At 47.2% G+C, this 143,701-nt stretch overlaps 3 protein-coding genes across 4 annotated transcripts in view; all 3 read right to left on the bottom strand.

Annotated features, from left to right (window-relative positions):
• OAS1 (2'-5'-oligoadenylate synthetase 1) overlaps positions 1–5,016 on the bottom strand; it is a 5,962-nt gene extending 946 nt beyond the window's left edge. The window contains exons 1-5 of one of the 2 annotated variants that reach the window (XM_058531463.1): positions 4,738–5,016; positions 3,617–3,905; positions 2,319–2,503; positions 1,428–1,660; positions 602–755 (exon numbers count right to left, since the gene is read on the bottom strand). In XM_058531463.1, coding sequence (XP_058387446.1) covers positions 602–755; positions 1,428–1,660; positions 2,319–2,503; positions 3,617–3,905; positions 4,738–4,914 — 1,038 coding nt within the window. In that variant the 5' untranslated portion in view covers positions 4,915–5,016. Of the gene's footprint in view, positions 1–601; positions 756–1,195; positions 1,661–2,318; positions 2,504–3,616; positions 3,906–4,737 lie in introns of those variants that run through there. The other variant, XR_009216840.1, reaches the window with a different exon arrangement.
• Positions 5,017–25,627: 20,611 nt separating this feature from the next.
• LOC131398193 (2'-5'-oligoadenylate synthase 1-like) lies at positions 25,628–31,637 on the bottom strand. The gene is made up of 6 exons (XM_058531462.1): positions 31,389–31,637; positions 30,270–30,558; positions 28,972–29,156; positions 28,081–28,313; positions 27,257–27,410; positions 25,628–26,117 (listed from the first exon to the last, which is right to left on the bottom strand). The coding sequence occupies exons 1-6, from the start codon at positions 31,563–31,565 to the stop codon at positions 25,965–25,967; spliced, it is 1,191 nt and encodes a 396-aa protein (XP_058387445.1). The 5' UTR covers positions 31,566–31,637; the 3' UTR covers positions 25,628–25,964.
• A 12,089-nt stretch (positions 31,638–43,726) lies between these two features.
• Positions 43,727–139,534, bottom strand: RPH3A (rabphilin 3A). Its single transcript, XM_058532274.1, has 20 exons — positions 139,431–139,534; positions 106,856–106,944; positions 93,392–93,538; positions 77,556–77,685; positions 76,243–76,329; positions 75,490–75,655; positions 72,797–72,835; positions 72,547–72,699; positions 67,202–67,288; positions 65,455–65,517; positions 64,660–64,899; positions 62,408–62,487; positions 59,960–60,034; positions 58,404–58,513; positions 56,645–56,771; positions 54,428–54,484; positions 53,594–53,748; positions 49,017–49,098; positions 45,724–45,820; positions 43,727–44,911 (listed from the first exon to the last, which is right to left on the bottom strand). The coding sequence occupies exons 2-20, from the start codon at positions 106,924–106,926 to the stop codon at positions 44,781–44,783; spliced, it is 2,097 nt and encodes a 698-aa protein (XP_058388257.1). The 5' UTR covers positions 106,927–106,944; positions 139,431–139,534; the 3' UTR covers positions 43,727–44,780.
• Between the last annotated feature and the right edge of the window lie 4,167 nt (positions 139,535–143,701).

The following is a 143,701-nucleotide window of genomic DNA, read 5'->3' as shown; positions in this document are numbered from 1 at the left end:
GTGACACACCCATGTCACTCAGCTGCTCTGAGTCTCCCGTTTGTCACATAAATAGGGGGACACAAGGCAGGCTATTGGGCATAGCGGAATGAGTACTGGTGTTGGAGTCCACCGAGTTTGAATCCCAGCTCTGCCACTCCCTAGCTGAGTGTCCTTGAGCAGGTGATGTCACCTCTCTGAGCCTCCTTTACTCATCTGGGAGACGGGAGTAGGAAACACACCTCACAGGGTGTTGTGCGGATTCCATGAAACAACGTATGTTAAAGGGCTGAGGCCAGAACCTGCGCCCAAAGCAGATATTCAATCTGTGGTGGTTGTTATTGTTTAGTATTGTTATCAGTGGGGTGAGCCAAGTGCAGCTCTTAAGAGTTACCCCCAGGCAAGGTGACATTAATTAAAGAACAAACTCCGGACAAGGGAGGTGAAAATTCCAGGAACCCTCTGAATGGGGTGAAAATGCCTGTAAAGTAGGAAGCACAGCCTGAAACTATGAACGTGAGTGGCCTCCGGCAAGAAGCAATTTCTTTGGAAGGAATGGTCTCCAGCTAATGCTGCGTGGAGGGTGTGGGAAGGGGGACAGGGAGGAAGCAGAAGGTCTCACCGGCACATTCCAGGAGCCTACTGGAGACCCATCCCCTTTCTTAAAGCACGCGGAATCCAGCCAGGCTCTAGCCTCTTGTGCCAGCCGCAGCCAGCCAGATGGGTTTCCACCACCAACGTTTCCTGTAGGGTCAGCCGGGTCCAGAATCACAGGCCTGAAGAGCGACAGTTAGAGAGGGACAGGTGAGGAGCTGGGCTGTTGTCTGAGGAGTGTAGATGCTCCTGCAGAGCAAACACGAGCCTGGGGCAGGCTGGGACTTGGGGCAGGAGGACGGGCCCAGCAGGGCGCTGTTGCCCAGGGTGTGTCCTGAGTGCCCTGCACCATGGTGGGCAGTGAGCACGAGGAGGAGGAGCCTTGCACTTGGGCCTGGAGACCTGGGTTTGAATCTCACCTCGGCCCTTTATTAGTGGTGTTCCTTTGGGCGGGTCACTTGACCTCTCTAAGCCTCAGTTTCCTCATCTGTGAAATGGGGAGGCTTGAACACACCCACCTCAAAGGATGTGGTATGAGGACTGAGACAAAGCAAGTGAATGCCCAGCACAGCCATTTCAGCGGTGTCTTGCATTTTCTGTTAAGGTTTGGACAAGCGCCTACCTGTCAGAACCTCGGTTTACGCATCTGTCAAGGGGTGAGCATAGTGCCTTACTCACAGGGCTGGAGGTTGTGGTTTAAATCAGATGGCAGTAGTAACGTGCCCAGCACAATGATTGGCAACAGAAGATCATCCATAAATGTGGAGCCCTCCCACTTCCTCCATTTCAGGTGCCACGTCTGTATCCGGGGGTTCACTGATGTGGAGAGCTAAGCCACGAAGGGGAGAGAGTACCTGGGTTTCCTGAGCTGCCTGCGCAGGTATTCTTTAATAACAGGGTCATCAAAGTCGTAGTACTTTGTCCAGTAGATACACAGCTGCTGGTGCTTCAGGACTAACTCCAAGACGGTCTGAAATCCCTGAGCCGTGTTGAATTCTGTTTGTCCACTTCCTTGCTCCCAAGCGTAGACTGTCAGGAGCTCCAGGGCATACTGTGGTGGCAGCGGCTTCCCACAATTCTCCTTACACTGAGAAGAGGAAAAACAGTCAGACAAACGGGCTTGTCCGGCCTTTGTGTACAGCACATTTCCCATGGGCCAAATCCAGCCTGACACCCGTTTTTGTAAGTAACGTTTTCTGGGAGCAAAGTCACACCATTCATTTACGTGTGGTCGATGGTGCTTTTCATGCTACAAAGACAGAGTTGAGTAGTTGTGTCAGAGACCATGTGGCCCACAAAGTCTAGAATATTTACTACCTAGCCCTTTACAGAAAATGTTTACTGACCCCTGGTTAAGGGCTTGGGCTCATAGGCAAATGCAAAGGGCCAGGGCTGGAGGAGGGCTTCCCTCTTGGAGGAATAAGGAGGAGACCAGCATGGCCTGGGGGAGAGGTGAAGGGGCAGAGGTGGGGGTTCAGAGAGGTGGGGGGCAGAGCCTGTGAGCCTCGCCAGATGACTCAGAGCAGGGTGAGAGTGACAGGTGGTGACGATTGATGAATTACGGATATATTGCAAATACAGGACCAACATCATTTGCTGACTGGTTGGATGGAGGTGTGTTTGTGAAAAAGTCAGGGAAGACCCCTAGTTTGGGCCAGAGTAACTGGAAGGATGAATTTGCCCTTTTCCCTCCCTCTCCCACCTCCTCCTCCTCCTCTCCCCCCGACGTGACAGGAGGGCCACACCTTTTGGTACCAGTGCTTGACCAGGCGGATGAGGCTCTTAAGCTTGGCTGGACGCTGCCTCAGGAAGGCTCGCTGCAGCTCCGTGAAGCAGGGGGAGAACTCGCCCTCTTTCCCCAGCTGCTCGCACTCTTTGATGAGCTGGACGTAGATTTCGGGGTCAGGTCTGTAGCCTGCGGTCACCTGACCTGTTAGGGACGAATCCAAAACTTGAAGATGACAGCAGTTCTCTGAGGATCCTTCAGTCTCTCTGGGGAGACAAGCTCACTGGCCGTGGGTGCAGCGCAAAGGGCCGCAGGCTCAGAGCCGGGAGGCCTGAGCTCCATCCCCAGTCCTCCCTTCTCCCACCTCCTCTGCCATCGCCTGGTCCAAGCTGCCGTCATCTCTCACCCGGACTATGGCAGAGCCTCCTCGCAGGTTCCTCCACAGCCCGTTCTCAACCCAGCACCCAACACAGGACATGGCAGCAAGGAGAGATTCCCGACCTGTCTCATCTCCCAGTGCCTTTAGAGTTTCAGTATTTTTCTCACGGGTCCCCTAAGCCAAAAGGAATTCCTAAGGGTTACATTTAAGTAGTTCAGTCCATGCAACTGAATAGCAGTAGTGTGCGTGGTGTCCGACAGATGTCGCTGTTTCCCACAAAAAACTGAAAATCGAAACCATTCCGCGCACCACGTGAGTTCACTGCAGTCTCCCGAGGTGCCTGGTGCACAGCTGGGGAACTCACGTTTTTGAACCCCTGCTATGTGCCGAGCCCCGTGTAAGAGCTTAACGTAGATGACCACTTAATACTTAAAATAATAGTGTGACCTAGGTAGTGTGGTTTATCAGTTTTCCTAACTTGGAAATTGAGCCTCCGGGAGGTTATGCCTCCCATCCAAGTGTTCCTGCAGATTATCTAGAGATCCCAAGCCTCAGCACAGGTTGACGAGGTTTCCTCATGTTTTGCCTAAAAGATGAAATCAACATATTGACTTGATGCCGGATCTATGCTGCCTCATTTTAGAGAGAGAAAATTCACACACTTTGCCACAAGCAGAACTAGCAAGTCGGCCGGTGTTTATAAGAAACGTCTTGCCCCAGATTGTGCCAATTTGCTGTTTACTGTTGCTCCCGTGGCTGATTATGACCTTAGTCATTCTTGCCCAGGAGAGAGACTAAGATCTCCTCCCTGCTTTGAAAGGATGCTCTGTTTTGGTAAGACTCTCAAACTGTGGGAGATTTCTGTTCAGAAATATGAAAAGAGAGAAAGGAGCCTGAAATAGGACACCAGCTGGAACCCCTGGGTCTGGAGGGCTCACCTAGGATATCAAAGGCAGGCAGTACATCAAATTCCACCCCCTCGTTGAGCCGGCGGGACCTGAGCACGAAGCTGAGTGCGCGGGGCTTCTCCCACAGCTGCTTCTGGACCTCAAACTTCACGTCAAACTTTTTCTGTCTTTGACAGTCTTCCAGCTGCCTCCTAATTTCCCGGATGATCTCTCCTCGGTGCACAAACTGCTCCCGGAAACTTGTGAAGTTGTCGAGGAAGACCACAAGATCTGCATCAGATCGACCTCTGAGGGTCGTGCCTTTGCCTGAAGAGCCACCCTAAAACCGATGAGAATGAGAACTCACCCTCATTGAGAAGAGCCTCCCTAAACAAAGTGACAATCACCTGAGAACAATCACTAACATTCTTGAGCGCCAGCCGTGTCCTGAGGGCATTTCCAGTCTTAACTCCTCCAATGCCCACCAGGACTCTATGATTTACCTTCTATTGTCATTAGTTCCCACTTTACAGCTGGGGAAACATGCTGAGAGGGATCGTGTATCAGCCCAATGACACAGCTAGGAGGCGGCAGAGATCAATTTAAACCCTGGCTGCCTTGTTCTAGAGTCTGTTTTTTACTCCTTGTTGGTTACTACCTTATATTATTATACACTGCAGACCAGCCCATGCTGGGTGGTTTCCCTGCCTTATTTTACTGAATCTGCACAGTCTATAAGGTTTGGCGGATTATGGACGAGGAGACTGAGGCACAGAGAGGTTAAGTGAGTTGCTCAAGGTTTTGCAGCCATAGGTGCTATCTGCTTTCAGAACTTATACTCTTAACCAGCTGGTGATACTGCAGAAACTGCGAGTCCCCAGCCTGGCTATTACTTAGCAGATGGTTGATCAGAGCTGAGCCTCAGTTTCCCCATCTCTGAAATGGATGTGGCCTGGGATGGTGGTTCATAAACTTGGTCGGACATTCGTTAAAAAAATTACAGATGTAGGACCTCACCCTGGAAGCTATTTTAACAAGCTATGGTTCTACCCTTGGTGTGGATAAATCAAAAACCACCAGCCCCAGACCTGGCCCTTTTGCTCTGTCTCTTTCTCTGGGGAAACTCTTGCCCATTCAGCCACCCTTCCCCAGTCAGGCAGGCCTGGGCTCACCTTCACCACTTTCGACACCCGTACTGCGTGGGGGGCATCTCGGAAACACCTCTCCTTCAGGAAACTGCAGATAATGTCGATGGCTTCTCGGACCTGCCTGCGGAATTGCGTGTCTGGCAGGAGGTAGTCTTCGATGAACTTGTCCAGATTCCCGGCTGGGGTATTTCTGAGATCCATCGTGATGCTCGGGCAGGGACAGGAGAGCCAATGGCTGCAGAGCTGGCTCCCGGAGACTGCCAGCCTCTCTCTTGGATGCTGCCTGAGTCTGGGCTGCTGTTTGGTTTCATTTCCTTGCAAGGAAGGTGCTGTGCCCAGAGTCTGGGCTCCTGTTTGGTTTCGTTTTCTTGGAAGGAGGGAGGTGTGTCCCTCGTCTTTGCCTCTTAGCAAACCAAACACTCCTTTGATCCCTGAGCTGCGTCTGCCCTCGCAGCTCCTTCCTCCACTCCCAGTTGTTTATTCTCCTTTAACCAGCAGCCTAGAACATCCAGCCTTCAGACTTTACTTGGAAAATGTTGCTTTATAACCTTTTAGGACTGCACGCAAGAGAAATCATAATTACAAACCGATTTTTTAGTTTCCTTCTTCGTCTTTTTTTCTTGCTGACAAAATTGTTTTCTAGTCTCTTATGATCTTTACAGCAGCTTATGCATATTACATATCAGAAAAATCAGGAAGCGTAAAGACCATCTATGATCCTAAAACCCAAAGGTGACCACTGAAAACGTTTTGGTATAGGTCTTTTCAGATATTTTTCTAGGTAAACACACACACATACACACACTTACAGTTCTCTTTTCTGTTTTTTAAAAATGGCATCATACTGATCTCACTCATATGTGGAATATAAACCAACACATGGACAGAGAAAACTGGACTGTGGTTACCCGGGAAGTGGGGGTGGGGGGTGGGCACAAGGGGTGAAGGGAGTCATATATGGGGTGATGGACAAACAAAAATGTACAACCCAAAATTTCACAATGTTAGAAACCATTAAAATATCAATAAAAAAAAATGGCATCATACTATATTTTTTCCTTTTTATTAATAGAATTTATTTCTTACAGCAGTTTTAGGTTTACAGAAAAATTGAGCAGAAAGTACAGAGTCCCATATGCCCCCTCTCCTTCCACCCATAATTTCCCCCATTATTAACCTCGGTATGGTACGTTTTTCACAATGGATGAATTGATATACAGTCATGCGCTGCGTAACCATGTTTTGGTCAACAAGGGACCGCATATACGGTGGTGGTCCCCTAAGATTAGTAGCATACGGCCTAGATGTGTCATAGGCTGTACCATCTACGTGTGTGTAAGTACACTCTATGATGTTCGCAAGACGATGTAATCAACTAACGACGCATTTCTCAGACCCTATCCCCGTCGTTATGCGACGCGTGACTGTAGACGTGTTATTACTAACTGAAGTTCATAGTTCACATTAGGGTTCTCTTTGTGTTGTACATTCTATGGGTTTGCCAAATGCATATTGTCACGTATCCACCATTATGAAATTATGCAGAATAGTATCACCGCCCTAAAAATTCGTTTGCTCCACCTGTTCATCCCTCTCTGTGTTTAGATCTTTCTTCTTTTCTAATAAATGCATTCAGTACTAAAAATATCCCTCAACCACTGCTTTGACTGTGTCTCACACATTTTAATTGGTTGTTTTTACATTTTTGTTTTGTGCAAAATATTTTAAAATTTCTCTTGAGATTTTTTCTTTTTTTTTTACTTTCCTCATTTTTTAAATTGATGTCATAATAGTGTATGACATTGTGAAATCTTAGTTGTACATTATTGTTTATCAGTCACCATATAAATACATCCTTTCACCCCTTGTGCCCACCCCCAAACCCCCTTCCCCCTGGTAACCACCAAACTCTTCTCTCTGTCTGTGTGTTAGTTTATCTACATATGAGTGAACTCATGCAGTGTTAGTCTTTCTCTGTCTGGTTTATTTCGCTTAACATAATACCCTCCAGGTCCATCCATGTTGTTGCAAATGGGATGATTTTGTCTTTTTTTATGGCTGAGTAGTATTCCATTGTGTATATATACCACATCTTCTTTATTCAGTCATCAGTCGAGGGACACTTGGGTTGCTTCCACTTCTTGGCTATAGTGAATAAAGCTGCAATGAACATAGGGGTGCATAAGCCTCTTTGGATTGTTGATTTCAGGTTCTTTGGATAAATACCCAATAGTGGGATAGCTGGATCATAAGGTATTTCTATTTTTAATTTTTTGGGGAATCTACATGCTGTTTTCCATAGTGGCTGCACCAGTTTGCATTCCCACCAGCAGTGAATTAGGGTTCCTGTTTCTCCACAACCTCTCCAACATTTGTTATTTTTTGTCTGGGTGATTATAGCCATTCTAGTGGGTAGAAGGTGATATCTTAGTGTAGTTTTGATTTGTATTTCCCTGATGATTAGTGATGTTGAACCTCTTTTCATGTGCCTATTCGCCAGCCATATATCTTCCTTGGAAAAACATCTGTTCATATCCTCTGCCCATTTTTCGATCGGGTTTGTTTTTTTGTTGTTCAGTTGTGTGAGTTCTTTATATATTATGGAGATTAACCCCTTGTTGGATATACGATTTGCAAATATTTTCTCCCAGCTGATGGGTTGTCTTTTCACTTTGATCCTGGTTTCATTTGCCTTGCAGAAGCTCTTTAGTCTGAAGAAGTCCCACTTGTTTATTTTTTCTTTTGTTTCCCTTGTCTGAGTAGACATGGAATTCAAAAAGGTCCCTGTCTGACCAATGTCAAAGAGTGTACTGCCTATGTTTTCTTCCAGGAGTTTTATAGTTTCAGGACTTACCATCAAGTCTTTCATCCATTTTGAGTTAATTTTTGTGTACAATGAAAGAAAATAGTCTACTTTCATCCTTTTGCATGTGGCTGTCCAGTTTTCCCAGCGCCATTCATTGAAGAGACTTTCCTTTCTCCATTGTATGTTCTTAGCTTCTTTGTTGAAGATTAGCTGTCCTTAGACGTATGGTTTTATTTCTGGGCTTTCAATTCTGTTCCATTGATCTGTGTGTCTGTTTTTATACCAGTACCATGCTGTTTTAATTATTATAGCTTTGTAGTCTATTTTGAAGTGAGGGATTGTGATGCCTCCAACTTTGTTCTTTTTTCTCAGGATTGCTTTAGCTTTCTGTGGTCTTTTGTTGCCCCATGTGAGTTTTAGTATTCTTTGTTCTATTTCCATGAAGGATGTCATTGGGATTCTGATTGGGATTGCATTGAATCTGTAGATTGCTTTAGGTAGTATGGACATTTTAACTATGTTTATTCTTCCAGTCCATGCTCATGGGATATCTTTCGTTTCTATACATCATCATCGATTTCTTTCAATAATGTCTTATAGTTTTCATTGTATAGGTCTTTCACCTCCTTGGTTAAATTCATTCCTAGATATTTTATTCTTTTTGTTGTGATTGTAAATGGGATTGTCTTCTTGAGTTCTCTTTCTGTTAGTTCATTATTAGAGCATAGAAATGCAACTGAGTTTTGTAAGTTGATTTTGTACCCTGCAACTTTGCTATAGTTGTTGATTATTTCTAATAGTTTTCCAATGGATTCTTTAGGGTTTTCTATATATAAAATCATGTCACCTGCAAAGAGCGAGAGTTTCACTTCTTCATTGCCTATTTGGATTCTTTTTATTCATTTTCCTTGCCTAATTGCTCCGGCCAAAACCTCCAGTACTATGTTGAATAAGTGTGGTGAGAGTGGGCACACTTGTATTGTTTCTGTTTTCAGAGGAATGGCTTTCAGTTTTTCCCCATTGAGTATGATCTTGGCTGTGGGTTTGTCATATATGACCTTTATTATGTTGAGTTACTTTCCTTCTTTACCCATTTTGTTGAGAGTTTTTATCATAAACGATGTTGGATCTTGTCCAAAGCTTTCTTTGTATCTATTGAGATGCTCATATGGTTTTTATTCCTCATTTTGTTAATGTATGTATATGTATATAATAATGTATATCACATTGATTGATTTGCAGATGTTGAACCATCCCTGTGTCCCTGGTATAAATCCCACTTGATTATGGTGTATGATCTTTTTAACGTATTGCTGTATTCGGTTTGCCAATACTTTGTTGAGGATTTTTGCATCTGTGTTCATCAGTGATATTGGCCTGTAACTTTTCTTCTTTGTATTGTCCTTGTCTGTCTTTGGTATCAGGGTAATGTTGGCCACGTAGAATGTGTTAGGACGTGTTCCATCTTCCTCTATTTATTGGAATAGTTTGAGAAGGATAGGTATCAAATCTTCTTTGAGCGTTTGGTAAAGTTCTCCAGAGAAGCCATCTGGTCCTGGACTTTTATTTTTTGGGAGGTTTTTGATTACTCTTTCAATCTCTTTACTTGTGATTGGTCTATTCAGATTCTCTATTTATTCTTGATTCAGTTTGGGGAAGGTGTAGGAGTCTAAGAATTTATCCATTTCTTCTAGATTAGCCAATTTGTTTGCATATAGTTTTTCATAGTATTCTCTTACAATCCTTTGTATTTCTTGTGAATAATCTGTTGTAATTTCTCCTTTTTCGTTTCTAATTTTATTTATTTGAGCCTTCTCTCTTTTTTTCTTAGTGAGTCTGGCTAAGGGTTTGTCAATTTTGTTTATCTTCTCAATGAATCAGCTCTTTGTTTCATTGATCCTTTCTACTGTTTTTTTGGTTTCAATTTCATTTATTTCTGCTCTAATTTTTATTATTTCTGTCCTTCTGCTGACTTTGGACTTTGTTTTTTCTTCTTTTTCCAATTTTGTTAGGTGCAGTTTAAGATTGCTTCTTTGGGATTTTTCTTGTGTGTTAAGGTGGGCCTGTATTGCTATGAGTTTCCCTCTCAGGATCGCTTTTGCTGCATCCCATATGAGTTGGTATGGTGTATTTTCATTTTTATTTGTCTCTAGATATTGTTTGATTTCTCCTTTATTTTCTTCAATGATCAATTGGTTGTTTAGTAGCATATTGTTTAGTGTCCACATCTTTGTCACTTTCCCAATTTTTTGGTTGTAGTTGATTTGTAGTTTCATAGCATTATGGTTGGAGAAGATGCTTGTTATGATTTCAATCTTCTTAAATTTGTAGAGGCTTGCCTCATTTCCCAACAGATGGTCTATCCTTGAGCATGTTCCATGTGCACTTGAGAAGAATGTGTAATCTTCTGTGTTTGGATAGAATGCTCTCTATATATCTATTAAGTCCATCTCATCTAGTTTTTCATTTAAGTCCACTATTTGCTTATTGACTTTTTGTCTGGATGATCTATTCATTGATGAGAGTGGGGTGTTAAGATCCCCTACTATTATTGTGTTGTTTTAATATCTGTTTTTAGGTTTGTTAATAGTTCCTTTATGTACCTTGGTGCTCCTGTTTTGGGTGCATATATATTTAAAAGTGATATGTCTTCTTGGTGGAGTGTCCCTTTCATCATTATATATTGCCCCTGTTTGTCTCTCATTACCTGTTTTATCTTGTAGTCTACTTTGTCTGATATAAGTATGGCAACACCTGCTTTCTTTTGTTTGCCATCAGCTTGGAGTATTGTCTTCCATCCTTTCACTCTGAGCCTGTGTTTGTGTTTAGAGCTGAGATGTGTTTCCTGGAGGCAGCATATTGTTGGGTTTTGTTTTTTAATCCATCCTGCCACTCTGTGTCTTTTGATTGGAGAGTTCAGCCCATTTACCTTTAGGGTAATTATTGATATCTGGGGGCTTGTTGTTGTTATTTTATCGCTCTTTTCCCAGTTCTTTTGCATTTCTTTTGTTTCTCATCCCATGTGTTTTGGACTACCAATTCAGTTTTATAGTTCTGTATGGGGGTTCTCTTAGTTTTCTCTTTCTTTGTCGTGTGTGATTCTGTTCTGATTATTTGGTTAGAGGTTACCATGAAGTTTGTATAAAAAATTTCGTGGATGTGATAGTCCATTTTTTGATGGCCTCTTATTCCCTTAGACTAAGTCGATTGGATCCCTTTCCACTTCCCCTTCTAAGTTGTTGTTGTCATATCTTATTCCTTCTTGTGTTGTGAGTTCGTGTTTAACGTGATGCGGTTCTATTTATGCTTGGTGCTTACCTTCCCTTGATCTTTGGTGTTATAGGTAAGCGTTTGCTAATCTATTTTGATAGAGGACTGCAATTTTTCTGGTTTTGTTGACCTATTTTCCTCCTTGTTCAAAACTTTGAATCTCCTTTCTCTTTTTTTCCTCGGGCATGAGGACCTTCTTGAGCACATCTTGTAGTGGGGGTCTTGTGGCAATGAACTCCCTTAGTTTTTGTTTATCTGGGATAGTTATTATTTCTCCACCATATCTGAAGGATATTTTCACTGGATAGAGTATTCTTGGCTGAAAGTTTTTGTTCTTCAGAATTTTGAATATATCGTTCCACTCTCTCCTAGCCTGTAAAGTTTCAGTCGAGAAATCAGCTGAGAGCCTGATAGGAAATCCTTTGTATGTTATTTTCTTTTTGTCTAGCTGCCCTTAATATTTTTTCTTTGTAGTTGACTTTTGCCAGCTTTACTACTATATGCCTTGGAGAGGGTCTTTTCCTGTTGATATGTTTAGGAGATCTATTTATTTAATTCACTGGTATTTCCAGCTCCTTCCCCAGGTTTGGGAAGTTCTCAGCTCCTTTTTCCCTCTCTTCTCCCTCTGGAATATCTATAGTCCTTATGTTGGATTTCCTAATAGAGTCACATATTTCTCAGAGAGTTTCTTCATTTCTTTTTAGTCTTAGTTCTCTTTCCTCCTCCATCTGGAGCATTTCTGCATTGCTGTCCTCAATATTGCTAATTCCTTCCACTATATTGTCAGCTCCGATGCTTAAGGCTTCCAAATTTGTCTTTATCTCCACCATTGTGTTTTTCATCTCTAAGATTTCTGATAGGTTTTTTAAAAAACATTTTCTGTCTTTTGTGAAGAAATTCCTGATTTCATTAAATTTTCTGTCTGTGTTTTCTTGTATTTCATTCAGCTTTTTTATGATGGCTATTTTGAATTCTCTGTCATTGAGGTTACACATTTCTGTGCTTTCCGGGTTGACTTCTGGGTGCTCGTCATTTTCCTTTTGGTCTGGAGATTTAATGTATTTTCGCATAGTGCCTATTGGTGTTGGCTTACTTTTCCTCATAGTGAAAATACATAGTCGCAGTTTCCTCTTGCTGCTGCTGGGTGGGGGTCAAGGGCTGTGTATTCTGGCCCGCCTCAATCCATGGGCACTCTCACCAGCCCCTGGCTGATCTGAGGTGTGGCTGAGTGGAGGCTGCTGGGAGGGAAGTGTGGGAACAGCTGGAGCTGGAGCAGGGGAACAGCTGGGACTGGAGCGCAGCTGGGCCAAAGCATCTGGGGCTCGGGTGAGCGTGGGTTGAAACAGCTGCAGGTGAAGTGCCACTGGGCCAAAGAAGCAGGGGCTGGAGCACCGCTGGGCTGAAGAAGCTGGAAGTGGAGTGTGGTGGGCCGAGGTTGCTGGTGCCAAGTCAGCTGGAGCTTGAGCACAGCTCAAGCTGAAGCAGCCAGAGCCAGGGGAGGGGGTGTGCTCAAGCCCAAGGAGGATGGGTCATGGCACGGTGGAGCCAGGGAAGCCGGGGCCGTGGCTTGGTCCAGCCAGTGCAGCTGGGGCTGTGGTGTGGTGGGGCCTGAGCTGCTGCTGCCTCTGGTGAGGGGGCCCAGGCTTGCCCCGCTGCTGGTCAGCCAGGCACCTGGGGGCCGCTGCCTCTGGGGAGGGGGCTGAGCTGAAGCCCCGCTGAGCTGAAGGGCCAGTTGGGTGGGCCAGGTGGGGGATGGGCGCTTACTTTCGCCTCCCCGATCTCCGAGGTTTCTTGCCTGGCTGTCACTCTCTGCTCTCCTGAGGGGCTGGCTGTTGAAACTACCCTCACAACAGTTCCACTCCCTCCATAGGGGGATCCCCAAGGGCTGTGAGGGGTCTTGGAGAGCGCAAGCTTTCACGTGGCAAGCCACCCCTCCCCCTCCTCTGAGAGCCACGTGGTCTCAGTCTGTGGGTCGCAGTCCTTGGGGAAGGAAGGGAGCTCCTCTTACCTCCTTCCACTTCCTCTGGGGATTCCAGCACCTCAGTCCTCAGGTGTATGGCTGCCTGGGTACCTCAGACGTCCCCTGCGTTGTGTGAATACCGTCTCTTGGAATTTGAATGTCCTTTTTGCTGTTTCTTAGAGGGGGAGAGTTCTATGGGGGAAGCTCACTCCACCATGATGCTGATGTCACTCCTAGATGCTGTTATTATCAGACTCATTTGATAGATGAGGAAGTTAAGGTACAGAGAACCCAGGCATCTTGTCAAAAGTCATGTAGCGGGAAAGTTGTCAGACTGGATTCAAACCCAGTGCAAGCTCCCACTGTTGCACTCTATTCTTTTTTGTAAAAAAAAAATTTATTTTATTGAAGTTATATTGGTTTATAACATTGTGTAATTTCAGGTGTACAATATTATATATCAATGTGTGTATAGACTGCATAGTGCTCACCCCCAATAGTCTAGTATTTATCCATCACCATACACATGTGCCCCTTTACCACTTTCACCCTCCCTCCACCTCCTTCCCCTCTGGTAAACACCACCTAAAGTGATCTACAGATTCAATGCAACCCCAATCAGAACCCCTTTGACATTCTTCACGGACATAGAACAAAGATTCCTAAAATTTATAAGGAACAGCAAAAGACCCCAAATAGCCAAAGCAATCCTGAGAAAAAAAGAACAAATTGGGAGGTATCACACTCCCTGAGTTAAAAATATACTACAAAGCTATAGTAATCACAACAGCCCCATACTGGCAGAAAAACAGACACACAGATCAATGGAACAGAATTGAGAGCCCAGAAATAAAATTGCCCTCTATTCTTCCAGGAGCCAATTCTTCCTATATAATTCACACATTTAGTGCAATTCTCAAAAAAATTCCTTTTTTTTGTGTGTGTGTGGCTTGGTCTAGGGTAGTCACAAGTGGTTAATTTTGGATTTACTTTTCCTTTTTTTTTTTACATTGAATTTTTAAAAATTGAATTCTTTTCTCCCCCTAGCTTTATTGAGATATAATTGACACACAAACCCCTGTGTGTTTAAGGTGTCTATCATGTTGATTCGATACATTTATATCTTGCAATTTGATTACTACTGTAGCATTAGCTAAGGCCTCCATCCCATCACAGTTACCATTTCCTTTGTGGTGAGAACATTTAAGATCTACTCTCTTAGCAACTTTCAAGTGTACAATACTGTATTGTTAACTATAATCAGACTCTGTACCTTAGATCCCCAGAACTTATTCATCTTATAGCTGGGAGTTTGTACCCTTTGACCAATATCTCCCCATTTCCCCCCAACCCCCAGCCCCTGGTAACCACCATTTTACTCTCTGTTTCTATGAATCCGGCTTTGTTCGATTCCACATATAAGTGAGATCATACAGTATTTGTCTCTCTCTATCTGACTTATCTCACTTAGCATAATGCCCTAGAGGTCCATCCATGTTCTCACAAGTGGCAGGATTCCCTTCTTTCTCATGACTGAATAATATTCCATTGTATGTATGTACCACTTCTTCTTTATCCATTCATCCACTGACACTTAGGTTGTTTCCATATCTTGGCTACTGTGAATAACGCTGCCATGAACATACGGGTACAGATAACTCACTGAGATCCTGTTTTCATTTCCTTTGGATAAATACCCAGAAGTGGGATTGCTGGATCATATAGTAACTCTATTTTTAATTTCTTGAGGAAGCTTCATACTGTTCCCCAGAGTGGCTGCACCAGTTCCCACCAAGAGTAGACAACGATTGTTCCCTTTTCTCCACATCCTTGCCAGCACTTGCTATTTCTTGACTTTTTGATAATAGCCATTCTGATGGGTGGTAGGAGGTGATATCTCTCTGTGGTTTGCATTTTCCTGATGATAAGTGATGTTGAGCATCTTTTCATGTGCCTATTGGCCATCTGTATATCTTCATTGGAAAAATGTCTGTCCAAGTCCTCTCCCCACTTTCTTGTAGGGTTGTCTGGGGTTTTTTGCTATTGAGTTGTATGAGTTCTTTATATATTTTGGATATTAGCTCCATATCAGATACATGATTTGCAAGTCTTTTCTCTCATTCTGTAGGTTGCCTTTTACCTTTGTGGATTGTTTCTTTTACTGTGCAGAAGATTTGTAGTTTGATGTGGTTCCCTTGTTAATTTTTACTTCTGTTGTGTGTGGTTTTAGTATCATATCCAAAAAACCATCGCCAAGACCAATGTCAAGGAGCTTTTCTCCTATGTTTTCTTCTGGGAGTTTTTCAGTTTCAGGTGTTGTGTTTAAGTATTTAATCCCTTTACAGTTAACTCTTGTGAGTGGCATAAGACAGGGGTCCAATTTCATTCTTTAGCAGGTGGTTATCCAGTTCTCCCCACACCATAGATTGAAGAGACTGTCCGTTGAGTATGTGAGCTTCTTTGTCAAATATTCATTGACCATATATATATATACAAATATACATATATATACATATATATTTTTTCTTTTTTTGGTGAGGAAGTTTGGCCCTGAGCTAACATCCATTGCCAATCTTCCTCTTTTTGCTGAGGGAGATTAGCCCTGACCTAACATCCCGTGCCCATCTTCCATATTGTATATGGGATGCTGCCACAGCATGGCTTGATGAGTGGCGCATAGGTCTGTGCCTGGGATCTGAACCTGCAAACCCTGGGCCACCGAAGCAGAGCACATGAACTTAATCACTACACCATGGGGCGGGGCCCCTATATAAAAATACCATTGTTTAAAACTTCAAAAATATCATTCTAAAGTCTGTATGTAAGAATTAAGAATTTTTTTTTAAAGAAGAGAAATGAGAAAGGAAAAGGAGTTTAGAATGGTACCTCTCACCATATTCCATGTTAAAACATTATAGAGCTACAAGAATTAAATCCTTTTGGGACTGGTACAAAACTGGGCAGATTGTAAGCTGCAGAGTGGAAACTTCTATCTACATGGTAGTCCGTTGCCTCTCCCTGTTCTGCTGCTTCCCTATTGCTCCTCCAAGTGACCAGAATCTGCAGACCTGAGCTCTTTCCCAGGCCTGGCCCATGTCAGAGTCCATCCTCTCCTCCCCATCTTCCTCAAAAACTCATTAGCCCTTTGTTCCATCAGCTCAGGGATCCAATATTTACTCTGCTTCTGAGTATATCGCAGGTAACAATTAATCTTAACAAGAGCTTCCTGCAGTCTGCCTCAACCGGAAGCAAATAGACGAGGTCAGAGGGTGAATTTCAGAGGCCATGGTGAACTAGAGGGAGAGATGGTGGACTGCCAGTGTGTACACCCAGGTTATATTTTGAGTAGTGAGTACCACATCACTGCGGGTATTCAAGTATAAGAAGAAGACTATTTTGGAGGTTGGATGTTGTGGAGGGGATTCAAGCCAGGTGCCTTCAGCCATAAAGCCATGGTTTTCGTGCTTACGCATTAACCACAGTCACCTTCCTGATCAACAGGTCACTTTAGAAATTTTCCATTTGAGATGGTGGACTGAACATACACTCAAGATCCTACTGAAATGATGGCAAAGGTACATTAAAAGTATCGTGCAACTCAACAGGTTGGAAATTGAGAAAGAGAGCCATCAAGGGACCAGACATTTGAAGATTTCTTAGAAGGTAGAAAACAGAAGGGTCAACATTGGATCAAGATGGTGACTGAGCATATGCACAAGCCTTCCACTCTCCGCTAGACCTCCAGGAATAACAGGAAAGAGATGAAAAAATTCATCATTGCTGCTGGATCCTAAGTAGAGGTGCCTTTGGTGAACTGGAGACTTCTGAAAGAGATACGGGATTGGATGAAGGAGGAAATTACAGCCTGACACACAGGAAGAAGAGGATAGCTATGCAGGGTGGGAAGGGCTCTGGAGCTCCAGGGAGGGGTCCTGGCATCTCACAGACAAAAGTGAGGGGAGTGCAGGGAGGGGGTTTGTGCGAGGAGGAGGGGGAGGGGGTATCTGGGAAAGCTCACCCAGGGCTTCAAAGGTGGCAGTACGCTAAAACTCACACTCTCGCTGAGCTGGGGGGACCTCAGCACGAAGCTGCGAACCCTGGGGTTCCCCTATGATCCCTGAACCCCAAACTTTGCATCACACATTTCCTCTCTTTGTTAGGCTTGTGGCTGTGTTCTGATCTCTTCTGTGAACTCTACCCTCATCTCTGTTGCCTATGCATAAGCTCTGCCAAGTTTCATTTCCTCAGCAGGAAGTTGCCCAGAATGGGGTGTTACCACCAGGGACTCCAAAATTTATGACTCAGGTGCTTCAATTTTCATATGGGAATTTCTATCATCCCTTACACACTTGCTTTTCTGTTTCCAAATCTCATGAATTTGTCCTTGAACCAGCAGCTCCAAATACCAGCACCCCAGAGCTTTCCATAACCTGGGTCTGCCGGCTTTGCATAAACTATCAAAGCTTGGCTGACAGAAATATTTATCAAAAACTTTTTTTGCAAGAAAAATTGCTTTATTGTTTCTTGTGGTCATATAAGTAATACAAGTTTACTGCAAAAAATTAATAAAATCAGAAAATTTAGAAAAGTAGAAAGAACACGCATAATGCTATAATCAGATATACCCACTGAAAACATTTAGGTCTTCCAGGAACCAATCATTATAAAATGAAATTAAAGAAAATGTACTAAGTACAATAACCTAGGAACAAATAATGTGACAAAAGACATGAAAGAAGAATTATATGCAGGGAAAAATTATAAAACTTTCTTACAGTCACTAAAGAAGACTAAAACTAGCAGAGAGAAACTCCAAGTTCATAGATTGGGATTCTCAATATTATATAGATGCCATTCTTCCTAAACTAATTTCTGTAATTCCAATCTAATGCCTCCCCATATTTTGGGTGGAACTTCACAAACTGAGTATAAAATTAATGTAGAAATATTAAGGACCAAAAGAAGCCATGGATTTTGATGAAAAGACAACAGAGTTCCTACAAGATATTAAGAATTATTCTAAGGCTATATTAAGTAAGATAAGGCAATATTAACTCAAGGATATAAAAATAGACCAATGGAACAGAACAGAGGCCAGAAACAGACTCACACATAGATAAGCTCTGGGTATACGTCAGAGGTGACCTTGAAGAGCAGTGGGGAAAGGACAATCCCTTCAACAAATGCTGCTGGGGTAATTGGGCATCCACACAGAAGAACTAGACCCCTACCTCACACCATATAAAAATATATGCCTTTTGTTGCCTGAGTTTTGGTGTCATATCCATGAAATCATTGTCAAATCCAGCGTCGTGAAGCTTTTCCTCTTACGTTTTCTCCTTGGAGGTTTATAGTTTCAGGTCTTATATTAAGTCCTTAATCCATTTTGAGTTGATTTTTGTGTATAGTGTAAGATAAGGGTCCAATTTCATTCTTTTGCACGTGGATATCCAATTTTCCCAACACATTTGTTGAAGAGATATCTGTTACCCATTGGGTATTCTTGGTGCCCTTGTGAGGGGTCACTTGGGTCTATAAGCAAAGCACAGGCATCAAAAGTGAAAATGGACAAGTTACATCATGCTAAAACGCTTCTGCACAGCAAATGAAACAATCAGTAGAGTTAAAAGGCAACCTATGGAGAGGGAGAGAATATTTGCAAACCATAAATCTGAGAAGGGGTTAATTTCCAAAACAATAAGGAGCTCCTACAATTTAATAGCAAAAAAATGGGTAACCTGATTAAAAAATGGGCTAAGGACTTGAATAGACTTTTGTCCACGGAAGATAGACAAATGGCCCACAGGTATATGAAAAGATCCTCAACATCACTAATCATCAGAGAAATGTAAGTCAAAACTGTGAGCTAGCAGCTCACACATGTTAGAATGGCTATTATCAAAAAAACAAAAGACACAAGTGTTGGTGAGGATGTGGAGGAACTGGAACCCTTGTCTACTGTTGATGAGAATGCAAATGGTGCAGCCACTATGGAAACAGCATGGGAGTTCCTCAACAGACAACTCAAATATAGTACTACCATATGATCTATGTGGCTTTTCAATTAAGCAAGTGATTACTAATTCGATTAACCTACTGATGACTGCAACATTGTTGATAATCATGAAACACTCTCAGAAGACAATACAAGTGGAGCGATGACCGTGTAAATGTCACAGAGCAGGTAACAAAACCAGAGAGGGTGTAGAATCCCACTTTTAGAAAAACTCTACGTACATGGGGAGACAGGCAGAGTCAGATGAAAGGCTGGAGAGACAGGCCCCAAATTTTAAGAGGTTGGAGGGAGGGACTGTGGGAATGCTCTTCTTTTGTTTTTAAAAAATGATTTCTTTATTTTTCTAATGTTAAAGACAATAACCAAATATTGTCATGAAGGAAGAAGTTTATACTCACAGATCCCTAGAAGCAGGAGGCACAGCCTGCCACACAGGGCCACGTGGGGAAGCACCAGGTCGTTCATGAGGCAGAGGGAACCAGGGGGAGAACATGGGCAGGAGCCTTTATGGTAGTGTCTGTGGGCAAGGCAGGGCAGGGTAAGCAGGCTTAGGATGGGCTAGTTTGAGTAATTTCAGTGGGCTCTGGAGGGTAGGCCTTGGGGTGAGTAGGGCAGGTAGACTGTGGCTGGAGTGTAACAGTTGTGTGAAAGCCCATGAAGGAGGTGGTTTAGAGCCAAGGCTCTGGATTGGTCGGTTTGCACAGGAAAGGCGAGCTCTCAGCTGAGCTGGTTGCTATCTCTAGGAATCAGCTAGCCCTGGGAGGGGCAGTCTCTCCAGGATCAGCAAGGCCCCAGGTGGCAAAGCATCAGAAAATAGAGAAAATGAAAAGGCATGATTCAGACAGAAGCACCGGCCGAGAGGTAGGAATGAGGTTTGAGGGGGGTGGAGAGACAGTGAAACGGCAGCTTCCGCCAGGAGGCCGGCTCATAGGCAGTGACAGCAACTGGGGGCTGCTAGGACCGTGCTTCAGTGCTCTATCTCAGCTAGGAATTGCTGAACAGCACACACCCACCTGAAGGTGGTGGCAGAGGTGTTGTGTTGGTCTGGGCAACTCCAAGAAGCAGAAGCCAATGTAGGACTAAGGTGCAAGATTTTTATGAGAGTGAGAGGAACTGGGGAGGGGGCACAGAGTGGCTGGGAAAGCTGTTACACCCCATCAAGTCTGACTCTGAGTGAAGGAAAGATAGAAGGAAAGTTGGCCTTACACCCTAGAGAACGTTCAGCAAGGCCAATGGGGAGTCTTTCAGCCAACATCACCTGTCGGAAGGGCCTCATGTCTCCCAGGAACGGGACTGCCTTATTGTCCCTGCCACACTCAGTCATTAGCATGGTGGCTTTGGTATAAATGTGTAGATGGATTTGAGAGCGCAGCCGCTGGGGCCCTCCATCAATTATGCTTGCACTAGTTGGAGCTCTGCTAGGTACTTTTTCATGATCGCCAGAGCTGGGAAACATAAAATTCTGTCACTGAAGATGCCTTAAGGCCATTCTGCTGTGATTAAGAACGTGAGCTTCAGAGCGAGAAGGACTAGGGTTCAAGTTCAGACTTGAACTTGTCAACAACCCATGTTGACAAGCCCTAGACTGTTTGCCAGCCACTCAGGAGACCAGTGACTCGGGTGATGAGAGCATGCTGGGTCCTTTTGTGAGTGTTTATGGAGTTTTGATATTTTGGAGTCTTGTAAATGAAATGCTGTTTCTTGGTACCAAGGACAGTGTGACAGTGTGACAAGGTACATCAGTATAGCCTATCCTTTAAGCCAGTGATTCACCTTCTAGGGCAGAGCCAACAATAGAAATATAATGCAAGTCACAGGTGTAATTTCACATTTTCTAGTAGCCATGTTAAAAAAGGAAAATGAAATAGATGAAATTCATTTTGACTTAACTTATTATCTCAAAAAATTGTCATTTTAACATGCAATCAATATAAACAATGATCAGTTGTCACAAGTGTGACATCATCTTTTTCTTTATTGTAAAAACTCTTTGAAACCCAGTACATATTTTCTTTTTAAGTAAACTTGGAATTTTTTTTTATTGCAGTAACATTGGTTTATAACATTGTATAAATTTTGGGTGTACATCATTATAGTGCTATTTCTGCATAGATTACATCATGTTCACCACCCAAATACTAATTACAACCCATCACCACACACATGTGCCTAATCATCCCTTTCACCCTCCTCCCTTCCCCCTTCCCCTCTGCTAACCACCAATCCGATCTCTGTCTCTATGTGTTTGTTTGTTGTTGTTATTATCTACCACTTAGTGAGTGAGATAATACGGTATTTGACCTTCTCCCTCTGACTTATTTCACTTTGCATAATACCCTCAATGTCCATCCATGTTGTCACAAATGGCTGGATTTCATCGTTTCTTGTGGCTGAGTAGTATTCCATTGTGTCTATATACCACATCTTCTTTATCCATTCGTCCCTTGGTGGGCACTTAGGTTACTTCCAAGTCTTGGCTATTGTGAATAACGCTGCAATGAACACAGGGGTTCATGTATCTTTACACATTGGTGTTTTCATGTTCTTTGGATAAATACCCAGCAGTGGAATAGGTGGATCATGTGGTAGTTCTATCCTTAACTTTCTGAGAAATCTCCATACTGTTTTCCATAGTGGCTGCACCAGTTTGCACTCCCACCAGCAGTGTATGAGAGTTCCCTTCTCTCCACATCCTCTCCAACACTTGTTGTTTCCTGTGTCATTGATTATGGCCATTCTGACGGGAGTGAGGTGAAATCTCATTGTAGTTTTCATTTGCTTTTCCCTGATAGTTAATGATGTTGAGCATCTTTTCATGTGCCTGTTGGCTATCTGTATACTTTCTTTAGAGAAATGTCTATTCAGGTCTTTTGCCCATTTTTCAATTGGGTTGTTAGTTTTTTGTTGTTGTTGATGAGATGTATGAGTTCTTTATATATTTTGGAGATTAACCCTTTATCAGATATATGGTTTGCAAATATCTTCTCCTATTTGTTAGGTTTTCTTTTAGTTTTGTTGATGGTTTCCTTTGTTATACAGAAGATTGTTACTTTGATGTAGTCCCATTTGTTTATTTTTTCTATTGTTTCTCTTGCCTGGTCAGACATGGTACTTAAAATATTTTGCTAAGACTGATGTCGAAGAGCATACTTCCTATGTTTTCTTCTAGAAGTTTCATGGCTTCAGGTCTTACATTCAAGTCTTTAATCCATTTTGAGTTAATTTTTGTGTATGGTGTAAGATAATAGTCTACTTTCATTATTTTGCATGTGGCTGTCTAGTTTTCCTGACACCATTTGTTGAAGAGACTTTCATTTCTCCATTGTATGTTCTTGGCTCCTTTGTCAAAACTTAGCTGTCCATGGGTTGTAATTAGTATTTGGGTGGTGAACACGATGTAATCTATGCAGAAATAGAAGTATAATGATGTACACCTGAAATTTATACAATGTTATAAACCAATGTTACTGCAATAAACAAAAAATTAAAAAAAGAGAAAAGATTAGAAGGAAAGACTCCAAAATATTAACAATATTATCTCTGAATATGAGAATTATTGGTAATTTAAATTTTTTCCTTTGTGCTTTTCTGTACTTTCCACATTTTAAAAATGAACGTGTTAATTTGAATCAGAGAAAAACACACAATAAATGTTACTTTAAAAATTAAAAAAAAAAAATTAGCTGTCCATAGATGTATGGGTTTATTTCTGGGCTCTCGATTCTGTTCCATTGACCTGTGTGTCTGTTTTTGTGCCAGTACCATGCTGTTTTGATTACTATGGCTTTGTAGTATATTTTGAAATGAGGGCGTGTGATACCTCCAGCTTTGCTCTTTTTTCTCAGGATTCCTTTGGCTATTTGGGTTTTCTTTGTTTCATATAAATTTTCGGATTCTTTGTTCTATGTCTGTGAAAAATACTGTTGGAACTCTGATAGGGATTTCATTGAATCTATAGATTGCTTTAGGAAGTATGGACATCTTAGCTATGTTAATTCTTCCAATCCAAGAGCATGGAATATCTTTCCTTTTCTTTGTGTTTTCTTCAATTACTTTCAGCAATGTTTTATAGTTTTCAGTGTACAGATCTTTCACTTCTTTGGTGAAGTTCATTCCTAGGTATTTTCTTCTTTTTTTGCAATTGTAAATGGGATTGTATTCTTAATTTCTCTTTCTGCTGCTTCATCGTTAGTGTATATAAACACAACTGATTTTTGTATGTTGATTTTGTATCCTGCAACTTTACTGTATTTGCTTATGACTTCTAAAAGTTTTTTGGTGGCTTCTTTAGGGTTTTCTATATACAGAATCATGTCATCTGCTAATAGTGACAGTTTCACTTCTTCCTCTCCAATTTGGATCTCTTTTATTTCTTTTTCTTGCCTGATTTCTCTGGCTAGGACTTCCAGTACTGTGTTAAATAGGAGTGGTGAGAGTGGGCATTCTTGTCTGGTTCCTGTTCTTAGAGGAACAGCTTTCAGTTTTTCACCATTGAGGATGGTATTAATTGTGGGTTTGTCATATGTGGCCTTTATTATGTTGAGGTACTTTCCTTCTATACTCATTTTATTCAGAGTTTTTATCATAAATGGATGCTGTATCTTTTCAAATGCTTTCTCTGCATCTACTGAGATGATCATGTGATTTTTATTCTTCATTTTATTAATGTGGTGTATCACATGGATTGATTTGCAGAGGTTGAACCATCCCTGCATCCCTGGAATAAATCCCACTTGATCATGGTGTATGATGTTTTTAATGTATTGCTGTATGTAATTTGCTGGTGTTTTGTTGAGGATTTTTGCATTGATGTTCATCAGTGATATTGGCCTGTAATTTTCTTTTTTTCCCCCCAAAGCCCCAGTAGATAGTTGTATGTCATAGTTGCACATCCTTCTAGTTGCTGTATGCGGGATGTGGCCTCAGCATGGCCTGACAAGCGGTGCGTCGGTGTGCGCCCAGGATCTGAACCTTTGCCGCCAGTAGCGGAGCGCGCGCACTTAACCACTAAGCCACGGGGCCGGCCCCCTTGGGGAGGTTTTTGATTACCCTTTCTGGTAATTACCTCCTTACTGGTGATTGGTCTATTCAAATTCTCTATTTCTTCTTGATTCAGTTTTGGAAGGTTGTATGATCATAAGAATTTATCAATTTCTTTCTTCTAGATTATCCAGTTTGTTGGCATATAGCTTTTCATAGTAGTCTCTTATACCTTTTGTATTTATACCTTTTGTATTTATACAAGGGTAAAGCACACGATCACATCGGAGAGCTGGCACTGGGTCCTGGAGATGTCTGTTGTAATTTCTCCTCTTTCATTTCTGATTTTACTCATATGAGCCTTCTCTCTTTTTTTCTTGGTGAGTCTGGCTAAAAGTTTGTCAATTTTGAGTATCTTTTCAAAGAACCAATTCTTTCATTAATTTTTTCAATTATTTCTTCGGTCTCTGCTTCATTTATTTCTGTTCTGATTTTTATTATTTCCCTCCTACTGATTTTGGGCTGTGTTTGGTCTTCTTTTTCCAGTTCCTTTAGGTGCAGTGTTAGATTGTTTATTTGAGATAGGCCTGTATTGCTATAAACTTCCCTTTGCTGTATCTCATAAATTCTGGCATGTCGTATTTTCATTTTCATTTATCTCCAGGTGATTTTTGATTTCTCCTTTGATTTCTTCACAGACCCAATCGTTGCTCAGTAGCATTTTGTTTAGTCTCCACTTATTTGTGGCTTTCTTATTTTCTTCCTGTAGTTGATTTCTAGTTTCCTACCATTGTGGTCAGAAAAGATGTTTGGTATTATTTCAATCTTCTTAAATTTATGGAGCCTGGTTTTGTGGCCTAACATATGAACAATCCTGGAGAATGTTCCATGTGCATTTGAAAAGACCGTATGTTCTTCGGTTTTTGGATGGAACTTTTGGTATGTATCTACTAAATCCGTATGACCTAGTGTATCATTTAAGGCCAATGTTTCCTTATTGATCTTCTGTTTGGGTGATCTATCCATTGGTGTAAATGGAGTGTTAAAAGCCCCCCTACTATTATTATGTTTCTATTTCTCCTTTTATGTCTGTTTATAATTGCTTTATAAATTTAGGTGCACCTACATTGGGTGCATGGATATTTACAAGTGTTATATCCTCTTGTTGGATTGTTCCCTTGATCATTATGTAGTGCCCTTCTTTGCCTCTTTTTACAATTTTTGTTTTAAAGTCTATTTTGTCTGATATGAGTATTGCCACCCCAGCTTTCTTTTTATTGCCATTTGTGTGGAGTATCTTTTTCCATCCCTTCAGTTTCAGTTTGGAGTGCCTTTAGGTCTGAAGTGTGTCTCTTGTATGCAGCATATATATGGGTCTTGTTTTTTATCCAACCAGCCACTCTATGCCTTTTAATTGGAGCATTTAGCCCAGTAGGTATTTTACGCTTACAGAGCATCTCCATTTGGACCAGCTATATTTTGAGGGCTCAACAGCCACATGTGACTGGTGACTACTGGATTAGGCAGGGCAGCTGTAAAACTTTCCCTGGATAAATAATCAGAGGTGTGGACAAAGGATGAACCAAAGATGTTTGTCTCAGAATTGTTTGTAATTGAAAATTGGAAGGATCCTGAACTATCCAATATTGAAACATTCCACACAAATGCCAGCTCCATAGGCAGGGTGTTGGGGGATTTTTGTCTGTTTTGTTCATTATCGTATTCCTAGTGCTCAGAACAATGCTTGGCACATAGTTTGTGCTCAATAAATATTTTTAGCTGAATGAGTACACACACACACACACACACACACACACAGAGCACACAAATATACTTCTTGGCAATGCGCCCTGCAGTTAATTAACACCCAACAAATGGTATCTGCTATTATTTTTATTGTTATTGATAATAAATTGGACCATAACCCTCCCACCAGGTACACAGAAGGAAGTCAAGGCTGGGGTTCAGTCTTTTGTCTAAATCTGTCCTGTTGTCTCTCAGAGAAGATTGTCACAGAATAGGCTGTGGCGGGGCGGGGGTGGTGGGGAATGCTCTCTATGGAAGGTGAGAAAGCACGGAATAGCAGGAAGGGGGATCAGGAGACATGGATTCTGGTCCTGGGACTGAAACGAATCACTGCCGATGAAGGCCCCACCCCTGCAAGTGAGGGCACTGGCCCAGACGCCTCTGGAACTCTTTCCCCTAAGATGCACTGGCGTTCAGAGGATGGTGCACGTCCAGCTCTCTTCTGTCTGGGGAGTGGGTGCTGTCTGGAATGAGTTCTGATAGAACTCGTGGCGCCAGCTGTCATCATACAGGTGATGTGCACTCTCAGCCCAGGTCAACCCGTTGTCCTTGCGGTCTTCCTCAGGCTGAAAAGGTAAAGCACACGATCACATCGGAGAGCTGGCACTGGGTCCTGGAGAGCATTTAGGGGGACACTGTGACATGCCACTTGGATCCCCCTCAAGGAAGGACAAGCAAGCCCCAGCTGCTGGGAGGTGGTCAGCAGACAGACTCCAGCGGTCAGCCCCTTTAGGGCTGCCTCAGCTGCAGAGAGCCCCGCGCTCAAGGCCACGCCCCTTCCTGAGCCGCCCCGGTTCAGTGACTGGTCCATGTGGGCTATACAGGCCTGGCCAGCTCAGTCTGCTGCAGGTCAGCTCCCAGAGGGTGGGCTGGGACTGTCATTGGGCTGCGTCCCAGCTGGACGTTTCCCTGTGCTGCCTGCTCCTGATTCTTCCCCTCCATTCAACGGGTGTTGATGCCAACGGACACCCCGCAAACATCCTGCACGCTAACCCTCCCGGGGACCCACCTATGACATCATCACCCCCTCCCCCGCATGAGAAAGACCCCCACCCGGGGAGTGGAAAGACCCAAGTTTGAGTCCTGCTGCCCCGAATTAGCTGTGTGACACACCCATGTCACTCAGCTGCTCTGAGTCTCCCGTTTGTCACATAAATAGGGGGACACAAGGCAGGCTATTGGGCATAGCGGAATGAGTACTGGTGTTGGAGTCCACCGAGTTTGAATCCCAGCTCTGCCACTCCCTAGCTGAGTGTCCTTGAGCAGGTGATGTCACCTCTCTGAGCCTCCTTTACTCATCTGGGAGACGGGAGTAGGAAACACACCTCACAGGGTGTTGTGCGGATTCCATGAAACAACGTATGTTAAAGGGCTGAGGCCAGAACCTGCGCCCAAAGCAGATATTCAATCTGTGGTGGTTGTTATTGTTTAGTATTGTTATCAGTGGGGTGAGCCAAGTGCAGCTCTTAAGAGTTACCCCCAGGCAAGGTGACATTAATTAAAGAACAAACTCCGGACAAGGGAGGTGAAAATTCCAGGAACCCTCTGAATGGGGTGAAAATGCCTGTAAAGTAGGAAGCACAGCCTGAAACTATGAACGTGAGTGGCCTCCGGCAAGAAGCAATTTCTTTGGAAGGAATGGTCTCCAGCTAATGCTGCGTGGAGGGTGTGGGAAGGGGGACAGGGAGGAAGCAGAAGGTCTCACCGGCACATTCCAGGAGCCTACTGGAGACCCATCCCCTTTCTTAAAGCACGCGGAATCCAGCCAGGCTCTAGCCTCTTGTGCCAGCCGCAGCCAGCCAGATGGGTTTCCACCACCAACGTTTCCTGTAGGGTCAGCCGGGTCCAGAATCACAGGCCTGAAGAGCAACAGTTAGAGGGACAGGTGAGGAGCTGGGCTGCATCTGAGGAGTGTAGATGTTCCTGCAGAGCAAACACGAGCCTGGGGCAGGCTGGGACTTGGGGCAGGAGGATGGGCCCAGCAGGGCGCTGTTGCCCAGGGTGTGTCCTGAGTGCCCTGCACCATGGTGGGCAGTGAGCACGAGGAGGAGGAGTCTTGCACTTGGGCCTGGAGACCTGGGTTTGAATCTCACCTCGGCCCTTTATTAGTGGTGTTCCTTTGGGCGGGTCACTTGACCTCTCTAAGCCTCAGTTTCCTCATCTGTGAAATGGGGAGGCTTGAACACACCCACCTCAAAGGATGTGGTATGAGGACTGAGACAAAGCAAGTGAATGCCCCGCACAGCCATTTCAGCGGTGTCTTGCATTTTCTGTTAAGGTTTGGACAAGCGCCTTACCTGTCAGAACCTCGGTTTACGCATCTGTCAAGGGGTGAGCATAGTGCCTGCCTCACAGGGCTGGAGGTTGTGGTTTAAATCAGATGGCAGTAGTAACGTGCCCAGCACAATGATTGGCAACAGAAGATCATCCATAAATGTGGAGCCCTCCCACTTCCTCCATTTCAGGTGCCACGTCTGTATCCGGGGGTTCACTGATGTGGAGAGCTAAGCCACGAAGGGGAGAGAGTACCTGGGTTTCCTGAGCTGCCTGCGCAGGTATTCTTTAATAACAGGGTTGTCAAAGTCGTAGTACTTTGTCCAATAGATGCATAGCTGCTGGTGCTTCAGGACTAACTCCAAGACGGTCTGAAATCCCTGAGCCGTGTTGAATTCTGTTTGCCCACTTCCTTGCTCCCAAGCGTAGACTGTCAGGAGCTCCAGGGCATACTGTGGTGGCAGTGGCTTCCCACGATTCTCCTTACACTGAGAAGAGGAAAAACAGTCAGAAAAACGGGCTTGTCCGGCCTTCGTGTACAGCACATTTCCCACGGGCAAAATCCAGCCTGACACCCGTTTTTGTAAGTAATGTTTTCTGGGAGCAAAGTCACACCATTCATTTACGTGTGGTCGATGGTGCTTTTCATGCTACAAAGACAGAGTTGAGTAGTTGTGTCAGAGACCATGTGGCCCACAAGGTCTAAAGTATTTACTCCCTCGCCCTTTATGGAAAATGTTTACTGACCCCTGGTTAAGGGCTTGGGCTCATAGGCAAATGCAAAGGGCCAGGGCTGGAGGAGGGCTTCCCTCTTGGAGGAATAAGGAGGAGACCAGCATGGCCTGGGGGAGAGGTGAAGGGGCAGAGGTGGGGGTTCAGAGAGGTGGGGGGCAGAGCCTGTGAGCCTCGCCAGATGACTCAGAGCAGGGTGAGAGTGACAGGTGGTGACGATTGATGAATTACGGATATATTGCAAATACAGGACCAACATCATTTGCTGACTGGTTGGATGGAGGTGTGTTTGTGAAAAAGTCAGGGAAGACCCCTAGTTTGGGCCAGAGTAACTGGAAGGATGAATTTGCCCTTTTCCCTCCCTCTCCCACCTCCTCCTCCTCCTCTCCCCCCGACGTGACAGGAGGGCCACACCTTTTGGTACCAGTGCTTGACCAGGCGGATGAGGCTCTTAAGCTTGGCTGGACGCTGCCTCAGGAAGGCTCGCTGCAGCTCCGTGAAGCAGGGGGAGAACTCGCCCTCTTTCCCCAGCTGCTCGCACTCTTTGATGAGCTGGACGTAGATTTCGGGGTCAGGTCTGTAGCCTGCGGTCACCTGACCTGTTAGGGACGAATCCAAAACTTGAAGATGACAGCAGTTCTCTGAGGATCCTTCAGTCTCTCTGGGGAGACAAGCTCACTGGCCGTGGGTGCAGCGCAAAGGGCCGCAGGCTCAGAGCCGGGAGGCCTGAGCTCCATCCCCAGTCCTCCCTTCTCCCACCTCCTCTGCCATTGCCTGGTCCAAGCTGCCGTCATCTCTCACCCGGACTATGGCAGAGCCTCCTCGCAGGTTCCTCCACAGCCCGTTCTCAACCCAGCACCCAACACAGGACATGGCAGCAAGGAGAGATTCCCGACCTGTCTCATCTCCCAGTGCCTTTAGAGTTTCTGTATTTTTCTCACGGGTCCCCTCAGCCAAAAGAAATTCCTAACAGTTCCATTTAAGTAGTTCAGTCCATGCAACTGAATAGCAGTAGTGTGCGTGGTGTCCGACAGATGTCGCTGTTTCCCACAAAAAACTGAAAATCGAAACCATTCCGCGCACCACGTGAGTTCACTGCAGTCTCCTGGGGTGCCTGGTGCACAGCTGGGGAACTCACGTTTTTGAACCCCTGCTATGTGCCGAGCCCCGTGTAAGAGCTTAACGTAGATGATCACTTAATACTTAAAATAATAGTGTGACCTAGGTAGTGTGGTTTATCAGTTTTCCTAACTTGGAAATTGAGCCTCCGGGAGGTTATGCCTCCCATCCAAGTGTTCCTGCAGATTATCTAGAGATCCCAAGCCTCAGCACAGGTTGACGAGGTTTCCTCATGTTTTGCCTAAAAGATGAAATCAACATATTGACTTGATGCCGGATCTATGCTGCCTCATTTTAGAGAGAGAAAATTCACACACTTTGCCACAAGCAGAACTAGCAAGTCGGCCGGTGTTTATAAGAAACGTCTTGCCCCAGATTGTGCCAATTTGCTGTTTACTGTTGCTCCCGTGGCTGATTATGACCTTAGTCATTCTTGCCCAGGAGAGAGACTAAGATCTCCTCCCTGCTTTGAAAGGATGCTCTGTTTTGGTAAGACTCTCAAACTGTGGGAGATTTCTGTTCAGAAATATGAAAAGAGAGAAAGGAGCCTGAAATAGGACACCAGCTGGAACCCCTGGGTCTGGAGGGCTCACCTAGGATATCAAAGGCAGGCAGTACATCAAATTCCACCCCCTCGTTGAGCCGGCGGGACCTGAGCACGAAGCTGAGTGCGCGGGGCCTCTCCCACAGCTGCTTCTGGACCTCAAACTCCACGTCAAATGTTTCCTCTCTTTGACAGGCTTCCAGCTGCCTCCTAATTTCCTGGATGAACTCTCCTCGGCGCTCAAACTGCTCCTGCAAACTTGTGAGGTAGTCAATGAAGACCACGAGATCAGCAGCAGATCGGCCTCTGAGGGTCGTGCCTTTCCCTGAGGAGCCACCCTAAAACAGATGAGAATGAGAACTCACCTTCATTGAGAAGAGCCTCCCTAAACAAAGTGACAATCACCTGAGAACAATCACTAACATTCTTGAGCGCCAGCCGTGTCCTGAGGGCATTTCCAGTCTTAACTCCTCCAATGCCCACCAGGACTCTATGATTTACCTTCTATTGTCATTAGTTCCCACTTTACAGCTGGGGAAACATGCTGAGAGGGATCGTGTATCAGCCCAATGACACAGCTAGGAGGCGGCAGAGATCAATTTAAACCCTGGCTGCCTTGTTCTAGAGTCTGTTTTTTACTCCTTGTTGGTTACTACCTTATATTATTATACACTGCAGACCAGCCCATGCTGGGTGGTTTCCCTGCCTTATTTTACTGAATCTGCACAGTCTATAAGGTTTTGGGGATTATGGACGAGGAGACTGAGGCACAGAGAGGTTAAGTGACTTGTTCAAGGTTTCACAGCCATAGGTGCTATCTGCTTTCAGAACTTATACTCTTAACCAGCTGGTGATACTGCAGAAACTGCGAGTCCCCAGCCTGGCTATTAATTAGCAGGTGGTTGAGCAGAGCTGAGCCTCAGTTTCCCCATCTCTGAAATGGTGTGGCTTGGGATGGTGGTTCATAAACTTGATTGGGCATTCGTTAAAAAATTACAGATGTAGGACCTCACCCTGGAAGCTATTTTAACAAGCTATGGTTCTACCCTTGGTGTGCATAAACCAGAAACCGCCAGCCCCAGACCTGGCCCTTTTGCCCTCTCTCTTTCTCTGGGGAAACTCTTGCCCATTCAGCCACCCTTCCCCAGTCAGGCAGGCCTGGGCTCACCTTCACCACTTTCGACACCCGTACTGCGTGGGGGGCATCTCGGAAACACCTCTCCTTCAGGAAACTGCAGATAATGTCGATGGCTTCTCGGACCTGCCTGCGGAATTGCGTGTCTGGCAGGAGGTAGTCTTCGATGAACTTGTCCAGATTTCTGGCTGGGGTATTTCTGAGATCCATCGTGATGCTCGGGCAGGGACAGGAGAGCCAGTGGCTGCAGAGCTGGCTCCCGGAAACTGCCAGCCTCTCTCTTTTATGCTGCCTGAGCCTGGGCTGCCATTTGGTTTCGTTTTCTTGGAAGGAGGGAGGTGTGTCATTCATCTTTGCCTCTTAGCAAACCAAACACTCCTTTGATCCCTGAGCTGCGTCTGTCTCCCAGCTCCTTCCTCCACTCCCAGAAATTTACTCTCCTTTAACCAGCAGCCTAGAACATCCAGCCTTTCTTCAGACTGTACTCGGAAAATGTTGCTTTGTAACCTCCATTAAGACAGCACGCAAGAGAAATTGTAATTAAAACATGATTTTTTAATTTCCTTCTTTGTCTTTTTTTTGTTGCTGACAAAATTGTTTTCTAGTCTCTTATGATCTTTACAGCAGCTCGTGCATATTACAAAAAGAAAAAAAGTCAGAAAAATCAGGAAGCGTAAAGACCATCTATAATCCTAAAACCCAAAGGTGACCACTGTAAACATTTTGGTATAGGTCTTTTCAGATATTTTTCTAGGAAAACACACACACATACACACACTTACAGTTCTCTTTTCTGTTTTTTTAAAATGGCATCATACTATATTTTTTCCTTTTTATTAATAGAATTCATTTCTTACAGCAGTTTTAGGTTACAGAAAAAATGAGCAGAAATTACAGAGTCCCATATGCCCCCTCTCCTTCCACCCATAATTTCCCCCATTATTAACCTCGGTATGGTACGTTGTTTACAACTGATGAATTGATATTCAGTCATGTGCTGCGTAACCATGTTTTGGTCAACAAGGGACCGCATATACGGTGGTGGTCCCCTAAGATTAGTAACATACGGCCTAGGTGTGTCGTAGGCTGTACCATCTATGTGTGTGTAAGTACACTCTATGATGTTCGCACGACTACGAAATCAACTAACGACGAATTTCTCAGATCCTATCCCCATCGTTAAGCGACGCATGAACGCAGACATGTTATTATTAACTGAGGTTCATAGTTCACATTAGGGATCTCTGTGTTGTACATTCCATGGGTTTGTCAAATACCTAATGTCCTGTATCCACCATTATGAAATTATGCAGAATAGTTTCACCTCCCTAAAAATTCCTTTGCTCCATCTGTTCATCTCTCTCTGTGTTCAGATCTTTCTTCTTTTCTAATAAATGCATTCAATGCTAAAATTTCCCTCAAGCACTGCTTTCAGTGTCTCACAAATTTTAAATTGTTGTTTTTTCATTTTTGTTTTGTGCAAAGTGTTTTTAAATTTCTCTTGAGATTTTTTCTTGTTTTTTTTACTTTCCTCATTTTTTTATTGATGTCATAATAGTTTATAACTTTGTGAAATCTTAGTTGTACATTAGTGTTTGTCAGTCACCATATAAATGCATCCCTTCACCCCTTGTGCCCACCCTCAAACCCCCTTCCCCCTGGTAACCACCAAACTGTTCTCTCTGTTCGTGTGTTAGTTTATCTTCCACATATGAGTGAAATCATGTGGTGTTGATCTTTCTCTGTCTGGTTTATTTCGCTTAACATAATACCCTCCAGGTCCATCCATGTTGCAAATGGGATGATTTTGTCTTTTTTTATGGCTGAGTAGTATTCCATTGTGTATATATACCACATCTTCTTTATCCAGTCATCAGTCGAGGGACACTTGGGTTGCTTCCATGTCTTGGCTATAGTGAATAATGCTGCCACGAACATAGGGGTGCATAAGCCTTTTTGGATTGTTGATTTCAGGTTCTTTGGATAAATACCCAGTAGTGGGATAGCTGGATCATAAGGTATTTCTAGTTTTAATTTTTTGAGGAATCTCTCTACTGCATCAGTTTGCATTCCCACCAGCACTGAATTAGGGTTCCTGTTTCTCCACATCCTCTCCAACATTTGTTATTTTTTGTCTTGGTGATTGTAGCCATCCTAACGGTTGGAAGGTGATATGTTAGTGTAGTTTTGACTTGCATTTCCCTGACTGCTGATGTTGAACATCTTTTCATATGCCTGTTGGCCATCTGTGTATCTTCCTTGGAAAAATGTCTGTTCATATCCTCTGTCCATTTTTTGATCGGGTTTGTTTTTTTGTTGTTCAGTTGTGTGAGTTCTCTATATATTATGGAGATTAACCCCTTGTCAGACATATGATTTGAAATATTTTCTCCCAGCTGGTGGGTTGTCTTTTCACTTTGATCCTGGTTTCATTTGCCTTACAGAAGCTCTTTAGTCTGAAGAAGTCCCACTTGTTTATTTTTTCTTTTGTTTCCCTTGTCTGAGTAGACATGGAATTCAAAAAGATCCCTCTACGACCAATGCCAAAGAGCGTACTGCCTATGTTTTCTTCCAGGAGTTTTATAGTTTCAGGTCTTACCTTCAAGCCTTGGATCCATTTTGAGTTAATTTTTGTGTATGTCGAAAGAAAATAGTCTACTTTCATTCTTTTGCATGTGGCTGTCCAGTTTTCCCAGCGCCATTCATTGAAGAGACTTTCCTTTCTCCATTGTATGTTCTTAGCTTCTTTGTTGAAGATTAGCTGTCCTTAGACGTATGGTTTTATTTCTGGGCTTTCAATTCTGTTCCATTGATCTGTGTGTCTGTTTTTATACCAGTACCATGCTGTTTTAATTATTATAGCTTTGTAGTCTATTTTGAAGTGAGGGATTGTGATGCCTCCAACTTTGTTCTTTTTTCTCAGGATTGCTTTAGCTTTTTGTGGTCTTTTGTTGCCCCATATGAATTTTAGGATTCTTTGTTCTATTTCCATGAAGAATGTCTTTGGGATTCTGATTGGGATTGCATTGAATCTGTAGATTGCTTTAGGTAGTATGGACATTTTAACTATGTTTATTCTTCCAGTCCATGCACATGGGATATCTTTCATTTCTATACATCATCATCGATTTCTTTCAATAATGTCTTATAGTTTTCATTGTATAGGTCTTTCACCTCCTTGGTTAAATTCATTCCTAGATATTTTATTCTTTTTGTTGTGATTGTAAATGGGATTGTCTTCTTGAGTTCCCTTTCTGTTAGTTCATTATTAGAGTATAGAAATGCAACTGATTTTTGTAAGTTGATTTTGTACCCTGCAACTTTGCTGTAGTTGTTGATTATTTCTAATAGTTTTCCAATGGATTCTTTAGGGTTTTCTATATATAAAATCATGTCATCTGCAAACAGCAAGAGTTTCACTTCTTCATTGCCTATTTGGATTCCTTTTATTCCTTTTTCTTACCTAATTGCTCTTGACAAAACCTCCAGTACTATGTTGAATAAGTGTGGCGAGAGTGGGCACACTTGTCTTGTTCCTGTTCTCAGAGGAATGGCTTTCAGTTTTTCCCCATTGAGTATGATGTTGATTGTGGGTTTGTCATATATGGCCTTTATTATGTTGAGTTACTTTCCTTCTATACCCATTTTGTTGAGAGTTTTTATCATAAATGGATGTTGGATCTTGTCCAATGCTTTCTCTGCATCTATTGAGATACTCATGTGGTTTTTATTCCTCATTTTGTTAATGTGGTATATCACATTGATTGATTTGCAGACGTTGAACCATCCCTGTGTCCCTGGTATAAATCCCACTTGATCATGGTGTATGTTCTTTTTAATGTATTGTTGTATTCGGTTTGCCAATACTTTGTTGAGGATTTTTGCATCTATGTTCATCAGCAATATTGGCCTGTAAATTTCCTTCTTTGTATTGTCCTTGTCTGTCTTTGGTATCAGGGTGATGTTGACCTCATAGAATGTGTTAGGAAGTGTTCCATCTTCCTCTATTTTTTGGAATAGTTTGAGAAGGTGTTTTGAGAGGTTCGGGGGATTTGATCAGAGACGTAAAAGAAACTTTCCACTCCAAACTGATGGACTGAAGGTATATTTTATTATATTGAGGAGAGTAAAGGCGATAATCTGCAAACAGATCTGAATAGGTCCAATAATAAGAGGGAAAAACACCAGCTTGATCGGAAAGGGAAACACCAGATCGACTGAAAATAGCAGCAGATTCGAATAGGTCGTATAACAAGAGGGAAAAACATCAGATCGATCAGAAAGGGAAACACCAAATCAACTGAAGGGAAATGACACAAATCAACCAGAAAGAGAAACACCAGGTTGACTGAAAAGAGAACACATCAGATCAGTTACTCACAATATCCATGCCCCACTGCTGGGGAGAGTCTCTTCAATTGACATGGCTGGGCGGGAATCCGATCATCAGAGGTCCTGGGCAAGGTGTCCCTTCCACAGGTGAGACTCTCACCAGTCCTCGGTTTCCAGCAGTTTATATAGCATCAGTAATTTCCAGAGTAAGCAGTTACAGAGTTTGCAGAGCAAGCATTCAATGTGCCCATGCACAAATGGTTATCAGTGGCGTACGTGCACTGAGCCTCCTGGCTATCGTCCCAGCCCAGCAGTTGTGTACGTGCATTGTTTTCCCTGGTTATCATCCCAACCAGCAGTTGTGTACGTGCATTTTTTTCCCTGATTATCGTCCCAGCCTAGCACAGATGGCCAGTCTGCCCCGGGCTGCAATGCCTGAAGAACCTTGAAATGTTACAAATTGCAACTATCTATGTGGGAGAAAGGCCAGTTCCCACCACACAGAAAGCAGCTTTATATTTTCTTTGCATGCTTGTGGCTATAGGTCAATGGAACGGCCAAACATGGCTGCACTCATGTCAAGACAGAAGAACAGGTATTAAATCATCTTTGAATGTTTGGTAAAATTCTCCAGAGAAGCCATCTGGTCCTGGACTTTTATTTTTCGGGAGGTTTTTGGTTACTGTTTCAATCTCTTTACTTGTGATTGGTCTATTCAGATTCTCTACTTCTTCTTGCTTCAGTTTTGGGTGGTTGTATGAATCTAAGAATTTATCCATTTCTTCTAGATTGTCCAATTTGTTTGCGTATAGTTTTTCATAGTATTCTCTTATAATCATCTGTATTTCTGTGGTATCCATTGTAATTTCTCGTTTTTCATTTCTAATTTTATTTATTTGAACCTTCTCTCTTTTGTTTAAGTGAGTCTGGCTAAGGGTTTGTCAATTTTGTTTATCTTCTCAAAGAACCAGCTCTTTGTTCCATTGATCCTTTCTATTGTTTTTTTTTCATTTCCATTTCATTTATTTCTGCTCTAATTTTTATTATTTCCATCCTTCTGCTGACTCTGGGCTTTGTTTGTTTGTCTTTTTCTAATTCTGTTAGGTATAGTTTAAGGTTGCTTATTTGGGCTTTTTCTTGTTTGTTAAGGTAGTCCTGTATTGCTATGATTTTCCCCCTCAGGACCACTTTTGCTGCATCCCATATGAGTCGGTATGGTGTATTTTCATTTTCATTTGTCTCCAGATATTTTTTGATCTTTCCTTTAATTTCTCCAATGATCCATTGGTTGTTCAGTAGTATGTTGTTTAGTCTCCACATCTTGTCATTTTTCCAGGTTTTTTCTTGAAGTTGATTTCTAGTTTCATAGCATTATGGTTGGAGGAGATGCTTGTTATGATTTCAATCTTCTTAAATTTATAGAGGCTTGCCTCATTCCCCAACATATGGTCTATCCTTGAGAATGTTCCATGTGCGCTTGAGAAGAATGTGTAATCTTCTGTGTTTGGATAGAGTGCTCTATATGTATCTATTAAGTCCGTCTCATCTAGTTTTTCATCTAAGTCCACTGTTTGCTTATTGACTTTCTGTCTGGATGATCTATCCATTGATATAAGCGGGGTGTGAAGATCTCCTACTATTATTGTGGTGTTGTTAATATCTCATTTTAGGTTTGTTAATAGTTGCTTTCTGTACCTTGCTGCTCCTGTGTTGGGTGCATATATATTTATCAGTGATATGTCTTCTTGGTGGGGTGTCCCTTTTATCATTATATATTGCCTGCCCCTCTTTGTCTCTCATCAGCTGTTTTATCTTGAAGTCTACTTAGTCTGGTATAAATACGGCAACACCTGCTTTCTTTTGTTTGCCAATAGCTTGGAGCATTTTCTTCTATCCTTTCACTCTGAGCCTGTGTTTGTCTTTAGAGCTGAGATGTGTTTCCTGGAGGCAGCATATTGTTGGATCTTGTTTTTTAATCCATCTCGCCACTCTGTGTCTTTTGATTGGAGAATTCGATCCATTTACATTTAAAGTGATTATTGATATATGAGGGCTGAATGTTGCTATTTTATTGCTCATTTTCCAGTTCTTTTGCTTTTCCTTTGTTTCTCGTCATGTGTGTTTTGGACTACAAATTCAGTTTGGTAGTTCTGTATGATGGTTTTCTTAGTTTCCTCTTTATTTATTGTATGTGTCTCTGTTCTGATTATTTGTTTAGTGGTTACCATGAGGTTTGTATAAAAAATTTGTAGATGAGATAGTCCCTTTTCTGATGGCCTCTTATTTCCTTAGATTAAGTCGATTCAATCCCTTTCCTCTTCTCTTTCTAAGTTATTATTGTCACAACTTATTCCATCTTGTGTTGTGAGTTTGTGTTTAAAGTGATGAGGTTATACTTATTTTTGGTGTTTTCCTTCCCTTAATCTTTGATATTATAATTAAGTGTTTGCTAGCCTATTCTGATAGAGAGCTGCAATTTTTCTGATTGTGTCTACCTATTTTTCTCCTTGCTCAATGCTTTGTATCCCCTTTCTATATATATTTTTTCAGGCATTAGGGCCTTCTTGAGCATTTCTTGTAGCGGGGGTCTTGTGGCAATGAACTCCCTTAGCTTTTGTTTATCTGGGATAGTTATTATTTCTCCATCATATCTGAAGGATATTTTCCCTGGATATAGTATTCTTGACAGAAGTTTTTTTTTTTCAGAATTTTGAATATATTATTCCACTCTCTCTTAGCCTGTAAAGTTTCTGCCAAGAAATCGGCTGACAGCCTGATAGGAATTCCTTTGTATGTTATTTTAGTTTTGTCTTGTTGCCCTTAATATTTTTTCTCTGTCATTGACTTTTGCCAGCTTTACTACTATATGCCTTGGAGAGGGTCTTTCTGTGTTGATATTTAGGAGATCTATTGATTTTGTTCACTTGTATTTCCAGCTCCCACCTCAGATGTGGGAAGTTCTCAGCTATTATTTCTTTGAACAAGTTCTCTGCTCCTTTTTCCTTCTCTTCTCCCTCTGGAATACCAATAGTCCTTAGGTTGGATTTCCTAATTGAGTTGGATATTTCTCGGAGGGTTTCTTCATTTCTTTTTAGTCTTAGTTTTCTCTCCTCCTCCATCTGGAGCATTTCTTCATTCTTATCCTCAATATTGCTAGTTCTTTCCTCCATATTGTCAACTCTGCTCTTTAAAGATTCCAGGGTTTTTTTTTTTTTTTTTTTTTTTGTCTCTTCCATTGTGTTTTTCACCTTCAGCATTTCTGACTGATTTTTCTTTATAGTTTCAATCTCTCTTGTGAAGAACTTCCTGATTTCATTGAATTGTCTTTGTTTTTTTGTAGTTTGTTGAGCTTTTTTATGATAGCTGTTTTGAAATCCCTGTCATCTAGGTTCTAAATTTCTGTGCCTTCAGGATTGATTTCTGGGTGCTTGTCATTTTCTTCCTGGTCTGGAGATCTAGTATATTTTTGCATACTGCTTGAGGGAGTGGGTTTATTTTTCCTCATCTGAAAATATCGGGTTGCAGCTTCCACCTGCCACCACTGAGTGGAGGTCAAGAGCTGCGCCTTCTGAGCCAGCCGTGATCCGTGGGTGCTCTGGCTGACCAGCTGTGCTGGTGCTCTGGGCTGGGGAGGGGCTCTTTCTTTGGCCTACCCAATCCTGGGGGCTTCTCATTCTTCTCTTGCTATCTCTCTCCTGGGGTGCTAGCTTGATAAGATACCCCCACAACAGTTCAGTCACCTCCATATGGGAATTTCCCACTGGCTGTGAGAGAACTTGGAGAGTGACAGTTTACCCACAGAGGGCTGCCCCTCCCCGCTTTCTCTCAGACAGCTGTGCAGACCTGGTCCCAGGGTTGCCATAGTTGGGGAAAGAGAGGAGTTCTCCTTACCACCTTCCACTTCCTCTGGGGGTACCAGCACCTCTACCTTCAGATGTACAGCTGCGTGGGTCTCTCAGACATGTTTTGTGTTGTGTGAATGTCCTCTGTTGGTATTTGAATGTTCTTTTTGTTGTATCTTAGTGCGGGAGAGTCTAAGGGGGAAAGCTCACTCTGGCATGATGCTGACGTCACTCCTCTTGAGACTTTTTGATCCATGTGTTAGTTAGAAGTGTGTTATTCAATCTCCAAATATTTTGGAATTTTCCAGATATCTTTCCTTTATTGATTTCTCATTTAATTCCATTGTGGTAGAGAGCATATTTTGTATGATATCTATTCTTTGGAACTTGTTAAGATGTGTTTTATGGGCCGGCCCTGTGGCTTAGCGGTTAAGTGCGTGCGCTCCGCTGCTGGCGGCCCGGGGTTCCGATCCCGGCCGGGCACCGACGCACAACTTCTCCGGCCATGCTGAGGCTGCGTCCCACATGCAGCAACTAGAAGGATGTGCAGCTATGACATACAACTATCTACTGGGGCTTTGGGGGGAAAAATAAATAAAAGAAAAAAAAAAAGATGTGTTTTATGGCTCAGACTGTGGTCTATCTTGGTGAATGTTCCATGTGAGCTTGAGAAGAATGTGTGTTCTGCTGTTGTTGGCTGAAGTAGTCTGTTAATGCCAACTATTTCTTACTCTTCTCTTAGCCAGCTCATCAATTAATTGACACTCCTCACTCCTTCTGTATAACATATTGACTTATGCCTCAGGCAAAATGTAACCATGAAGGGGTAGGTGTCCATCTATGGAACATCACTTTACTCATCAGTTGGATTGTATGTATATCAAAGATTCTATTTGCTCCCAGATAACTTTATGGCAATTGTACCCGTTAATGAAATGTACACTTGTGACTAAATATATACAAACAGATCCAACATGAGTACGAAAGAGGTCTCTCCTTAGAAGACCAACACTGATTTCTTTGGAAAGATGCAATAAAGATGAGTTTCATAAAACATTACATAAATTTAGGGACAAGTGAGACAACTGTAAAAGATGGGGGAATAATTAGAAAAATCCAGAATTATACCCTCATGCCTTTGAAGATGGCTTTAAATTCTTGTTCCCTTTCAAGAATCAGGAACAGGAAATTATAGATGGCTCATTTCTTGCACCATCTTTTGCAAGACAGACAATGCAGGACTCTAGTCAGGGGCCTGTCCTCAGCAAAAAGATCTAGGTCTTTATTGAACAATTGGGAAATTAAGACATATTTGTGGGACCTGGCAGCCAAGGGAGGGAATCAGGAAAGTCTGATGTCCTGCCTATGGAGGAAGACCCACAGGGGGAGGTGACTGGCTCAAGGTCACACAGAGCCAAGCAGAATATACCTCTTACATGCAGGCAGGGCGATTTCTGTTTCTATGGTGCTCTAAGGTGTATTACGTAACCTTATTAGGACAAAGCTCCTGGCAAATATGACTGAGCTGAGGAGGGGCCAGCCCAGTGGGTGTTGGAGCAATGAGTGTTTAATCCAGCTTGAACTGCTTTCCCTAGGAACCACCAGCCCCTTGACCATCCCCTTTCCTGGGCCTCATCTTTGTCAGCCCTGGTGGGAGACCAGACCTTGGCAACTTGTTCTCACCTCTTTGAAGTATTTATTATTGTCCCCATTTTCCAGATGAGGAAACTGAGCCTCAGCGAGGTCAGCGTCCACAACTAAAAAGTTACAGTCAGGATTTGAATGCCGAACAGATTAAAGAGCTGGTGTGCTTTTCTGGTCAGATGCTTTCTGCCACTCCATAGTGTCTCTTGCAAAGTGTTTTATTTATTAGCCAAGTCAGGTGTACTGATATTTATGACAAATTTCCTCGTGTGTATTCATCACAGCCTGGTAGGCACAGTCCCATGCCTAGGGAAGGAGACCAAACATTTTAAAGATGGAAATTAGGTTTCTTTTCAACTGCCCATGAGTGACAAGTGGTGGCTGCTGTGTGTAGAATGCTGTGTTGAGAAGGATTCAGAGGCTGCTAGCAGGCTCTCTGAGAAAGATGCCATATTTATTAATGATGTCTGCCGTGAGCACAGGGAAAGAAAGTGGCAACAAGTGGCAACAAGCCGTTATGGCCCTAATTGGCACCTGTTTCCACCTGGTGGCAGCTGGCTGAATTGTTGGAAAAACAGATGGACTTTTAGGGCAGTGGTTTGCAAAGTCATGATGGAGGTGGGGAGAACAGGCCACCAACCAGGAAGTATTTTCGAATATACACCTCACCCTGAGGGTGTAGCAGAATCCGAGGGGAGGGAGAAGTGGCAGAGATGGCATGGGTAGTTTAAAAAGAAAAACATCTCCCCAGGGGATTCTAATATGCCTACTTCTGCCCCCAACATCGAGAATCTGCCTTTTGGGGGTGAGAAAGGAAATTGTCCAAACTTGGCTTGGAAGAGAAGTTTTCTGTGGGATGGAATTGATGGCTCCTTCTGGGAAGTAACCAATATTCCTGTTAAACTGCCTAAGCACTTTGGGATAGATTGTAGATCACTTTCAGGACCACTGAGAATCTCAAATGAGGGGCTATCTGTGAAGGCTCATTGCATGATGGAAGGTTCTAGAATACAAAGGAGCCGTTTGATGATTGGCATTATTGTCAATCAGTGTGTTAAGAGCACCACACAGAGAGTCCAACGATCTAGCTTCTTTCCTGGCATCGCTGCTGTGAGACTTTGGATATGTCATTCCCTTCTCTGGGCTTTGGGATATTCATCTGTCAGGTGAGTGAGTTGACAGAACTAGGCCCTGGCTCAGCTCTATGGCCTCTTTCAGCCTTGACCTTGTCTGACTCCACACCACTAGGGACTTTTACCCAAGGCTGGAGTAGGAGGGAGAAGATGAGGACGTTGCCTCCCTGTTGGGTGGGCACAGGCAAAAAGCATTCGTCTAAGAGGGTGCAGGGTCAGCCAAGTTGCCTTGAGCCCACCGCCCAAGGTGAAATCCACCAGAAGGCAAACTCCACGTGAGCAGCAAGCACATCTGCCTTGTTCACGGCTGTCTCCTCCGTGGCTGGAACATGGTGAAGCTCCTTAAGTACTGACTCTCCAGGTAGCATGTATTCTGGTGGGGAGGAAGACCACGCAGGAACCAGAAGAGAAAATCACAGGCCACCAGTTTTCCTGGGTATTCCTACTTTATTTTTGGCTACATCATCACAAAAAAAGGCGGTGGGCGGTTCTGCATGCACCGGAGGGCGTGTGTGTATTCTAGGCAGGAAGGCGGTTACATTTGTTGGGGGCAGGGGAGGAGCATGTGCCCGGACTGGGGGCACTCTGAACTTGCTGCATGCTGATTCCAGCGTTAGGCTGGGCAACACAGCCAGCATGCTGTCTCCTAAGGGCAAACCATGGAAAGGAGGTAAGCTGAGAGTGGTCGCCAAGGGGGCTGTCGGGGAGACAGAGGGTCGGTAGGGAAGATGGCAGCCAGGAAGCTGTTGGCCATCTTTGAGAAGGCGAAGAGCTGGATGTTTAGAAAATGGTGATTCAAGGTGAAAAATCAGTGACGTCCAATGAATTGTGAAGGGAGCTGAGGGAGGAGGGCACTGAGACGGAAGGTTAAAAGGTGTGCATTTGGAGAAAGTGAGAGTTTTATGGCCCATCTGATGACTTCTGTAGATAATGGCGGGGTCTTGGGCAGAGGAGGGGTGATTTTTACGGGGGAAGACTTAATGGAAATTGGGAAAAACCAAGCTTTTCTCACAGGGAACTGAAGATGGCCTCACCTTAACCTCAAGTTTATAATGTTTGTCATCATTGCCTTTTCCTCCTTTTAATTTTTTTTTATTTTTTAGGAAGAAAGACTGAACAATTCACGATGGAACAACAGCCTTTGGCATCAGGATCTGTGACCCTCTGAAGTTTCAGATCCATGATGGTATTTCATTCTCCCAACACACTTGGTGAAGATGGTGCGAGAGACAGAGAGAGACAAGGAGAGGCAGAGAGACTGGAGGCGATTCTGAGTGAGAGACAAGAGGCGAGAGAGTCGAAGGAGCACAGAATCAGAGTGTCAGGGAGGGGGGTCATTGATTCATTTAAGTAAGAGCAGAGCAAAGAGGAAGGCTGGGGACTTTGGAGAGGCCCCCTGGGACCCAGAGCTCTGGTTTCTAAATGCCTTCTGCACCCACTTGGGGAGGCCAGGGGCTGAGAAAGCCCCTCTATGGGCGTCTACACAGCTCGCGGGATACGGCTATGCACGAGGGGCAGTGCCAGCAGCCGGCCCGAGGCCAGAGGACATGTGGCTTGGCCGGCAAAAGAAGTGGGTGGTCTTAAGGACCACGGCCCTAAGTAGAATGTCAGGGTTTTGCCAGTTTCTCAGAGTTTGCTGGTCAGGCTGGTGAGAGAAGGCGCAGGGTGAGGCTGTGTTAAGATATTTTTTGCTTTTGCTATTTTATTCCCTTAGAGAGGAAGAGGGTGAGAGGGGAGAGGTTAATGTGGTGGAAGGAGAAGGAGAGGCAAGGAGGAGAGAGAAGGGGGTGGGTAGAGAACGGGGGTTATTTTTTGGTAGGAAGCAAATAGGTGACATCCTGAAAAGGGGGGCTGCCAAGTCCCTTTGTTTTCTGTGTGTCCGCTTCTGGATGCATCTGGACCCAGAGGGTGTGTTCCTAGTCACCGGGGCATTAACACTGCAGTCTGTTTTCCTGGCCATTGGGGTGTACATCACGGAGAGGCGGGGGGAGCCTGGATGTTCTATTTCTGCCCCAATGCCCATCCTCACAGTCTCGTCTGGGTCTGCGGATACCCGAGGACATGCATAAACACGACACAGGAAACGCAAGTTGTGTGTGAGTGTGTGTGAGTCCAAGGCCAGGAGGGTCTAAAAACAGTCCCAAATGATAAAGAACCTTTGCAGTTTACCCGAATTGAGAGGTGGTTAAGCCAACAACCTCCTTGTAAAAATCTCCCCGTCCCTATCCCTACTGCTCATCCTAGAGGGACCAGAGAGGCTGCATTGAGAGCCTATGCCGCAGCTTCTCGGAGGGAGGAGGAAGGTCTTTGGCAGCAGTGTCCAAGGAGAGGGGGAGACCTCAAAGGCAGGCTCAGGGAGGCACGGGGTAGGGGAAGCGTAGAGAAGAGAGACCAGAGTGCAATGGGCAGCTGGGGCAGGCTAGGAGGTGACCTGGGCATGGAGTGGGGCACGGACTTGGGGACTGGGCACCATCCTAATCGCTTGACACGTGGTTCTCATTCTGCAGCTGGTGCCAGCGCTCAATCTTCTTGTCTTTGTTTTTCAGACACTCATACCAGTGTTTTAAGCGCTCTCCCTTGGCCGAGATCCCCAGCTGGCAGCCCCCTGGAGGACAAGATGGGAAGAGAGGGGCAGGTGGTCAGAGTGGAGGGTCATATGGGACTCTCATTCAGGACCCAAATGTCTAGTTGGGAAAATCTGCCACCAAGCAGTGACCCCCTCCAGCGACTTGGGATCCATTCTCTATAGAGGGTTGTTGTTATGAAGTTATTATCACTACTGGGCTTCTCTGCCTACAGACTACCTACTCAGGAACCTGCAATGGCTCCCTACTGTAGCATCAGGTCATAACTGCATTGTCTGTTTTTCAAGACCTTCTACCAGTCACCACCACTGAAACTTATCTCCCGCACTTCTGGGTACTCACTGTCTATTTCCAGTCAGTTTCATAACGCTGCTCAGTGCTGCCTCTGTACCTTTGCCCATGCTGTGTCCCTTGCCTGGAGTTCCCTCCCTGCCCCATCTTTAATGACTACTCTTCCTCATCTTTTGGAGGGGGATTGGGAAAATTAGAACCTTCAGCCCGGACTTGCAAAAAGACTAAGGAGATTTCCTTTGCTCCCTATTTTCTGCAGAGGCCACACATCCCACTCTCCTGCGATTTAATTATTCCACTGGAGGTGATCTGTTCAGCAAATAACCAATCATGACCCAATCTTCCCAGGTTTGTAAGCTTTTTCATATAAAGTCATTCCCAAATTGGACCCAAATCAGGACCACGGGTCTTGACTTAGCGTTTGGACAATGTGGTTGCCAGAAGAAAAGGAGTTCCCTCAACCCTCTGCAGCCCTGGGAAAGGCTCTCCCCTCCCGGGAGGACAGAGGACTGGGTTTTCTCTGGCAGCTGGGAGCACTCACCGATGTAATCGTTTGACTTGCCGATGTCATAGTCCCAGACTGAGATGTCCAGTGACTTCTTCGCCAGGTCACTATGTTTGATGTCATAGAAAAACTCCTGGATGCAGCGGAGGAAGACAGGTGAGTGAGAGGATCCTCTGAGCCTTCAGCATCAGGAGCTAAGGGGCTGAGTCCTAGGGGTTCAGGGACCAAGGTGAGGCCCCTGGGCATCTGGGAGCAAGGGGGCCGTCTCACTCTAAGCCTTTTCTCCCAGCCCAACAATCCTCTTTCAACAAGCACTCCGTATAATATAAAGTCCCACAAGCCCTATAACTCTCTTTTCAGTGACTCTCTGCTTGAAATGGGGAAGGCTGGTGGACTTTTCTAAGAAAGCTGGTCCTGGTCAATTTCCTTGAAGACAGATAGCCATAAGCTCAGTCCTTCCATTCTGGTAGCTTCTGCCTTGGGGTGTCCCCTTTCTCCATCATTTAGAGATTAAAGGTAGTTGAGGGGGCTGAGACTGACATGAGGCATAGGTGCTTATATTTCCAGACAATCTGATTTTTAAAATAACTTTTCTGTCTGTTTGTAAAAATCATTCACGTTCGTCGTTAAAACAAACAAGGAAGCAAAAAAAAACCTGCCCAAAATTTGTAATCTAATTATCCAAGAATAACCATTGTCAACATTCCCCAGGTGTGACCACATTGATGTATGTTTTAAAAAATGAATAGGAATATGAATTTTAATATTATATTAAATATTTGAATATGATATATGAAATATGAATATATTGTATTGTGACCTTCTTTTTCCATTTTATAACATATGGTAAAAACCAACTTAGCATGCTAGCAAATATTTTCCTACATCACCATTTTAATGGCTTCATTTAATAACTGTGTAGCTGTACCATAACCTAATGCCCAACAGTTAAGTATTTAGCTTGTGTCCAACTTTTTTGTGTGTGTGTGTGAGGAAGATTAGCCCTGAGTTAACACCCGATGCCAATCCTCCTTTTTTTTTGCTGAGGAAGATTGGCCCTGGGCTAACATCTGTGCCCATCTTCCTCTACTTGATATGGGATGCCACCACAGCATGGCTTGACAAATGGTGCATTGGTGCACGCCCAGGATCTGAATCTGGGAACCCTGGGCTGCTGCAGTAGAGTGCTCACACTTAACCACTACACCACTGGGCTGGCCCGTTTCCAACTTTTTACTATCACAAACGATATGATAAAAGGCACCCTTGTGGCTAAATCATTGTATACATCTGCAATGATTTATTTAGGATAAATTCCAAGAAGTGGATTTCTGAGTTTGTAAAACTTTAAGTTGGAGAGCAGCGGGTACGTGCTTTGATGCCATTTGTGTACAATAAGAAAGCTGGCCACACATATATTTGCTTTGTGTATGTACATATATATATAAATCCTGGAAATGGATAATATTGTTGCTTCAGAAGAAAATAAGTGTGTGCTGAAGGCTGGGGAGGGAGGAGAATTTTAACTGGATGCCCTTTGATACATTTGGAATTTTCAAATATGTGACTATATTACCTGTTCCCAAAATAAATGGAATTTAAATTTAAAAATTTTAAGGCCTTTGAAGTGTTTTGACAAACTTCCCTGCAGAAGTTGGACCAGCTCGCTTCCTCACCCACAGTGCATGCGTTTCCCCACATGCTCACCAACCCTGGGCACCAACATTTTACCATATTTGTGTGCCAGACTGTTCTGAGATATGGTGTCTGGTCTTGATTCTTATTTTCTCTATTGCTACTGAGTTTATTGGCTATCTGGAGTTCATACTTTGTGACTTGTTCAGATGCCGGGAGAGGGGAGGGCAGGACAGCAGGAATTGGCTTCTTAATCAAAATTCGTGAGTCAGTGTTAGGAAAGCAGGAGTCTAGCTGAGAGGGGGACTTGGGAACGGGAGGGGCTGAGCCAACTGGCCAGCGATTGCTGTGGGCTCTGTTTACATAGTACATTCCCCACGTATGTGGATATGCGTGTACGTTGTTAAGAAATGAAACAACACTAAACACACTGTATTGTAGCTTCCCTTCTCACTTTGCAACATCTGGTAAAATCTCAAGGGTGGGGCCAAGAAGGGAGAACTCAGTGCCCAGGACAGCGCCCAACGCTGCTCCAGGGCAGGGCATGGAGATCAAAACATGGAGTAATGCCTGCTCTGGGCGTGGAGTGGGGTAAGGGATAGGGTCCGGGCCCAGGACTGTGTCTCTTTCATGGCACTTGTGTGTATTTCTTCTTTTTCTGTATTTTGGGATATTTGAGATGGGAACCACGCATATGGGTGAGGTTAGAACTCATCTATTCTTCCACTCTTTCCTTTATTCAACCCTCCGTTAGTTCAACAGATACTTCCAGACCCCTAGTATCTGGAAGGCTTGTCAACAGGTAATTGAAATCCACAGGGACAACATCAGATGGAGGGATGCACAAAGCCTGGAAGCACAGAGGAAGCATATCTGCAGGGGTTAGCACTCCCACGGAGTCTTGAGGGATGAGTAGGAGTTTGCCAGAGAGGAAAGGAGGGAGAGGGAAGTCAGGGAAAAGGAGCAGCAGGTGCAGAGGCTGAGAGGTGTGCCAGGGACCTGCACAGACTTTAGTGTGACTTGAGGAGGGGGGTGCGAGATGGGGCAGGGGTGGGAGGTGAGTTTGAAAGGGCTTGATTGTCACAAAGTTAGGGAGCGATTGTTGGGTTAAGCAAAGGGGTGACAAATGCAGATTCATGTTTTAGAAAGCTCACGCTTAGGTAGAGGATGGACCAAGCACAGGGAAATGAGTCAGGAGTCTACTGCAATAGTCCAGGCGTGAAATGCCAGGATCTGAGCCAAGGCAGTAACAGTGAGGACACGGAGGGAGGCGCACATTCAATGGGTATCTAGACAGTGTTAGCAGGACTTGGTGCACTGGATGGCATGGGCAGTGAGGGAGAAGGAGAGGGCAGCCGTCACTGGGCAGATGGTAAAGGGCTTCACTGCCTCTATTTATCTCCTCAAATGCCAGTATTATAGACTATTAGAATTGGTAAAGATGCTGGAGATGATTTAATTCAATCTCTCTCCAGATGTAGCTTTCTCCCATGACATTCCTAATCTATAGGCTTTTGTCTTGGGCTTGACTCCCTTTGGTGACAAGGAACTCATTACCTCTCCTTTAGGTAATTCAAGCTGATCTAAGAGAGAAAGATTTTTTTGATGTGCTTTACAACATTCTAGTAGGGAGTTTGTTCCTCTCTCACATACAAGGAGTACCCCAAAGCATGACCAAAATGGGGCAGCCTTACCTCATTAAATTCAGGATTCAGGGTTTTCTTCTTAATTTGAGTCTTGTGTTTGGCCTTCTTTCCCATGTCTGGTTTCAGCCAGCTAAGAGGAGACACAAGAGGTTTCTATGACATTCTTTTTTTTTTTTTGTGAGGAAGATTGGCCCTGGGCTAACATCTATGCCAATCTTCCTCTATTTTGTATGTGGGATGCTGACACAGCATGGCTTGATGAGCGATGTAGGTCCGCACAGGGATCCAAACCTACAAACCCTGGGCTGCCAAAGCAGAGTGTACAAACTTAACCACTATGCCACCAGACCATAGAAGAGGCTTCTATGGATGAAGGTTAATGAGTAAGAACAGGCCCTCGATGACCCCAAAGCCTCCTTCCAGTGTTAAGAGAATAAATTAGAAAGTGAATCAACATAATAATGACCAATGCCCAATAGAGCATCTACTTGATGCTGGGCACTGCACTAAGCACCCTAGGTGTACTTAATCCTCAACAAACCCTAGATGGCAGAACAACCACTGATTTTACATACCAGGAAACTGAGGGCCCAGAGAAGTTGAGACATGTGCCTCAAGTCACACAGCTGGGACTGAACCCAGCTGTTGCCTCTGGAGTCTGTGCTGTTGACCACTACTTTCTTCTAATGGATCAAATCAGAGCCTGGATGGGGGTGCCTGCCATTTCACCATCTATTACCCCTCAGGCTGCCCCCAACTCCTGGGGAGATGCCATGTGTGTAGATAGAAAGGAGAAGATTCAAATCTGATTACTGTCACTCCTCTGCTCAGATTATTCAGTGGCTTCCCTTTGACCTCAGGGTAAAGTTCAAAATCCTTAACGCAGCCTTCAGAGCCTATCTGGTTGGGTCCCTGCCCCAGCCTAGCCGAATCTTGTGCCATGCTCTTCACCCCACTCCCTCTCCTTTCAGGCCCAGGGCCTTTGCACAATGCCTGGCACTGGTGCTCAATCAATGTCTTCTGGGAAAATAAACAAAATGGGCTAAAAACTCCTAAGAGCTGGGACATTTGAATTCTGATTCAAGCCGTCACCAGCTATGCAACTTTGAACATGAGTGTAACCTCAGCATGCCTCGGTTTCCCAATCTGTAAAGAGGGAAAACGTTTCTTTCTCACTCATAGAACTGCTTCTGAGGATAATTTTTAAGAAAAGACGCAAATGGGAAATTGAAAGGTACCAAGTGCCGAGCAAAAATAAAGGGCAATTCTGACTTTAAAAATATTCATTTGATCTTAAACTGATTGATGGTCTCCTGTTTCTTTTTCCACAATGGCCACCAGGGCAACTGTTTCACTGGTGACCACAGCAACTCCACTTCTTCTGGAGGGATTGGGTCGGTGGGAGAAGGGATGGTGGGGAGAATTATTTAAGAAAACCAGTTTGCATGTGGCTGGGACTTAATGGAGGGCAGGACAGCATCCATGAGCTAATTTTCTCTATTGAACCATATGAGAATGTTGAACCATCCATTCACAAATCAATCAACAGGATATACCACATTAATAAAATGAAGAATAAAAATCACAGGATCATCTCAACAGACACAGAGAAAGCATTTGAAAAGATACAGCATCCATTTATGATAAAAAATCTGAATAAAATGGGTATAGAAGGAAAATACCTCAACATAATAAAGGCCATATATGACAAACCCACAGCTAATATCATCCTCAATGGTGAAAAACTGAAAGCTGTCCCTCTAAGAACAGGAACCAGACAAGGATGCCCACTGTCACCACTCCTATTTAACACAGTACTGGAAGTCCTAGCCAGAGAAATCGGGCAAGACAAAGAAATAAAAGGGATCCAAATTGGAAAGGAAGAAGTGAAACTGTCACTATTTGCAGATGACATGATTTTATACATAGAAAACCCTAAAGAATGCACCAAAAAACTTTTAGAAGTCATAAGCGAATACAGTAAAGTTGCAGGATACAAAATCAACATACAAAAATCAGTTGCGTTTATATACACTAACAACGAAGTAGCAGAAAGAGAAATTAAGAATACAACCTCATTTACAATTGCAACAAAAAGAATAAAATATCTGGAATAAACTTCACCAAAGAGGTGAAAGATCTGTACACTGAAAACTATAAAACATTGCTGAAAGAAATTGAAGAAGACACAAAGAAATGGAAAGATATTCCGTGCTCTTGGATTGGAAGAATTAGCATAGTTAAGATGTCCATACTTCCTAAAGCCATCTATAGATTCAGTGCAATCCCTATCAAAGTTCCAACAACATTTTTCACAGAAATAGAACAAAGAATCCTAAAATTTATATGGAACAACAAAAGACCCCGAATAGCTAAAGGAATCCTGAGAAAAAAGAACAAAGCTGGAGGTATCACACTCCATGATTTCAAAATATACTACAAAGCCATAGTAACCAAAACAGCATGGTACTGGCACAAAAACAGACACACAGATCAATGGAATAGAATCAAAAGCCTAGAACTAAACCCACATATCTATGGACAGCTAATCCTCGACAAAGGAGCCAAGAGCATACCATGGAGAACAGAAAGTCTCTTCAACAAATGGTGTTGGGAAAACTGGATAGCCACATGCAAAAAAATGAAAGTAGACCCTTACCTTACACCATACACAAAAATTAACTCAAAATGGATTAAGACTTGAATGTAAGACCTGAAACTATGAAACTTCTAGAAGAAAACATAGGCAGTACGCTCTTCGACATCAGTCTTAGCAACATATTTTCAAGCACCATGTCTGACTGGGCAAGAGAAACAATAGAAAAAATAAACAAACGGGACTACATCACACTAAAAACCTTCTGCACAGCAAAGGAAACCACCAACAAAACGAAAAGACAACCTAACAATTGGGAGAAGATATTTGCAAACCATACATCTGATAAGGGCTTAATCTCCAAAATATAAAAAGAACTCACGCATCTCAACAACAAAAAAACTAACAACCCAATTAAAAAATGGGCAAAAGACCTGAACAGACATTTCTCCAAAGAAGATATAGAGATGGCCAACAGGCACATGAAAAGATATTCAACATCATTAACTATCAGGGAAATGCAAGTCAAAACTACAATGAGATATCACCTCACACCCATCAGAATGGCTATAATTAACAAGACAGCAAACAACAAGTGTTGGAGAGGATGTGGAGAGAAGGGAACTCTCATACACTGCTGGTGGGAGTGCAAACCGCTACAGCCACTATGGAAAATAGTATGGAGATTCCTCAAAAAATTAAGGATAGAACTACCATACGATCCAGCTATTCCACTGCTGGCTATCTATCCAAAGAATGTGAAAACACACCAATGCGTAAAGATACATGCACCCCTGTGTTCATTGCAGCGTTATTCACAATAGTCAAGACTTGGAAGCAACCTAAGTGCCCATCAAGGGATGAATGGATGAAGAAGATGTGGTATATACACACAATGGAATACTACTCAGCCATAAGAAACGATGAAATCCATCCATTTGTGACAACATGGGTGGACATTGAGGGTATTATGCAAAGTGAAATAAGTCAGAGGGAGAAGGTCAAATACCGTATGATTTCCTTCATTAAGTAGTAGATAATAACAACAACAAACAAACACATAGAAACAGAGATTGGATTGGTGGTTACCAGAGGGGAAGGGGGGAGGGAGGAGGGCAAAAGGGATAATTAGGCGCACGTGTGTGGTGATGGATTGTAATTAGTATTTGGGTGGTGAACATGAGAACATGATGTAATCCATGCAGAAATAGAAGTATAATGATGTACACCTGAAATTTATACAATGTTATAAACCAGTGTCACCACAATAAAAAAAAAAACTAAAAAAAAAATGAACCATATGAGAAAATAAAACCAAATTACTCCTAGAAATCAAACTCATCTCTGACATGTGTGTTCTTTTGTTAACTAAATCCTTCTTCAAAGAGAATCTGAAGTGAAGCCCATACTGGCCTGATTTTTCTGTTATCAGAGGCAGTGCACAGGCAGGATTGTCTCCCAGGCTGGTGAGAACATTAACAAACACTCTTTGGCATGAGTAAGAACAGTGATGGTATTTACATAGCCACAATGGCAGGTATTTACTGAGCACTTACTATATACCAAACCCATGAAAATGCACCTCCCAGATCTCTAACTGCAGGGGGTGAAATTGACTGACAAGCTCCTGGGCTTGTCTAAGGCCTTTTCTTGGAGCATTTCCAGACTGAACCCAGAAAAAGCCAGATTGCTTCTTTGGTTGTGGGGCTCTAGGCTGCTGTAGGGGTGTGTTGCTAATTCCAGGGGGCTACAGATGGGGTTACTGCAACCTTGCTGACCACCCCTCTCCCACAGGAGAGGACAGAGCCACCAAACTTCCCTTATGGGTGAGAGATACACCAGTCCGTCTGAGACTCCAGACTCACACTCTAGCCAGTTTTGGGCATCCGTCTCACTGTGTGACCTTGGGCAGGTTCCTTCCTTTCTCTGGGCTCAGTGTACAACGGTCTTGGGGAAGCTCTCTGGTTCTCCCTTCGAGGATCTAGGACCCTCTCTGGGGCCCATTCAAGGTCCCAAGGCATTGACTCACAGCTTGACGAATGGATCTGAATAGCCATTGGCGTCCATGGCAGCCAGGTGCACGCAGCGTATGATGCCCACGATGAGGCCTCCTTGCTGTGTGCTGTACATCAGGGACACCAGGATCTTGCCGCGTTCCTCTATGTCACCAATACGCTCCACCTGCTGCAGTGGGAGAAGAGCACACGTGGGCCTAGGAAGGGGAGGGGCCCGGCAATGTGGATGGTGAGTTAGGGAAGAGCCTGTGGAAAGGAGGAGTTGGGCCAGCGCCAGTGCAATCAGCACCATGGACAGCAGCCGCCAGGGCGGAGCAGACGGTGAGAGCCAAGGAGACCAGTCCAGGCACACGGGGGCCAGTGGCTTTACTCTGACTTAGACAGGGACTGGGCTTTACTCTGATCACAGGTGGAGCTTGACCCTGGTCCCAGACTCTCCCAACCCAACCAGTCCTCTCAGAAGTGTAGTCCCTGGGGTTGCATGGCTGTGTAGCCCAACCCCAGCCTCTGCCAGACGCACAGCTCAAAGAGCCCGCCTGACTCCCCCACAGAGGGAGCATGGCATTGCTCTAGTCCTGCAGAATTGCTAACGGAGGTTCTGCCAACAAGGCTGAGGAACTGGAAGGTATGTCCTAGGAGTGAGAGGATGGGGCTGCCCCTACCTCGGGGGCTCCAGATGTGAAGAGCATCCACTCAGTCTCACGTGCCAGTGCCTTGGGCAAGGGTATCTCTCATGGGGACCCAACAGGCATGTGGTTTGAGGAGAAAGAGTAGGGAAGGGGCCAGGGAGGGAGAGAAAAGGGAGATGCCAGACCTGGACTGTGGCTTCAATACCCCTCAGTGCTCACCTCCTCCTCATAGAGGGCCATGCCTCGGGCTGACCCGGTGGTCCCAGCACGCTTAATCTTAGAGGAAGGAAACAGAAAGGGCAGAGAACATTGTCTGTGGGGCTCATCTCCCTACGCTAAGAAGGGCCAGAAAGCCCTCACCCCTCCATTAGCATCCAGAGCCAAGAGGGCAGGTTCTCCAAGCCCCTGTGGCTCTCTAGCTTTCCCCCTTTTAGCTAAAATTTATATAACGCTAACCGTTTGACAGACCACATTAACGAACAATGGCCTACAACGTAGGTTATATCCCTATCCCCATTTGACAGGTGAGGACGCCAAGCATCAGAGTGGTTAAGACCCTCGCCCAAGGCCATGTAGGCAATAAGTCGCAGAGCACCCCACACATAAAGCAGATAGGATTTCATCTGCTCTGGTTGAAGTGACGCAAGGGTCTTGGGGTTTGGCCCACCAGGTGCTTCTCCCCCCATGATTTGTTTATTGACGCTGCTGTCCCTCACATACAAGGTCCTTTTGTGGGACTCTAAGGCTCTGGGGAACACAACGTGAAAACCACTGGTTAAATCCAGCCTCCCCACTTTAGAGATGAGGAAAACAGAGGTCCAGAGGGGAAGGGACGGCTCTCACAAGCCCCCTGTCCTCTGCGGGGCATGTGGGGGGAGCACGGTGGAAGGGTTAAAGGCAAGGATCAAAAGAAGACGATCAGCAGAGTTCTGTGGCTGCTGCCTGTCCTGCCACCTCCACGCCTCTGGTGCTGGCTGCGTCCACCATAGCAAGATGGGCAGACCCAGGAGCTGATGACCCGGGTCGGGGCCTGGCATTGTCCTGACCCACTGGACCCACTGAGTGAGGGAAGGAAAAGGAAGCCTGAAGAACCAGCTGTGAGCAGGCAGAGACCCAGAGGAAAGACTTCCCTCCTAGGGTTGTGTTGAATGATTTATTTGGAGCTTGGCGTTTGGTGTAAATTCCTCCTTGCAATTTTCCTTGTGTCTTGTTCCATCGCCTGTGCTATAAAAATATGGCGTGGCACACAGATACTCCATCCTCGCGCCGGCCATCTGGTGGGAGGATGCTGCAGGATTTCCCCTCCCGCCCCCCGCGGCTTCCCCAGCGGGAGCTGGCCTGCTGCCCGGGGGGAGCAGGCACACTGGTGGCTGCAGGAGGGCTGGGCTCTGGCTGGTGCCGGAGAGCATAGCCACCAACTCATGGGGTTACCTCGGCAACCCACTCCACTCTTTGGGCCCAAGATGGCCCATATGTGAAAAAGGGCAAGTTAGATTATCTCTAAAAATACAGATTGCTGGGTCCCACCTAAGTCAGAATCTCCAAGAGAAATCACCATAAATCTTAGTTTGGAAAGCTCTGATTTTAAAATCTCCAGTTGATGCCGAGGTATAGCCCAATTGGAGAACCTCAATTTGGTCCTTGTTCTTTCTCAGAAGGTGAGTACCACATCTGGCAATAACAGTTCTAATGCTTTATATGCACTCTGACGTTTAGTCCTTAAAAGACCCTATGAGATTGGTACCATACTATCCCATTTTACAGATGAGAAAACAGAGGCCCAGAGAGGTTAAGTAATTTGCCTCAGGTTATACTTTCTGTGTCAGAGCCAGGATTCAAACCCAGGGAGTCTGCCACCAGAGCCCATGCTCTTAAGCACTACACCACCCTGCCTCCTGTTTATCTGCATGATGCCTTATGACTTCATGACTGACAGGTGGGTAAGGCAGTATTATTTCCTAGGAGAACAACAGTTAATTTATGAGTGCTTATTATGTACTAGGTTCTGTTCTGATTATGTGTTTCACACAACCCTCCTATGAGGTGGGTACAATTATAGTGCCAACTTTACAGACAAGAAAAACTGAGGCCCAGAATGGTTCACTCCTTGGCCAATGCCAGGGAGCAGGGAAGCGGCAGAGCTGGGCTTTGAACCCAGGCAGGCCACACTGCGACACCACACTGCCCTTCCCAGTTTTACCAAAGAGGACTGCCGTTCAGAGCAGTGATGTGAACACAGGGTTGGTAAAAGGCAGAGCCCGGATGCCACCCCCATGTTCTGACCTGAAATCTTCCCCCTCCTCTCGAGAGCTGCCATAATCCCTCTACTGTCTGCCACCCTACAGATCTATTTTGCCCTTTGCAGGCCAAGAGGAAGACAGAACCCTCCAACCTCCTCTCCCCCCGCCATCGAACCCTTGGGGCAAAGGCATTCACCGGGATCACTCGCTCCAGGCAGATATTGAAATTCTTCCTCTGGTTGGGCTTCAGTTTCTTGAGTGAGAATCTGGTCTCACCAATAAACTCGTTATGGCCAAATTTGTCCTCATCACAGACAGAGATCCTGTGGTCAACATAAAGGGTAGGGAGAGAAAGAGCATATATTGAGCTCCTACTATGTACCAAGAGCTGTGATTGATGCTGGCAAAGAATGTGTAATGTGCATAGGAATATTTTAATTTCCTATTTATTGAGCACTAGGCCAGGTACATTTAGTTTCTTCTTTATTGCAGGATAACTTACAGGCAGCAAAGTGCACAAACCTTGAATTTATAGCTTGCTGAATTTTTGCATAAGCATACACCCCTGTAACCACCACCCAGATCAAGGTGTAGTACCTTCAAGCGCCCAGAAGACCCTCATGATCCCTCCCAGTCATCACCTCCCTCAAATACAACCAGTACCCTTGACATCTGGCCCCATGGGTTCATTGTCCTGTTTTTGACCTTCACATAAATAGGATAAGACGGTATGTACTCTGTTATGTTTGGCTTCTTTTGCTAAAAATTATGTCTGTGAGATTCATCATATCTACAGTAATTTATCCTTTTCATTGTTGTATAGTATTCCACTGAATAAATATACCATAATTATGCTACTGAAGGGCATTTGGTTTTGAACTATTTCTAGTTTTGAGCTATTATAAATAAAGCTGCTATGGAACATTCACGTTCACATCTTTTCTTAAACACACGTATGTATTTCTATTGGGTATCTTCCCAGGAGTGGGATTGCTGAGTCATGGACTATGCATAAGTTTAGCTTCAGTAGAAACTTCTAAATGGTTTGCCAAACTGATTCCACCAGTTATACTCACACCAGCAGTTTATGTAGGTTCTGGTTGCTCCTCGTTCTCCCTAGATTTGATTTTGTCAGTCTTTAATCTTGGCCTGTCTGAGTGGGTGACAGTATCTCACTGAAGTTTTCATTTACATTTCCCCGAGGATTAGGGAAGTTGAGCCCCCTTTTCATATACTTTACGGCCATTTGAGTATCATCTTTTGCAAAGTTAGGCTATGAACTTAGCTGACTTCTTCTCATTTAATTTTTCCTCCCCCCAAACATCTGAGTTTCCCACTTCAGAGAGGAGGCTGGGGCCCAGGGAGGTTGGATAATTTTTCCCTAGTAAGAGGCAGAGTCAGGATGTGAGTCCAGGTCTCCCCGACTCCTGAAGTGCCGTATTGTCCTTTGCTATCCACTCTGCACAGCACTGAGTCGATGAGAGGCACAGAAAGGGCAGGTCATGAGAAAGGCCCCTCAGGAAGCCAGAAGGACAAGCAAGGCATGATTCACCTCAACATATATGAAGGGGAAGCAAGGACTTGTCCCCCCAAGGCATGGGAGGCAGTCTGGGAGACAGCGAGGGACTAATGGCACCTCCCTCCTTGGCCATCAGCATTTGTTGAACAATGTTGAAAGTTCTGGAGGGCCAGAACACCCTCATGGCTGAGCCCTGCCTACAGAGACTGGAGAAGGAAGTTGTCTCCACCCAGCTGGTGGGAGTGTAACCAACATCACCCTCTGCAGGGCAATGTGTCTCCAAAGACTTAAGAATAATCATTGTTTTGGGCACGGTAATGCCACTTCTAGGAATTTATCTCAAAGGCAGAGATTTTTTCAAGTGGCGCCCGGGAGCCACGCTTGTCTCAGCCTGCCCAGCCTCAGTCCCCTCGCTGCCCACCCACCCAGCAGGTACCTGAGGGTCTTCCTCTGCATGTCCTCGTCCGTGATGCCGTGATAGACAAGAGTCTCATTCCAGACGGGGTTCCGCGTGTTCCGCAGGGTTTTTGTACGAAGCTTGTTGGACTAGAGCCCAGAGACATGGACAGACACTTGCCTCGGTGGGGAGCCAGCCCTACAGCCCCATCTTTTGGGCTAATTTGGGGTGGATCGGTGGGTAGGCGGGTGACTTAGGACTCCACTCCCCTTAGAAGTGTCCGGGGCTCAGTTGCTCCCAAACGCATGTTCTCAGCGAGTGGGGGCATCCTCTGCAGAGACGGCTACAGCCATCACCAATGCCGGACACTGGCCCACCCCTCCCTCCATGCTCCTTTGAACTTTCCATTAAGATCAGAAAGCAGACATATCTTCCTTTGAGACAAAAATATCATTTATAGGCCAGGAAGGCAGAAACAAGAGCCACCCACTCCTGGGCAGTGAAGGAACAATTTCTGGGGATATTGGGACGGTTCCTTCTGTTTCCCCAAGTAGCATCGTCCATGCCTGAGATTCCTTACAGGGGATAAAGTTTTTCATTTTACTCTAAGAGAGAAGGTTAGAAATGCACTATACTCAGAAGAGGTGGCCTGGTGACAAACCTAATTCATACTAACATGTAAATGACTCATTGGATTCTTTGGCAAAGCAAGTTTGGATTTAGGAGTGAGTAAAGCAGAGGGTCTCAAAGAGAAGCACACGTCACTGGGGAGTTAGAAGGAATAGTGGCTGACACTTCACAGTTTGACCACAGCCAGGTGAGGGGCTGTCTTCCCTTGACCCAAGGAAAGAAAGCAAGCAAGTGTGCGTGTGCATGCACACACGTGTGTCCTCTTTTGCTTTGTGGGGCACTTGATACTTGCAGAGATTTTTTAACAGGCATTTTCCCAAGATCATGGAACCAAGTGTACGAGGTCACCCTTGTTTTTAAGACATCCATGTCCAATTAACACAACAAAGCAAAAAAAAAAAAATCCAGAAAGGCACCCCTCCATTTCCAGCCATGTGCTCTGAGGGGGTCAACCCCACTTTCCCCTCCCCACAGCCAAATAATGATCAGCACTTGAGCTGGAAGGGGAGAGAAAGGTGGGCAAGATGGGGGTACATTTTCTCTCGGTGACAGAACTTTATCTCCAGTGCTCAGCCCTAAAATCTGGAGAGAGTCCTTTGTTTCCATTGAGAGATGAGGAGTGTGTGCTTGGGACATAAAATGGGTGTAGGAGGTGGCCCGTGGTTGGCACTGGGGAGCCACTGAAGGTGTTTGAGCAGGTGACGGGTGTAATTATGGCGTCTGCTTCTCTCCTGGCCTTTGCGGCTCCCCAGATCCCAGACTTCTGTCTTGGAGAAACGAGCTGAACCCCTTCCCCTCGAGGGAGGATGACTGCTCGCCCACCCCTCGCCCCTTGCAAGGACTCTGCCGCTCAGAGAGGAGGGGGTTGGGGCAGATAGGGCTATTTCAGGCTCCGAGCTGGGAAGCTTGGGTGCCAGCCAGGGCCCATGTGCCCAGCTGGCCGAGGGGCCCAGGCCATATGGTACCTTGCTGGCTCCCGGCAGGAGGTGCAGCTTCACGTAGGGATCCGCCAGGCCGTTGGAATCCATGGGCTTCAGTCCCTGCAGGAGCACAGGCAGTGGCGTGAGGGCCTCGGGAAGGCTGGGCGCACAGCTGTCACGGGCGATGGGCACAGCCCTGGCATCTGTCCCGCCCATCAGGACACCCTGTGCGCTTCCTCTTGCAGAGAGAGAGAAGGGAAATGCAGGAACTTGCATCAGGCAGACAGGGTTTAAAGCCTGGCCATGTCACTTCTTGGCTGTGTGACCTTAGGCAAGTTTCTTAACCTCTCTGAGCCTCATTTTCCTCACCTGTTAAACGGGATGAGGACAGTGCCTGCTTCATGGAGCGGGGAGACTTAAACATGATTTCACCTGTAAAGTGCTTGGCACAGCGCCTGGCTCGGAGTAAGCGCTCCATCAAGGTTGGACTGTTATTGCCAGGATGGGAGGAGCTGTCTCAGGATAGGAAGGGCGGGAGAGAAGAGGAGGCTAGGGCAAGGAGGCCTCACTTCTGAGACCTCAGTTTCTCCATCTGTATGAGGGGGATCACAGTCTCTGCCTGGCCCCCTCAGAGGGCTGGGATGAGCTCAGATGAGACACCATGGGGGAGGGGAATTTGTCTGGGGTAGGAATTAAGTTGGGCTTGTTATCAGGAGCAACTCTAGAGTTCCTGAGGCTCAGATACACTCTGTCCACCCCCTACGCCCAGGCCGAGGCAGGGGTCCCACCTCTGGGCTCCCACTGTCCCCTCTCACAGCCCTAATCCCACATATTGTGTCCTGTGATCTCCGGGGACCTCAGTTTCCTCATCTGTTCAGTGGGGCTGATTGCAGCCGTGCTTCGTGGGGTTCTAGGAGGATTAAACGAGATCTTGGCTGTGAAGGGTGAGCCATGCACCTGCCACAAGTAAATGTGAACAATGTTTCTACCACCAGACAGGGAGAGGAGGCCACAGAATGGGTACAAGGGGGAAACCTGGCAGGGTAGCCTAGTGGGTAAGAGCATGGGCTTTTGAGCCAGTTTCCCTATCTGTAAAACGGGAACGATGACAGACCCTTCCTCATAGGTTGTTGTGAAGATTAAATGGGACAAAATAACCTGAAGAAAGCCCCAGAAGGTGTGTAATAGTCAGGAAATGCCCCGGTGATGGTTTCTCGTCAATTCCCCCAACGAGAGTCCACGAGGGCAGGGCCTGTTCTTGCTCTCACTGGTATCCCCAGGGTCTGGGGTAGCACCTGGGAAAAAGCAGGCGTTTAATAGACATTTCTGGAATGAACGTGTGGAGTGTGAGGTTGCAAATTGGCAGACACTGTGTTTTTTAAATTTGTCCTTGAATGTCTTTGGTTGGAGCCTCTAGCTAAGCGTGATCCGACCTCAGAGGTCCCTACGCAGATGGGACAAGATAACGCGTGTACTTACTCACTGTGTTCGGGGGTCGGGGGGGTAGATGCATCTAAGTGTTTACCGCAGTGATGGACACATAACAGGTGCTCAATGAATTCTTGCTGAAGACGTGACGGGGCGGGGGGTGTCTTGATCTAGGAGTTGTGTTAAGCATTTTATACCTCATTTATCATCCAAACGAGGACATTTTATGAGTGACAGGGGGAGCTCTTAGTTATTACAGCAAGGTGATTTGGGGGTGCCCTGGGCAAGCTGGAACCTGTAGCCACCTTACTTTAATACAATCAGCCTTATGGAAGAGGCACTATTATTATCCTCAGTTTATGAAGGGGACACTGAGGCACAGAGAGGTGAAGCAACTTCCCCCGAGTCACACAGCTAGGAGCAGTGGAGCCGGTGTTTGAAGCCAGGAAGTCTGGTTCCTGAGCCTTACTTGTTCTTCTACACCAGCCAGACTTGGGGTGGGCGAATCCTAGTCCATTCCTTTCTGGGTTTTGCGCTGGCATCGTCCAGCTTTCCTTGGGGTGTGGAGTCAAGTCGGCTCACTCCCCCTGGAGCCTGCGGCATGGAGATGCACTTCCACCCCGGTTTGCCTTTCCCGCCCCCTCGGAAGCCCACGTCAATGTCCTGGCGTCTGCAACAACGGGCCGCCGCTCCAGCTCGACAGCCACATCCGCAGAAGGAGCCTTTCGGTGGGCATGTCGGCTGTCAAATCAGGCTGTCATTGTCTCCCGGTGGCACCTCTGCGGTCCCCTCCGGAGGCTGTGGACGGGGCGGGGCAGATCTCCGCTGTGTCTCTGTTCTCGAGAGGCAGCTGCAGTTCAGTGAAACTCCTCTGGGACCATCCCCGGAGGAAGTACCCCCCAAAGGAACCCGCTGTGGTTAATTTCTGCCCTCTTCTCATCACTGTCCCTGTCACAGATGCATAAAGCAACAGACAGGAGCCAGGCCCAGTAACCCACGCCCTCCCTGAGTCCCCTAGAAATGCCAGAGCAGCCTGAGTGGTCCCCGGTTCGGCCCCTCACCCACCTTGGCCTTTACGATGGTGCAGTTCAGGGAGCTGTTGTCCTGGTCGTAGAGAAGGCTGAACTCCAGGGCACCCAGGGTGGCTGACGGGGGCAGGGGCAGGAACCAAGAGAACATTCATTCAGTCACTCAACAAACATTTCCTGAACACTTACTATGTGTGTCTGGGCCAGGCATTGAGCCTACGGAGGAACGGAAGACTCAGTCCCTGCTCTGGAAACCCCCTCCTGGTAGACTCTCCTCTTCTTTGGAGCCCTCAGCACATCTGCGATCAGTTAATCATTTGTGCAATCACCTAGTTAATGACTGCCCGTCCTGCTAGATTGAGAGCCCCATGAGGGCAAGGGCCGTTGTTCACTGCTGTGTCCCCACTGGGCACAGTGCAGGGAACATAGTCAGTGCTCACCTATTTGCTGAAGGAATAAATGAGTCTTCGCATTTGCTGCCTGGAATGCTCTCCCTCTAGATCCTCTCGTGGCTGACACCTTCTCATTATCTTTGTCTCAGCTTAAATGTCACCTCCTCAGAGAAGCCCTCCCTGATCACTCCATCTAGAGCAGCCACTCTCAAGGTTATTTGCCCTATTTTATTTCCTTCATGGTGCTCTATCTCTATTTGAAATGAACTAGTACGTTAACCGTTTCTCTCCACTAGATCAGCCATCTGGTCTGCTGCTTTTTGCCGTGGTGTCCGTAGCCTCTAGAATAGTTTGGGGCACCTAGTAGATGCTCAATAAATACTTGTCAAGTGTAGAGATGAGCGAGTGAGTGAGGAGCATAGAGTTGAATACAGAGACAGCTGTTATAAACCACTGGGGACGGCTCATGACAGGGACAGACACAGGCTGGGAGGGATCATCTTGGCTGGCTGCTCAGCGAAGACGCTTAAGGCAGACGGAAGGAGCAGTGGCCGCTGTTCTAGGGGGAAGGACCAGTATGCGGGCTAGACGGTGCATTTCCAGAGCAGACACAGCCCATGGCTGACGAGGTGGGGGGGCTTCCCGGGCTCCTTCCCCCTGAAATGCAGACCCGTGACCCATGACAGAGGGGACAGCCGTGTTCCCCAGGTCTGGCCTCTGATCTGCTACGGCAGTGCCATTGACCACCAGCCCTCCACTCCCTGGCCGTGCGGGCTTGGACAAGTCCCCGGACCTCTTGGCGCCTCGTCCCCCTGTCCGTGACATAGGGACACTACAAGCAGCTGGTGCAGGCCCACTGGGAAGGTTCAGTGAGCACATGCACTCAACACACTTTGAAAAGAGCCCGGCACAAAACAAGCTCTGACGATGATGACTTCCGACGCGAGCATCACATAACAGCACTCTCGCAGGCGTGTTTAGCACTGTATAGTAATGATGATTCCCAGCTTATGATGCACTTTACCGGAGGTGCCTCAGTTTACCCTCCCTCAGCCCTGGGTGGGGGGCAGGATTCACGTCCCATTTTACAACGAGGAGAGGTGACAGGATGGGCAAAGCCATGCCACTGTTTACAGCCACTGGTGCATTTCTTCTGAGCGGGTCCTGTCTTTCCACCCAACCAGGAGCTCCTGGAACATCCCCCAACCCTGCAACACATATCAGGTCCAGACGCTTGCCCACTCCTGCCTCCCCCCAGCTCATGAAGGCCACCCCAGCTGTCCCTGCTGCTCCCAGCCACACCCAGGAGAAGTGCCGCTGGCGTGTGTGTGTGTGTGTGTGTGTGTGTGCGCGCGTGCGCGTGTGTGTCCCTGGGACTCGGGGTCTGAGTGGGAGAGGCACAGAGCAGGCACTTCATAAATCACTGAATTGATGGAGGCAAGAGGAAACGTCCAGAAATTTCAAAAGCATGGTTAAAAATATTACTTTTAGAAGATACACATTAAAGAGTTTGGGAAATTATTAAAATACATATAAATACACCTCGGAGTGGAATTGCTGGTCATATAATTCTTTCTGACTTGTTGAGGAACCGCCAAACTGGGCATCGCGAATGTAGTTGAATTGTCCTCTTTAAAATGATTTAAATGGTAACTTTGACATTATGTGAATTTTACCACAATCAAAAAAATATATAGCACCTATGCTTTAGAAAGCTGATGTCCTTTGTGAATTTAGTGACACAGATTTGTATTTTTCTAATTGGTAAGAAATATATGAGGTTTGGCATACTAGGGGGCCGGGGGTGTACAGGGCTGTCCCTCAGCTGTTCCTGTTTCCCTGGGGATGCCCCCCGAGGTGGCTTTTCCCAGACTCCCCTCCGTTAAGCACCACCTACTTGCTTCGTCCGAATCATAGCTGTTGGCTTCTTCCTCCTCGTCCTCCGGGGGAGGGGGCTGGCGGGCAGGGCCTGCGGCAGGCTCGGGTACAGCGGCAGACGCTTGGGAATAGGGGCCCGGTGGGTGGCCTGCTCGGTCCTCCCTAGCTCCAACTGCTGAGTAGCCCCCAGCTGCCCCTGTCCTCTCCTCCCGCGGTGCGGCGGCGGCCCCAGTGTAGGCAGGGTCACTCGGAGCCGCCTCTGCAGGAGAGATGGGAGAGGGCAGGAAAGAGTCCCTGTGTCATAATGCTACAGCATTACCATGAGTGATGAGTGCCTACTGTGTACCAGGTGCCTGTCGAGCCTTGCACACAGCCCTGCAGTGGAGGAATATCACTTCCAGTTGACGGGGGGCCCACGTCACACCATTCACTGCTTCTTAGAATGTTGCCTTTGTCAAAGCCACCTAGGGAAGCTTGCAAAAATGCAGGTTCCCGGTTCCCACCCAGAATCAGTAGGCCTTATCTTTAAAGATAAGGAAACTGAGGTTCAGGGAAGTTAAGTGACTTGTCCAGGTCACACAGCTGGGAAGTGAAGGAGCAGTGTGTGCTCCTAACTGCTCTATGTGTTGTCATTTTCTCTCTGTCTAGTCTTAGTATGGACTATCTAGAGTTTTGGAACTAGAAGGGCCCCTTAGAGCCCATCAGAAGGCCTTGGGGTACAGGCTGGGCCGAGGTCTGCAGCCCCCTGCTCTGTCACAGGGAAGTGGTGGAGAGGTGGCCTCTTGGGCAGGCACGGGAAGAAGCGATCACTTGCCTGGTCTCTGATCCGGAAAGCGTCCTGCTGGCCCGGGACTGGGTCTGCTGCCTCCTGGGGGCCCTGAGTGGGGAAGAGAGAGAAAGGAGGGTGAAGCAGAGAGGGAGGCATCATTTGGGGGTTTGCCCCTGGCCCCCCTCACTTCATGGGTGTGAACACAGGCCCGGGGCCAGCAGGTGACGGGCAGAGGTATCCGGGGCTGCAGGAACAGTCCCACTGGGGGATTCTGGGGTCAGAAAGGCCCCAGTGCTTTCTTGCTGGGCCCCAGCTTCCTGCTCTGTGATGTGGGAATGGTGATCCTGCGCTTCATGTTTCACCGGCTGTCATGAGGCTGATGAAAGATGGAGTGGGAATCGCTTGTGAGGTGATGGGCAAGTTTATGCTTTGAGTCCACCATTGCTACGGGGTCGTTACCTGTCCAGAGGATTCTTTGCATTTCCCAAAGAGGGGGGATGTGGAGGCGAGCCACAGGGATGGGGCATGAAACAATGACACAGTGAGAAAGTCTCTCTGGTTCCCATTGGCTTTCAACACAGACTCCATCATGAAGAAAGTCTCAGTCATGCTACTTCATCTGTAACACCGCTCTACCCTTTGTGAATTTCCCTTTTGAATGACAAGGCCCTTCAGGCCTCAGGCTCAGAACCTTCAGCAGGCCAGAGTACTGAGAATTTCATTGCACTGTTTTATTTTCATTACATTAATTTTTATAATTACTCCTGCAATAGATTGAATTGTGCTCCCCAAAAGATGTTCAAGTCCTAACTCCCAGGACCTGTGAATGTGACTCGATTTGGATAAAAGGTCTTTGCAGATGACCAAGTTAAGATGAGGTCATTAGTGTGGGCCCTAATCCAATATGACTATGTCTTTATGAAAAGGGGAAATTTAGACACAGACAGAGACATGTGTAGAAGGAAGACGATGGGACACAGGGAGAGTGCCATCTACAAGCCAAGAAAAGCCTGAGGCCACCAGAAGCTGGGGAGGGGCCTGGAGCAGATTCTCCCTCACAGCCCCAACCCTGCCGACACCTTGATTTTGGACTTTCAGCCTCCAGAACTGTGAGACTGTAAATTTCTGGTATTTTAAGCCACCCAGTTTGTGGTACTTTGTTGCTGCAGCCCTAGTAAATGAATATACTCTCTCTTTATGACATGGAATACTGGTTTCCCATTCATACCAGGATTATAGGTTTTTAAAAAAATAATGAATTTTGGACTACACTAATTAGGCATCATTTCTATTGTTTTACACAAGCCATGTTTGTTTAGATTTTCCCATATTACTGATCCCTTTGCCTTCCATTTCTTCCCGAATCTCACATACCCTTCTGGGAACATTTGCCTTTTTATTAAAGTCCGACGTCTTTAAAATTTCCTTGAGAGAGAGTTTGTGATAGCAGCTTCTCTCAGTTATGGTTTGAAAGTGAGTCAATTTGAAAAAAGATATTCAGGAAGTAAGAAGGTAGGTGGTGGGAGCGTGTGGTAAAATTTGTGAATTTGTGACAGTGCAGTGATAACGCCTGACAGTGGGACACACCAGGGAAGTAAGTGTTGTCACTTCTTGCAAACCCACCCCTGCCCGCTTCCCAGCCCAGAGGGTTCCTCATTCTGAGGGCCTTGGAGGAGCTTAGGGGTTGGTGGTGGCTGCGGCTCTGCAGACAGCCCGGTGGGCTCTGCCAGCACTGGTGGGTACCCGGGTCACAGCTGAGCGACGGCCCGGGCAGAGGGCGGGTGGCTGGTACCTGGCTGCCCAGGCTGAGGAGGCGCTGGGCTCTGCATCGAGGGGGGGGCAGGTCTGGAGGCCTGGATGGAGTTGGCCCGTCTCAAACCTGCAGGGGGAAGGAAAAGAAACAGCCCGTCATGTCACACATACTCACACCCACACACACACACACACACACAGTGGAAGCAGGAAGAAGCTGGGGACCCATCGGGGGCATGAGGCAACGCCTCTGGATTTGAACTGAATGCAGCCCCCCGACACTCGCAGCCCTTTCAGCCCCTCTTCTCCCCTCAGCACGTTCCCTTTCTCCAACACTCAGACCCCCCGGGCAAGTCACAGAGACACAGGTGTTGACAGCACAGGTTCTGTGATGCGGCCCCCGCCTGTGTGACCTTGCACAAGTGACCTATCCTCTCTGGGCCTCAGTCTCCTCATCTGTTCAATGGGGATAACAGTCCCGCCCTCACAGGCTCGTGGTAGAGACTCAATGGACAATACACGCGAAGTGCTCAGAACAGCGCCCGGCCTGTCGTAGACACTCAGCATCTGTCAGATGTTGATATTACTCTATTATCACTGAGAGCCTCTGGTCTCTGGCTTCACATGGGTCCAGCTTCGCATCCCAGCTTTTTCTTTTATAAGCTGCGTGACTTTGGACTGGTCATTTACCATCTCTGAACCTCAGATGCCTCGTGGAGGCAACTCTACCCACTTGATAATAATAGTTAACATTTATTTAATGTTTATCATGTGCCAGGGACTTTATATATAAGAACTTATTTCATTTCAACACCCCAGGAGGTGGGGGCTTTACTATCCCCATTTTACAAAAGAGGAAACTAAGGTGCAGAGGGGTCCAGGGGCTCACCTAATGTCTCTTGGCTGGTTAGTGGCAGAGCCAGGGTTTGAACTCAGGCATTTGGCAGAGTCTGCCTGAGACCATTAGGTGCTACTGCCTCCTGCAGAACTGCTAGGGGACTGAACGGGATGACGTACACAGCAGTTCCTGGCACCCACAGGGTATGACATTCTTGGAAGAAAGTCCCACCCTCTCTCACCTCACTGGGCTGGATCCCACCTTTCCTGAATCCCTACCTTTTTCACTGGAGAGATGCTTGAATGCTAATGACAGAAGATGCTTTATCATCTCTGGCTGGGGCCTTACCAATCCCCAGGTCTTGTTCCAGGGTCCTGCAGTGGCACTACTGCTTGCTCATTTGGGTCCGTGTTCATTCATTCACTCACTCACTCTTTCATTCATCAAGTGTTCATTGAATGTCTACCAAGTGCCAATCTCTGTGCAAAGATGGACAAAATACCATCTTAACTCCTCCAGAAGTGCATGGCCCGTCAGAGGAACGAGACAGACACCGAAATAATGAATTTATAAAACAACAATAATAGCCAAGATCCATTGAGTGCTTCAAATAACCAGGCCCTGACCTCACCTCATGGAACCCTCACAACTTGATGTCATGTGTGGTATTATGGTCCCCATTTGGCAGTTGAGGGAATGGAGGTTAAGTGTACCCAAGATCACGTGGCTAGGAAGCCATTAGGACCTCTGTCCAAGTCTATTTGACTCCAGAATCCACATCCTTAGCAATTATACCTGCTCCAGGAGGAAGAAAGAGAATAATAGGCACACGGGCCCTCACTATGTGCCAGGCTCTGTTCTGAGACCTTTACGAGTATCACTTCACTTAAATCTTTAGAGCAGTCCAATGAGATAAGAACGATTACTGTTATTATTCCATTTTACAGATACATGGAAGCCCTTGGTCTCGATCTGTAAAGTGGGAACACACAGCTGGGAAGTGGCAGAGCTGGGATCTCACCCCACAGTCTTTGTTCTGGTGTTTGTGCACTTAACATTACACTGGAATGGTCAGGTATGTAAATAAGCAACATCACAGGGATTGGAGGCAGAAGAGGCGACCTCCAGCTGGGGGATGGGGACAGCTTCACGGTGGAGGTGGCCTTTGTGCTCGTCCTTGAAGGATGCATGGAGCTGGGGTGTGCCAACATGAAAGGGATGTTGACACAGAAGCGACCTCTGTGTAGCATTAAAAAAAGTCAGAATAATTCTGGTTTGTGCCATGGCCCTCACTCCAGGTCCCAGATCTCGGAGAAGGGGGCACTGGGAGGCATCGGGATGATGGAGCGGCAAATGTAGAGCTGAGCTGATTCTGGTCAAGGGGCCAGGACCAGATGGAACGCCCTCTGGGGTTTACTCTGGCTCACCATTGAGGGCTGCCGGCATGACCGAGCCTTTTATTACACTGGAAGGGCATCTGGACTCCCGCAGATAAGGAAGGGTGGCAATCACGCCTTCCTCAGATGGCAGAAGAGGGTGGCACAGACAAATCAGTGTCTTGGAGCACCAGACCCCTTTCACCAACATCAATGTTACCAGGTAGGGCTTGAATGCCTATCACATGGCCATCCCTGTGCTGCATGTGAATGATATAAAAATATAAGATTGTGGCCCTTCCTCTGCTCCAAATCCTTCTGTGGCTCCCTACCACCCTCAGGAAAAGGTCCAAACTCATTTATTTGACTTTTCAGGCTCTCAAGCAGTGGTTCTCAAGCTTCAGCATTCACTGAAATCACTCAAGGAGTTTAAGAAATGCCGAGTCTGGGGTGCTAACACCAGAAATTCTGATTTAGGAGGCCTGGAATGGGGCAGAGGAACCAGTAGTTTTAACATGCACCTGAGGGACATGGATCTGCTGCTCCCCTGTCTTCTACTGTCCTGATATTAGACGAGGGAGAGACATTCAGTCTATAGCATGTTTGAGATGGTGATAAGTGCTGAGCAGGGATGTGTGCTGGTGCTCTGGGAACTCAGAGGAGGGAGTGACGAACTGAGCCCCAGGTGGAGTAGGTGGATACTAGAAGTTTCATAGAAGAGGGGACATTTACATTGACTCTTGAGGGACAGGGGACCCAAATCTGGCTTAGGAATGTCACGCGACTGTCATTTCCCTCAGAAGGCAAAAATAATACAGAGGCTAAAAGCACAGGGTTTGCTATACAAAAATTAACTCAAAATGGATCAAAGATTTAAATGTAAGAGCTAAAACTATAAAAGCCTTAAAAGAAAACATAGAGGGAAAACTTTATGGCATTGGCTTTTTGATTTTTTGGATATGACACCAAAAGCACAGAAAACAAAAGAAAAAAATAGATAAATTGGACTTCATCAAAATTAAAAACTTTTGTGCATCAAAGGACACAATCAAAAGAGCAAAAAGGCAATCCAAAGAATGCAAGAAAATATTTGGAAATCATATATATCTGATAAGGGATTAATATCCAGAATATATAAAGAACTCCTGTAACTCAACAATAAAAAAACAAACAACACAATTTAAAAATAGGCAAAGGACTTGAGTAGATATTTCTCCAAAGAAGATATACGAATGGCCGATAAGCACATGAAAAGATGCTCAACATCACTAATCATCAGGGAAATGCAAATCAAAGCCAGAGTGAGACTACTTCACACCCATCAGGATGGAGATTAATATACATATATATAAATACAGAGGAAAACAAGTGTTGGTGAAGGTGTGGAGAGATTGGAACCCTTGTGTACCGCTGGTGAGTATGTAAAAATGGTGCAGCTGCTGTGGAAACAGTACGGTGGTTCCTCAAAAGAAGCATAGAATGACCATATATATGACCCAGCTATTCCACTCCTAGGCACACACCCAAAAGAACTGAAAGCAGGAACTCAAACAGATATTTGTACACCAAAGTTCATAGCAGCACTATTCCCAACAGCCAGAAGCGGAAACAACCCAAATGTCCATCAGTGGATGAATGGATAAACAAAATGTGGTCTATCCATACAATGGAATGTTATTGAGCATTAAAAAGGAATAAAATTCTGATATACGCCACAGCATGAATGAACCTTGCAAACGGTATGCTAAGTGAAATAAGCCAGTCCCAAAAGGCCACCTACTGTATGATTCCATTTATATGAAATGTCCAGAATAAGCAAATCCAGAGACAGAAAGTAGATTAGTGGTTGCCGGGGGCTGAGGGGAGGGGGGTGGGGAGTTATTGTTTAACGGGTACAGAGTTTTGGTTTTGGATAATGAAATAGTTCTGGAGATGGACAGTGGTGATGGTTGCACAACAATGTGAATATAGGTAATGCCACTGAACCGTACACTTAAAAATAGGTAAAACGGTAAATTTTATGTTATGTATATTTTATCGCCATAAAAAAAGATTTTGAAAAAGCATTGCCAATAAAAACTTCACCTCTGGAAAAGAAAAACAAAAAGCACAGGCTTGGGTGTTGGACAGACATGGGTTTAATTTCCATTTTAACCAGTTGTCAGCTGTGTGGCCTGGGGCAAGTGGCACTACTTCTCTGAGCTCCATTTCTCCATCTCTAAAATGGGAATGATAAATGTCTTCATACCTGAATTTGGCGGTTATGACAAGTATTAAAGGAGACAATATATGTGAAGAGCTTGGGACAGCAACTGGCACGTAGTAAGCAGTCAAGAAATATTCTCTGATGTTGCGGATATGAGAAATTCATCTTTCTTTGTCCATCTGAATCCTACGTTCATTAGAGGGTCTGGACAGCAGATTAAGCACAGAGTGACTGCCTAGCTCTCTTGCCAAGAAGAAGAGGAACTGGGGTGCTAAACCACGAACCCACTATTCAGGAAGAGAAGGCCAGAGGTCAACAAGGGACCGAAATATTCAGCCCATCTAACTTAGACCCAGTCTCATCTTCTCGCTACAAAGAAATGAAGCTGCTCTGAGGTCTCCTACCAGCGGTTATGGAACAGAGATCTCCCCAATCTAGTAGACATTTCTTTCAAAGTCTAGGAATCAAGGACTCCCACCGGTCCATTGCCAAATAAAGCCACCACGGGTGAGGCCAGAGGTACGGGGTGCCCAGTGAGATGAGGGCACCTGTGAGCGGCACCTGGCCACGCTGACCCACCCCATCTTCACGGACAGCAGAGACCACCTGTCAAGGGAAGAAAGAACTTAGAAAGGGCTCTATGAGAGGGAAGTGTCCTTACTTTGCCCAAAGCCGAGGCGCATTTCCCCCCACAGTTTTTGAGGAGGAAGGCAAAAACATCAGGTAATTCTTACATGTGGCATTGGAGCAAGAAAAGGATATAAGCAAAATTATGGAGACAGAATTATTTCTGATCCTGACTTTCCTCTGCCATAGACTAGAACCAGCATCTAAAACAGAACATGGCACACAGTAGGCGTTCAATAAATACTGAATGAATAAAAGAATAAAAGAACTGTCCTCTCCATTCCTTTTGATTCTCCTCATCCAGAAAGCCTCATCCTGGATGTGCCCATCTCTCTCACCTGCAGGGCTCCGGCTGGAGTCACCGGCAGCCCCGCCGTGGCTGTGGTCCCAGCTCTCTAAGTCCCTGCTGGATGAGCTCATTCGCGCCTCGGAGGCTCTGCGCACGGGAGGCCCGCAGCTTCCTCGCCCAGGAGCAGAGGCCAGGTCAGGGCCTGGAAGGAAAAGCATGAGTTGAATGGAGAAAGGGCAACTGAGGAACGGGCTGAAAGGACTTCTGCCCCAAAGTAGAGGAAAGTCTGCAGAACCCACCTGTCTTCTGACCTGGGCCCCTCCTCTCTTCGGTGTCACCTGGAGAGAGAGAAAACTGATGGGGAGCACTTGTTTTATGGTTTCTGGGGAGCCATTACTTAAGCAGCTCACAGAGGGGCCCATCCACCACTCCCAAGAACTTTTTTTTTAAATTAAAATTCTCCCCTCCCATCTCCCCTTTGATGGAGCTCCCATTTACAAGTTCACATTATTTCCGTTCATGCACAAACACATATGAGCACACACAGGCTTAAAAAGAACAAATTGGGATCACTGGCTACAAACTGTTCTAGAACGTGCTTTGTTCTCTTAATTTGGTTTCCCCAGGATTCACCAAGCATGCTCCAACCTCAAGCCCTTTGCACACGCTATGGGCCCTCTCTACCACTTTAGTCAGATGTCTCCCCAAATATCATCTCCTCAAATAGCCCTTCTCTGACCTGCTATCCAACGTGGAGCCTCCTGTCACTCTCTATCCCCTTCACCTGCTTAATTTTTCTTCCCGGCACTTATCACTCCCTGATATTATATTCTATCGGTATTTGCTGATGTTGAGCACCTATTTCCTCTACTAGAATTTTAGCTGCATGAAGGCAGGGATTTTGTCTGTTCCATTTACCACTGTATCCCTAAGGTATAGAACAGAGCCCGGAACTCCTTTGGTGTTCAGTAAATGTTTGCTAAAAGAATATTGAACGCGCATATCATGGACGTAATTCCAAATCTATAATGTACATTTACATCACTCCATTTTAAAAGATGCTTAATATAGTATGGTGTGGATATATCATAATCCATTCAATAATTCCCTTATTAATGAATATTTAGGTTTTTCCAGTGTTTTTGCTACCATAAATAATGATGCAACAAGTATACTTACACATATATCTTTTTATATTGGTATTTTTATTGCTGTTAGATATATTCCCAGAGAGGAATTGCTGGATCAAATGGTATATACACTTCAAATTTTAATAAATTCTGCCATATTACTTTCCAAAAGGCTGGAGGTGATTTATAGTCCTAGCAACAATTTATACAGTACCCGTTTCCCCCAAGATTCACCAGCACTGGATCTTATTACCAATAACTTTTTTGTGTGTGTGTGTGAGGAAGATCAGCCCTGAGCTAACATCCATGCCAATCCTCCTCTTTTTGCTGAGGAAGACTGGCCCTGGGCTAACATCCATGCCCATCTTCCTCCACTTTATATGGGACGCCGCCACAGCATGGCCTGACAAGTGGTGCCTTGGTGCGCGCCTGGGATCCGAACCCGGGCCGCCAGCAGCAGAGCGCATGCACTTAACTGCTACACCACGGGGTCAGCCCCCAGTAACTTTTTAGGTGTCACTATGCAATGCTGGTGATGTTACTTCTTCCCAGTGAGGTGAATGGGTATTACATCAACCGTATTTTCAGAGTTATTTATTTTGTCCAGAGTTTACCGGATAAGCTAATTTATACCATTTATGCATGTATGTTTATGTGTCTATATATAGATGATTAACATTATATAATATTAGCCAACATTTATTAAGTGCTGCACACTGCAGAGCGCGTTATACCTAGTATCTCATTTAATCCTCAAAATATCACAATGAGTTATTAACCCAATTTTATAGATGAGGAACAAATCTCAGAGAGGTTAGGCCGTTTGCCCAGGCTCACACAACTAGTAAATGGCAGAGCTAGAATTCAAATTCAGGTCCTCTTGGCCTCAGATGTCCAAGATCTTGACAGTTATGCTATACAGTCTTTTTAGCCTAGAGAGAGTAACGCTTAACCAGAAAGAAGGATGCTCTAGTGGTGGAAACCGGGGGCTCCTCAGGGATGTAGTGTATACTGACAATTTGGCAATTCTCTGCAAGGAGTAGAAATTGCTCATACCTTGTCAGGAAGAAAGTATATGTTGAATGCCTTTTGAGTTCCTGGCACTGTACCGGGTACCTTGAGAAGTGATCTTATGGGAGACATGGTTGGGTACTTCAATTTCTGAGACCTTCACTATAACCTTCCTTTCAGAAGCACTGTCTGCACTCAGTGCCAGCACTATCATTCAGACCAGATCATTTATCACTCAGTGTTAATCAAAATTACGGTGAGGACGTTATCTGGTCAGTCCTAGTGGCCTCATTCAATTAAAATGTGTTTTTACTGTAGTTGAATTTTTTTCTTTTTACTGTTTTGCCTCTCCGTTTTTGTCATCATTTTAATAATAATGATACTTGGATAATAGTGATAATATCTATAGTAGTGGCAGTTTTCTTTTACTCATTTCCTTTCTATGCATCTTCCCCTTTTAATTAGTTCAATTTCAGATTTGCTGATGGTTGAAAGAAAAAATATCACGGGCCCCAAATCCCCTTAGGCTTCCATGTGTATTTTGGTTGTAGGAGTTTCTATCAGATCCTAATTTTAATTTCCACCTCCATTGTTCCTCTAAATACTCCATCCGGGATGGCACCAAAGCCTTTCCGCAGCCTGGCATTGCTGGAGAGTTCCCTGTGCTGCCCTCTTGGTGAGGGTTCATGGTGAGTTGTTAAGGGGACATAGGAGTCCTAGACCCAAGCCCAGAGGCTGTCTGTCCACCAACTGGGTAGAAAACAGATATGATGATGTCAGGACATCCTCCATGTAGACCAGTTAGCCAAGACCTGTCCTTGGTGCTGAAAGGAGAAGCTGTTTTGTCTTACCTCGAGTTGGAGCCCGGGCAGGGTGCTTGGGCTCGGGGGTGGGCTGCTCAGGGGCAGCAGGCTCGCCGACGGGCTGCTGGGGCTTGGTCTTCTTTATAGGCATAGGCTGTGGGAGGACCTGCTTGGGGAAGCCCTTGAAGAACCATGCTCCAGAACGCTTCCACACCTGGGGGTGGAGAGGTCGAGGATGAAGACGTGACAGCCAACAACTACTGCTCTTGCCTTCTTGAGTGCTAACTTTTAACTTTGCCCCCTACCCTCAGCACACTGACACAATAGCCAGCACACTTCTCTTACCACTACGCTGCCTTTTACAATTTCTATTTGACTTACACAATATCCCTGAACACTCAAGAGAGAGGGCCTGAGTATACTTATTTCCTTGATGGAAAAAGTTGAATGGCAGAAAGGTTACAAACTGTTATAAGGTTACATAGCCAGAGAGTGGAAGGGTAAAGACTGGACACCAAGTCTTCCACCTCTTAAACATGGCGTTCTCCCTACTGCTAGGAAGAGAAGATTCACAGAAGCAGGAGAGGAGAAGAGAAACTCATTCAAACTCTTAGGGACTATTCTGCCAGTGTTCACAGCTGAACTGGTTCCTTTTATACCAACCACTTAAGACACACATCTGACCAGGTTCCCCGGTCCCCAACTGCCTCAGACTTGGGGTTCCCTGGTTCCAGAGAGGAAGGAGGAACTGGACAAAGAAGGGAAGGTCCTCCAGAAGCCAGATGGGGCCAATCCACTCACCTCTCTCTGCTCGATGCAGATTTTGCAGAGCCACACGGAATGCGGGCGGTTGTTGGAGGTCTCCACCCCACACTTGGTGCAGACATTCTAGGGACAAAACATAGTCCAGTGCACACTCAGCTATGCCAGGCTCTGAGCTGCCAGTGACCAGGGGAAGTGACCGGGAAGGGCAGCAATGGAGACCCATTCTCTCTTGGTGGATGTAAAGAGCTAGAACTCTTTGTCTCACGTCCCTTCCATGACCAAGGCCAGTTACAATAAAGGTCCAATTTGAGTCCTAATTTCCAATAATAAGAACTGGAATCCTTCCCAAGCACTTGATGAAGGAATTCTCCGAGAGTCCCTGTGGGGTCTGAATTCTCAGCATATAGGGGAGATCACTGATATGATTTTTTAAGAGGAAAGGCCATATATCCATTTTGTTTATTAATTTATTTTTCTTTATTTCCCAAATGAATCTGAGACAACTTAGACTACAGGTTCAACTCTTCAAGGAGAAGGAAGTTATCTGAGTAAATGCCACAGCTGTGTGAGGGAGCATTATACTTTCAGCTGAGTTCCTGGAGCCAAGACAAGTAGGAAAGTCTAATAGGTCACAAAATTCTCAATATCTGGTTGACTGCAACAGAAAAGTTTTTTCAAATAAACTTCCCCCAATATCTCATTCTAAATGTTTGGACCCCAAGCAGGAGTTGCCAAGTGACATTATGGATGTCTCCAGCTGAGTTGTTTCCCTGAATTCCTTTCCTGAGAATTAGACAGACCAAGGACAGTTGTATTTCTGTCCTGGAATTGTCAAGTGCAGACAGCTTGAGGAGAGGGTAGGGTGTGGAGAGAGCACAGGGAGACTCCCCTTCAAGAAAGAAGGCTCATGAAGCCCAGTGGTCCTCACTTGGCTGGAGAGGGGCTTTCTAAGTCACTTGTACTATAACCCAGGGTAAGAGAATGCTGGGTAAGCCTTCCACATACGCACACGCTCTTTAGCCTGACATATAACTTGCTAAGCCACAACCAGGATACTTGCAGGCTCAACCATAGCTCACGTCCTACCTCAAGCTCCCAAGTCCATCCTGGATGAAGTTGAGCCCCAAGGGGACAGAAGGATTAGAGTGACTTAGAAGGGAGGAACCAGGATCAGGGTTACCTTGGAATACAGCTGGGCATGGGAGCATCCCAGAAAGAATCATTCTGGCAACTACCCTTCAGGACCCAAGCACCATCCCCAAGACCCAGTGACCCTCAAGGCTCAAACCCAGGCCTAGCCGCTCTGCATGTGATGAGCAGGGAAGGAGAGAAGAGGAGGGCAATGGTACCTTCTTACAGTCCTCACACACCACACAGGCAGAGCCCAGCATCCCCAGCTGTTCTCCACACAGTATGCAGCGGTTCACCCCATCCCCAGCCACGTTCTTCCTCATGTTCTCCAGATGGTCCACCAGGCGCCTAGAAGCAGAGACAGGGTAATAAGGACCTTGTTACCAGGAACCACCACCATCTTCCATAGTATCAGGCTGATGGTCTTAACCTTCTTTGAGTCATGGACTCTAATGATGACTGTCAGACCCCTCCTCAGAAAGGGGTAAATGCACATGAAATTTTGATACATTTTCAGAACATCACAGAACCCATATCCCATATCTCCTACCTATTCTATTGACTTTGGATTAAGAACCTTATCTAGTCCTATCTATCTCATGTCACCTCCTCCGGGGAAACTGCCTTCTGAGCACCAGATCTGCTTATCTAATTGTCTACAAGGTGTCTTCACTTGGATGTTCACAGGCATCTCAAACTTGTGCTTTCAACTGAACTCTTCATCTTGGCTGCTCTCCATCCCCATCCCCGGCATACCTGCTTCCATTCTCAGGAAATGGCACTAACCTGCTCAAAACAGGAACCTGGGGGTCTTCCTTGACCTCCTCCTCCCCTGACATTCAATGACCCAATCAAATCCTCTTGCGTCTACCTCCCTAACATGTCTGGAGTCCACCCATTTCTCCCCATCTTCACCTCAACCAAGCCACCATCATCTCCCCTAGATGACTGTAGCGACCTCTTAATAATCTCCCTGGTCTCATTCATGGCCTTCTGCGATCTGTTCTCCCCACCACAGCCACGGTGCTACCCCTAAAACATAAATCTGACCATGCCACTCCCACTCCACTTCAAAACCTTAGCTGGTTCCCTTTCCACAAAGTTTCCATGCCCTACAAGGTCTGGCCCCAGGTGAAACCTTAAACCTCTTCTCCCTGTTGGTCTTGCTTTCAGTGCTCTAGTTCAGTGGCTCTCTCAGTGTGACCACCAGACCATCAGCATCAGCGTCGCCTGGGAACATGTTAGAAATGCACATTCTTGGGCCCCCACTCCAGACCAACTGGATCAAAGGCTCCGAGGGTGGGGACAGAATTCTATTCTAACAAGCCCTCCGGAGGATTCTGATGCACATGCAAGATCGAGAACCACTCATCTAGTTACACCAGTTTTGGAGCTCCAGTTCACCTATCTGCCTCAGTACTTTTGCACATTCTGTTCCTTGTGCCTGGAATACAGTCTCCCCCCAACACACATATTTGTGATCTCTCTCTCTCTCTCTCTCTCTCTCTCTTTCACACACACACACTTTGCCTGCCAAGATTCCCCTTATCCTTCAGATTCCAGTTGAAATATCACTTCCTCTTAGAAGCCTTCTCTGACCACCCATTTTATTTCCTCTAATAACAACCCTGTGCTTCTGCATAGCACTTGTCACATTTGTAAGTAATTGTGAGATTATCTGCATTGAGTAATTATTTCATTAGGAGTCCATCTCTGGCTGTCCCTTGAACTATAAGCTCTCCTGGTCCTGAGACTTTGTCTGTCCTGTTCCCTGCTGTGTCTCATGGTTCAGAGTGAGTGTTCACACATGATGATTGAACCAATGAATGAATGAATGAGGGAAGCCCACTTCCCAAATTTATAACCAGCCAAAGAAAGCTGAATTGAGCACCAAGCGACATATAACAACAGCTTATACTTATATAGCACTTAAGATATGCCTGGCATGGTATGAAGTGCTCTGCCACCACCCCCACCCCCAAGGAGGTAGGCACTACTATTATGCTATTTTACAGGTGAGGAAAGTGAGGCACAGGGAAGTTAAATGACTTGCCCAAGGCCACATAGCTAGGAAGTGGCAGAGCCAAAACTAGAGCCTGGTTTCATGTGCATCACACCAGCGCTTCTCAAACTTAATGTGCACGCAGATCACGTGGCCATCTGGTTAAAACGCAGATTGTGAAACTCCAGGTCTGGGGTGAGGTCTGAGGTGCTGCATGGCTAGAAAGCTCCCAAGTGCTCCCACGTGATGCTACTGGTCCCCGGGCACACCCTGAATAGCAAGGCTGTATAACAACCACCCCTGCCGGGCATCCTGTATCGATCGCAGGTGGTTTTTTGACACTTCCCACCAGCTTGAAGTCATCTCCTTGTCCTTTCCTCAGACAAGACCTTACTGTTCCCATTGCAGCCACAGCCAACGGACACAGATGGAGCCAGAACCTGCCGACCCCTCCCTGGCTTGGATCCCAGCTGTTGACACAACTGGACAGCGTGAAAGCTGCTGGGATGGGACTGGGGCATCACAGGCTCCGGAAGGTCCCTGGCAGCCCTGCCTGGCAGCCACCTGATGCTGACTCTCCTCATAGGCCCTCGGCGCTCCTGCCATCCCCTCAAAGCGCTCTGCTCGCAATGTTATAAATAGTAGCTTCCCCCTTTGTCTTCCATTCAACAGAGCCGCTCTGCCCAAGGAAGAGCCAAAAGCAGCCCGTAGACTCCGGAGCCTCCACTGTGACCAGATGGAACAGAGCTGCCTGGGGAGCAGGACGTGCAGAACCTGCAAAGGCAGCACGCTATTCCCTTCCTCCTCATCTTCCCCTACCCCTCCCTCCCCGTGTTTTCCCTAGAAATTGTTTTCATAGGATGATGGGAGGTGGTAGTAACCAGGAGCAAGCCCCCAGTCCGTGGTCTCAGAACACCTGGAATAACAGTAGCCAATGTTTATCGAGCACCTACAATGTGCCGGGGCGGAGATAAGCACTCCACGCAGATTTTCTCAACGAATCCTTCCATAAGCTAAGGACTATTCTTGCCCCCATTTTCCAAATGAGAAAACTGAGGCACAGAGAGGTTAAGCAATTGACCCAAGTCACACAGCTGGGAGGTGGAGAAAGCTGGGATTCACACCCAGGCAGTCTGGCTCTGGCTGCCTGTTCTTCACTGCTCCATCGTGCTGCCACCACTGCCAAGCAGAGCCCTGGGGAGGTCCCTGTGCAGTCCAGTCTCCACACTGCTCAGTTCCCTGCCTTCCCCACACCAAGGGACCCTCAAGTGTTGGTAAGCACCCACTTGCACACACACAGTCACCCCAGCTGGCCCTGTCCCATCTGTCTCTCACCCCCCTGAGCTTGGGACAAGACCCCCCACAGCTGCCCCATCATCCTGTTTCTCTAAAGAACCCTCAACATAGGGTCGAGAAATCTGGATTCTAGCTCTGGATTTTGCCTCCCTGGGCTTCAATTTCCTCACCTGTAAAACAGAAGGCGTTGTGCTAAATCAGTGGTTGTCAAACTGTGCTTGATGGCACCCCAGGGTTCCTTAGAGCCAGTTTAGGGCCTACCCATGGTAGTGGTGTGGTAGGAGGGATTCTGAGGGGCCAGGAGACCGTATTTCATCCAGAGCATGTCTGCATTTATCGCTTTTGTTTGTTTGGGCTGTTGAATTAGATTTCGTTTGGAAAGTTGGTTCCATGGTTTAAAGAAACAGTTTGAAGTTGTCTGGAGCAGATAAAGTTCAGGATGCTTCTCAATAAGACAATGAAGTGAGCTAACGGAGGCAGACAATGGTAACGGCAAGGTGACATTTTTCTTGTACACATCCTTGCTCTCACCTACTTTCTCTTTCCCACACTGTCCCAGCCAGAAAATGGTTAGATTTTGTTCTTCTCATTCTATCAATAGAGATCCCAAAGCACAGAGAGGGTGAGAGGCTTGCCTAGGGTCACTGAGCCAGGGTGGGAATCTAGTTCTCTGCTTCAGTAAATTACCTTTCTTTCCACCATGCCCCCAGGGCCTCCTGCCTCAGCTCAAGCTTTGCCAACCCAGCTCAGGAAGAGAGCAGAGGACAGACGACCCAATTCTAAACTGTGGTGCCTTTTACTCGGGAAACTTAGAAGGCTTCCCTGACTCCTCTTGGAAAATAAGGGGCCTGGATTCACCCACCACTTGCAAATCCCCATTCTAGCCTCTCTACCAAGACGCCCGTTCCTTCCACCATTCAATCCTAAATGGCGAAAAGCCCCATTAACACGCCTTGTACCAGGAGTGTCTCATTAGCTTCTATCAGTGGCAGCAAATGGCACAGAAAAACAACAGATTTAAGATCATTATTCAGATGTCTTAGCTCAGGGACCCTTGTTATTTGTGGATTCAGTACAGACCAAAAAAGAGAGAAGCACATGGGGTGGGGATGGGCAGACCTTCCTTCTCTGCTCAAACATCGGGATGAGCAGAGGGTTTCCGGCAGCCCGCCCGTTTGGCCCTCCTCTCTGTAGCCCCATATGCTAGGACCTCAATTTGGAGGGCCCCAATCACCAAAGAGTATAAACTTGGAAATAAAACTTTGCAGGAAGCTAAATCAAAATGATGTTATGGAAGATCGTGAGTCACAAATGGGTCTTCATCCTGGTGATAAAACATTTCAGCTTTCTTACCCCAGAAGGAATGTTTTTGCTCCAAGTCTTGGCAGGAGAGCCTAAATGCATCATGGAAGATGCTCACAACCCTCAATTCATGTCGCTCTCCCAGACAGCATTAAAAAAATACCAATGTGTTTAGAATAAACCTTTTCTGCCATGGTTCTGATTAAGCCTGGATACCAGTATTTCAGCATGCAGCCCTGTTGAGATCTGCTATGTGGAGGGACGTTCCCAAAATTTATGGTGCTTCTAGATCACCTAGGGAGAGTGTTCAACATTCCGACAATGATTCTACAGGGCCAGGGCGAGGCCCGGGAGTCTGCATTTGGAAGCGGCTCCCTGTATGATCCTGATGCTGATGAATCCCCGGGTGCACTATGAGAAATGCTGCAGGAAGGAGGTCGTGGGACAAACCACATGGGAAAATGCTCTCCTATTATAAGTGGGAAAAACCCCCAAAACCCAGGATGTAGAACTGTGATCAGAGTGTGAGTTTGGGTTTGGACGTGCTCATCTGGACATCTTCCTGGTGTGTACTGGACAAAAAAAAAAAAATCAGGAAGGAAACACACCAACATACTCACAGTGATTATCGCCAGTGGTGGGATTATGAGTAACTTTTATTTCCTTCTCTAATGCCTTCCCCACCCCCTCCTCTCCTTAAGCACCCAATTAACTGGACTCCCCCATACTTCCTTAACTTTCCACAGTGAACGTGTATTATCTTTACAGTAGAAGAGAAAGTGCATTTTTGAAGGAAGAGAAAACATAAGCCAATGGTTAGAGGACGTGGGTTTGAATTCTACCTTTTATCCAGTCAATGACCTTGAAAAGCCTTTGTTCTCTGGGTGCCCTCCTTCCAGACTATAACGTGAGGGGTTCAGTGAGATGCACTTCACGTTTCCTCCCGTGGGCAACATTCAGGGGTTCTCAGATCCTGAGGCCAAAACATCAAGTTTTGAACTTGATGTGTTTTGAAAGAGAAGACCTGTCTGCAGTGGCACGCTAGTTTTGTCTGCCTGCCTAATGTCTCCACATTAAGTGCCCGATTAGCTGGACACTGTAAGTGGCTGTCACTCTGGTTACGTCTTTACATGCCCGACTAACTTTAGGACTACTACCCCTGCCTTGCATCCAGGAAACACATCCATCACCGGGCTGTGTGCTGAGGGGGAGCTGTTGGTGACTCAGTGAAGTTGGGTGGGCACCTCCCATTTCTCAGGATGCTCTCAGAGGCACCAGAAATGGTATGTCCCCTCCTCCAGGCACCAACGATGACCTCTGGAGGTGGTGGGAAGTGGATCCCCAACTTGGTCTGACCTTGTCGTCCAAATGGATACAGACGGGCTCTTCATTCGTTGGACAAATATTTATGGAGCACCTACCATGTGTAAGTAGACAGTGAGGACCCAATGGGGAGCAAAACAGATGAGGTCCCTGCCCTCATGGAGCTGGCGTCCTAGGCAGGGGCTCAGACGTCATTTAAATAATCACATAGATCATCGTAATTACACTCCTAGTGAGTACTCTGAAGGACAAGGATGGACAGCCACGAGAACTCATAAGAGAGGGACATGAGCAGTCAGGATGCGGCCTCAGGGGAAGTGACCACTGAGTTGAAACTTGAGGATCAAGAGGGGTGAACTCTCAGTAAAGACAGTGCGGAGGTGCACTGGAAGGAGAAGGAATAGCATGCACAGAGGACCTAAGAGACGCTTGGCCTGGCTGACGGGCTGGACGCTGGGAGACGAGTCTGGAGAGGTGGGCAGGGGCCACTCCATGCAGGGTCTTGAGTCTGAGTGATGTGACAGCATTCAAGGGCTTTAAATAGAGGAGACTCACCTTCCCACATTTTGAGACAACACATGGTCATGTGAATGGGACCTTTGGGCGCCTCAGAGCAGGGAGAGTTTCAGATGCTGCTGTGGTCCTAATTAATGAGGCAGGCAGGTCTCTGGACTTAGTCTACACACGGGGCTGGACCAGGTCTCTTGAAATGACAAGACTGTCCCAAATGGGTCCAACTCAGTAGTGGTAAAAGAGAACACTAGAAGGAAGGGCACAAGGAAGCCTGCCCACTAGCAGGCTTCAAGGAGTCAACCTCTGTATTAGCTTCCTTTTGCTGCTGTAGCAAATTACCACAAGCTTAGTGGCTTAAGACAACATATATCTATTATCTTAACAGTGCTGGAGATCAGACATCTGACACAGGTTTCACTGGGCTAAAGTCAAGGTGTTGGCGGGGCTCCACTCTTTCTGGAAGCTCCCGGGGGGAATCTGTTACACCCTTGCCTTTTCCAGTTTCTAGAAGCTGCTTGTATTCCTTGGTCCGTGACCCCTTCCTCCATCTTCAAAGCCAGCACTGTAGCATCTTCCAATCTTGCTGTGACTCTGACCTTCCTGCCTCCTGCTTATAAGGACCTGTGTGATGACATTGGGTCCACTGGATAATCCAGGGTCGTCTCCCCATCTCCAGATTCTTACCTTAATCACATCTGCCAAGTCCCTTTGGCCATGTAAGTTCACATATTCACAGGTCCCAGGGGTTGGGATGTGGACATCTTTTGGGGGGCCGTTATTCTTCCTACCATACCCACATTCCTGCCCCATCTGCCACTCAGGTTCTATTTCCTCCTGATTCAGGTCTGAATCAAGACTTCAGCCCTCCTCTTGGAGCAAGGTTAGGGCAATTCCTCCCTGCCTGGCTGAGGATGTCAGACGAGGCAGGCTTTGGCCTCTGCGAGGTTCTAATCACCTTCTCCAGGTGCTCAACCCCAGGGAAGTATAGACTCCATACACGCATGCACACACACACACGCACACACGCATGCACACCAGCACACACACTTTTAGAATTTAGAAATAGGAGGCAGCTATGACGCAGGTGTTGGGGTGCCAATTCTGGAGGGAGCTTGCCTGGGTCAACTTTTGGACTTCTTACTTCCTAGCTCTGTGACCTCAAGAAAGTTACTTAACCTTTCCAAGCTTCCATTTTTCATATGTAAATTAGGAAAAACAAAGTCCTTACCTCCCAGGATTATTGCAAAGACAAAATGAGAGAGTGTTTGTAAAATGCCCAGAACATAGTAACTACTCAGTAATGGTTGCTGCTAATTATTTCTTCTGGAAATTTGTGGCTTTTATATCTCCCTGTACTCACATTTTTTCTATGCAACCAGAGTGCTGTAATTTGCCCATGAAATCCGTCTTTCTAAAGCTTTTAAAGTGGCTGCAGTGAGTGGAAATTGACAGGATTCATGTGCTCATCTCAAAATACACACACACGGAGGGCACATGGCCCCATATATGAACATGTATGCCCACAGGCAGACCCGCAGAGACACATGTCCACATGCACCTGTGAGCACACACACACACACACACGTGCATGATCAGCATCTACATACAGAATATGCTTTCACACGCACGGCTACACAGACTCTGCCCCTGCAGGGAGCCCAGCCCCGTCTGGCTGCCTTCTGCAGACAAGGATATAAGCCAACGGCAGGCCTGATCATGCTTGTTTGTTAAGCTCAGGCTCCCTGAAGAAGTCCAAACTGGCCTCGGAAACATTCAGGCAACTGCTTTTGAGCTTTCAAACCAGTATTGCTGCAGTGTCTCGACGGATGTCGAAGAGAAGGCTGATGGATGTACAGTTGCTCCAGGAAGTAAGCTTAACAGGGTGGCTGCAGAGCTGAGAAAGACGCCCTGCCTGTCAAGGGGTGACGGGTTTGTGTACCGATGCCTGAGTCGGTGAGGGAAATGGCGAAAAGCTGGGGTTCCACCACTGAGGGCATGGGGCCGGAGCGGCTGTCTTTACAGTAGCAGTTGACCATGACTGCACGATTCATAAAAACGCAGCAAAGTGCGAGAGTGGGTGCCATGCTGTCTCTCTGTCTCTCTCACACGCACACACCATCCATTCCAGAATCAGGCTCCTTTTCTCTTCACCCTAATTGCTGAGTAGGGGGGATATTACCATTAAGTTTATTAAACTTGGCATTTTCTGAAGTTAAGGACGGGCCACCTGCTGTGAACGGGGACACGGCTACTCTGATGGGGGCTGGCTTGAGGCTCCAATGCCAGGCTCTCTCAGGAACCCGTCCTTAAATGACTGAGCCACTCTGTCATGAAGCCATGCAGCTGGCACGCAGGCTGCGTGCATTTCAGACTCATTAATTCTCACTGTTGTTTATTGCTGTCGCCACCTGGGGAGCCGTAAGTCCTACTCTCTCTCCTTGATGGATTGGTGAGTGGGATGCCTGCCTGGGCCTCAGCACCTTAGGGAAGCGGGTCACCCGGCTCAGAGTTGGAGACAAAGGAGCCAAGACAGGAAGTCAGTTAGAGGACTCAGCCGTGCCAATGCAGTCAATGCCAGGCACAGGACTGGGCCATCATAAACCCAGAAATAGGAATAGTTACCAGGAGCTGTGCTAAGCATCCCACATGCGTTGTTTTCCTTAAGCCATCTACACCTGTGAGATGAGTTCTATTATTCACCCCCTTTTTACAGATGGGGAAACCAAGGCACACAGAGGGAAGTCACTTACCCAAGGGCACAGAGCCTGCGAGTGGCGGAGATGGGATTGGAGGCTAGGTCCGGGTGCCCAGATGCTGTTGCCCACTTTAGGAGAAGAAAGTCTGTATTTCATTTCAGTGCTTATGGTTGGGACTCTTTCTAACCCCTCCACCTGCCCTTTCCTGTCGTAGAAAGTAGAGTCGAGAGAATGTGGTGCTGAGGCCCGCGGGGGACAAGGGTCATTGCGGTGGAGAGGGATGAACCGTCTCATCAAAGGAAGAAATGTGTGAGACGGAACCCGTTACCCTGAGTATCTGAGACGCCCTGTAAATTACTGACTTCCCGAAATCCCTGCAGGCATTTGTCAGTTGCCTTCCCTACCTGCACCCCCAAAAGGCAATAGGATAAAGCGGAAAGACAGGTTCAAGTTGGAAGTCAGATTTGGCCACAGAAAAGCTGTGTGCCCCTGAGCAGGTGTCTTAACCTCTCTAAGCGTCAGTTTTCTCAGCTGTAAAGCAGAGACAATAGTCTGTCTCTCGGTGAGGACATTATGAGGATTAAAGGAAATCTGACATATTTGAAAGTTCCTTGGTAATAGGACCCTAACCCTGGAGCCAGCCAGCCTGGGTTCGTAATCCCAGTTCTACTGCTGTGTGACCCTGGGCAAGTTGCTTAAACTCTCTGTGCCTCAGTTTCCTCATCTGTAAAGTGGGGATGATCATAACATGGCCTAATGTACAGGGCCATTGTGAAGATTACATAAATGGATCTACGTAACGCTCTGAGCACAGAGCCAGCACGTGGCACTTTGTAAGAGGGGGCTGTTCTCAGTATTTCCCTAGAAGGTGAGTGTGGTTGCAGGAAAATTCTCGAGTTTGTTTCTTCTCCCTTTTCTGAACCACCCAATGAAAGGGATAGACCGGCAGTTCTCAACAGGGGGCGATTTTGGCCCCCAGGGAGCATGTGGTGATGCCTGGAGACATTTTGGGGTATCATAGCTGGGTGGGGGTTACTACAGGCATCTAGTGGGTGGAGGCCAGGGATGCTGCTAAAAAATCCTACAAGGCACAGGACAATCCCACCACAAAGTATTATCTGTCCCTAAATGTAAACATTGCTGAGGTTGAAAAACCCTGGGCTGAGGTCCTTGGAGACCACACAGTCCAACCTCACACTGTGAGGTCAAAGTGATTCCATGAGAAGCCCAGTCAGCTGGGTTCAGGGTCACTCAACGTGTACTGTTCATTCAACACCTACTCATTTGTTCTCCAGGCCCTGGGCTAACTAAGGAATTAAGAAGATTGCCACGTTCACCTTGTACACACACATTCCATAAAGCATTAAGGCTGTAGAACATTAGAAAGTGTTGATCCAACCCCTGGGAACACTGGGGTACTACTCAGCAGTTCTTAACATCAGGGGTTCAGCGTCTCCCCCAAACCTGATGAAATCTATGAACATTTCTTCTCAAAAAATGCACACAGACACATGCATAAATGTGTCTATAATATCAGGAAGCCCCAGAGTCCCTGAATCTTATCCACAGAATGTCAAGGACTCCAGGTCAAAAAAAAAAATGTGTGTGTGGGATCCTCCTTTAGAAAGAGGAGAGTATGGTCTGGCTTTTTGTTGGCTGGTCAAACCATAGCAAAGACTAATTAGATGTAGCAAGTTCCAAGCGTTATTACTCACCTCTCCCTCTGGCCACATTTTGGAAAAATTCTGTGCCAAAAATATAGGGGATGGTGGGACTGTGATGGGGAGGTGACAGGAACCCAACAGATTCTGTCAACCACAGGTCTCCCCGCATCTCTCTGTCTTCCTCCTCTATCACAGCGTCTGGACACCAAGGTTAATGACAAATCCTAATTACTTTTTTGGGCCCATCTGTTTAGGGAAGTTGACCTCGAATGGAAGCCACCTGGCTGCCTGTCCCTTTGCAGGCAGGATACGTGAGTGAATGCCTCTGAGAGGCTCTGGACAGAAGGAAATATTACAAGGACGCAGAGGGACCCACCACTGGGGAAAAACAAAAACAAAACACGCGAACACAAATTTCCCCAGGCAGATGTTTAATTCCAGACTTAATACACTCTAAAAGTCCTGTGGACACCCCTTGGGTGTCCATCCAACTCACAGAGGCCCTTTGCACACTCAGGAGAAGCCATGTTTGTATAACCTGGCACCTCTGGCCACAGCTGATTGGATGAGGGGTGGGCACTCAGGCTGAGCTGAGCCAGTCAGAGTTCCTTCCCTGGGAATTTGGAATTAGGACTACGAAGAGCCATAACAGCTGGGGAGGAGTAGAATGGGCATGTTTTCTAACATGTGGGATGAGAAGCAGATCTTTCATGAGGCCAGGCTGTGTTCCTGCCCTTGGATCCCTTGAGATATCTCTGAATCTTGATATGAAATTTTCCTTTTTGCATAATCTGGTAGAGTCTCCAAAGATGGTCACCGTTAATGCCTTCCTTCCCTGGATGCATAAGTCATTCTTCCCAGAAGGAGATGGGATCTATTTCCCCTCTCCAACAGAATGTGGTGGGGTGATGCCCTACCAGTTCTAGACTAGCTATTAAGAACCCTGGCAACCTCCATCTTTGCTCTCTTGAGATCCATGCCAAGTAAAGGAGCTCAGGCTAGACTACTGCATAAGGAAAGATCCCGTGGAGGGAGAGGACCACACAGAGAGCACTGAAGCACAGACTTGGGAGTGGTGGTTTCTTGGACCTTGCAGTCCAGCCCAGCCACCAGCTGAATGCAGCTGACTGAGCGACCCCAGCCCATGCCACACAGATCAGAAAACCCTGCCTGAATTCTCAACCCACAGAATCGTGAAAAATAATATACCGTTGTTGCTTTGAGTCACTGAGTCTGGGGTGGTTTGTTAGGCAGCAATAGATAACTGAAACAACCCAGCTGGAATTAATTTCCTCTCTTGCAAGCAAAGTGTCCTGACTAATATAGAAAGTCTGGAGCAGTGAGGGCATGCAAAATAAACTCTGAGATCCCTCCCGCTTAGCACTTGAACAAGGAAGGTGGGGGCAAAAGGAGGCTGTTTAATGAGTTTCCCTTCTGGCCACCATCTCTCCCCGGGGATCTGAAGAGAGCCGAGCTGGGTTGAGGGCTGAGTGGTGAGAGAGGGTTTAGACAAGCCCTTGGGCAGAAGCAGTGAGGCTCCAGGGGGAGAACCAGCTTTGGACCGCTGCAGGGCCTGGGGCTCCCTGGGGTGGCTAACTCTAGCAAAACTGCCCCAGAGAGGCAGTGCCCCCTGGGAGGCCTGAGGGTGATTCTCCCATGGAACTCGCAGAGCCGCGGGAGCATGGAGACCAGTTATGGTAGCTCTGAAGGTACAAACAGGTTAATGAGATCCCGAAGAAATCACTGGGCCAGCACTGAGGGGGTTCCAGCTCCCAGATCCCCAAATATCCCCTCCAAACCTGAGCTTTTAAAATTTTCGTGTTCTGCAGAGTCTATGAATTTGAGGCCAAGACTTCAGGAAAGACACCTAATAGTTAAGAGCAAAATTCTGCAAGTCAGCCAGACAGGTCACATCTTGACCCTATGTGACCTTGGGCAGGTGGCTTAACCTCTCTAAACCTCAGTTTCCTCACCAGCAAAATGGGGATGATAATGGCACCTACCTGATAAGATTGAGAGGAGCAGTTAATGAGTTAATCCATATGAAGCTTTAGGTTCAGAGCTTGGCACACAGCAGGTGCTCAATAAATGGTACCCACTATGATGATTAGTTATTATGTTTATTAACGATGATTTCACATCCCTCCCAGACGGCTTTCTCAGCTAATAGACAAGAAGCTTGAGCATCATAGAGCTTGTGTCTGAACCCAGAAGGGTTCCCAGACACATCCGCCACTTTAACAGCTAGAAGGAGCTCATTTGCTCTGAGAGGAGCAGCCAACAACATGGTACGGGGTCCTCTACCAGACACCCCCAAATACTGCAGAGTCTGAGCAGGAAGGATTCTGAGAATCAGACAGACCAGCCTCATTGGATGGGTGGGGAAACTGAGGCCCCGAAGGCCTCATATTCTGAGAGCCTCAGGTTCTGAAGTGGAGCCCCGATGGCGCCCGTTTTCAGCCTCACTCCATGTCTGATGTGTGGCTTTGCTTTCATCTGACTCCGCTCTGATCCCCTCCCAGGGAAGCATGGGTAGAACAGAATGAGGGCAGGTACGAGCTCACAGGACACAAATAGTGTTGGGTTTGCTTCTGGCGATGCTACCAGCAAGGGCTGGCTGCTGGAAGGTGCAGGAAAACAGCCACTGCCAGAATCCTCTGGGACCATCCTCCCTGCTCTGGCAGAAAGCACACCATCTCAGCAAAGGGACACTGTGTCACCAAGGGCTTGGCCCCAGCTTCCTCGGAAGCCTCTCAAATCTCCTGCAGGGGAAGCCAGGGGCTGCCAGAATTCCAGGGCTTGCCAAACAGGAGTCTCAGGGCGTAACTCTAGAACACAGGCCTTGGCCAGTGTCAAAACCTGAGCTTCCCCAGCAAATGTATTGTTAAATGATGGCCACCATTGAGCATGCGCTCTGTGCCAGGCGCCACGGTAATCCTTTGCATGCTAATTAAACACTCACTGAGAAGTACGTGCTAATGTTATCCCCATTTTGCAGATGAGGAAACTGAGGCACAGAGAGGTAAAGTTGCTTACCTAAGGTCACACAGGGAGTAAGGGGCAGAGCTGGAATTTGAACCCAGGTCTCTCTGACTCTGGGGCCTCAGGGATTAGTCACCGGCTATTCCACCATGCCACTGGGTTAGTCGAGGCAATGTGGTAAGACATAGAGGACAAGGCAGGGAACCCAGCTAGAATGTTCTAGAATGTTCAAGCTTGTATCTGCTCAGTCCACAAAGATCCCCTTAACTTTGCCCCCAGAGGCAGCCCAGTGGCCATGTTTGTACAACATGGTCGGCACCCCTGGGCACAGCTGATTGCACAAGGGATAGAGCCTGACATAACCCAGCCAATCAGAGTGCCCTCCCTGAGAACTTGGACCCTGGACTACAAGATTCTAAACTCTCCAGGCTCTTGGCCACAGGAGACGTAGAAAGAAATTGGGAGGTAGCATCCTCTGCCTCCCAGTGGCGAGGTGAACAAAACAGGCAAAACCCTCTATGCTCAGGAATCTTATAATCTAACAGGGAGAGAGTCAAACTAAATGCGTCAAATACAAAAGATGTTAGCCGGTGTAAGTGCTACGCAGGAAAAAGGAGGAGAGGAATTCTTGCTTCCAAGTGTTCACCCTTGACATCCATGTCCCTCCTTTCCGAGGGGCTGAGCCCCACTGTTGGGTGAAGTGGACACACACTCACACACAGACACACACACACACGCGTGTGCACGGTCCAAGAGCTCCAGCCTGGACAACTCCCCACTCCTGATAGAGCTTTCAAAAAGCAAGATAACAACTGAACCCTATAAGCAGGCCCCTCGAGACCCACCCCTTCAGCAAGTTTCCAAAGAAGCTGACAGCGAGTGGAGCACAAAGCTGACACAGGCTGTGGTGGGCATTTGTCAACTGTCAACAGCACCTCAGATCTCCCCAGCCCGCCCTGAGTAAAATGATCTGCAGAGGCTCAAACCAAAGGCCCCCACTTCCTGCGTGTTCATAACATCGTTTTCCATCCAAGAACCTCTTAACCCCGAGCTGAGTGTGTGGGCGGGAGATAACCGGGCACCTCTGGGCCTAAATCAGTTGTAAGCAGTTGGCAAAGGCTGCCCCTGGCAGAAGGGCCTGGGGAGGGGGCTGGGGAGGAAGAGGCACCCCAGCACCCCCTCCCATTTCCTATTTGAGATCCCAGTCTTGGGGGGCCACTCTGGGGGCCTGGCATTCTTGAAGCCAAAGTTTCCACCCATGCCAGGAGCCCCCCCTACACACACGCTCCCTCTCCTCTCTTCTCCTCTCCTCTCCTCCCCTCTCGCCTCCCCTCTCTGAGGATCAGCCACATCCCCCACTCCTCTCGTCTCAAGCCCACCCACATACCGCTCCCTCTCTCTCTAGCACTGTCTTTGCTCAGGTTTTGTCACTCTCTGACACACGGGTCACACATCCTTCTTACATCCCTTGCTTCTCTCCTATACACATTTTTTAAATCTCTGCCCTCTGAGCCCCACTTTTTTGCTCCTTCTTACCATTTATGACACACAAAGTATGACCAGGGCCTGGACCAGGAACTGTCCACGCGTCATTCCACTTACTGCTTGCCACACTCCTGTGGGATAATTACTGTTATTCCCCCTACTCTACTCGTGAGCAAACGAGGCTCAGAGAGGTGCAGCGGCATGCCCAGGATCCACAGCGGGCAAGTGGGGAGCTGGACGGAACCCGGGGTCTTCGAGTCCAGATCCACCGGGTTAACCTCTGCTGCCTCAGTCTCACGTTGGCTCCCCTTTCGGGATCGACTTCTCCAATCCTCTTATATAATTCATTTCAAACGGGCTAGTTTGCGTACTGCCCTTAGACACGTACTCTCTCTCCTCCTCACCTCTCCTTCAGCCGTACGTTCTGGCATCTGCACGGCCAACGTCTCTAGAGCATATTTCTACGCAGCTGAAATTGGCGAAGACACCCTGTGCTCACACACAGGCACCCAGCCTCAGCGACGCTCTCCCATCTCGCCATCAGAGGATCCCGCTTCCCCAAGCCAACAAGTCCCCTCCCCAGCACGCCGGCCCCCTCTCTCCTCTGTTCTCTTGTCTCCCCTTCCAGCTCTCCCACCTCGTGCCTGGTGGGTGGCCTGGCGTGTCGCAGACGACAAACGCCAAAGGCAGCCCTGCCCCACCCAGCATACCCGCTGAGCATCACGGCCTCCCGGCCTCCCGGCCTCCTGCCTTGGTAGCTCTCGGAACGGACGGGAAGGGTCAGGCCTCACCCGATTCGTTCCCGCTCCAGCTCTTCCATCTTCTCCGCGCGAGCAATCACCCTGTTGATGATTTCCTTCTCCTCATCCGTCAGCTCTTCCTGCTTCCGCTGTCTGTCGGGCTGACCACTGGGGCGGCCGGACCAGCCTGCCTGGAGCCTGAAAGGCAGTGTGGGAAAAGGCATGAGGCTGGAGGGAAACCCAGAAGGCGGGATAGAGTAGTGGTTAGGCTGTGGCCCCTGGAGTCTGGTCAGTCAGTTCAAATCCCTGCTGGGAGACTCTGCGCAAAAGAGTCATGTCTCCCGGAGTCTCAGTTTGCTCATCTGTACAATGGGACACACGTCCCTCCCTCACAGGGTTCTGACGAGTTTCTGTTCACTAAGGGCTTAGCACATGGTAGATGCCCCGTAAGCGGCATTTGCAGGCAGCTCATGGAAACCTGGAGGGCAGCGCTGTTCTCAGGAAAAGAATCCAGAACAGCAGACTCCATAGCTGGAGTGGAAACAATTCCGGGAGGGCGGTCTGAAGCCCTGGGTCCAGGTTGACCCCAGCCCCTGCCTGGCACAGATGTTTTGTTTGGGCCAAAGATTTTTTTTTTTAAATAAATTTAAACTAGTTGCCAACTAGCTTTATAAACATCGCTTGATTTCACACAAACAGCCAGATCACCAGCCTCAAAAGCTCCCGTAGCATTTTGAGTTCCACCCGGTGCTCTTCCTGGCTTTTCTTTTCTTTTTTTTTTTTTTTACAGCAAACACTGACATAGCACCCACTGGGTGCCCATGTTACCTCATTTGATCCTCACAACGTCCCTATTGCATGCCTGTGTTACTGCATTTAGTCCTCATGTCATCCCTGCTGTGTGCCCACATTACCACATTACTCCTCACAAAATCCCTACTGTGTGCCCACATTACCTCATTATTCCTCACATCATCCCTACTGTATGTCCAACTTATTTCATTTAATCCTCACAACATCCCTACAAGGCAGGATTGTTGTTGCTATTTACTGGTGAGGAGACTCAGATGTGGAGAAATTAGACCACTTGCCCAAGGTCACCCGGTTGGGAAGTGGCAGAGGCGGGATTCAGCCCCGGGTGGCCTGCACACTTAACCTCCACGGTAGCAGGGAATTGAACACCTGCCCACAGAGCCCTGGTGCCGGTACAGAGGACCAGAGGCTGCTGGGTGGAGAGCTAATGCTGTGGTCTATGGAAAATTACTATCTTCTCCACTAATGACCTGGTCCACGCCCCGGGGCACTGAGGCACGTCACCCAAGTGGAACGCAGGGTTAAACACCACCAGGAATTCTTGCCCCTATTAGGGAAAAAATCAGTAGCCGTGAGTCTTCAGGAGCCAGCACCCCGTCAGCTGCCAGCCTATGTTACTTCCACTGCTCTAGTCACGTCAGCAGGCACAAAATTGCCTTTTGACGCTCAAAGTTGGAAATCAAAAGCCCCATCTTCCTCCCTCCCCTCCTCCCCACCATCCTCCCACCTCAGCTGGTTTGTTCTGCAGAGCAGAGAAGGAAGACTGCGAAAGCAAAGGGAAGCAGAAGTCTTGGGACAAGTCTCGCTGTGAAAAAGGGAAGGAGGGCGTGGCCTGGGGGAATTCTGGTGGAAACACACCTTGCCTTGGAGCCCAGGGGACTCGGGATGAACAGGTGCCAAACACGCTCAACCACCCGGCTCAAAACCCTCCAACAGCTTCTCACTGACTTAGAATAAAACCCAGAACTGCAGAGAGTGGTGGCTGCACAACATTGTGAATATGCTAAATGCCACTGAATTGCACACTTTAAAATGGTTAATTTATATTATGTGAATTTGACTTTAATAAAAATAAAACCTAGTCTTCTCGCCCATCTGCAAAGTCCTACCTGATCTGACCTTAACCTGCCTCTCTGTCCTCATCGCCTCCCTGCTCTCCCTTCACTACAGTCCAGCCACATTGGCCTCCCTGCTCGATCTTGAACACCTAAACCTTGTTTTTGCCTCAGGGCCTTTGCACTTGCTGTCCCCTCTTCCAGGAACACTTATCTCCCCAGATCCCCACCATGGCTGGCTCCTTCTCATCATTCAGGTGTCGGCTCAAATGTCAGCTCCTCAGAGAGGCCGTGTCTGATCTCCCGTTGCCCAGGTTCACTTTATTCATTGCCCCCATCACTAATTGAAATTATCTTTTTACAATTTTTGTTGTTTACCTGTTTATTGCCTCTCTTCCCCACCAGAATGTAGGTTCCAGGAGGGCAGGGTCCCTGTCTGGGTCTGGGTCACTGTTATGTCAATAGCATTTAGAATAGTGTCTGAGACGAAGCACTTAAAGAGTTTTTGAATAAGACATGGTCCCTTGTGGCCAAAAGGGATGTTAAATGTCTAATTCTAAGTGTGACCCATGGGGAGATGAAAGCAATGGCAGTTACTTAGTCTAGGGGACCAAGGAGAGCTCTCTGAGGAAGTGACATCTACTCTGAGCCCCCGCACAGGACTTATTGTGACGCTGGCAAAGCTTAAATTGGGACCCTTTGTTGGCGTGGGCACCTTCCAAGACCCTGGGAAGGGCCCTAGTAATGGTCATGTGATCTGAAAAATTTGCAAAAGCAAGATGTTTTGTCTGCTTTATCTTGAAGAAGGCCCCTTAAATAATAGAAGCTTCAGGCCCCACAGAGTTATGGCTGCTCCTGCTGAGGCCTTGAAGACAAGCTGGAGATGGTGAGGGAAAGCAGAGGAAGAGATTGGACCCGGCAGAGGGAATGGGCTTTGCAAAGGCCTGGACTGAGAGAGTGGGCAGCGTGTCCGGGGAGGTTCAGGAAGATCAACAGGGTAGCCAGCCTACAAGACAGTCCGCAAGGACCCCTGCCCCCAGTAGTCACACCCCCACGCCGTGTGGTCCCCTCCCACACTGAACTCCTGCTGGTCCTGTGTGACAACTAAGTACAGTGGGAGTGGCAGTGTGTGACTTCCAAGGCGAGGTCATAAAGGACACTGCAGCTTCCGCCTTGGTGTCTTGGGTCACACGCTCTAGGGGAAGCTGGCTGCCATGTCGTGAGGATGCTAAACCATCTCTGTGGAGAGGCTATGTGGAGAGGAACTGAGGCCCCCAGCCAACAGCCAGCACCCCATGATCCAGGTGTGTGAGTGGATCCTCTAGCCCCGTCAAGCCCTCGATGACCGCAGCCCCAGCTGACATAAGACACAACTGCCTGAGTCACCCGAGCCAGAACTACCAGCCAGGCCACTCTCAAATTCCTGCTCACAGAAACTGAGATGCGATAGATGGTTTCTGTCATTTTAAGCTGCTAAGTTTGAGGTATTTGTTCTGCAGCATAGATAACTGGAAAAACCAGCCCAGCTGGAGGATAGACATGGCGGGGCATAGAGCCCCATCTATAGTGTCTGTATTCATTTTCTATTACTGCATAACAAATTAATACAAATGTAGGGGCTTAAAACAACGCACATTTATCATCTCACAGTTTCCGCATCAGGAGTCCAGGCCCAGCTTAGCTCAGCGTATCACAAGACTGCAATCAGCTGTGGGCTGGGCTGCATTCTCATCTGCGGGCTTGACGGGAGAAGAATCAGCGTCCAGGCAAATCTGGGTTGTTGGTAGAATTCATTTCCTTCCAGTGGTTGTGACTGAGGGCCCAGCTTTTTGTTAGTTGTTAGCAAGAGGCCACCCCAGGTCCTGGAGGCAGCCTGCAGTTCCTAACCAAGTGGACTTCAACTTCATCCTGTGGGCCGCTTCCTTCTTCAAGCCTGCAAGGTGAATCTCTAGCTCCTGTTGACTGAGACAGAGTCCTATATAACCTAATGTGATCCTGAGGGTGACAGCCCATCCTCTTTGCCATATTCTATAGGTTAGAAACATGTTCCAGGTCCTGCTTACACTCGAGGAGAGGGAATTACACAAAGGCATGAACCCCAGCAGGTGGGGACCACTGGGAATCATCCTAAAGTCTGTCTGACACAGCCTCCCTAGCACAGTCCTTCCAGCCTTGCTTGGATTCTCCCCATGATGGAGACCTCACTCTCTCATAAGGAGTCTGTTGGAAAGATCTTCCTTACAGTGTGCTAATATCCCCCAGCCTGATGTTTCTTCCCATTATTTGTTTTTTTCGTGAGGAAGATCAGCCCTGAGCTAACATCCATGCCAATCCTCCTCTTTCTGCTGAGGAAGACTGGCCCTCAGCTAACATCCTGCCCATCTTCCTCCACTTTATGTGGGACGTGGTCTCAGCATGGCCGGAGAAGCAGTGCATCGGTGCGCGCCCGGGATCTGAACCCGGGCCACCAGCAGCGGAGCGCGTGCACTTAACCGCTACGCCACGGGGCCGGCCCCTCTTCCCATTATTTTTAAAGGATACATTGGACTCCTGCATAATGAAGACCACCCATCCTTCCCAAAGGGCCTCAGTCATAAGCCAATCCACCCCCTCCCCTGGTCCCTCTGGTTTCCGTGGAAATGGATGTCTCAACTGCCCCTATTCTTCCTTCCTTTGTTCCTACTGCTCTTCCTTCATTCTCTTCTGACCCCCTCCATTCATTTCCCGCCTTTACGAAGCAACTCAGTGACCAAAGCAGAGCACAGATGAGACACTGGCCTCATACCCTGTGGAGACCCCTCCCAGGGCACGTTCCTGCAGCTCACAGTCTGGTCACGGTCAGCAATGGGCCAGACCTGAAGCCAGCGCCTCTCACCCCAACACACAACTCGTTGGGGTCAGTGTGCGCAGGAAACAGGTGCTGTTGGACACGCATGGCTCCAAAACCATAAGCAGGGATGGGGGTTCCCAAGAGGCCCCGCCTAGGATAATTGCCTCCATCTGCAGACGAGCAGAAGGCCTGCTGGAGGCTGCCGGCATCTCTCCAAACCCTTCCCCCATCCTCTGCTCCAAAACACGCAGTTGACAAACAGCTCATCCAGTGTTTGAAAATGTCGCCGATTGGTCTCAGTGGGGACCCACAAGCCTCCTGTGGATTTTCATGTTTTAATTTCAAAAGCAAACAGAGGGAAACGGGATGTCTTTTCAAACCAAAGGCTTTGTTCTCAAGGGAGACAATGGGCCTTTCTGGGCCTTCCCTGGGCTGGGGAGCACTGTGAGCATGGGTGCCTTGAGAATCCTCCTCTAACAGGATGGTAGCTTCTCTGCCAAAGGCCTCTGGGCATAGGATTCCAGCTCCGCCTCCTTAAGACCAGAATCCAGTGGTGGGATCTTGTCAAAGACCAAAGCTGGAGACCAAAGTATCGCTTTGTTGGACAAGTTACTCAGAGCATTGTGTCCAATCCAGAAAATACCCAGAGGGCCTACTGTGCACCAACTTGACCTGGCGGAGCTCAAGATTGGAGTCCCGGATCTGCCGCTTACTAGCAGTGTATACTGGGGCTCTGCACCACTCTGAACGTCAGTTTCCTGATCTGTTAATCATCTGGAATGATTTCATGTCTGTTTTCTGCTGGGACCCTCAGAGGCTACTCCTGACCCTCAGAGGCTGCATGAAGAGAGCCCTGGCTTACTGGCTGAGACAGGTCAGGGCAAAGAGGGCTGGCCTGTCTCCACTCTTACTCACATGCTTAGGACAATGCCTCCTGGAGAAACCTGCCTTCTATTCCCCAAAACTGTTTTCAAACTGCTCTGCAGTTCCCTGGAGGGATCTCAAAGGGCTGCAGGGGAGTGAGGCATAGAGGGACAGAGTAGGCAGGGAACCCTCCATTCTCACTTCAGCCAGTTGGCAATGCTGGGTTCCCAACACTAGCAAAGCAAGGATACCAGTAAAGAAAATAAGGAGAAAAAAATTTAAATGATTTAATAGTTGATATTTAATAAAAGCATGAAATATGGTTTATTGCATTGATGACCTCAATACTTCACCCTTCTAAGTATCCAAGTGCTTTGCCAAGTGAATTTGAAATTGCTGTCACCAAAGAATCGGAGTCTATTTCCCTACCCCTTGAATCCTTCCTGCACTTACGACATGCTTTGGTCAATAAAATGCAGGAGAGTGATGGTGTGCCAGTCCCCAGGCTAAGCCTGCAAAGGCCTGTGTGTCTCTGCTTCCTCTGTGAGGCCTCTGCTATCACCATGACAACAAGCCCAGGACAGCACAGTGGAGGATGAGAGACATGTGGAGCAGAGCTGAGTCATTCTAGCGACAGCCATCCTAGATCAGCCAACTCTTTGATGCAGGAGCGAGCCCAGCCAAGATCAGCGGAGCCACCAGCTAAGCCCAGATCCCTGAGAATAAATAATTGTTCTATGCCATTGAGCTTTAAGATGGTTTGTTACACACCAAAAGCTAACTGATATAGTATCCACGATGGCAACAATAACAAAAAAATGTGAAGATTGTTAGAATCCCTACATTTATTTTACAGTTTGGTTTTATTTTAAATTACAGTTGCATAAAGTTTACCATGATTTATTTAATGTTTTCAACCACGAAAGGCCTTTATCCAGCTCCACTCTTATCTGTCTTATATATTCACCTTCTGAATAAAATAAAACTCTTCTGAAAAAGAGTTTTGCTGCTAACAAAAAGCCTCAAGATCATTGCAGTTGACCTGCTCATTTTCCAGATGACTGACACTCAGAAGAAGGAAGGGAATTGCAGAGAAATATGTGGGAGGGAGTAAGGTCAGAGGCTGGAGAAACTAGCATTCTAGACATGCTTCATCCACCACCTGAATGTACCTGCTTAGGTCATCTAGAGAGGGTCAGAAGGAATGCATCCACCAAAACCAGCACTGGTGGCCTCTCACACGAAAGGAAATGAGTCCTGACGCCAGGTGGAAGCCCCTCACTGATGTTTCTCCCTAAAATACTGCAAAGGCAGACTCCCACCAACTTCTGGCCTCCCACCTTGGTTCTACGCTTCATGCTCACAATAGTCACATAATAAATACCCACCAGATGTGTCTATTAATAAATGATAACTCCCAAAAGGAGTGGGATGATGGAAGTGCTGTTGGGGCACAAAGGCTCTGAAGCATTAAGCAGTGGTGGTGTGCAGAAAATTAATCCTTTCTCTGCCCTTTCTTCTTCTTATCCCCCCTTCCCCCAGGACGCCGACACGGGCAGGTGTCAGCAGGAAGTCTCTTTACAGCTCAGTGAATGAGATTTTAATGAATCCTGAAGGAAAGGATGGGGAAGGAGGGGCAGCCACACCACAGAATGCTTCACACATGCCCTGCTGGTACTGAGGCCCTTTTGGATGAAATACACCCCTCCCAGACTAAAGGGGGCACAGAAAGGATGCCGTGGCTCCCCCACCCCCTTCAGAATGCCAAGGGAATCTCGGGCTTCTGCTAATATTCTAAGCCAGACTGAGGTCCACTCAGTTCTCCTAAAACTCCATGCTCTCTGTCATATTTGGACTTTGCACATGCTGTTCCTCTACCTGGAACTCCTCTGTCTTGTCTCCATCTTGTTCCTCATTCACCTGGTTTCAGCTTACACACCACTTCTTCCTGGAAGCTCTCCCGTCATGACCCCCACGTCTGGGCTAGGTGCCTGCCCTCGTGCTCTCACAGCCCACTGTGATTCTGCTAGTATAGCTCCTTGCACACTGGAGAGTATTTGCTAGGGACTGGCTCTTTATTTGTTTGTAGACCCCACTGGACACACAGTCATACTTCGGCTGTCTCTGTATCCCTGCTGCCTAGCACACTGCTTGACATGTAGTAGGAACTTGGTGAGTATTTGTTACTGAAGGGAGGAAGAGAGAAAGGGAGGAGGAGGAGAGGAAGGGGATGAGGGAGGGAGGGAAGGAGGATGAACCTACACTCTACCTTTCAACTTTCAGCATTCAGGAAGCCTCCAAGAGGCTCTACTTCGGCAGCCTGGGTTTGGTTCCCAGGCGCAGAACCACACCACTCATCTGTCAGTAGCCATGCTGTGGTGGCCGCTCACATAGAAGAACTAGAAGGACCCACAACCGCAACTAGAATATACAACTATGTACTGGGGCTTTGGGGAGAGGAAAAAAAAGAAAGGAAACCTTTAGAGGATTCTGGACCTGATGGTGGGGTCATTTGGATCCAAAAAAGCTGAATAAATTATGCAAGTGCTATCTATACATATACACACACTATATATATATTTTCATACACAATGTGTGTAAATACATACACAATGTATATATACAAGATATATATATATAATGTATGTATACAATGTATTTATATAATGTATACACACATTATATATATATATACACAAGGGTAAGGCAAGGTTGTGATTCACACCTTCCCCTGGCTTTGCTTGGTGCCTCACAGTTGACAAAGCTTTCCTGTGCATTTCATTTGATGCTACCACCACCTGCTGAGGGAGGAAGGGCAGAGTTATCATACCCATTTCACAAAGGAGATAGCCAGAGCTCAAGGAGGTGAATGGCAGTGCCCAAGGCCACATTGACATTGAGCATCAGAGCAAGACTCAGACCCGGGTCTTCAGACGCCAGACCCAGCGTTCTGCTTGTGCTCTGTGATAACTTCCCCATCACGGGGAGGGTAAAAATGACTTTCCATAGTTTCTGAACGTGCACATACAGCCCTGCTTTCCAGCCTGATTGTTCATTTATTGGACTCAGCATCCAATCTGTCATGCATATTTAGGAAATGAATCCAATTTAAAACACAAAAGTTGTGAGCAGAGATGGGACCTCTGAGTCAAAGGCAGTTCCCTGGGAAATCAGGCTGACTTCCCGCGAGGTGACAGAGACCATATGTATAGCACATCACTTCCCGATAGCTCTGTTCTGTTCATCATAATCTTCTTTTTTTTTTTTTTTCATGAGGAGGACTAGCCCTGAGCTAACATCTGATGCCAATCTTCTCCTTTTTTCTTGAGGAAGATTGGCCCTGAGCTAACATCTGTGCCCATCTTCCTCCACTTTATATGGGACGCTGCCACAGCGTGGCTTAACAAGCAGGGCATGGGTGTGCGCCCGGGATCTGAACCTGCGAACCCCGGGCCACTGCAGCGGAGTGCGTGCACTTAACTGCTTGCACCATCAGGCCGGCCCCATCATAATCTTCTATTAATGATAGCAGTTATCTGAGTTAACATTTTCTTCATCTAAGAACAGTGTTCCCACGCAAAATGCTGCAGAAACAGGCACAGAAAGTGGTCAATAAACTTGCTGAAAACCACAAATTACTAACAAGAATTAAACTGAGGGCTCTCCTAAGGAACACTTTCCATCCTTTTATCAAGATACCTTTCTGAAATTTCATAATCTTTTTCTCAAAAGGGGTGTATTTTTTTTAATAACTTGGATTTTATTTTTGGATGTAAAATTTGCTAGTTCCTTTTTAAACCATCTCTCTTTAGGAGCAAGCCACTTTGATCAGAAAAGAGATAAAACTCAGTTTGTAGAAAAATAAAAGCATCATAAAATACTCACTGTTCTTTATCACTGAAGGAAGGCAAAGAAAGGAGAGAAATAAAAAATGAATAAAGTTGAGAAAGAAATCTCGTAACTATACCAATACTTCTGGATGCAAAAACCACATGGTTTAAACTATGATGACCTACTTCCATTATTTTTCTGTCATTATCTTATGTCAGCACATCTAAAACAAGGCTGCTACAATGTAGAGTTGTAAAATCACAGCTTTGATTAAAATGACCAATCAGTTCAGTTTATTAATTAATCGAGCTGATCATTTATGTATTTGAATAACGGGTTTGGGGCACTAAAGAGAAATCACTTATTGGTAACATGGCCAATGTCATTCTTGGTTTCTGTTGTTTCACACAATGAGGGACAAGAAGCACTTTGAGGAGGGCAGTGAGCCCTGAGCAGTAACTGGATCATCCAAAAGTAGAACCCGCAGTGCCCTAGTTTGAGGAAGCAAGTTCTTCCATTCTAGAAAGGAGACTAGCATCTCCAGTTACTGGGTGTGCAACCACAGGTGGTCATGTCCTCTCTTTGTGCCTCAGTTTCCACTCTCTGGCTTGCAGACTCGAAAGCTGTAAAGAAGTATCAACTTCCCAGCATTTCTCCCCACGTATTTCCAACATAAAGAGCTGAACCACTGCCCTACTCACGCAAGAAGCATGGACATATTCAATTCTTTCAAACACAATCGCAATTGTGTTTCAAACATCATGATTGGATTCAAGGAGGCTGGGAGAGGAAGGCATCTGAAAATCACAAGAGCAGTAAGTGTGTCTGGCTAGCCAGTAGTTAATTAAGACTAGATTTCTTAATTTACTGGAGAAAGACATTAGAAGCATCTGCATTAGCACATCACCCCTGCAGCAGGCTAGATAGCGTGTGTGATGACTATAATTCACCCATTAGCATTTATTGGAAAATAATTTTAATATCTGAAGAAAATGCAGTAGCAATCAACCCAGTCAGAAGCGTCCAGAATGCCAAGATGTTTCACGGGAGCCCAGGAGCACTGTAATGAAACCGCATCCACACTGTCTGAATAATTCTAATTTAATTGTAAGGCAAATTGTTTGGCTTCATATTGACTAAAGTAAACTCTGATGGATGGGATTTTAATTAACTGACATTTCTTAAATCAAATAAATATTTTACCCTATACATCCTTCAGGCAGCTGTTTATCTTACAAAGACACACGTTTTGGCTGATAGAATATTCTCTGCAAAAGAAGTTTGGCTCCAAGAGGACATCAAGGAAGGGGCTTGGAAAACTTGGAGTTTCCTTTTGAAAAGGAAACCAACCGAGTTCAGTAGTGTCTTCAAAACTGTAGAATTCATAGAACTGGAGGAGGTTTGAGGTCGAAGTAGTCAACAGCAGTAGCTTTGGCTTCAGAGAATATGGGCAGAGTAAATATTCAGAAAGATCCCTCACCAGTATATAATTAGCTCCTTGATAAATCAGAGCAAATCTTTTTTACTGCAGTTTTGGGATTTCTAGAAAGTAAGGGAATTCTCCAACACCCATTTCAAAACAAGCAAAATAGACTTCATCAAAATTAAAAACTGTTCCTCTTCAAAAGACTCTGTTATGAAAAAGAAAAGCAAGTCATAGACTTAGAGAAAATATTTGCAAAATGTATATCCAACAAAGGACTTTTACCTATAACATAAGAAAAAAACTTGTAAAAATTAAAAAGATAAATGACCTGATTTAAAAATGGGCAAAAGGTTTGAACAGACACTTCAACAAAGAGGTTGTATGAACGGCAAAATTACATAAGAAGACAGTCAACATCATTAGTCATTAGGGAAATGCAAATTAAAACCACAAAAAAGACCCTCTGTGCATGCACTAGACTAGTTAAAATCGAAAAGACTGATCATACCAAGTGCTATGATGAGGTAGAGAAGCTGGAACTCTCATACACTTCTGGTGGAAATTTAAAATGGTACAACCAATTTCGAAAACAGTTTGGCAGTTTCTTAAAAAGTTAAACATACACCTACATGTGACTGGGACATTCTACTCCTAGATATTTACCAAAGAGAAATTAAAGCGTATGTCTATACAAAATTTTCTTTGTACTCACTGAAAACTGTAAACAACCCAAACGTCCATCAGTAGATGAATGGATAAACAAATTGTGGTCTATCCACACAATAAAACAGGATTTAGTAATGAAAAGGAAGAAACTGTGGATACGCAAAACAATATGGATGGATCGTGAAATAATTACGCTGAGTGAAAAAAGAGAGACATCTTCCCCCAAAAAAGAGTACACATTGTATGATTCCATTTATATAAAATTCTAGAAAATGCAAACTAATTTATAGTTACAGAAAGAAAGTTAGTGATTACCTGGGGATAAGGGGACAGAGCGAAGAGAAAGGGCGCAAGGAAGCTTTTGGGTGAGCGAATTTATTCACGATCTTGATTGTGATAGTTTCATGAGTATATACATAAGTTTTAAAACTAACCAAATTGTACTTGAAATGTGTACTTTTGAAGGTACATTAATTATATCTTTATAAGGCAATTTTTTAAAGAAAGAAAAAGAAAACCCAGCAAACTGAATCCAGAACAGGGAGCTGTGAGCCGTAAGCCAATACAAATACCAGCACCGTGTCCCAGCGTCTGACCCTGAGCTCCTCACCAGGCGAGGAAGCCGAGTCTGAGACCCCCTCCTGGAGCCAGGACCCTCCAAGAGAGCTAAAGTCCTCCTGGGTGAGCAGTGCACCTGGCAGAACCAAATGCAAATCTCTCTGAAGAAAAATATCCCCAACGTAGATCCCCAGGATTCTCAGATTGAGCTCCCAATAAAAAATTACCAGGCATTCAAAGAAACAAGTCACTATGAGTGAAAATCTGCAGGAACGATTAACAACAGACTTAGACTGTCGCGGACTTCAGGCAGTGGTGTACTGGTAAATGTTTAACAGTTGAATCTCCAGGGAAAAGCCCGACTGTGGCTGATTTTGAATATCAACATGATGTCACTGAATGCAGAACTGGGAAGAAATATGCAGTATCGTGCCATTATATAGTATTTCACCCTATAAGTATAATAGAAATACTTAACAGAGAGAATAACAAAATGTAGTAAAATAAGTAAGAAGTGATTAATTTTGAGTATTTATATCTTTTATGTTTAACAGAATATAATTATAAAATTATATACCTTTTTTTTTTTTTTGCTGAGGAAGATTGGCCCCGAGCTAACATCTGTTGCCCATCTTCCTCTTTTTTTTTGCTTGAGGAAGATTAGCCCTGAGCTAATATCTGTGGCAATCTTCCTCTATTTTGTATGTGGGTCGCCACCACAGCATGGCTCACAAGGGGTGTAGGTCCGTGCCCAGGATCTGAATCTGTGAACCCCAGGCCACCAAAGCAGAATGTGCCAAACTTAACCACTATGCCACTGGGCCGGCCCCCAAAATTACTTTTTATTAAAGGCTATGGTTAACAACTGGCTTGCAAAATTCTTGAAAATTTGACATCAGCGCTCCTGAGCCACTGTGGTACAGATCCAGCACACCACTGATTCAAGTACAGTAATTTCTGGATACAGAACGTGAAGTTATTTTTATGAGAAATTTCCCATTGTTCAAATGATCAGGCCAAACATATAAAACACACTTCTGTGAGTCAGAGTCAGCTGGCAGCCAGTTTGCAACCTCTGATCTAGTCCAGCTTCCTTATTTGCTTGATGAGGGAACTGAGGCCCAGAGAGGGGAAGAGATTCGCCTGTGATCACACAGTAAATTAGCTCAGCTCTAGAACCAGAACTGAGTCTGGTTCTAAGCACCAGGTCAGCTCACTTCCCATTCCACCAGGCCGCCTCTAATTTGGGGCACGGAGCTGGGACATTGGTCTTGTTATTCCAACCCCGCAAAGCAGTAAAGATCAATGGAGAGGTTTCCAAGACAAAATTCCCACCAGATTCCTTTCCCACCCCCCCCCCAGGGAAGGAAATTCTACATCTCTCCTTGCTATTCCTTTTCTCCTTCAAGTGGAGAACTGTCAGGACCTCACTGATCCCAAACAAGCCATCCCAGGAAGACGCAGTGACTTACTCTGATTGAAGGGGTCGGTCACCAGGACACATCCAACGGCTCGAGCTGCTGCTGAACACGGTGTCAGTCATGGCAGAAGTCCAGCGCTCCTGGAAAACAACCCAGGGAGGACATTACCCAGGCATTCAGCCACTCGGTATTTCTCAAGTCCCTCTCTCTGCCAAGCGCTCCAGGGATCCAGAGAAGAAAGAGAACTTCACCCAGCCTCTCCACCTTCCAGATGGGGAACCTCAGGCCGAGAGGGCAAGTTCCACTGGTAGTCACAGCTCTCTAGCGGCAGAAAAGGATCAGAGGAGACGGCTCCCTCCCTTACCCACAGCCTTGTGTCCTGGGAAGCTGAATAGCTGAGAGGTTGGGAGGTGAACAGGGAGATAACTCTCTTTCCAATCCTGCAGCCTTTGGACTTATTAAATATTTGGATGGGCGAAGCCGGAGGTGGGCTGATGACTGGACATGTGGGAGAGAAGCCCCTTACAGAAAAGCCATTTCGTCTGTCCCTGTGGGGTTAACATAATCTTCCCAGATTAATATGACCATATCATTGTTTCTACTTTGAAAACAGACAAGAGAGACGGCTCCTGTTGCAAAGGAAATCTGCTGAAAAGAAGCTTAACATCTCGTTATCACCTGTGCCAAGAGCTAAGTGAGGCTGCCCTGGGCCCCCTGGGGTCCCCTGGCCCCAGCTGGGTGCCGAGCTGGGTGCCAAGAGCCTCATTCCCTGGTAACGAGCTTCCTCAGCTGCCCTTGGTCTGGATGGCCGAAAGTTCACGTGAATGCCTTGCCTCCTGCTTTGCAGCAGAGATGAAACGCGGCCCTTGGAAGACCCAGAAGGCAGGCAGGACTAGGGCAAGGGATACACAGTCCCCTCCCAGGAACTCTGATCTCCAACTTCTGTTGCCCTCGAGGCAGAGCCTGGCCTGCCTCTCTGCATTCAGTCCTGCGCACCAGGAGTTCAGTTCCTATTAAAATTCCACCTGCAAAGTCCCAACACACTGGCTGGCCGCCCCACGGAAACCATCCATCTCTGTCCCTCCGACCAGAAGCCACTCTGGACAGCACTGGCTATTTCAGCTTCGCCACCCAGGCCTCTCAGAGCACTTCACATCCCAGGACTGGACTCCTTGGCCCAGTCAGCCAGGCCTGGGCCGGGAGAGGGGATGCCTGAGTAACCGAGGCATTTGAACAACCGAAGGAGCAAGGCCAGAGAGAGGAGGCCATGTGTGGTTGGAGAGGCAGGCGGAGTGGAGGGGGCATGGCAGACAGTGTTGATGCCCTTTACAGGTGGCGCACCCACCCTCCAGCCTCTAGGAGCGTTCGCAGCTAAGCGCTCAGAGCAGCACCATTTTCCAGCGAATTGCCCTCAGCAACAAGAGCGGCTGCCTCGCTCAGAATTACCTAGGAGCTACACCCACCCCAGGGAGCAGCCCAAAGCCAGAGACTAGCTGACAAGGGAGAATATAAAAGTGCAGCCCCCCGTCTCAAAGTGGGACGGCCGTGTGGGGCCAGCATGCTCCAGAGCTCCTCGTGGGTTCAGGCTGAGGCCAGACTCCAGCTGAAGCCACACCCCTGCCTAGCGTCCTCCACGGCCCTGTCCTGCCTCCCCGAGTCCATCACCAGCACAAGAAACCCCATCTCGGGTTCTGCTTGTAGAGAACTTGACCTCACGCAGGAGTAGAAGGGAGGCTCTTAAGAAAGTGGGGTTCTGATCCCACGGGCATTACGTCACCCCAGGACAAGCCACCCAGCCATCTTCCCATCTGACAGAGCGTGGCCCTAAGATTTCTCCTACCAGCCTGCGGACGACACTCTGTGAAGTCCAGCCCAGATGTCGGGTTTGAGGGGAGTTAACAGAAATGGCGAAAATCCAGTGGCGAGCCTCTGGCATTTTCAGATCACCCCTGCCTTTCCCATTGCCCACCACAGAGAAACCATCACCATATTGGAGTGGGGTCCCTGGGGCCCAGGGAGGACCAGCAGAGGGGAGCCAACCACTGATAAAGAGCAGAAGTGGAGATGCGTGTGGTGGATCAATAGTACCGGATGCCAGCCCTAGACCACGGCAGAACCTGGTGTCACCGAGCTGATGAGTTTAAGCACCTACCACGGACCCTGACACACAGTAAGCACTTTGCAGAATGGGGATTCTCTTTTCCTATTTCTCCTAGACTACAGTTTATCCAACAATAATGACTAACAGTTCTTGAGCACCTACTCTGTGCCGAATTCCATACCTTTGTTATTTACTCTAATCCTTACAATCCTGAAGCTCAGAGTGGTTAAACTACCTGCTCAAAGTCACACAGCCACCAAGTAGCAGAGCTGGGATTCAAACTCGGCCTCCAAGCCCACGTGCAGTGCGTTACTCTGTTCACACCTGGACAACATTCCTCCCTGGGCTTTAGATTGCCAGGTTCTGATGAGTGTTTGGTGACTGGCGGCCCCTGGCTGTATTCCCACCTCTCAGCCTCAGAAATAAACAGCGAGCTGCCCACCCTGGCCCCCGCCTGGAGACACTGCGAGATCTCACGCCTCGGCCCGGTCAGGGCCAAAGCCGCGGCTGCAATCCAGTCCTGCAGCTGCAACTTCATGAAGCACAAAGTAACCGCCTCCCCTGGAAGCCAGAGGCTCTGGCTCTTTTTCCTGGGCACAGGTTCCCCCACAGTCCCGTGCAAGCTCCAAGGAACAGTCGACTTTGAGTCACAAAAGCAACAACAGCAACAATCGACGGTTCAAATATCAAGGGCGTGCTGCATGCTCAAGTTTATCTCTTTCTATCCTTACAACAGGCTTATGTCCTTCTTATCCCATTTTACAGATGAGTAACTGAGTCACAGAGAGTTTCAGCGGGCTTCCCAGCGTCCTGCTTAAACTCTTTCAGTGAAGCAATCTAAATGCCAAATAATAAGCACTGGCCAGCTGGATGATGGTGCCTTGCACAGTGGAGTACTACACAGCTGTAAAGAAGAATGCGACTCTTATGATGGATATGGATTGATCACCAAGATAAGTTGCCTATGGAAAAGACCAAGATGTAGGACCATGTTCCGGAACAACACCGTTTGTGTGCACAAGGGCAAGTAGGATATGTACGTGTGATTTGGGGTTGTATACACATAAAGTATTCCTGCAAAGAATGCACGATAAACTGATAACATCGCTTGCCTCTGGGGAGGGGAACTGGGTAGCAGGACTGAGATGGGAGGAGAATTCACAGTTACCCCTTTGTATCTGCAACCATGTGGATATGTTAGCTATTCAAAAGCAAGTGAACATTTGTTTTTTTAAAAAATATAATTTTAAAATGATAAAGTGCTTCAGTAGCTACCTGTTGCACATAAGAGGAGATTTAAGACCCTATCTGTGACCTCAAAGAACTATCATGATCCTCTGCCTGCTACTCTCCCTGTGTCTCTGGCCACACTCTGGTCACACTGGCCTTACCAGCCACCATGACTTTGCCTCTGCTGTTCTCTCTGCCTTGATAGTGTCTTCCTCTCACTCTCGTGTGGCTGGTTCCTTCTCATGCTCTGCTGGTCTCTGCTCAAACATCACCTCCTCCAAGAAGCCTCCCCTTACTGCACTCTCTAAGTTACCTCCTCTCACCTCATTACTTGCTCTCACTGCATCTTGTTTGTTTCCTTTATAATATTTATCATGATTTGCAATTATTATTTTTATTTGTGTGCTGTTTGTCTCTCCACCTATTCTGTAAGATCTGTGACAGCAGGGCCCTGGTCTGTATTTGTTCAACAATTGCACCTCCAGTGCACAGAAGGACCCTGAGCTTAAAAGGATCCCGCACTTGGCTTAATGCTCTGCTGTCATCATCTTGAAATTCTTAATAATATTTGAACAACAGGCCCTGCATTTTCACCTTGCAGCCAGCCCTGAGTATGGTATACAGTAGGTGCTCAGTAAATCTGCATGTAAGTCATAGAGCTCAGGGAGTGCAGTGGGCACTCAATAAACCCGCAAGTAAGTGGCCGAGCCAGGCCTTGTTCCCGATCTGCCCACCGCCACAGCCTGGTGCTAACCCTTAGGCAACCCTGCCTCTTAAACTGCCACAAAGACCCTGCCCCCAGCCCAGAAAGCACCGGATCCCCACTGTTTGCTGAGAAATGGTGTCTCCATCTCCTAGAATCTCCAAGGTCTTCTGCTGGTTTTAGCTGACGGGAAAAAACAACTCTTAAAGCCCATTTGGCTTCAGAGCTACAGCAGGTGTCTGAGCGTGACCCGGCGGGGCTGTGCTGGGCTGGCGGGGGTTGCGCGCCACTTCAGGGCGCTGCGGGGAGCCGGCGTGAGCTGCAGCTGTCTGCGTGGAGTTCAATGCCACAGTTGGCCTCCCGGCCCCACCGTCTTGGAGTTAAACCAGATGCTCACAGCGGAACCTGCAGCCACCAGCTTGGACGGTGCCCAGTCAGTTCCATCTCTCCGTCTCTTTCCTGCCCCTCCTCTCCTCCCCTGAGTCTGGTCCATCACTGCTCAATTAGGAATCTGGAAAAACTCTCTCAGACTCTCTGATGGGGTGGGAAATGAAACTTACACCAAGGGCCTCAAACGGGTGGAGGGCGGTCCACAGACAGGATCCAGGCTGACAAGATGTTTTTGCTTGGCTCAGGCAGCATTGTTTAAAAATAAAATTAAGCCAATATTTTAAAAGCACCGGATTTAATTAAAAATACAGATTGCCAGCTTCTCTTGAGAAATGAGAAGAATCAAAAAATATTTATAGAACATCTATTACTCTGGGCCAGACACTCTTCTAGGCACCGGGGACACAGCATCAAAACAAATAAAAAAGGGGAAAATCATTGTTACCATGTTGCTTACCCTCCTGGGGGGAAGACAGACAATAACTAAACAAGCCAAATATAAAATGTGTCAGTTGGTGATGAGCGCTTTAGAGAAAGATAAAACAGGGAAAGCGGATTGGCGACTGAGAGGGAAGGTCGATTTTAAATAGGCGGTCAGATGGGGCCTCACTGAGAGATGATATTTGAGTAAAGACCTGGAGGGGGTAATGGATGGAGCCGTGTGGATAGTGGAGGCAGAGTATTCCAGGCAGAGGGAGCAGCAAGTGCAAAGGTCCTGGGGTGGGCATGTGCTTGGTAAGTGAGAGAAACGACAAGGAGGTCAGAGTGGCTGGAGTGGAGAGAGCAAGGGGAAGATGGGTGGGAGCTGAGATCAGAGCAGAGGTGGCGGTTGGGGTGGGGGTGGAGGTAGGGGGGCGCGTCAGATCACAAGGACCATTCAGGCTTCCACTCTGAGTGATGCGGGAGCCACGGAAGGGCTTTGAGAGGTGATGTGAGCTGAATATGTTCTATTCTGTCTCCCCATGCATCCAGCTTTGACATCTGCCAGGCACTTAGGGTTCCTTGCCAAGGCAGGGACCCTGGGCCAGCAGAGAAAGATGGCGGGCTCCCGCCCTGCCTACCATACTTGACGGAGCTGAGCGTCCCCTCTGCTTGCCTGCACGCCTCGCCCCTCCAGCCTCCTCTCGCAGAGCCCACGACCCTTACACATCCAGCTGCATCCAGAGGGTGCAGGCTGCTGTTCGCTTCTCTCTGTTCCTAGAGCCAGCTGGGACATCCCCAGCACCCCCACCCCCCCAAACCAAGGCTGGAATGACAGACCTTGGCTCCTTGCAGGCTAAGCTGGTTGGTGCCCGAGACAAGGACAGAGACAGGCCTGAGAGACGGCACGTTTACGCTCCTGACCTTGAAACAGAGCAAACTCCGTGTCGCCTCCACGTAGTTCTCCCATCGCCATAAGCAATAACAGATGGCGCCTGCCACGAGCCTTCAGACAACCCCACAGCACGGTCCCCGTTTTACAGTGGTGAAGGCAGGCGGAGCCCAGCCCCCACTGCTCTGCAACTTACAAGCTTCACTGTCTCGGGCAGGGACTTAACATCTGCGGGCCTGTTTCCCCGTTGCTAAAAAGAGGATGGCAATCACAGCACTGCCCATCTCATCATCATGGCTGCTGAGATGTGCCCGGTCCTGTGGATGGGTGTAGATGACCTCATTGAATTCTCCCAACCACCCATTAAGGAGGGTACTTGTATTATCTCCATTTTGCAGATGGGGATACTGAGGCTTAGAAGGGTTAAGTGACTTGCCCATCCAGCTGGTGATTGGCAGGGCTGGGACTGGTACCCACCAGGTCTGACACCAGACCTTGTATGCTTAATCACTTTACTGTACTGTCTCTAAGAGTATTATAAAGGATAAGGTATGATAATGCAGGCAAGACACTCAACATGGTCTTTGGAACATAGTACATGCTCAGTAAATGCTAACTATTGTCCTACTATTATCATCACCATCATCATCAACATCCTCCTCCTCCTCCTCCTCCTCATCATCATCATCGTTTTTGCTCTCTAGCAGCAAAAGTGGACCATAACTTCCCGGACATGCTTTGAAGGGCACTAAATGCCCACATAGCCGCCATGGTGCTTCAAATGCCCCGACCAGCACTGCTCTCTAAAGGTGCGTCTTGCCCTCTTCTTCCTCACCTAGCTCAGGAACTGGAGCGTTAAGCTCACTGCAGAGGTGGTGGATTGGTTGTAAAAAGTAGCCCCAGTTCTTCCCTTCCTGCCTCCATGCTTGTCTCAGCTCCTCCCATCAACAGGTGACATCTGTTTCTCCACTCTTGGAATCTGAGATGGCGGTGAGGTTTTCTGTGGCTGATGGAGCGGTAGGAAATGTGATGCAATGAGAGGCTTGAAAAGTGCAGCGTGTCAGAGCTTGGCCTGGGAACCCTATAATCACCACAGGAGAAGCCCACGCTGGCCTGCTGGAGGATGGGAGACCACATGGTCGGGGGCCACGGTTGTCCTAGCTACTGCAGCTGGCCCAGCATAAACCAGCCAGGCCCAGCCAGCATGGAAGCCTAGCCAAGATCATGCCAGTCTGGCCTAGACCAGAAGAATCAGCCAGCTGACCTCGACCCAATTGCTGAGCTAAACAACCATGAGATACATAAATGGTGGTTCTTCCAGGCCACCAATCTGCAGGGCACTTTGTTATGCAGCAAAAACTGACTGATAGAGGGACAGTTGTTGTGGGACAATTGTTGTGGGACAATTGCTGGCCTTGGGCCCAGAGTCCTGGGATCCAACCCGGGTTCCCCTATTCATTTCATTTCCTGTCTGACTCTGGCAAGTCACTTAGTCATTCTGGGCCTCTGTTTTTGCATCTGTAAAATGAGGACATAAAAATTCCTAGCTTTGTCATGCCTACCTTGCAGGGGTGTTGGGAAGAGCGGATGCGTTAACATGTGCACAGGGACCTTGTAACCTAAAATGCTTTTCAAGTACCAGGCAAGGAGGTCACAGTTACTGTTATTTGAGGGTGGGGCTGTGGGGGAGTGAAGGTCTAAATTCCAGGAGTTTGTTTAGGCCTGAGTGAGACACTGCAGTGGATTCTGCAGCAGAGATTTCTTGGTTTTGCCTGTCTGGCATTTACTTCCCCTTTCTGTGGTAACAGCACCCCAATTTTCCTTTGAGAAACCGTTCCTCTCTCAGTATCAATCTGTGTGGCTCAGATGGGGCTCATCCAAATCTGGTCCCTAGAGGTGGGCCAATGACCCTTGCCTGGCCAATCAGTGTATTACACCCTGTGGGCTACAGTGATTGGTACAGGGATAGGCACATGATCCAATCTGGACCAATGAAGGCCTTCCCTAAGACTTTTGCTGGACCTATACGGAAAGAAGCATTCTCTTTCCATTGGGATTGCTAAGCTGGTAGAACAGAAGCCTGGAGCTGCTATTGGTCACTTTTGCCACCACCTGGGAAAGGCCTGCCAAAGAATAAAGTAGAGCTGAGAAATGGAGAAAGACTGATTCCTCATGATGCTGTTGGAATGCTGGATCCAGCCATGCCTGAATCTATCCTGGCCGTTTTGGCTACTGTGAGCCAATATGTTCCTTTTTTTTTTCTCCTCAGGTCAAATACGAATTGAATTTTTGCCATTTCAACCCTCCTTCAGCTCTCTCTACGTGTCTTCATAGACCAGCCTCCTTGAAGCAAATAGGGATCTCAAAGGCAGCCAGAATTGGCTGAGGCCTGGAGAGAAATACACCAGCCTTCAGCCGCCCCCTGGAACCTCCCCTTCCCCTGCTTCAGAGGCACTGCCACCTAAGCTCAGGCTTTGCAGGAGGACATGAAACATCTGCAAAGCATCCTCACCAAGGGCCTGCTGAGACCCTGCACTGACAATTAAAATTCAGCGACAATAAACAGCACTAATGAAAAGCAAAACTAAGTACTTAATAAGACAAATGAGGTGGCAGTATTAAAAGTTGGCATGAGAGAGCTGGCATTAATTAAAAAGAAAGACTAATTTCTTCCCTCCTCTGAAAAGTCTGTGTGTGTGTCTAGAAAAGGCTTAGATTTGTTAATGTACAAAATGCCATGTGGACAGATTATGGGATTGGTTCTACCTGGGGGGGGGGGTGAGGGTCTTCCCAAAGCGGGGAACATTTGGGCTGCGCCTTGAAGGATGAGCTGGGGTGTGCAAGACATAAAGGATGGAGGAAAGGATGAGAGACCTGAGCGAGCAAAGGCTCAGAAACTTCCATGGACGTGTACTCTTTGGGGACTGGAGGAGGTCATGGGGATGGAGCCCGGGTGATTAGAGAGCTGGGAGGAGGGGAAAACAGAACTGAAAAGAGAGTGGGGCCCAATGATGAACCCCTGTTTCTGTGGGTCACCAATGACAGTGCAGAGCATCTCCAGCACTCTGCACCCAGACAACCCTACTTCCATTTAAAGGTCCAGAGGCTGAGACCACGTACCCTTAGCAGACAGTTCAGCAAAGCAACTTAGGGCCTGGACCTGCGGTCCAAGCCCATTCAGCCATTTATGAGCCTGACAAGTGGACTCACCTTCTTGAACCTCAGTTTCCTCATCTGTAGAGTGGGGACAGTAATAGGGCCCACCTCAAAATAGAACTACAGTCGTGTGTCACTTAATGACAGAGATATGTTCTGAGAAATGCGTCGTTAGGTGATTTTGTTGTTGTGTAAACATCATAGAGTGTGCTTACACAAACCTAGATGGCACAGCCTACTACACACCTAGGCTGTATGGTACTAATCTTAGGGGACCACCATAGTGTATGTGGTCGATCATTGACCGAAACATCATTATGTGGCACACGACTGTGTTGTGAGGATTCAGTGAGATAATGTATGTGAAGTCTTTGGTCCAGGGCTTGACACAAAACACCCCCTTGTCAAATGATAGGAAACTATCATTAATTTATGTTATTATTAACAACAATCATCTCAGTTATGTTTTCCCAAAGAGATGGGAGCCCAGCTTCAGCACTAGAAGGAAATGTCTCAGGCTTTTTGTAGCCCGAGTAAGTACATGAAGCATGACCATGATGAATGATGGAAATAACAACAACAATATGTATCACGTTGTGATAATAACAATGTAATTGTGTCAGAGCAAGGGTCATTTGTTGAGTGCCCTGGTTGTCATTAGTGCTGATGACAATATTTCTGTCTCTCCACCACATGACAGGATGGCCCTTCCCTCTCCCTGGGAAGCTGGAATGATCATATGACCTGCTTTGGCCAATCAAAGTCCCCAGGTGGAAACCCTGCAGCCAGCGCATCCTGACCACATTCCCCTCTTCCCATCATGACAATCACAGATGGATGAAGAGGGTGCCCCCCTCAGTCTGGGCCCCTGTAGGAGGACACATGCAGAGCAGACACCCTGCTGACCCACCATATCCAGGTAGCACGAGCTAGAAGCAAATCTCTGTTGTCTCAGCCACTGGAACTTTGGGTACCGCTTGTTTATTGCAGCACAAACTGACCCATCCCGTGTGTGCTCACTTGACCCATCCCGTGTGTGCTCACTATGGGCCAGGAAACCCGCTAAGTGTTTCACAGGCAACATCTCATTTGATCTTCATACCCATCCTAGAAAACAGGACCTTTTATTACCCAGCTTTACAGATCAGGAAACCAAAGTCCAGAGAGGTAAAGTCATTTGCCCAAGGACACACAGCCAGTAAGTCCCAACAGGGCGTGCATTGGAAAGGAAGCCTCAGGGCTGAACACATGACACACGCTGAAGGTGGGGCACAGCATCCAGAACTGACCTTCCTGGGGCGAGTGTCTCCTGCTGGGCAGGGTGCCCCAGACTTTTCCTTCCTCCCCTGAGTTTTGAATCCCTCTGAGCCCTGAGTCTGTAAACCCCAATACCGCACGACAAAATGCAAACGCAGACCCTGTGAACAGAACACTCCTCAGGGCTCCGGGCACCATCCAGCCAATTACCCGAGTCCTTGATCAAGTGGAAACTCGCCTTTGGTGCACTCGTTGCTAACCAAGCTCGTCTCTGCTCCAACTACATTGCGGCGAGCCAGGGACAGCTCAGGCTTGATTTCCGCATCTGCGCATGCGCGCACAAGACGCGGCCCGCACAGGAAAATGTGATTAGGCAGGTCTGCTTAGGAAGACGAGTCATTTAGCTTAATGGCCTCTGGCTGCCACTCAGGCGCAATTCGCAACGAAACTTATTCTGATGAAAACTCAGCTGGAAGTGACTGATCGGCAGCCCTAAATCTCCACGTGCCACGGAGACACAAGTGTCGTCCTGCTCCCTCCTCTGTCTCAGGGACGAAATACTCGGAGCAGAGAGGGGCATTTATCACTTTTGAAAAATGGCATCAGTCTCTGCCCTCTCATCTGTGGAGCATTTTCATGAACCGTAGATGGGAGACATAGCATTCCCATTTTACAGATGAGGAAACTGAGGCCCTGGTTTGCCAAAGTCACACTGGCAGCCAGTGGAATATCCGAGGACTCAGACCTGAGTCTTGTATAAATCAGCCTTCTGACCACCCAGCTCTATTGACTGTGGGTGCAAATAATGTAATATTTGGTGAAGCATATTAATTTGCTGTTTTCATATGGCAGATATGGGTGCATAGTGGCAGCATATTATGGTCCAACCTAATAATAAAAATAGCTCTGCCGGACATTTTCTACTTGTTCCTCGGATCTATTCACCCTCCAAGGTTGCTCTATGCCTGGGAGGCTGGCCCGTGGGGACGGGATCAATGGCTCTCTTGCCCTCTGGTTTCTGGTTGGGTTTGTCTAAAGGGAGGCACCAGTAGGCGATTGGAGGGAGGGGAGAGACAGAGGCTGGGGCGTTTATCCCCTGGACCCCTCGTGCTGGTCACCGTGGGCTGGCTGTGGCCCTCTATTGGAGGTCACAGCTCCTGTCGGGAGGACCTCTCCATACGACCCGTTCTCTTCTGGGTCCATAACTGTGCCTCGTGCCTCCAGGCCTGGAAGGGATGTCTCCCTCCGTTGGGCGCTGGGTGCTCCAGCATCCTGGCCGCCCTGACCTTGCTGGTTTGCTCACACGTCTGTAAACAGCCTCTTCATTAAACTCTCCTCACTTACCCCTCTGGGAATGCCACCAGTTTCTGCGTGCCTGCCGTACCTCAGGCACTGTTCTAGGTACTTAACTCACCTAAGCCTCACAATGACCCGATGAACGGTGATTATTCCCCTCTCCCAGGTGAGGCACCTAGAGCACAGAGAGGTTGGCTAACTTCTCCCAGGTCACACAGCTAGTAAATGATGGGGCCCCTTTTGGAATCCCAGTGGTATGGCTCCAGGACCTGTGCCCAGCTCACTATCCTGCCCTGAGGATCTGTCCTTAGCAAAGGTGGGGTGGCATAGAAATTAACAGCACCAGCCTTCAGATGGGCAATTTCCATATCCTGCCCCATTCCATCTTCAACACCATCCTATGAGGTAGGCTCTGAAGTCATTCCCATTCCTGAGATTCAGAGGGGTGCATTAACTTGCCCAAGGTCACCAGGCAGGAATGGTGGAGCTAGCCAAGGTACAAGCCCAGGAGGTCTCCCTTTAATACCAACTGTCTTAACCACTACACTGCACAACCACTTTTACAGCACAGCCACCTGGCAGACGTGGCAGCAACAGGTGAAAGGTACAGTAAGGGAGAGTCTGGATTAAGGGAAAAACGGCTTGCTAACCATCAGATGTATCAAAAGGAGGATGCACTACTTTGAGAGGTAATGAGTTCCCAGTCACTAGAGGTAATCAAGCACAAACAGCAAAACTACTTGTTGGGGCTATTGTAAAGAGGGCAGTGTGCTTTTCTGAAATCTCTTTCTGCATTTGGAAAGGAAAGGCTCCAGCTCACAGACTCCTCCCTCTCATCTGTGGGCAGAACTCCTTGACTTAGCCTGACTCTCTCATCAAGCAGGCAGAGCCAGGCTCCGGTGACAAGACAGGAAGATTAAGTACTCTGGCCTTAGATGCTCCCTGTCCTGGGAAAATGCATATTTCACTTCATCCTTGTGAGGAAGAGGCAACTAGGCCCCAGGAAGGGCTCTGCTTGTCTTCCCACCTTGTCACAACACACACACACTCACATCCCACCTCCACCTGCACCTGCCTACACCCACACCCGCACACCTCCTCCACACTCACACGTACTCCCATGTAAACACAGCCCATTCACCCCCACAACCCACCCCCACAGCCCACCCACAGCCCGGTTCCCACCCACCCACCTCACACACCCATCCTCACCCATCCCTACACACCCACACTACACATCCTCTAGCACACACACTCACACAGGCGCCCACGCGGCCCCCCTCCTCACCCGCAGCGCCACCCCCACCACAACACACTCACAGCCCTGCCATTTACCCCCATACCCGCCACACCTACACCCCCAGCTCCACCCCCACCACAACACACTCACAGCCCTGCCATTTACCCCCATACCCGCCACACCTACACCCCCAGCTCCACCACGCACATGCACGCCACACTCATTTTCACCCACGGTACAAATTTCTTGACAGGATCTTCCATCAAAAGCTCAGGCTTTGTTGTCATATGGACCTGGGTTCAACCCGCTCCAAACTCAAGCTGGGTGAGCCCGGGCAAACGATTTCACTTCTCAGAGCCTCGGTTTCCTGGTCTGTATAATGAAGGCTGTAACAGCACCTACTTCACAGGGTTGTTGGGAGGTTGGAGGGGAAACAGGGCAATACAAGGTATCGAGGCCCGTGCTGGTACAGGGCCAGCCCTCACGAGGCAGGTGTCACCCGGGTCTTCTCTGCCCCCCCAGTAACATGGGTTACAGAGTCTCTGGCCAGGAAGGACACCTCTTGTCTCACGCAGTCCAGCCATGCCCACTCCCCGGAGTGCGGATGCTAAGAAATCCGAGACCACTTCAGAAAGAACGAGAAGCTCCTCTTCGTTCCCATGAATAATAGATCTTGAAGCTCTGCCTCCATCCGTTCCCCTCTCCTGCCCAGGCCCTCCTGGCGCCAGTGGGGGAAAGGGACAGAGAAATGAATCTCGGGTGGTGTTGGCTGGAGAACACGGATGGACCACAGAGTTCCTGTCCCTCTCCCCGTGTCCCCACGGAAACAGCCATCAGGACATCAAGTATGGACGGAGCACTCCGCAATTTACAACGCCCCGGGCGGGGGGCGTTATGACGCCCATCACTGGAGGCAGAGGAGTGCAGAGGTTGAGAGGGGCCAAGCTGCCAGGGTTCGAATCCCAGCTCTGCTTCTTTCTAGCTGTACGATGTTAGGACAGTTACTAACCCTCCCTGTGCCTCAGTTGCCTCATATGAAAAACAGATGATAATAATGGTGATAATAGTACCTACCTCATAGAGACGTTGCAGGATTAAATGGGTAACACTTGCAACGCGGTTAGAACCGTGCCTGGCACGTGGTTAGAACTAAAGAAAGAGGAGTAAGTTACTCCCATCACACCTCCGGGATCTAAAGGCTGATAACAACAGCTGAAACAGTATTTGCCGTCTCCTACGGGCCAGGGGCCACGCTAAGTCATTGACATACATGGGCTCACATCACGCCTGCAAAGAGACACCAGTGAGTCCATTTCACAGATGGGAAAATTGAGGTTTATAAAGTTAATTGCCTTTCCCCAGGGTTGAATCAGAGCCAGTAAGTCGTAGGGCTGGGAGTCAAGGGCAGTTTGACTCTAAACCCCCCCACCATCTTCTTCCTCCTCCCCATCCTTCTTCATTGAACTCCGCATAAATAGAGCATTCGTCCTGTTCCAGGCACAGTGCTGAGAGCTTTACACATGTTAGTACTTTAGCATGGTGTTATTTAACTTAACTCTCAACTCGATCATTAGCCCCATTTTATACCAGGAAACTGAGGCAGGGAAAGGTTAGGTATTGGCCCAAAGTCACCAGCTAAACAAATGGCAGAGCCAGTATTCAAACCATAGATGTCAGAGTCCATATCTGCATACACCACACATACCCCACACCACACACACACACACACACACCCCTTCAAGCTCCATTAGACGTCACCACCCATTCCCTGACTTGAAGACTTTCTGGAGAGACCTTACATCAAAACCACATCTGAGGCGGGTCTAGTTTCTCTTTCAAAGCTACTCACTCCAGTAGGTGAAGCATTTGTACTGCACTGGGGGCAGACAGGGACACACACACCCTCTCGACACCCAGCTTTCCAGGAACTTACATGAGTTATCAAAAGCATATGAGGCCAACAGCAGACAGTGAACCACAGGCCCTGATTCTATTTGTTCTGGGGCAGCACCGTAGACTGTTAAATTGATGTCCTCAACGAACATGCCTTCCACATGGTGTCGACCCTTCCACACTAACTCTGGCTTAGCATGTGACTTCTTTTGGCCAATGGGAAGTCAGTAAACAGGACACAGGCAGAGTGGAGTCAGCCCCGTCAGAACACCGCGGGCTGAGATATGGAGGAGATGGTTCCCTAAAAGAAAACTGGAGTGTTGGTACCAGGAGAAGGAGGAACAGATGTCCACTCCACCCCCATGGAACTTTCCGTCTTGTGGAGGATGATTTCTGTGGACTATGGGAGGCTACGCCCTGAGTTTCTGAACCCCAAGTACATTGGTGGGGTTCTGCCAGGTGGAGAAAGCTGCCTGAGAGCGAGGCCCACCCAGGAGAAAGCAGAACTGAGGGATGATGAGAACTCAGTCCTCATGCCATTTTTGAGCCACTGGATAGAGTCAGGCCTCAGCCAGGCTGTGGATTCTGGTTACATTAGCCAGGAAATGTCCCTTTGTCTCACTTGAACTAGTTTGAGTTGTGTTTACAATCAACATCATCCTGATTGATACACACACACACACACACACACACACATGCACACAGTCGATTCTCACTATTTGCAGACTCCATATTTGCCAATCTGCCTACTCACTAAAATTTATTAGTAAGCCCAAAAGTAATACCAGCGGCATATTTTTGGTCATTTGCAGACATGCACAGAGCAGCCAAAAAACATTGAGTTGCCCGACACGCATGGTCCCAGCCGAAGTCCAACAGGGGAGCCTCTGCCCTCTTGTTTCTGCTTTCGGACTAGAAACAAGCCTCTTGTTGGAGGTCTATTTAGTGCCACGTTGTTTGCATTTTTTTGGTGATTTCACTGTTTAAAATGGCCCCCGAGCATAGCGCTGTAGCGCTGTCTGGTGTTCCTAAGGGCAAGAAGGCTGTGATGTGCCTTATAGAGAAATATATCTTTGTTAGATAAGCTTCGTTATGGCATAAGGTATAGTGCCGTGTGCCTTGAGTTCACTGTTAATGAATCAACAATATATATTATTATGGAATGAATGTCTGTATCCCCCCAAATTCACATGCTGAAACTCTGCCCCCACAATGTGATGGTATTAGAGGTGGGGCCTTTGGGAGGTGATGAGGATTAGATGAGGTCACGAGGGCGGGACCCTCATGATGGGATGGATGCCCTTAGAAGAGTCGAGAGAGAGTTTGCTCCCTCACTCTGCTCTCTGCCATGTGAAGACCCAACGACCAGTCAGCAGTCTGCAGCCCAGAAGAGGGGTCCCAACAGAACCCGACCACGCTCTCACCCTGATCTCGGACTTCCAGCCTCCAGCACTGCGAGAAATAAATTTCCGTTGTTTGTAAACCACTCAGTCTCAGGTGGTTCGTTATAGCAGCCCGAACAGACCAAGACATATATTAAATAAGGTGTCTTTAAACAGAAACACATATAAAACAAGGATATGTGCAGATCGGTTGATGAAGTGTGACCAGAGGCTCACAGGAACTCACCCTGTACCTCCCCCAGGAGCAACAGTCCACGGTTTGCTAGTTCAGTGATCACATAGAATGTTTATAGAACAGAACTACTGCGAATAACGTGAATCGACTCCCTCTGTCTGTCTCTCTGTCTGTCTGCCTGTCTCTCTCTCTCTCTCTGTATATATACACATATATGTAATGATATGTTATATATAATATCTTAGTGTATGTATAGGTATATACGAGGTGCGCATATACATGTGTACATATAAAATACCAGACTAATCGGCAAGTGCTCCTCCCTTTCCTCTTTTCCCTCTTACAATGAGGACTATTAAGTGAGACAAATAAGAGCTTAGGAGCTTGGTCTGTTTTCTATTTTATTTTTCAGAGTGTGGTAGAGGCAAGGGGCAGATAATGAGATAATTGATGCAAAGAGGCAATCTGGGAGGAAAAGTGCCAAGGATCGACTAAGTACTGTCATTACGGCTTGTTTCCCGGCCAGCTTCTCCCACGAGAAACCCAAGGTGCATTTCAAACCCCGTTCCTCCCCCGTCACCTTTCCGGGGCAGAATGAGGAAAAGCAGAAGAATGGAAACCTACCAAGAGGCAACGTATTGGCTCGGGGATTCACCAGGGACGGAAGACTGACAGGAATCATCCAGCACCCAGCCTTTCTGGAGTCTGATCAGATAACAAAGCAGGGCTGGGAGCAAATGGGTTTATAACTATATTTTCAATCTCATGTCCACAGAGCGTGCTCAGAGGAGAAAGTTTTGCAGCGAGCTAGGGGTAGTGGAAGTGGTTCTCCTCCAGCCAGGCTGTCAGCTCAGTTTCTGGAATAAACTGGGTCACTGGTGAGGACTGGCTTGAGGGTACAGGAAGGTCCTCATCTTTCAAAGCCGAGGACAAGTGAGGATTGAGTCTCTTTGGCCCTGATTTCCAGCTCTTTCTTGAGGAAATGAAAGCTTGAAGGTCATTTCTCTCTAGAAGAGGAGTTGAGGCTTTGCAGTTATCTCTGAGTTTTTGGTCTGGTTTTACATGGCCAAGCTGCCATGTGCAAATTGAGAAAGGAAACTAAAGTGTCTCCAACAAGCTTTCATGGGGCCGTAGAAGCCCTGAGTGGAAAGCTAGGCTCTCGCGACGAAGAACTGAAGACTGCAGGAGGCATTGTGCTAAGGGTCTGAATTTAGAGGCAAGAGGAGGAGGTGCGGGTGACACTAACTCCTCCCACGTCACTTCACCTGGAGCTTCTGGAGACATCTTCAGAACGCCTCCTCAGTAATTACCTCTCCTGGGACGCCAGCCTGTGTTCAACTTAGGGACCTGTTTGATACGAAGTGGCTAAATCCAGAAACTTCATTGGGGGCTGGCCCTGGCTCATCCCCTGCTAGCCTGGGACCTGGGGCAAGTTCCTTGGCCCCTCTGTGCCTCACTGTCCTTGTCTGGAAAATGGGGGTTATAATTGTACCTTCTTCTCAGGGCTGATGGAAGAATCGGGTGAAATGGGCATGTGGGCTCCTCGTACGCTGCTGGCCCACATTAAGTGCTCAGAAACTGGTAGCCCTCATTCCAGAACAAGGATAATTCTGGTGTGAAGTCCTCATTGCCCCTCACGGCATGTGAGATTTGAATTTATACCCCTCCTCTTGTTTTCCTGCCTCCAGCACCTTGCGTCAACCTTTCCTCTCCCAGGGGCAGTAATCGCCAAACTCTTTCAAAACTCTCAGATGGTCAGTATTCTTATGGCCCTGGTCCCCCAAGATGATGGGGGGCAGCTGGAGCAACCAGAGGGAAATGGTCAAGAACCGGCAAAAGGCGCTGACCCGTCCCGGGAGACCCTCCTCAACTCCCCATTTGCACAGCACTTTGCCACCCTACAGAGATTTCACAGTTTAAGCCTCATAACTTCCTTGCAAGTCACGTAAGATGGGAGGTTTAGGGCCCACTTTCCAGATGCCCAAAATGAGGACACGTGACGTAAGATGACTCTCCAAAGGCACATTGTGGTAAACAGAGGGGTCGCCTTACAACAAAGGGTCACATCCTGGGCTGCACCCTAGAATCACGAGGGGCGAAAGAGCTAAAAATGCTAATTCCAGGATCCCAACCAAACCAACTGAAGAAGATACTCGCAGTGGGTACCCGCATCACAGGTTTCGAAAGTTCTCCTGGTGATTATCACGTGCAGCCGGGGCCGAGAACCACCAGCTTAGAACCCCGTGCCCCCACCCACACCCTCCTCAGGGTCCCTTCCCTCCTGCCAGTGCACCTTCAACTTGAACGAGCATCAGAGTCGCCTGGAGGGCTCGCGCAAGCAGATTGATGCCCACCTCCTAGCCAGCCCCGGAGTTTCTGCTTTGGGAGGCCTGGGGCAGAGCCTAAGAATTTGCATTTCCGATAAGTTCCAGGGAATGCTGACACTGCTGGTCTGGGGACCACACTCTGAGAACCACGGCTTTATGCAGCGCCAGAAAACCGGGACCCAGGAGACCAAATTTCCTGGTTCACGGTTTCCCTTCTGCTGGCAGCCCCCTCTCGCCCTGAGTCAGAGCAAATAACTCTGGGGTATTCAATGTTACCAGAAAGTGGGGAAGGCCAGGGGAGGCTGAGGGCTTTGGGGCTTTTCCTTCTGTTTCTCTCCTTTTAAAAATAATCCACCACTTAGGAGATGGTCGCCGCGCATGTGCTGCTTGTTCTTCCATACGCGGCCCAAAGCCTTCGCCTGCAATGCAGGTCTTCTTCAATATTGAATACGCCTGCTGCTCCGCCAGCAGGCGCGGTCGGGGTGAGTAACGTTGATATTGACAAAGGCTTAATGTGATTAATCGGGTTAAAAAGACCAGACTGCTGAGCTGGTTTTGTAAAAGACCGTCCCTTTCTTCCCCATCACCAGACTCTCTGGTGCCTCAACACCTTCCCTGTCCATCCCTCACCCTTCTCTAGGGCTTGGAGATTTTTTCCCTTTTGCTGCTTTTGGTGTGTAAGGAACCGACAGGTGAGTTAGAGCAGCCTTGGGAGGGGGCAGGTTTTGAACAAGAGCAAAGAGTATTAGACTCACACTGTCAGTGTTCATGTTTCCAACCGATACTTATTGAGCACCTACTGTGTGCCAGTGCACTGAGCAGACAGTGGTCAACAGAACAGTCAAGTATTCCTGTTCTGGTGGATCTGACCATCTAGTGGGGGGAGACAGACAAAGAGCAAAATAAATAAGTACTATAGAGGGTGTCACATGATGCTAAGCGCTAGGGAGAAATAGGAAACAGAAGGAGGAAGCAGAATTCTGGAGTGGGGGTGCAATTTGAAATAAGATAATCAGAAAAGGCTCCCTGAGAAGGTGATGTCTGAGTAAAGGCCTAAAGGAGGTGAGGCAGACAGTGAAAAGGATTAACAGGATCCTTTCTAGAATCTTGAGCTCTGAGATTTCATCGTCATCAAAATAATAATAACTGTTTGTTGAGCGCCTCTCACGTGCCATGAGTGTTCCAGGCAAAGACTATGCGTATTGACTCGTTAAATTCTCAAGACAACCCAATGAGGTAGATGAGATTGTGTCCCCATTTTTCAGATGAGGAAACTGAGGTGCAAGGAAATTATCAGCTTGCTCCAAGTCACACAGCAGCTGAGCTGGGATTTAAACCCAGGTAGACTGGCAACCATCCCTAACATCCTCCCTCCGCTCTCTCCCTCCACATTTTCAGGGAGAAGCCCGCACCGTGATTAATTGCAGAACAAAATCTCTCCCTCTTTGGGGTCTCACTGTCCTCCTCCTTCCCAGGGAGTTGGTGCTGCAAAGAGTGTGGGGCACGGGGGGCTTGGCCAATACACGGAGCCCTGTCTGGGTCAGAGTATTTGTCAAATCTCCCCAAGTTCCTCCCTTGTGTGTGACTCTTGTGCTGCAGTGAGGGAGGCCTTTTCAAAGCAGATCAGATCACGTCATCCTTTTGCTTCTGAAACTCCATTGCTCTTAGAATAAAGACAAGTTGCTGCACCATGCCCTGCAGGTACCACCGATCTCATCTCACACTGAGCTACCCCTGACCCCGTAGCTCAGATCTTCTTTCAGATCTTTGAATGCCACCTCAGGGCCTTTGCACATGCTGTTCTCACTGCCATGAATACTCTTTTCTCCTCTCTTTACTTGGTTAACTCCTATTCATCCTTCAGCTCCTAGGTCAAATGTCACTTCAGGGAAGCCCTCCCAGATTAGGTCAGATTTGAGACATGCTTTCATAGATCTGTGCCTCTCTCTTTATAACCCTTGCCTCAGGTTGGAATTATACATCCATTTGCGTGATTATAAGTAGACATTCCTCAAGGGAAGATACCAAATTTAAATTGTTTTCTACTATATCCCAGCAGTGGGCACAGTGCCTGACCAATACTATAAATGACCAAATAGAAGTTGAAGATCCCTCCAATCAAATATTTCTCAGAAAACAGAAATTCGCCTTCCATCCTGGTCCTTAAAATGTTTTTCATACTGTCAAGCCATCTCTCTCAGTTTATTTTGAATAGCAAAATAGTTTCAGTCCATTCTTTCTAAATTTTTCAACCACCAGGCAACTCCAAATGGTGTCTCTTCCTCTTCTCGTTCTTCACCAAAAGGTATTTGCAGTAAACGACTTTTATTAAAGTTATAAAACTTTCTTTGCTTTTCTGGTTTGTTAATTATTTTTTAAATTTGTATCAATGGCAGAAAAAACAGTTTTTATGGATCAATTGATCATTTTATATAACATGTGATTTTAAGTATGTGTGTGTGATATAATTAATGAATCAAATACTATAAATGGGCATTTGACCATTTCATCTGCATCCCTAACAGGTTATTTATTTAAGTCTGGCAAAACATTTTGTGGAGTTGGGGGAGATCGATCATTTTATTAGGAAAATGTGGAAACTGAAGGTCCACCTTTCATTTGGGGTCATCTGACTTACATGGTAATAGATGGTCCATAAATACTTATTGACTGACTGAATGATTGTATGTTGGTTGAGGGGGGCCCAAATTACAATGCAGAGGAGGCTAGACATTCACTTCGGAGTTATCGCCCTAACAGAAACGAACTCGGACTCGTAGCTTCATGCAATCATCTCCTAATGTGCATTTAACTCGTAAGGATCACGCTCTGTCTTAGGAATTTTATTTCTTCAGTTTGGCTCCAGAAGGCAAAATGATCAGAAGCCACAAGGGTCAGATCAAGTCAACATCAGGAAGGACGCGCATGCTCACCAGACCTGTCCGACAAGGCACAGGATGCCTGTGTAGGTGCTGAGTCCCTCTCCCTGGAGGCATTCAAACCCACCGCCCAGCGACTGATGAAGAAGATTCATCCACCGGAAGGAACCACATTTCTCCCAGCATGACCCATGGACCAGTGCAACAGAATCATCAGGAAACTCTTTACACTGCAGATTCCCCGGCATGACCCCAAGCCTTCTGACCCAGAATTTCTAGGGAGGGGCCTTGAGAATCTGCATTTAAAAAAACACTCCAGGAGATTCTTGCACACACTAAAATTTATAACCCCTGAGGTTAATGACAGGACAAAATTACCTCCCAGATATCGGGATTTCTCAAATGAGTGAAATTCCCTTCCAAATTTAAGGGGGCCTCCCTAGGGTTGTCAACTTTTGCTGTTGTTATTTGCGAAGGAGGGCACTAAAAATTTTTTAAAAAAAGAAACTACCATCGACTATTGCCAATGTTTCGTTTCTAAAAAATATATTTTAACGTGAAACGAGCAGAAAAGACATAATGTCAGGCTAAAGGAAAATCTGTTCTAGGAAAATTTAGTTGGCAACGTTTTGTCCATCTGTAAACGCCTAACCCTGGTCCTTTTGCCAGGGCCACTGGGGACTTTGTTACGGGCCAGATGCGAGTTTGGAAACCACTAGCATAGGTAAGTGACCTTCAAGAGCCTTCCTGAATTGGGAAGATCCAAAGATCTGAGAACAAGTCTGTACTGGCTGCTGAGAGGTAAACCCATGGTGACAGTGGTAGTACCCTTGAGAGCTCTGCCCTAGGAACCCATTTGACCCTCACGAGAACCCTACAAAATACGTGCTATTAACAGCATCCCCATTTTACAGTTGGAAAAAGCTGAGCTACAGGGAGCTTTGGTAACTGGCCAGGTCTGCACAACTAGCAAGGGGTGAAGGGGAGGTTTGAATCCAAGGAGTCTTGCACTTTTGATGCTGAGCCCCTAACTGTGGGGCTATCCCACCAACGAGTTGGGTCTTACAATGCCTGGTACACACACACCCCGGGCTTGAACCAACCAACTGATGGCACTGAGAACAGAGAGCCCAGAGGTTTGCTGATGGCACATGCAGGGGGATGAGGACAGAAGCTTGAGGGGTCCTAACTTCCAAAAAAGCATGAGAAGTAGCTTCCAGAACCCTGACTGTCTACCCTGGAGCTCCCCAGCTCCCCAGCGGGGTATCAGCCACGTGCTGGCGGCCCGCCTTCTGGAGAGAAGGCGTGACCGGATAGCCAGGTGGCTTGGAGCAGGTGTGGCATCCACTCTCACCACCTGGAGGTGATCATAGTTCCAGCTGCCGGGGCCCATCATGAAGGATCCTGAGGCCACCAAATTAGCCGTCTGCTTTTTTACAGCCTGTCTGTGACCGTCATTTTGTCGCTTTTTGTTGGATTTATGCTTTGTCATTGGCCTGGTGGACCTGCTATGCTTCGGAGCTTTGTGGCTTGGCCATTGTCATCCCTGAAGACAACCTTTTTCTGGTCCCTAACTCACCTTGTGACCTTGAGAAATTGGTTCACCTCGAGGGGGCTTCCTTCCTTCATCTGGAAATGGAGGTAGTAATTCCAGCTCTCCTCTTCAGAAGGCTATTGTGAAACAACATTGACTATAGAAGTAATTTTTTAAAAATTTAAGTCTTATACAAAAATAAACAGCTAACATTTATATAGTGCACCACGCACTGGGTGCTGTTCCAGATGCTTCATACATATATTAACGCATGTAATCCTCAGGGCAACTCTATGAGGGAGGTGTTTTTATTAATCCTGTCTTACAGGTGAGTAAACTGAGGCCAGAGGGGCCAAGTAACTTGCCCAAGGTCACAGGCTGGCAAGTGGCACGACCAGAATTCCAAGGTAGTCTGGAGACAGCAGCTGTGCTTCTAACCACTGAGCACACTGCCTCCTACTGAACGGTGCAGTCCAGTCCCTTATCAGCTTCACATTCGTGCTTTAAATCCAAGCCAGGAGGAGCTGAAGACCAGAGAGTCCATTTCTGCAGAGCTTTATATGTAAAAAGAAAATATTTCTAAGTTGCTTGATCTTCACACTAACTCTGAATAGTTAGTGAGGTGGTGATTGATTATTATCCCATATTACAGAAGAAGAAACTGAGGTTCAGAGATGCAAAGTCACTGTGCCAAAGGTCACAAAGCCTGGGGGTATCAAAGTCAGGATTCAAAGCCAGATGCGCCGGCTTCAGACCCCACCAACTTGACCTCTGCCTCTCTCTACATACCCATGAGGTCTGGCACTACGAGTGGGCGCTCAATGTTTGTTGAACAAATAATCAAAAGCAAAACAGTAAAGCATCTCCCTGCACCTCCCAAATGACTAATATAATTTAAGAAAATGCGTAAAATATGGGGGATTTACACTTTGGAGCATAGCAACAATTAGAAGCAAAGAAACATGGAAGGATGTTAAAAACAGTGCTGAGTGAAAAAAAGTGAGAAACAATGAGATTTATAGCACAATACCATTTATATAAATTAAAAATACATGTTTTGAAGGTGCAAATACAAACGAGATATCCATTAAACAGAATAGAAGGGTTGCCTATGAGGAGAGGGGTATGGGGTACAGGGATAAAAGAGAATAAATAATGAAAAATTGAGAAAGAGACCTGCAAGGATCAACGCAGGTCATGTACTAGGAAAGGAGAAGGCAGAATAACTCTCAGAGCCCCGTGCCAAAACCAACCTTCCGTGCTAATCTACAAAGCAGACGAGTTCTCCACGGAAAACTGAGAGGCCGCAAGTGAAGCCAGCTCTCCTCACGCTGTCATCAGACGCAAAGCCCCCTCCTGGTCACCAACAGGCGAGCACTGTTTATTTCTCCCTGGAGATTTCTCCCCAAAGAGCTAATGCACCGTTCAGGAGACGACACGCGCCCAGACCCCTCTGCAGAGAATACACAGATACTAGGAGGCCTGGCCCGGCCAGATCAACCCTTCCAAGGGAAAAGAGAGTAAAACAAATCTAAAGAAGTGGCAGCAGGTCCCTTTCTGAAGGGCAAAGGACATGTGTCACCAGTCTGCACGTTGCGGTCTCCCCCTCGAGGGGCCGGCCCTGCCCCAGAATGAGTGTCACCCTGCTTTCGTCCCTTGGCACATGCCCAGTGCTGATCATTCCCTTCTGGCTCTGGTGAACAACAGGCAGGTCTCTAATGACCAGAGAGGAAGCTACCGATGCCAGAAGCTCGCATCTTCTGTCCTGTCCAACAGGCTTTCCTACAAGCCCCCAGTCTCCAGACCTTTGGGAGAAAGACCGGGCCAGACATCCCAGCCTGACACGACGGCAGCAGCCACTTCCAGCGGCTGCATCACCTTTGCCAAGTTCCAATATCCTGCTTAACGCTGACTGGTTAATGCAGCCTCTGCTCATGGGAGGAAAAAACCCTGAGCTGCTGCCGTTTCTTCTGGAGAGAGGGGGACTGCGCATGTTAGCCAGCACGGGACGGGCATTTGCAGATCTCCCCGAAAGGCCCCCTCACCCACCACGCCCTGCTGGTCTTGCCTCTTAACCCAACCCCCCACCCCCACCCCGGGGGCAGCCAAGGCCTCTCTCCACATCCCCAGAATCACAACTGTTGAACCCCTGCCAAGAACAGGTCCTGTCCCCCAGAGCGGGCCCTGCCACTCCTTCCCTCTGGCCCTCTGCTTCCCTGCCACCACCTGGCCCACAGCCCCGTCTCTGGGCCCCCTCGCTGGTCTCCTAGCTTCCACCCTTGCCTACCGCAGTCCATTCTCCACTCAGAAACCAAAGCCATCATTACCAAAATTGTAAATTAGGTCATGTCACTCTCCCAATTAAAACCCTCCCCCCAAATAAGATAAAACCAGACTCCTGGTTCACTCTGGCAGGTCCCGCATGACGCAGCCCCGGCCCTCCCTCCCACCTCGTCCCCCTCACCTTCCCCTCACTCCACTCACTGGCCTTCTTGCTGTTCCTTCAAGACACCACACTTGTCTCTGCCTTTGCACTTGCTGTTCCCCCCACCTGAATTGTTCTGGCTTCTTCTAGAAACTCAGCTCTCAATCAAACTTTACTCAAAGAGGGCAGGGAACTCTGTTTGGCTCACTGCTGGGTCCCCGGGGCCTGAAACAGGGCTGGCACATGGTAGTATACAGTAAATATTTGGGAATGAATGGATGGGGGAATGAGTTTGCAGAAAGCAGTGGTTCTCAAAGTGGGGTTCCTGGAGGAGCAGCATCCACGTTACATGGGAACGATGTGTTAGACACACAAATTCTTGGGCCCCATCCGAGTCCCACTGAATCAGAAACTCTGTTTTAATTGCCCTCCAGGGGATTCGGACACAGGCTCAAGTTTGAGAACGTCTGACATAAAGCCATCTGCAATCTCTCACGGCATCCCCTCTTGTGACAAAGGAGGGAATAACTGGCTGGGTGGTCAGTCTTGTTGGGGGAGGGGCTTAGGGAAGGAGGAGGGGGTCAACGCCCTGCCCTTGACCGACCACTGGCCTCTGAGTGCCCAGGTCTTCTTCACACCCCAAAGCCACACAGAGAACGCCAAGGCTGGGGAGGGCTGCAGAGACCACCGTGTCTCTCCCCCTGAGCAGGACGGTAGGCAACTCGCCCACAAGGATGCCTCTTTGGCCTTTGGAAAGCTCTACAAAATTTCAAGCATTCAACGTAGAAGTAAGATGACCAACTCATTCTGGTTTGCCCGAGCCTTTTCCAGGTTTGACACAGAGAGTCCTGCGAGCCCAGAACCCCCTCAGTCCCGGGACGGTTGCTCACCCTCCTTGGAGGCCTGACTCGGGTCTCAGGGATTCACAAATGCATTCCCTTCACAAGCACGTGGGCACGGTTGCATAGATGAGACTGAAGATGGGGTGGGGAAGGGCAGGAGTCAGGAGAGGAAGACAAGAGAGAGAGATAAGGAAGGGGAGAGGCCAGCGGCAGGGCAGCAGGAAAAAGACGGGGGGAGAGAGAAGGAAAGTGACCAAAGAGGGACCAAAGAAGAAAGCAGAATTTCTAAAGAATGGGAAAGATGGGCAAGGCATCGGGGGCAGTGAAAAGGGGAGACAGAGCCAGAGAGACAGAGATGTAGAGACACAGGCCACAGTGACAGAGGGAGAAACTGACAGGCAGACACAGGGGCAGCTGTGGGACAGAATGGACTGCGCAGATGCTTTGGGGCAGCGTCTCGCATGAAGGGCCTCCCCACGAACTTGGAGAAATCCTCCCTCTTCTCAGCAGCCCCAGAACGCCGCCCCGCCATCAATGCTGGCACCAAAACCTGCTTACATAATCTGTTCTCTACTGAAAGCTGCTTCCATTCACAAGTCGCTGCTTGTCATTGTGTAGATGCGTTAAAGAGGGAAAAAAAGGAAAGAAAGAAAGAAAAAAGACAAAAAGAAAGAAAAAGGCAGCTGAATGAACTCACTCAGATTATATTGAGAGATGACATTTCCCCCCACCCGCTCTCCAAATAAATCCTTCACAAACCGAACATCATTATGATGCTGTCAGATGGGTTTCCTCTTGTTGATTAATTGCAGAGGGGTGGGCAGAAACCCCAGCTTCCTGAGGCGTGTTATCTTGCTCACTAGCTGGATTACTAAACCAGAGTCTGACACGGCTCCATTACAATGAGATTTAAGCATGCATTATGTCATTAAAACTAATGACAGCAAGACAATTACTTCGAGGAAACCACAGACATTCCATACGGCAGCCTGGAGCCTCGGCACCACCGTCTCCCACGTCTCCCTGGCCCAAATAGGGAGCTGTGTTGGGCTAAGAAGAACCGGCTCTGTTCCCTCAAGCCCCAAAGGCCTGGCCAGGCTGGAGGGCTGATCATTGCTGCCTTGCCCCTGAGCCATCTGATAACCTAAGTCCCTGGGTCCTGCCTGAGAAAGAAGCACTCCCTGGAGTGCTCCGAGGTTAGCAGGGATTGGGATCAGCCCTGCTGGGTCCAGCTCCTGTGGGAAACTGAGGCATTCAGCAGCAGAAAGTAATTGGTGTGTGTTGGAGAGGCAACAGCCTGATTCTTATCCTGCTCATCCTGGGGGATGATGGGCAGCGGGGCAGGGAGACTTGGCAAAAAGTCTAAGGCTCGAAACACACCTAGAACTGTTATAACTAACACCTGCAAAAGTGTTTTGCATTTCGGAAGAGCTCCTTTATCTACAGCAGTGGAAGCTTGTGAAAACACAGGTCCAGGGCCGTGCACTCAGAGCTTCTGAGGGAGCAGGTCTAGGGTGCCACCAAGAATTTGCCTTGGGTTCCTTAGGGCATCAAAAGCTTTTTACCCCCCAGCAAAATGTGAACGCAGCAACGTCCGCCTTTCTCTGCCTTCCGCCCTCTCGTCTCCCTGCAAGCTTAGCATGTGCAAACTCCACTCCCCACTCCAGAAAGGCTCCCCCCTCACTTTCTGGAGAGGATTTTACAACTCCTCCTCATTAAAGGGGAAGTGACTAACAAGGCTGGATGCGTTATCCCGCCCCAGCATCTGCTCATCCTCCAAGATCAAAGCCTTAAGACAAAGAAGGAAACTAATGACGGAATTTCAGATATCAGTGAGCTGAGTGAAAACACCCTAAAAAGGGGATAAGGAAGCCCTCTTTGTACCACCCCCACAAAAGATCGCATTTTGTAGGCAGCCACTTACTTTATCTAAATCCCAAGGGTTGTGTCTTTGTCACCATTTTATTCCCAATACCCGCCATGGTCAGGCATACCATAAGTACTCAATAAATGTGTGACATGAATAAATGTCAACGAATGCTCTGGCAGGAGGAGAGAGGGGGCTGTCCTTAGCCTGTAGCAGATCCGACGAAAGCCTTCCAAACTCTTCACCGGTGATGCATCATAATCAACAAACACTAATTAAGTGCCGGCTGCATGGAAGCCTCTGGCAGGACCATAAGCCAAAGGCACCTCCTCAAATTGACCTGTCCACTAGTCAATCAATTGAGGTTTCATTCATTCTTTCATTCATTCATTCACTCATGAAGTCATCGCTGAGCACCTGCTATGTACTAACCTTGACTCCCACAATGAAGATGGCACAGCCTTGGCCTTTAAGGTCTCACCTTGTAGCCCCCCAGGAGCCCTGTGCAGGAGCTCCGTGGCAGGGAAGCACCATGGCAGGGAGGGGAGAAAGAGCTCAAGTCTCCTAGGAGAAATCCACAGGCTCCAGGCTGGTGAGTTGGGATGATTCAGCAAAAGCCTCCCAAGGATTTGGAGGAACAAGGACTCCCAGTTCAGTAGGGCTTCTCCTCCCAGAGCCACTCCTCCAGGGCCTGCCCACCACACTCACAACCACCCTGTTCCCTCGGGTACTCACAAGCTTTAAGGAAAGGAGGTCATTATGCCCATTTCACAGATGGAGAAACTGAGGTCCAGGACCTCCAGCAACTGCACGAAACCCACAGAGGGAATAAGTGGGACTGCGAGTCTCCTGTCGCCAAGCCATGGCCTCTCTCTCTTGGATCCCAGAGCTGCACAACTGGCCGGAAGGATCCACCTTCCTCCACCGCACCCCTATCTTGTTTCATTCGGGGGTGATTCCACTGTTACCATCACCAATATTGTCCCCATCGCTAACATTTGTTGGATATTTTCTCCTTGCCAGGCTCAGTCCTCAGCACTGTGCAAGCATTAACTTAAAATTCTCACAATGCCTTTATTATCCTCACTTTACAGATGGAAAATTGAGGCCCAGAGAGATAAACTGACACGATAGAAAGTGCTAGAATGAGGATCTAAACCCAAGAGATCTATTTCCAGAGCCCACACTCTTAGCCACCAAGCCATACTCCTTTAATATCCCTAACTGAGGAAACTGAGGCTCAGAGAGGTTAAGAGTCTTGCCTGAAGTCACCCAGCAAGGAAGCATTGGAGTCAGAATTCGAACTCAGGTCTGGCTGCTCCCAGAGTCCCACACCGCAGCCCCTCAAACGGCTGGTTGAGGAGGCAGACAGGGGTGGGGAGCAGGAAGGAGAGGAGGCTATTTCTGTGGTGCTTCCTTCACTCTCCAGCACGTCAAGGATCTCCATCCTGGGTGGCAACTGAATACTTTAAGCTCGGCAGCTCCAGCCCACCACTACTGGGTCCCGGATTTATTTTTATCCCAGGTTACAGCCACAGCGCTTAACAGAAATAAACCGTGCTGTTTGCTTCTCATCGCCTTCACATCAACTCCTGATTTGTCTGCATTTACGACCAGCTCCCCACTCAAAGGAGATAAAGAGCGGTAGACAGGTCCATATGTCACGGTGGTTTTTATTAGACAGTCACAAACCCTCTATGACCCACGGCGGGGGCTGGGGGTTAAATATCCCATCCTACAAATAAATCCCCAGAGCAGCCACCCTGACCAGAACACACAGCCTTGAACGGGCAGCCGGATGTGTATGAGCAGCTAGAACAGGGAAAAGGCAGAGCAAGCTCGTGGGACGGACTTTCCAGGCCGCTCTTTCAGAATTGCAGAATCTCTGGGCGCTGCCCCTTTCCCACCAGCGAGAAAGGAAATGTCCGCATTTGTCTTCACGATTATGCCTCCTGATCAGCAGCACAGGCTGGAGAGGTGCTGCTGAAAGTCCTCCCTCCGTACCCCAGCTGGGGAGTGGGGTGATGGGGGGCGGCCAGAGCCAGGAGTGAGGGGGTGACGCCTTGTCTTCATGACGGTAGATTCCTATGTTGCTGTGCCATAACTCACTGTGTGGACTTGGGCGAGTTGCTTTCCCTCTCTGAGACCCCTGAGGGAGTGAGACTAGATGAGAGGTTCTGAACTTGAGGTGCTCAGATTAGGGCATTAGGGAGAGTCCATGAATCCCCTGATGTTGTGTGTTTGCATGAATATGCATCTTTCAGAGTGGAGATTCTCGAAGGGGTCCTGGCTGCCACCTCTGGGGTAAGTCTCTAGAGGGCCTTCAAGGGCTGCAAAATGTTGCACGGCTGTGTATCTGAGGCCGTAAATAAAGCAGACCTCTCTCCAGCTGACCACAGGATTCTAGGAACCTAGCAAAGTTCTCATAAGAGACCCCCATCCTGATTCACCCTAAACAGACCTCTTCAACACACGTGATAAATACCCAAACACAGCGCTGACCCTTCCTAGAAGCGTGCATGCACACACACACACACACACACCTATCGCACAGTCACAGGATCTCAGAGCTGGAACAGGCCGTGGGGTCACCTACACCAACTGCCTCATTGCACAGATGGGGAAACTGAGGCCTGGAAAGGGGAGGCAGAGCTGGGGCTGGCACCCAGGTCTCCTGATCCAAGTCCAAGGCTCTTTCCAGAAGCTTCCGTTTCTCTCTCCCTGGTGCACCACAATGCACCATTTCAAATGTGATGGGGGAGGAGGGAGGGCAGCCTCTCAGATCGTAGCCACCCCCAAGGAAGAAAGGCTGGGAGGCAGCAAGGAGGCGTTTGAAAAGTACCCACATGTGGACAACGAGTCCCGGCCAGCTCAGCTGGGCTGGCATGTGCCGCATGGCTGGATCAGTCATTAAAATATTAACATACTCCTGCACTGGATGGTAATGCTACACTGCAGCCCCTGCGGCTCCCTTCATACCCCCCAAGTCTCCCCCAAACCCACCCTTAATCCAGCAATTAAAGGGTTAACACTCGGCACAGCAGGGGACCCCTAAAGTCCCCTGCTCCAGGGCCCCACCATGGTCCAGCCTGACCAGTTAGTGCTGAAAGTTCCAGATTTTAAATACCACCCACGGCCAGATCTGTGGCTCCTTATTTAAACCAAATCTCCTCACATTCATCATTCACACTTGAGGCTTCCCAAGGAGAAAACTAAGGCAACTTCCTCCTCAAGGTCACCCAGAGAGGGAAACCTGGGATTTTGAGGACCAAATCTTTGGCACTAACCACCGAGCAACCTTCGCCTCTGCCTCACACGTCCTGCCTGACCAGGCACACACCGCGGGATTTTGGCGTCCCCACTTGGCTCTGGGGCTAGAGAAAATGATGGAGTAGGCCCTGCTTACATTTCAGGCTCTCCAGTCTCTGGGGCTGATGTTTTATTCCTCCCACCTCTAAGAATAAGAGCCTAAAGAGGAAATCCTTGCGGGGTGCAGAAGACTGAAGTGGCCCCTGAGATAATGGCGAAGATGCTAAAAATAAGGACATTCATTTCCAGAAAGGTAGATGTAATCAAAGCAGAAGGCAAAGAGAAATCCCCTTTTGATGGCTCAGAGATTAGCAGCAAAGGCATTTTAAAATTAAATGTGAATTTTTGGATTCAGTTACAAGGACCTACACTTCCTACTCACTAACGGGTTGGGGCAGGCTTATTCCATCAGGATCTCAGATACAGAAATTAGAGCAGAGTCTGGCCTGCCCTGGAACAGATCTGAAGCTGGAGCCTGGAGCCCTTCCCCAGAATCTGAGCAAACCCTGTTCCCTTCTTTTCCTACTTGGAGACAGGCTCAAGGATGGAGTCTCCCGGGCTGATGCCAAGATACACTCCCCATACATTCACTTACAGGTTACACCACCTGTGAAAATAAAACATCGTCTACTCAGCAGGCAGCTGGCTGCTGCCTTCTGGCCTGCCTGACCGCTCATTCCAAGCAAAATGTGGTCCTTTCATGACTCCCAGGTCTCCCAATCTTAGAACAGCCAAGCTTGCAAAAAACACCACAATTAAACTACTCAGCTGTCCCTGGAAGATGGTACAATCTGAGCCCTGTCCTATGCAAGCCTCACCTGATGTGCCTAGGCGACCCTAGGCAAGGGTTAACCTTCCAGTCTCAGGTGACCATTTCCCACCCAGGGCCAGGGTGCCCACTCACTAGATCAGAACACCCAGAAGCCCTCTATGCCAGGCTGGCCAGCCCACAAAGTGTTAATTCACTCAGAGAACTGCCGGCTACTTTCAACAGCTTCTGCTGCAAGGGAGAGGGCAAATTGGGCAGAAGCCACAATTTTGATCGCATTGCCTAAAACATGAGCATATTTTTCCCCCTCCCTGGGCACTGAGCCGAAATCTCATTTGGCTTTGGGGTGCCGTTTAGGCAATAAAACACTGCAGAATGTGATCAAATAAATGCGGCCCTGCCTCAACACCCCTTTCTCCCACCTACCCTCTATCCCATCAGCTCATGTACACACCTCATCGCAACTGGGATTCCAATACCCCTAATTCATTTGCATAATTGAGAAGAATATCACTTACCACAACACCAGCGGATTGCAGGGGGAATGGGTGAGCCAAATTCTTGCCAACTCCTCCCTTCCCTGCCGGGTAGGAAGATGCTAACTCCCGATGACTTGGTTTGAAAGCTCAGTAGAGGTGCCTGAAAAAAAATGTTCATTTGACTCTCCTACTCTTCCCAAAATAAAATTGAAGCACCAGCGCGCGCGCACACACACACACACACACCAACTACCCCTAAATCATGCAGGACCAAGACGTAAAGAAATACCACTGCTAGAAGAGGAGAACACTCAGATTCATCAGTGGACAAGGCAAAGACAGTGGCTTCCTCAGCCTGCCTTCCACATGGATGAAGGTTTTCGCTCTGTGAGCCTCTCTCTCCCTCTCTCTCTTTTTCTTTTTCTCTGCCGTCCGCGTAGGCAACTCCGGGCTGCTGGCAGTAGACGAATCAATTGCTTCCCCAGTGCCCGAATCAGTGGCGGCTGCCACCACTGCTGCAAAACCCTGTGTGAGCAAGGGAGTGGGGCGCAGCTTCCCGGCGCAAGGGGAACCAAGCCTGCTTCCCACCCGTGATTTATGTATGAGATGCCTGGAGAAAGAGAGGGGGGAGGCCAGGAGGAGAGGTTGGGCGCACCCGAGATCCCAGCTGGTGGAAACGGCAATCAGGAGATTGGCGATCAGCACCGCGGACAGCGCTAAGATGCGGCGGAGGAGGGGATGGGCGGGAAGCGAACCCTCAGGCAGAGAAGTTAAGTTGTTGGATGGTTAGAGCAGAGAAGGGGGAGTCCAGGGAAGGGGAGGCGGGGAAGGGACTTCTCGACATCACACAGTGAAATCAGTGACAGCCTACCTTCCCCACACTTGTTCTAATATCGTCGCTCACTCTCAGAGCAAAGGAGCTGTTAACTTCGCAGCACCTTCCCCACACACGCCCCCAGACCTTCACTGCTCCGCTGGGCTCAGAGACGAGTTTGACCCCAGTGTGGGAGCCTCCAAGTGGTTTTTTTCCCCCAAAATCAGCCCAGTCGACCTGTCCTCATTCACATTGCTGCAGATCTCTGATCTGTACCTTGGGTGCCTCGCAATTCAGAGGAGGAAAGATGAGGCTGAGGAAACAGAAATTTCCAAGGGGCAGGATGACTTAGTTGAATAAGCACCTGACAGGTTTCTGGGAACCAAGTTTAGCCCCCACACAATCTTGGAAAATTCATTTAATGTCTCCAAGTTCCATCTGTAAAATGAGGATATGATTACCCGATTTTCCTAAAGAAAGGAAGCGAGAGGTTAAAAAGCAACAACTAAGAACACTCAAATTGTAGGCTGCTATGATCCCATGATCCAAAACCTGTCCTACGACTCAAATGTTTTGAGGGAGGGAGAAAGGAATTGACAGCCAACCCAGGATGGTACGTGCCAGCCTAACCTTTCAGTATGTGGATTGAGCAGGATGAATTTGGGAGATTATAGGAGGTCTATATCAGACAATGGAGCTTTGGCCAAAGACCCATCCCCAAAAGATCTAGGCTGGCCTTCTGAAGTGAAATCACTATATGGACAAGAAAATAAAATCATTAAAAGGAGAAATATACAAAGAGAAACTGATTTCTATGGCTTCCAGTGTGCCAGAGCTCAAGAGTCCTATTCCTGCTCACTATGGGGAAAGAACAGGAAATTTCAAGCAGATCAAGATCTGTTTAGAGCTTCTTTGCAAAATGAAGGAGAAGTCTTTCTAATGGGGCCCCTCCTCAAAAGTGTCCCACTCAGAGGGCCCAGGGTGATCTACCATACTTGCCACTTAATTCTGCCCTTGAAAAGTAGGACCTTAGAGACCATTTAGAGCTTCACTTTATAGATGATGATGATCATGATGATGGTGATGATGGTGGTGGTGGTGGTGGTCTTGATGGTGATGATGGTGCAGGTGGTGGTGATGACGGCAGTTATCATTTATTGAGAACCAACTATGTACCAGCGATTCTGCTAGGAACTTTACAGGTATCATCTCCTTGAATCCTCATCACGACCCTTTGAGGGTGCTATTTTTATCCTCATTTTACAGACGTGGAAACTGAGACTCAAAAAATTAAGTCCCTTGCATAAGGTTACACAGTAAGTGGCAGACACAGGATTCAAACCCAGGGTTGTATGATCCCAAAGCCCAGGCTTCAGAATGTCTCTCTCTCAGAGTCAAGTTCAAAGGCATTCTACAATTTTCTGGCAGGATTTCACTGAATCTTTTCTGGGGAGACCCTATGACACAAGTTCAATCCCCTCACTTTACACGTGGAGAAACCGAGGACCAGAGAGGGGCAGTGACCTACCCATAGCCAAAGAGCTAGGAAGTGGCAGAGTTGAGTCTGGAACTCAGGCCTTTGAGATGTCAGGGCCTGTGTTCTAATGCCTAGAACAGTGCCTGGCACACAGTTGACTCTCAGTAAACATCTGAAGAGTGATTCAAGAAGCCCAGAGAGGGTCTAAAGTCACAGGATGCTGGTGGCTGAATCAGAACCCAAGTAGCCCCTAGGCCTTTGGGCTCCTGGTCCCAAGGAATGTCTACTCAACTTGTCACAGCTTCCCTGGGCATTAGGCACATGTTCTGGGAGGGTTGTCATGAATTCAGATCTCCTTTAGGGAATGAAAATAGCTCCCACCTGCTAAATGCCTAGACACCTACCATGTGTCAGGCACTGTGCTAAGCACTTTACAGTTACCATCTCCAGTCTTCACAACTATGTGAGGTGGGTGCTCTTATTGTCCCATTTTTAGATGAGAAGACTGAGGCTCAGACAGGTGAAGTGAAACCCCAAAGCTCACCCAGCCAGGGAGTGGCAGAGGCAGGGATGCAAATCCCAGGTCTGTCTGACTCCCAGGCCTGTGTTTTTGCCACCCTGCTAGTTTTTTCTCAAACTGGGCCCCCTAGAGGCCCCTGTAGGAGTGAAAAGGAGGCCTGAGTTGCCCCCACACACACCCTGGTTTCAACCAGAGCAGTTGGCTTTTAGCTGTTTTGCATACTGGGCATCTGCCCAAGCCTTCATTGAAACAAGGCTTTGCGGCAAAATTAAAAAATAATAATATGGTTGAAACCAGAGCTGTGCACCTTCCCTGTTGACCATGCCATCTAGGAACTAGCCTTGCCTTCTCATGGAATTTTGCCCCCACCCTTCCCACCTCCCTGGTCCCCATCTCCAAACCCCTCTTCTGTCCTGAGAGCTCCTGGGAGGTTCAAGGAACCAGCTGCTGCTGTAAGCTCCAACAGCTCTGCGGCAAGGAGACTCGAAACCACACACCCCAAGGCTGAGCCCGGTCAGGCTCTGATCCTCTCCGAGATGGAGCACTGCAAAGGGGATTCTCAGGGCCCTGGATTCAGCAAGCTGCCCTGTCTTGTCCTTGTTCTGCTGAGGCCAGAGGCAGCCCATTAAGACTCTCCATCACCTCCAGAGAAGACAGGCAATGATGATGGTGGTGATAACTATTTAACAACCAAAGCTACCCACTATGTTCTGGCATGTGCACTATATTATTATTTCATCCTCACAACAATTCTATGTATTAAGATGGCAATAGTTTTATTTGCATTTTACAAATGAGAAAACAGACTCAGATGCCTAAAGCAACTAGCCTGAGGCCATTTACTTCATAACTGGTGGGACTGGGATTTGACCCAAGGCCCTCTGAGTTTATAACTACTATGTTATATGGCACCCCTAATTATAATTGTATCCCTCATTTATTTTTGGCACTTATTATTCACCAGGTGACATGCTTTATCTCCCCAGTGCAACTCATGACTTATAATAGGACAATGAAGTCGTGGTACATTATTTGCCCAGCTTAGAGATGAGGAAATTAGACACAGAGAGGTCAGGTGACTTGCCCAAGACAGCACAGCTAAGAAGAGTGGGGAGGGCAGGGTGTGAATCTAAACAGTTTGTTTCAGGGCCTATTGTGCTCTACTGTCTCCCAGGGAGATGGGGCCTGAGATAGCCCAGAAAGCAAGAATGTTCCCGTTTCAGTTAGAAAGACTGGTAGGCAGAATAATGGCCCCAAAAGGTGTCCATGGTCTAATCCCCAGAAGGGGTGAATATGTCACCCTCCATGGCAAACAGGACTCTACAGATGGGATTAAGTTAAGGATCTTGAAATGGAGACATTACCCTGAGTTATCTGGGGTGGTTATAGGGAAAAAGGGAGGCAGGAGGGTCAGAGAGGAGAGGTGATATGGACTGTAGGATTGAGAGAGAGTTGAAGATACTATGTTGCTGGCCCTGAAGATGGAGGAAGGAGCCACA

The sequence above is a fragment of the Diceros bicornis genome, chromosome 35 (assembly GCF_020826845.1).
Source record: "Diceros bicornis minor isolate mBicDic1 chromosome 35, mDicBic1.mat.cur, whole genome shotgun sequence".
Lineage (NCBI taxonomy): Eukaryota > Metazoa > Chordata > Mammalia > Perissodactyla > Rhinocerotidae > Diceros > Diceros bicornis.
The sequence above is the reverse complement of the archived record's forward strand: the minus strand, read 5'-3'. Positions and strand labels throughout refer to the sequence as shown.

Excerpts from the sequence above, each read along its gene's own strand:
- LOC131398193 (XM_058531462.1), bottom strand. The coding sequence starts at position 31,565 with ATGGATCTCAGAAATACCCCAGCCAGAAATCTGGACAAGTTCATCGAA. Across the intron at positions 29,157-30,269 it reads GCCTGCCTTTGATATCCTAG|GTCAGGTGACCGCAGGCTAC; the intron begins GTGAGCCCTCCA and ends CGTCCCTAACAG. Across the intron at positions 26,118-27,256 it reads TAGGCTCCTGGAATGTGCCG|CCTGAGGAAGACCGCAAGGA; the intron begins GTGAGACCTTCT and ends TTACCTTTTCAG.
- RPH3A (XM_058532274.1), bottom strand. The coding sequence starts at position 106,926 with ATGACTGACACCGTGTTCAGCAGCAGCTCGAGCCGTTGGATGTGTCCT. Across the intron at positions 77,686-93,391 it reads CTGGAGCGGGAACGAATCGG|GCGCCTGGTGGACCATCTGG; the intron begins GTGAGGCCTGAC and ends CTCTGCTTCTAG. Across the intron at positions 54,485-56,644 it reads GCCTGGAGCGAGTGATCCCG|ATTAAGCGTGCTGGGACCAC; the intron begins GTGAATGCCTTT and ends CCTTCCTCTAAG.